The 144,179-nt window shown below is 42.9% G+C and overlaps 2 protein-coding genes across 4 annotated transcripts; one reads left to right on the top strand and one right to left on the bottom strand.

Moving 5' to 3' along the window:
- Window positions 1-87,985: 87,985 nt before the first annotated feature.
- Window positions 87,986-116,816, bottom strand: EXOC5 (exocyst complex component 5). Of its 3 annotated transcripts, XM_054286854.1 has the most exons (19): window positions 116,706-116,816; window positions 112,072-112,163; window positions 109,623-109,770; window positions 108,419-108,613; window positions 104,223-104,287; window positions 103,751-103,779; window positions 103,512-103,621; window positions 102,965-103,009; window positions 102,730-102,870; window positions 101,560-101,642; window positions 100,903-101,112; window positions 100,619-100,654; window positions 99,588-99,735; window positions 97,352-97,460; window positions 96,554-96,674; window positions 96,071-96,157; window positions 93,638-93,746; window positions 92,104-92,319; window positions 87,986-90,375 (listed from the first exon to the last, which is right to left on the bottom strand). In XM_054286854.1, the coding sequence occupies exons 1-19, from the start codon at window positions 116,730-116,732 to the stop codon at window positions 90,187-90,189; spliced, it is 2,160 nt and encodes a 719-aa protein (XP_054142829.1). In that variant the 5' UTR covers window positions 116,733-116,816; the 3' UTR covers window positions 87,986-90,186. The 3 variants fall into 3 exon arrangements, with proteins under 3 accessions (XP_054142829.1, XP_054142830.1, XP_054142828.1); XM_054286855.1 differs by lacking the exon at window positions 100,619-100,654; XM_054286853.1 differs by lacking the exon at window positions 116,706-116,816 and having other exon boundaries at window positions 112,072-112,235.
- A 126-nt stretch (window positions 116,817-116,942) lies between these two features.
- Window positions 116,943-129,325, top strand: AP5M1 (adaptor related protein complex 5 subunit mu 1). Its single transcript, XM_054286856.1, has 8 exons — window positions 116,943-117,035; window positions 122,693-123,338; window positions 125,543-125,770; window positions 126,623-126,762; window positions 127,476-127,561; window positions 127,657-127,772; window positions 128,041-128,137; window positions 129,150-129,325. The coding sequence occupies exons 1-8, from the start codon at window positions 116,968-116,970 to the stop codon at window positions 129,230-129,232; spliced, it is 1,464 nt and encodes a 487-aa protein (XP_054142831.1). The 5' UTR covers window positions 116,943-116,967; the 3' UTR covers window positions 129,233-129,325.
- Window positions 129,326-144,179: the final 14,854 nt, after the last annotated feature.

The following is a 144,179-nucleotide window of genomic DNA, read 5'->3' as shown; positions in this document are numbered from 1 at the left end:
AATTCAATTTTCACTGAATAAAACCCAGCTGTTTGCACTGATTGCTTAAGAGCCTTCTAACATTTATTCTAAAAACCATCTCCAAGTGATAGTTTGCCCTAGACCTTCTGAAATTCCAGTCCACAAAGGATGAAGTTTTCTGTAAAGGATGTGATTTTCTAAAAGGATCACAGTGCAGTCTTAAGAAAATTTAAAAAAAAAAAAAGTAACAATTAAAAATGCATAGAAATTATAAATAATTACAATTATATAATTATTCTATTGTTCAGATATTTTTCATTATATTCACATAGATCTCAATGCTCTACAAGCCTCTCCATAGTTTCATATCTCTAAAATGAGCAAACAGGTATTAGAAAAACATTTAATTTAATATTAATTTTAGCAATAAATATTTGACATTTAATATTATTTTAAATAATATAAAATAAATTAGTATTTAATTTAACATTAAATAGCTAATATTACTAAGATAGTAATTTAAAAGTATTACTGAAAATGTTATTTTTAATATCAACAAGTAAAACTAGTAATGTTTAATAAACATTAATTCTGGCAATTCTTTAGTAAAAATTAGTAAATTTTATTATTACTAATAATAATTTTAAATTAAATAAAACCCAGTAATTTTTAATATTATTTTAAAAACACTCTGCTGCAAAGCCAATATTACCAACAGCACAGAAGAAAAATCAGTGGTGGCAAATATTAATATACAGTAATATTACAATATTATTATCATATTACAATATTTCAAATTATCCTCTTCTCCAAAAAAAATAAATTGCTTCACTTACAGCCTGGAGCAGGCAGGCTGAATTTTACCATATTTTGCCCTCATGTTGTTTCATCTCATAAAAATGCCCTTAGCTCATGACCAACACCATGACAGAAACTGATGCCTGGAGATGCAAACTTTGCCCCACAGTGGGGAAAAATTCTGAGTGAAACCTTCCTGACAATGAGCAATAAAGGAGCAACATCCCAGGGAGGAGCTCACACTCGAGGCTGACAACTCAGCCAGAGATTAAAAAGCAGAGAGGGAATTTTTAATGGCCTGGAATGCTCTGGAAGATGTGCCTGGTGTAAGCACCAAGACATTGCAATTATGAGTTTGGTGGAGCCCAAGCACTCATGAAGAGAAAAAATTAGGCAATGTTGTTGTGCTCTTTCATTGCATATCTTAATTTTAATTATGTCCTGGGCAGACTCAAGAAGGAAAGCTTTGGTTGAGTTTATGTGTATCTTCTGAACTTTTTTTCTGGAAGAAGGATTTGTGCTCATTTATCCTCTCCAACCCCTCTTGCCTTGACACCATAGAATTCCAGAAAGGTTTGGGTTGGAAGGGATCTTAGAGTCCATCCCATTCCACCCCATTCCACCACCTTCCACCATCCCAGGTTACTCCAACCCATCCAACCTGGCCTCCAGCACCATCACAGCTGCATCAATTCCCCTCAATATCTAGACCCTTAGTGCCCTCTATCAGTTGGGAGCCCTCTGTTTCTCCATCACCTGGAAAGTTTGGGCTGAATTCATAGAATGATGGAGTCATAGAAAATCCTGCACCTCCAGGGTCTGACCTCAGATTCCATCCCCATAATTCCATAAAATGTGACTTGAGCAGGTGCCTGATACAAAAAGGAGAAGAGCAAGGATTGTGTTTCCCTCAGCAGATTCAGAAGTTGCACCTTAAGGGTCACAGCTCTGCTGGACTTTTTTTCCCAATAGTTTGCCTTTCCTTACCAGGAACTTGAACAGGATTTCCTGAGCCCAGAGGCAGGAAGATGACAACTTTTTAAAGCCAGGACGCAGAAGGAGCCCCTCTGGCCTCCAGCAGAACCAATAAAAAATTCCCTGGCTTGGCATCCGGAGTCCTCATCCATCCCAGCCAAATCAGATCCCACCTCATTTAAAGGGGATGCCTCAACTCACATTTAATCTTATTTTCTAAAAATCCAGCTCAGAGCAGAAGCTGAAGGTGTTTTGTAGGGCTGAAGGCTGAGGGCATTATAACAAAAGCAACACCTCAGAGAGGGCAGGATTGACCTGCCCAAGAGCTCCAGACAGATTATAAAGGTTTCTTGTGGACATCTGACCATGAAGGTGCTTGGCTTTTCTTCCCACTACCAGTTTCTTCCCTAAGCCCTAGCATTTATTGGACTCTCTTTTCTTACAAGGAAAGAAAAAGAAAAAAAAAGAAAAAGAGGAAAAATTGTACAAAAAAAAATAAATCCTGCTTTTGTTCTGGATAAAACTAGGTCAGCGTTTTCCATCCCCACTGTCAGTTTTCTGCAGTGTGTTTCAAACAAAGCATCATCATTCCAGCAAAAGGTATTTATAAAGCGAGCTTTGACAAAACAATTGTATTTTTTTTTTCCAGAAAGGCTTTGGCATCTGTCACTGCCAGGAAAGATTTAAGATCTAGGTAGAATTTTCATCTCTCAGAATAACTTGGCCTATATTGACTAGAACTAATAGATCTGATGTTTTAAAACCCCCTTGTGCAGCAAACCACTGTAAATTGCAGCTGTTTAGAAATTTCCCTCCTTCATGGAAAATTTGCAGCAGGAAAAGTAGAAATGTTTCCAGGATTTATTTTCACCTGGCACCCCCACAACCCCCCCAGTTCTTTTGACTCAGAGACAAGAATGTAGTACCACAAGGAAGCTGGAAGATGCCAAAAATAGTACCCCATGGGACAAGGAGGATGCCAACAACACAGACTACTGTGAACAGGGGGCATGACAGAGGTTTTGCTCAAATAAATGAGAGAAAATTTTCAGCAGAAATAGGGGAAAAGACAATTTTTTTTTCAGTTATTCGTAATTTTCAACCAACCGGTACACCCAAAACCCCCTCCCACCCACATTTCAGTGCAATTCGTCATAGGAAAAAATAAAATAAAAAGAAAAAGTGACACTTGGAATTTAAAAATAAAGAGAAAAATATCTGTAATTTTCCTGCCATGTTTTTCAAGATGCACATAACCAGGGCTAGTTAAGGCTTATCATGCACACACAGAATATTCACTCCAGGGCATTTATTCCATTGTAGGGACATGTAACCCAGTGCAAAGGCAATGTCTCCCCTTACCCCACTCTTCCCTCTTCATTAGGAATTTGCTGTGACTCCAGGAGTCTCAGAGCTCCTCACCTGTTCGATGAAAGAGGATTTGGAAGTATAAGGTGCAGCTGGGCACATGTCTGGCAGTTCTCCAGTTAGATCATTCCTTAAAAACAAATATATGAGAGAATCATCCAACTTTGATACATAAAACAAGCACAGAAGATTTTCATCAGGGACAGAGACAGCAGGAAAAGGACTGAGAGGCCCAGACCACACTTAGAGTCTGATGTGTCATCAATAAAATTGAGATACAGGACTGAACAGCAAGATGGGAAGAGTTGGAAAGCAAGGATGTGCACAAGGGACAAGCACAGGGGAAACAGGAGATGGATGGAAGATCAGAGGGCTGAACAAGGGGTTTATGTGAGGAACCATCAGTGAGGGCATCACCCTCAGGATTCATTTTCACTGAAGGTCTTGGATTGAGTCAGATGAGAAAGAGAGAGAGAGGACATACAGAGGGAATTTCAGGACATCCCACAGTTCTGGAGACCAGGCTGGAGCCAAGACACAACCATAAACTAGTTAATCCCAAAAACTTCAAGTGAACAGTCCTGAGCCAAAGCTGCCACCAGAAGGCATTCCTGCAGCCCCCTAATAGCTCAGCACTGCTCACAGTAGCCATGGCACATCCAGCAGAAGAGAGAGGTAAAGCCAGTAAATCAATATTTTGTCAAAGTCCACCTGAGTCTGATTCACCTGAAAAACACAATTCCTATGTCTTCAAACACAGCCAAATTCTTTACAGGAAAAAAAGTCTTTGCTTCCCTGGGTGTTGGGAACAAGTAAATAAGTCTAACAAAATCCAAACACAATTTGGCAGGATGTAGCACTTGTTGGAGATAATCCTACCTGCTGAAATTTCCTTTTAACCTCAGTGAAGGCTCTGGTAGATGCTAAGTACAATCAGGACAGATACCAATTCTCTCCCACTGGAAAGCAGAGTGAACAGACTTAAAAATATTCTTCTTTCATGTCACATCAGCAAAGGAAAAGTTCTAGAAGTAGTTATTTTGGGCTTTTTCTCCTGAAAAGTTACCTGGGTGATTTTGGCTGTGGTAGGTTCCTCAGAGTAATAACAACATCACCATTAATAATATAACATATACATAACCCTGAGAGCATTAAATTCAATGTTCTAGGTTGCATTGTGTGATCCTTGGGGTGTCCTGTGCAGGGCCAGGAGTTGGACTCGATGATTTCTGTGGGTCCCTTCCAGCTCAGGAAATTCTATGACTCCATAATTTTACAAACTCAGCCCAAACTTTTCAGGTGATGGAGAAACAGAGGGTTCCAAAGCAGGGAGATTACAGACCCCCACAGCAGGAGTTGCTCTGATTTCTTCTGAATCCATGGTGGGTTAGGAAGGACCACAGGCAAAGCTGTTGTTGATATTTCTTGTCAGCTAAAATCCCCTCACTACAACTTCTGCCTTTACACACAGCTTGAAAATGGCTCTCAGGTATTTCAGGATGGGGATGACAGTTTTGGCCATCTGAAGATGACAAAAGAGAGTCCCAAGACCCCACAAAACATTTTCTGGAAATGCCCATTGTGTCATATGAAGTGTTTATTCAACTTCAATTAAAGGTCTGATCATGCACTAATTGCAAATTTTGTTGCAAGCCAGCGTGGGTTCCCTGATGATTAAAGGACTGATAGTTCTGTTATTAATTATAATTTCCAGCATGGAAGGCTGCAGTGTGATTCCCTCTGCAGAGGTAGGTGCCATCCATAGGCTCCTGAAGAAGCATCCCTGGCCTTGGAAAACTTAGAAATCTAAACAGACAGTGCAGACAAAAGAGCCACCATTATCTTCCTTTTCCAGATGGGGAACTGAGGCACAGAGAGATTAAGTGACTTGCCAACATCTGTGGAAGAATGGAGGATTAAACCTTGATCTCCTGAGTCCAAGTCTGGTGTTCAGTCACCGGACCAGCCTTCCTGCTCCTGCTAATGTGTTATTGCTCTCATCTACTCTGTGGTTTTTCCTACCCACTCCTACCTAATCCCTTTTCAAGGTAGCCCTTGAGGGACTGTTATTATGTGGGTCAGGGCTGGATGCAGCCGTGCCAGGGAGGGACACGCTCTTTTTGTCCTGTGGGCACCGCTGGCTCAGCTGGCAGGTGCCATTGCTGGGTGGCATCGCAGGAGCAAGGGCTTACAAAGTCATTTCTACTTCCAGGCAGGAAAACCTGCCATGAAATCGCTGGGCAGCAGGGAAAGAGGAAGCTGATTGCTGTGGCATCTGCAGTTCCCATCCCAACAAAGCCAAAGAGCGTGTTTGTGTGGGAAGATGGATTGTAAGACAAGAAGAAAAACGTCTTGAAAGATGAATATTTGGATCTCTGGACTCTATCAGTGTTTATTTCTTGGGCTGCAATACCACCTGCAGGCCCCAGACCAGGGCTGGACACTGCAGAGAAAAAAGAGGGTTTTACAACCAAAGGGGGCAGGTCCCAGCCCTCGGGCTCCATGGGAGCCTTCCTGATGGATGGGGAGGTTTGGGATGACACCCTGCACACATCACTGGACACACACACCCCCCAAACTGCATTGTCCCAACCAATCCCCTCAAAAAAACCCCCTGCATGGAGGAGACCTGACAGGAAAATTAATCTAAAAACAATCTTTGAGGCGAAACGCTGCAGGTGCTCCCAAATAACCAGGTAACAACGCTATTTCCCCACTTGCCACAGGTCAGGGCTTTGTGCTGTGCTGAGAGGGGCTGCCCCACGCCCCCAGCCCGTGTCCCCAGGGGGGTGTCACGGCCAGGGCCTGTCCTCAATGCCTGTCACCCCGATTGTGGTGGCCCAGAGATCACAGGCGGGCAGCGGGATCTGCTCAGACGGCGTCGGAGCAAGGGTAATCCAGTTATTTTTAGAGAAGTTTTTCCACTCGGAGATCATACACACTGCAGATCACAGAAACACATGCAAGCATGAAATTTCATTTTTGAGAATTCTTTTCCTGGGGCTTCCCTGTAAAGTGGCGGTGAATGGGAAAAGCTACAATCATGACAAGACAATTACAGGGCGGTTTTTTGCTAAGCATGAAACTTACGGGGGAAAAAAATGTTCAGGGAAAGGGAGAAGGATGGAAAAGCAACTCATAGGAAAAGTCATTTTTGTCCCCTTGTCTTGTCTTGTTCCACTGAAGCAGAACATCAGAAACTCCATCAGGCATCAGGTCACATGAGTGATTTTAAAATAAAAATTGGCTTTAAAATACCTGAGAAAAATAAGTAAGTGTTTGACTTTGAACTGCTTTTCCTGGTTTGGCTCTTTTAGTGACACAGTGTACATGCAAATGGGGAAACATCCAGCACCCTCCTAAATGCTGCAAAACACACTCTTGTGCTTTTAGCGTGAAAGGACTGGGAGATATACATTAGGATTTGTGGGATTATGGTGAGAAAGCAGGAGTGATAACTTTGATGTTCTTTTTTTTTTCAAAAAAAAAGGGTGAAAAGACAGAAAACTGCGAGTATTTTTTTCTCTTCTTGGCAAAGCCCCCCAGGAAAGAGCTAGCATGGAAAATGGATCCCCTCTCATCTTCCGGAGAGGCAATTCCTCCCCTTCCAGCCAGGGTTCACCGCCGTGGCTGTGCGGGGGAGCTCAGACGCTGCGTGTCTGAGCCCTGCTTAGCCTGTGGATAAACACAGAGGTTGGCTTCTACAACGGGCAGCCATGGAAAACTTCTTAAGGAGCAAATATTCCCTGCAAAATTAATAACAATCCTGCATCCAGAAATGCTAAGACAGAACCAGTTTGGTGTTGGCGGGAAATGCGTGATCGCCGCCACAACGATGGTCACAGAGCTGGGAATTTTAAAGGTTCTCATGAAACCAAGTCCCTTCTTGGTGTAGGCATCTTCTGATGCAGCCACAGCTGCTGATAAGTTTCCATGGCTTCCCTGTTCATCACTGCAGTGTCCCAGTGGTTTTAAGTAAGGAATCGAGATCCTGGTGAAAGAACAACTCATCGATTCACAGCAGAGGGGATCAAGACATTTAGAAATTGCTCCGAAACTTTTCAGCTGTCCTTATTCAAGAGGCAGGTGGTTTAGCACAGATCACCTAGGAGGAAAACGTCATAAAGCTGAAAGTCTAAGAGGGTTTACCTTGATTTTGTAGCATTGGGTGTCTCATTGCTCCATCAGGCAATACTCAGCTGCACTCAAAGGTGGGAGCGACACGCTCATCTCCTCCAGGTCTAGAGACAACACAACAAAATAATTTGTCAAATTGTCAAAACTCAACAGATAGGGTAGAGGAGCAGACTGGGGAAATTTGGATAGACTGTGCCTTCACCCAGTTCTAATCTCACCACTGGAGGCTGTAAACATGATGGGTGAAGTGACAGTCTGGCTACAAATCTGTCTGGCAGCTTCATTAGACATCTTTCGCCTGACTGATTAAACTGCATTTAAGACCCACTTTCATTTTTTCAAGTCTTTTGTTTAAATTAAAAGGTCATGTTTTCGAGCGAGTGATCCGCTGCCCTCTCCAGTCTCCCGCCACAATACAGTTACATTACTAAGAGTGTTGCACAAAGCGCTCTGAATAAGATCCACAGACACCAACAAATGTCGCAGCCAGCGGAGGCTACAGAAAGGGGTTTTTGTCTCTTCGTTATGTGCCTCAGCAGGGAAACGAGCTTGAAAAGTCCCCCAGCCTCAAACTTGGACTATTTCTTCTGTGTGCACTGGAGGACTTGCAAAAAGCACTGGCTACTTTTGCAGATTTATTCCAGCAGCAAGCCAGGTCCGGCCGATGCGTCTCGCTCCACCTGGGTTTTGCTGCTGCTTTGCCGCTCGTGAACTGAAAGAGATATTTTGGTGGTTAGACAAAAAAAAAAAAAAAAAAAAAAGACCCAGGACCTGGGATTTGGGGTCTAATGCTGCCAAGTGCTGAGTGCCATCTGTTCCCACTGGCTCCAGAGCTCCCAGGATGGGGCCCCGGCTCGGCGGAGGCTGACGGAGCAGGGCAGCTCTCCAGAAGATGTAACTCGGCGTCTTGGGAGCGCTCCCAGTTTACACCTCAGAGTGTCTGGCCTGCAGACAGACCACACTTAACCTGTCACCCCCCAGCCAAGTGCTTCCCTCAGCTCCCAGAAAGCAGCACTCCAAACTGGGAGAGATGTCCTGGCTGTGGTTGAGATTTTGGTGTGCTTTTTTTCCCACTAAATCCACTCCCTTATTATCAGTGTTGGTTTCTTCTCACAAGAAACGAGTGATAGAATAAGAGGGAAAGGCCTCAAGTTGTGCCAGGGTAGGCTTAGATCAGATATTAGGAAAACATTCTTCATCTAAAATGTTGTCAAGCACTGGCACAGGAGCGAGGGATTTAAAAGCCATGTGGATGTGGCACTTGGGGACACGGGTTAATGGCTGCTTTGGCATCAGCTAGACTCGATGATCTCAAATTTCTTTTCAAACTGAAGGATTCTCTGATTATCTGTGCACTGAGCACTGCACTTCCTGGTGACACGCTGATGTCAGTCTAAAAAAGTCCCCCAACCTCACCTGCACCTTCCCAAAGGATTTTGCTGAGCACAGAGATGAATTGGAGGGTCAAGGCATGGAGCAGCCAGTCCCAAGGAGGGCCAGGGCTGAGTTGTCTGCTCCTCTCAGGTGAAAAGCAGAAACCAAGGGAGTTGAACAAAAGGACTTAAAACAAGACACTGGGTCACTGCCCCCGAGGAGTCCTTGGTTCCTGCTGAGAAGTTTAACTCCAGCACTAAGGGGTCAGCTCACTGCCTTGCACAAGGGCCCACTCTTCACCAAGGGGATGTAAAAGCTGACTAATTTTTACTAAATAAAAAGAGCCTTTGACAAGTGCTCCGCAACAGAGGCCTGTACTCTGACCTGCTGTGACCTGTTGTATTCCCTAACCTGCAGTTCTCTTAATTGAGAACATTATAAATGTGACTTAATAAACTGAACTGGAGCTTGGATTGCAGTATCCAACATGTCTCATCCTGAGTCATTTTTGTGAAGCACATTGCCTTGGAACATAAGTTGCATATTAAAAATGTATTTAGTAGAGGGTTGCTTCCCTTCTCTATCAGGTCCAATTTAATCCTCAATAATTACTGAGGTTTCCAGAAGTGGTGGTGACATCAGAACCTCCTAGAAACAGCATTTCCATTGGATTGCAGTGGGATTCAGTCTCTAACAAGCACAAGTACATAGTGATACTGCAAAAACAACCCTGCTGTCTACTTATTGCCAGGATCAATAGCTGGTTAGGTAAAACATCTACATTATTACTCAAAAATCAAACTGCCTTTTCTGACCCACTGGCACAGAAGTTGTTGAAATCCTGCAGTGTAACATTTGCTGTAGGACTACATTTCTCTAATTGATGTTCCCAAGATCCACACGCAGGTATTGACAGGAGAATAGACCCTTTAGCATCTAAAAGTAAATCCTTGACATTTCTGTCTCAAGCAGAAGGTCCAATTATTCTCCTTTTGCTCTGCTCCCCAGTCAGAAATTTGAAAGGCAGGAAAAAAATCCAGAGTACAGAGTAAAATTTTCCAATTTGTATGGATTGCTGTAAGAGTAGCAGTAAGTAAGAATATTTTGGATACCAACAGGGCTAAAGCAGCATTTAAGGCTTGTTTCTTTATGGCCAGAGGACATTTTGCTGTTGAGTGCTCATTTATAAAAAGTGAAATTAGGTAATTTTTCTTTTCGAAAACCTAAGAGAAATGGTTCTGAATGTCCCCTTTTCTTTCCTTCACACAAGCTGAGTTTTTTTCACAACTAGCTGGCTATGAATAGGCACAACAATTCCAGTAAGCCATTCATTTCCACTGCCAACAATTATATCAGTTCTCCAGGCCCTTATGTGTCATTTAATACCTACTTTCATAAAGGAAGAGATGAAAAGAACAACTACAATAAGATGCAGTTAATTATGGATATGTTTAGAAACAGTCTAATGAATAATAAACAACGTTTTATTTCCCCCGTCTACCGACACAGTGGCAAATAATTAAGAATCAAAAGAATTCAAAGTATTAGGTAACAATCAGAAAACTTGTGCAAGATTTTTTTCTGCTCGAGTTTAATTGGTTCATTGTTCCCATGAACTATAAACCACGGGGTTGATAGCGGTGCTAAAGTTTGCCCCTATAAAGGAAGATTAACATATTCGGGAACTTTACCCTAATCCTTGTTTTGCGTTAACTCAAGCAGATTGGATTAGTAATTCTTACCTACCACCCACTAGAAGAAGAAAACGGGTTTCTTTTCTCAGACAACTGCCTGCATTGTACCTCCGTGTGCATTATCTGCACTGAAAGCAGTTCTGCAGAAAGAAATGATGTGAAGTGAAAGGGAAAAGGGTTTTACACTGCCACGGCGAGGAACAATCGCTGACGTGGCACAGCCTGAACTCTGCTGAAAGGTTAGACCTGTCCCTGCCCAGCTCATGTGCTGCTATTTCAGGCAAAATGAGAATAAGCCTTCCCTGAACTTCTAATTCAGGAAAATAATGAAAACTAAGCAGAGTTGATTTACAGGATCTGATTTGGAGGCTGTTGGGGTGAGCTTGGAGCAGAGAGGGAGCAGAGCTGGTTCAGTGGTTGGGCTCTGCTGAGAGTGGGTGCTAAGGTTGGCATTGCAAACCCACTGGGTTCCCAAGTGCCCAGCTCAGCCAGGAGCAGGGAAGCTATTGTGGGAATCATCCCATCCTGGTGGTCTCCCCTGTGCACGGACCCGGTTCAATTTGGACCAACCACAAGTACCACCATAGCCCTGGGCCCAGGGAAATGTCCCTCTGCAGAGTTCTAGACCCAGCAGGCCTTCCCCATCCTGCTGATATTCCACTTTCACTAATTAGAATCGAAGAATCACAGAGTGATTTGGGTTGGAAGGAACCTTGAAGTTCATTCAATTCCAACCCCTGACATGGGCAGGGATGCCTTCCACCATCCCAGGTTGCTCTAACCTGGCCTGGAACAGTTCCAGGGATGGGGCAACCACAGCTCCTGTGGGCACCCTGTGCCAGGGCCTCACCACCCGCACAGGGAAGAATTCCTTCCCAGTAACCCATCTAATCCTGCCCTCTGCCAGTTTAATTGCCTGAACAAAGTCCTACTTGTTCCGAGCTCAGTGCCACATTTTCACCACAGGAAATAAATTGTCATTACTTGTTCTGTCTGCAGTTACTTTGCTCCCTTGTTTTCCTCATTCAGAGGCTGTAGCCCAGACCCTCCTACTCCCTCTCCATATGCAACAATTATTTCTTTGCTCCAACAGGAGCACAAGATCCCAGTGAGGGAGAAACCCTAGCACTGACATGATGGGCAACAGGAGGACTTGTAATCATACAGGTTTTTGTGAACCTTTGAAGTCCCAAGCATCTCCCAGATGCTTCACTGGGGAAAATCGTCTTAAATACATGAACACACTTAGCCAGACTCTTTCCATTACTCATCAATAAGTTATGCCAGGAGATTTGAGCATCTTGGAATAAGCAGAATCCAGCTCTTTGCACAGTATTTGTGAGCAATATGATGCCCCAGGTAAACACAGGAGCTCCACGCATCACATTCACATAAATGGACCAAAACATGAAGGGCCATGGAAGAGCCCAACACAAGTGATGGTTCCTGTCCAAGCTTCATCCAACCACAGAACTGTAAAGGGCCATGGAAGAGCCCAACACACGTAATGGTTTCTGTCAAAGATTCATCCAACCACAGAACTGTAAAACTCCCACAAAATGTGGCAGCAGCACTTTGCAGGAAATGCCAAGATACAGAGAGGCAGCTCTTTGCTTTCTTGTTGATGGTGGTGGCTCCTGCACCTCACCAGAGCCAATGATCTTCCCATAATCATGGCCAAAAATCAATTAATATTTGGGTGGTTTTTCTCTTTTTTTCATATTAAGCAGTGATTGTAACTTGGAACGGCTTAAAAGCATTCAGTTGCCAAGGCAATAGGAAGCAAAGAGTTATCAAATACATGTGCTCTAAACATTGGGAAATATTTAGCACAGGCACAACTACAGAGATTAGCTTTGTGTTAAACTACAGGAAGCAACAATAAGGGATTTTTGGGGCAAAAAGCAATTCCACCTGTTAGCTGTATGCCAAGGAGAGAGCTGGCTAAACATTGCCCATTTTAACCTGGATTTCTGATTGGACTTCATCAGTTATCAATAAACCCCATTGACTCGGTAGTTGTCAATAAAACCCATTTACTCCTGCTCATTAGCAGACAGGGATATTAATTAACTCTGCAGCTAGGAATGAAAGAGAGCTCCTTGAGGAAACTCCAGGTATTTCCCCATCATTCCAGCCTAGTGTCTGGGGACAGCAAGAAAACTCCAAGGGTCCCACAGAACTTGAGACACCCCAGTGTATTTCCCAGGGGAAGTTTGGGGGTTTTTCATATCCATGAACCACCTTTGAGCTTTTCACTGCTACTCCTTGAAACCTTCTTCTTCCTGGAACAAAGGAATATTGCTTCTGCCACATAAATTAATGAAAAACGAGGAGTGGATCAATAAATTACTGAGGTGCTTTGTAGTGTCTGCTGTGAGAGCTGCTGGTACGAATTTTTCACCTTCTTCCTTTCTCATGGTTTTCCACCAAGCTGTGCCAAACACGCTGCATATCGCTTACTGTTTGGGATTTTATGAAGGGAAAAAAAAAATAAATCAAGCCTCCAAGTACTAATTTCAAACTGTTGTAGTGAACTCTCCCTTTTTTTATTACATAATAGAGCCTTTTGTCCTCAGTTTTCCATCTGTTTGGTAAGCATTTTTCACTTGAAGACTCAATTAGGACAAAAAAACCCCACACAATCATTCAATTCAAAAATTAATTTGGAGATCAAGGGACTGACTTAGGCCTATACCAGTGACTAAAAGCGATTCAGGCTTTGTCACATGATCCAAGAGAACTGAGCAACAACAGTTTAGCTGCTTTAATCCTGCTTAATTTGAGTGCAAAGAAATTCACATGTGCTGCTAAGAACATTTTGGGAGTACACTGTGTCCATTTTTCTGGGTCCCCACGTCCAAAGACTTTGTTTCATTGAGAGCTCATGACATCCTTGATTAGCAACCCCTGTGCAGACAAACGAAAAGCACACAAATTTGCAGAGGTGGAGAGAAAACTACTCAGAAAAATATCCTGCTGAGGAAGAGGTGGTTTCAGACAGCACATTTTACAAGCAGGAGTGACAGCAAAACTAGCATCTTTTAAGGGTTTTGGGAGGGAGGCAGGTCCCAGGGGCTGTTTAAAAGACATATACCATCAGTGACCTCAAGAGTGTATTGAAAGAAGTAATAAAAATATGCCAGGGGAGGACTTTGAAACACATATTTTACTAGTTTTATAACTTCTTTGCGTATTGTGCACAGGCTGTTGGGTCATGAGCAGAAAAATGCTGCTCTCTCACGACCTGGCACGAGTGTGTGACCCCAGGGCCAAGCCACGGGGTGTCAGCCCACCAGAAGCTTGGCTACAGCCTGTTCTAACGGGGACAGCCAAGGAAACTTTCATTAGAGGGAGGAAAACTCTCAAAAATCCCATCCGGCAAACACGCGCGCGCGCACGCACCCGCTCCCTCTCTAATGCCTCTGCTGGGCTTGGAAGAACTTAATTAAAGCCAGTTGTGAAATTTCCAAGGGGGGAAAAAAACCCCACCTAATCCCTTACAGTAAATGTGCTGTGATTGTTCTGGGTTCACCATTCCTCTCCCCCCTGGATTGGTCTCGCGATGAGAGAACAAAATCTGAGAGATGAAAATACTGAAATGAGCTGTGCTTGCTTCTCATCCTCCCTCCAGCAAGAGAAGTGGAGGGGCTTAAGATGCTTCATCCAAGTGAGGAGCCTTCCCAGAGAGGAACCTCCTTCCAGTGCCTTAAGAGGCTCCAAGAGAGCTGGAGAGGGACTTTGGACAAGGGCATGGAGTGACAGGGCAGTGCGTAATGGCTTCAAACTGCCAGAGGGCAGGGATAGATGGGATAATGGGAAGGAATATGAGGGTGGGCAGGCCCTGGCACAGGGTGCCCAAAGAAGCTGTGGCTGCCCCTGGATCTCTGGAAGTGTTCCAAGCCAGGTTGGATGGTGCTTGAAGTAATCTGGGATAGTGGAATTTGTCCCTGCCCATGGCAGGGGGGTTGGAACTGAGTGGTCTTTCAGGTGTCTTCCAACCCAGGCCATTAAATGATTCTATGAAAACCTCCCTAATAATCATCAAATAATTTAGGTTGGAAAGGGCCTCTGAGATCATGGAATCCAATCATTAACCATGTCCAAACAGCTATTCTTCCCAGGAATGTGATGGCAGAGGACAACTTCTCATAATGGACTTGATTTACTGTCTTGACTGCAAGAGAAATGCAACACAAAGGTATAAAATCTTTTCTTCCATCCCCTTCAATCCCCATGTCTGGTGAGCTCCTCAAAGTTACGTGGAGTGTGTTGTAGCCTCCTGTTTGACAAAGAGGACAAAACTGTTTAGTCTTCAGTTGAAAAAATAAGTGTGGTGGAAAAAGAGGATGAACGTGGGGTGAGACACCCAGAGAAAATTCCTGAGCAGCAGCCCTGAGCAAGGCAGGGCACAATGGCAAAATTGTTCCCTTCCTGGTGCCCTGTTGGTACCTGCACTCTCCAAACCTGTCTTTTCAGGTCTGTGATTTGTCTGGCTGTGAAGATCCCGATTTGCCATAAAATCTGCAGGTGCAGATGGAATCCCAGTCCCAGCAAGCACCATAGGCAGACAGAATCATAGAATGCTTTGGGTTGGAAAGGACCTTAAAAGTTCTAATCTGCTTTCCATGGGCAGGGATAGCTGACATTGAGTGTGGAGGAGCCTGAAGGGCCTCTTTGCCTTGATTTACAGCTACATCAGGATCTGTGTCACTTTGGGACCAAGTGCCCTGCCAGAGCCATGACAGAAACCAGCTCATTTGAACCTCGACCCTCCAAAACGCTGGAACATCAATTTAAGACACAACCAGAGAGAGGCCGCGAGGACAACGATCCCACAGCTCTGGTGTGGGGATGGAAGCTGCGCAGAAAGGTCTGTGTTGGAAACCCAACTCGTTCAGCATCAAAGGGAGAAGGAATAACGAGCAAGGCCTGCCCTCCTCCCCTCGCCTGTGCCGTGTGTTTGATGCAGCCGAAGCGGCGGCGCTGGCGCGGCGCCAGGGATCGCTCCCATAGATCCCAGCCGAGCTGATTAAGAAATGCAATCCAAGTAATTAATGATGGGGGAGGACTGAACCCACGGCAGAGCTGGGATCCGACTCGTTCTCTGCCATGGTTAACCCCAGAAAGAGTCAATTAGAGCAGGACTTCCCAACCTTTTGCCACGGATGCTCTCACTTTCAATTAAAATGGCTCGCCAGGAGCTCCGAGATGCACATTGGAGCCAGCAGGCTGCCCTGAGCATCAGCCTCCCCGGGCCTTTGTAGTTTCTGACCATTCCTCTGCCACGCCAGTTTTTAATTTGTAAAAGTATTTGTCTGTATCTCAGATATTTGTCTGTATCTCAGGCTTTCAGACAGGTTTCAACCCTCTCTGCACTCTGTTTGACATCCTGCACAAGGTTCCAACATTTCCAGTACCAGCAATGGCACTTGCTCTGAATTTGTAGTTTCTGACCAGATTCCTTTGTAGTTTCTGACCATATTCCTCACCCACGCTGGTTTTTAATTTGTAAAAATACTTTTCTGTCTTTCACTGGGGCTTTCAGACAGGTTTCAGCCCTCTCTGCGCTCTGTTCAACATCCGGGACAAGGTTCCAGCCTCTCCAGCACCAGCAATGGAGATTGCTCTCAGGCAGGTTTCAGCCCTCTCTGCGCTCTGTTCAACATCTGGGACAAGGTTCCAGTCTCTCCAGTACCAGCAATGGATCTTGCCCTGAATTTCAGGACAGGACATGGCTCTGCCCGTGGTAATGAGGTCATGCTGTTGGTAAGGTCCATGTGTGTTAATGCTGGGTCAGTATTCTGTAGAGGTCTGGAAATTTAGTTCTGTCTGGATGGCTGCAGGTTTGCTCAGGTTTGGAGGTGTTGAAGCTGATTTCAGCCTCCTGGATTCATTATCAGTTTGGTTCAGGTATTGTGGCTAAACTCAGTAACAGCTCTAGCCATTTTCCCTCAGTCTAGAGCAAAGGAATGAGCTAGGAAATATAGTCTGAAAACCCAAGTTTAACTTTACCTGTTCTCTCTTACATCCTTTGTGTTAAAACAATAACATGAGGGAATTGCAAAAGGAATCTTTTTAATTTTTTCGATATAATACACTTTTCTCCTTGTTTGTGTCTTGGAACAGCTCTGTGTAACAGAACAAAACTCAGTTCACGCCAGCAAGTCCAAAAAGCTCAAAAGCTTCAGACTTCTCCTGGCTGCCTTTAAAGGAGACTCTATACTTTAACAAGTGGGAATTGTTTTTATTTAGCTTTAGTTTATGATCACATAGAAAGACCACACTGTATTGAGCATCAGCATCACAGTGGAGAGGTAATATCTTAAAATTTATCCTCCGTTTTGGTCCAGACATAACCACCCCTAAAGTGATGAATATTTACCCTACCAGTGCAGACACACACAGATTTAGACTCTTTCCCCACACCTTTTAACATAAAATCAAAGTTCATTTCCATGACAGTCTTTTATGATCTGCATCTCAACTGGAGAAGACATTTTCCAGCCCAGAGGGCAGAGGCTTTGCTTTATATTGTCAAAAGTAGCAAGTTCAAGTCCTGTGGTGAGGGTCACATTTTTTATAATAAACCCTTCATATCCTGTATTATCTCCTTGTTAAATGGTTCACTACATTAATTATCATTATCATCCAATATATTTTGCACTGAATGAAAATATTTCACCAACGCTTTTGGTTGAAGAAGCAAAACATAATACACCATTTTATGAGTAATTTTCATGAAATTTTGCATGCATCCAGATCTTGTGAGGTAAGGAACACACTTTGTTTGAACTTTATAGCCTTCTCATTCAGTTTTCATTAATAATTTTCCCTTTAGTTCTCAATAGGTTTCTCTAGCATTGAGGGAACAATATCAGAGCCCTCCTGTAGCTAATTTAATATCTGTAAATTTCCATGGCTGATAAGCAACAACTGCGCAGACGAATAGAAAAATAAAATAGTGAATGTGGGAGCAAAAAAAGAACAACCCACAAATGAAAGAATGAAAGTGGAGACTGCAAGATGCTATGGAGTGATAATCATTGCAAAAAGTTTGGCTTTGTCAGGTAAAATGAATAACAGAACAGTGATTAATATTTGTCTTCTAAAAGTAAATGAAAAGCTTAAATGTGTTTGTTCCTTTCAAAAATCATTCTCTTAACAGGTAGAAATGCTCTCTCATGGAGTTTTTCACCAGCCCCTGTTTTGAGCTGTGCTCGAACACAATCCCAGCTCTCTAAGGGAATAGACAGATGTGTTTCCTGGACCAAGAGGTCATTTTCTACCACACTTTTCTCTCACCCAAAGCAAGGCTCTGGCCCACACTCATAAACTTGTAAGGTTTGTATACAAACTGTATACTTTTTATAAAAATATTAGATACTTTATAGAAGTAGAACTACGAAGTATGTATTGTAGTAAGACTTATGAGGGGGATTTTTAGATGATTAGTTTTAAAACATTTACAACATGGTGTAGCTAAAGCTGATAAGCCATGAAACACTGGAGTGTGTTATAATTAAAAAATAGTTACCTTCTTATTGTGATAGTGTAAATTATAACATCTGTATTGTCTCACCCTCCATGAGACTAAAAATAAAATCTGGCCCACACTCATAAACTCATAAGGTTTCCATGGTGTGTATTTGTATACAAACTGTATACTTTTTATAAAAATATTAGACACTTTAGAGAAATAGAACTATGAAAGATGTATTGCAGTAAGACTTACAAGGGGGATTTTTAGATGATATGTTTTAAAACATTTACAACATGGTGTAGCTAAAGCTGATAAACCATGAAACACTTATAGTATATTATAATTTAAAAAATAGTTAGCTTCTAATTGTGATGGTGCAAATTATAACATCTGTATTGTCTCACCCTCCGTGAGACTAAAAAATAAAATAAAAGTTTTAAAACACCTCTCAGTTACCCCATCTCTGAGCCAGAAAAGGACATAGCCCAACACCCCATAACACAGCTCATCTCCCACTCTGTGCCCTCCCTCATGGCTGCAGGCACTGCACAGCCCTGCCCTGCACTCCCACATGGATCCCACTGGCTTTGGTGGCACTCCAAAAGCTGAACACACCATCCTGGATTTTTGGAGCTGTCCCATGCAGAACCAGGAGCTGAACTCAGAGATCCTCATGGGTCCCTTCTGTGATTCTAAGAAGACGCTTTACAAAACCCAGAGAAACCCAATAACTTTGCAGTGTGTGATGCCACTGCCTTTCCACAGAAACTCCAAATTTAGCAGATTAATTAATTTCAGCTCCACAGCAAACAAATCTTCCAGCAACAGCCCAGGGAAAGGACACTCACAGGTCTATCAACTGAAGGTGTGTTTTAAACCCTTGCCTGCACAATGTAACTTTTTCTTATGAGCAGTTCCAGCTATAACTTTGCAGCTATCAAGCACAAGAAAAACTGTACTGAGGTTTGAATACAGTGGTACTCAAAGGATGGCCCAATGTGGGTTTTTTTTAAAAGCCTGGGGAAGCACCACAGACCTTGCTGCACTTAAATCTTCCCTCAACAGAGAACTGAAGAGATGCATTTCTCTACAGATCATTTCTCTGATCTGTAGAGAAATGCAAGCTGAAGTGAGCAGTGAAAAGTGTGTTTTCTCTCTCACTGGACCAGTCTTGGTGCTACAAGCCAAACCATCTCGTCCAGACAGGGCTGGTGCCTCACCCCAGGCCACCGGAAAGACGGGACCTGCAGGAGGAAATAAATTCCCCTGGAAGCACGGGACCAACCGTGGTGCTGGCCACCAGGATGTAACAACAAGCAAAATTCTTTTCCAATCCTGCAAATACCCAAAGCCCTGGCACCCGCAGGCCTCACATCTCTAATTAAAAATGACCATGAGCACTTCAATAAATAACGCAATCCATCATGTCCAGGACACAATAAAGGGACACGGAGTGGAAAAGAAGCTTTGCCCTGTCCTGTGTGCTGTACTGTATGTGTTTCACCACAGGGAAGCATGTGCTAATTTCTTACCTCTCTGCTGACTGCACTGTCCTTTTGCATAGTTGCTGCTGAACTGCATGAAAGGTATTTCTAATCTCGTGACGGTGACTGAAAAGGGTTGAAGGACACAAATTAAGTCTCATAGCAATAGAGCAGCTCAAGAATGGAAGGTCAGCCAGTTGACTCTTCCCAGAATCCCCTGAACAATGCAATTATTCATGAAGGAAATTTCAAATTATTTTCATTAGACTTCTGTTTTACCAATCTAACCAAAGTGATTAATTAGGGATTAAAATATTTACTCTGCACATGCTGCCTTGGCACGGCACTAGAATATTTAAGCATTGTGCTAAAAGGGTCAGCTGTCTCCAGCACTGTTTGGAATTCATTCTCTACTTTCTGTGTAAAAGGGCATTGACTCTCATGTCTACACCACACTTAGGATCCCATTAGGGACATGGAGAGAGAAGGGAGACCCTCCTCCTGCCCTCGGAGCTGCCCCAAGCTCCCCAACTTCTTTGCTGGGCTACTCCAGCACAGCAGCAGAGAAGAGCAACAGCAGTGACTACAGCAAGCCCTGCAGAGGATTCAAGGTTCCACTCCTATTCCACGCACAGGACCAGAAAAGAGGGAGATGCTTGTGAGAACCTGGAGGAACCAGCTAGAAAAGAGAGCACTGTGATGGCAGACACAAGAATAGAAGAACTGGACTCAGATTTTGGTCCAGCTGTGGAAGTCCTGGCTGGCTTCTCATCCCTCTAAAAAATGGGAATATGGAGTTACCCCAAGTGGGAAATGCTTTCATTGCAGATGAAGTTTAGAACATTTGGCATCCCCCTGTGAAACAGTGGGGTGGGAATGCCATGCTTGCTCTGTTCCCTTCCCAGGGCTGAACCAGCAATCCCAGGTCAGATTTTAGTCTCATGTGAAGGGTGAGACCATGCAGATGTTAAAGCCTGAGGTCAGAGCCTGAGTCAAATCCAACCCCTGCTGACCTCCAGGGGCTCCTGGAACCCATTTGCAATTCATCCCTCACCCCTGTTTGTCCAACTGAACCCAAAGCAAAAGGAAGAGAAACGAGGAAAGACCCCAGAAAGGGTGAACATGGAGATGTGGGTGATGGTGCTCCAGCTCCACCAGCTCCACAGGGATGGTTGGATTTGGCTCAGCACCAGGTCTGGAGAGGTTTTGCTGGTGGATAACCTGGCAAACCCCATCCAGGAGCCTCTGCAGGGTGGTTGAAATGCACAGAGCTGGTGGCTGCTGCCACTGCAACCTCACCAAGATGAAAAAGACGCATAACAGGATTTGCATTCCTTTCCAGACCGACTGCTGCAAGCAAACATTTCAGCACTTATTTCTTACCAATATTATTAGGAGTCTCAGCCCATTTCCTGGCTGGGGCATGTTTCCTCCGGGGGACTGAAGTCACCTGTCACTTTCTTTCTCATGTTACTTAATCGTTTTAGTCCAAGCAGCAAGCTGCCAATCATATTTAATATTTAGTCACCTTGAATGCATTGCTACTGATTAAATAGACTGCTATTTCAGTAAACAACTCGTCAGAGAATACTTACAGCTTCATTATAATTATTCCACCAGATATTAGAACATTATTCATATGTAAGTCCAAAGAATATTTAGGTCTTCTCCTATTTAGTTCACAAACAACATTTTAATTGCTGCCATATTAGCAGAGCTATCAGTGCTAATTGGATAATACCCCTTCAAAGATTTTTTCTTTTAGCAACCTCTTTTGCTTGCATGCTTTTAAAATGTCTCTGGTTTTTTGGCTCATTGATGATTACCCACAAAGAAATTTGCCCTTATGAGTTTATCAGACAGACACCTATATATATATATATATATATATATATACACATTTTTTTTAATTGTTCTTAGGTTTTCTTTGGTGGGGGAGGACTCTGTTGTTTGTATACATTGAAAACGAGGGGCTCCTGAAAGAGGGAGGAAGAGGATGATAGGACAAAGCCTGTACTGCAACTCATGGCAAAGGCATGGTGAAAAATCCAAATTTTCTGAGACCATCCATAGGCTTATCCATAGTGAATCCCATAACCTGGGATATATTCCCCTGGGGACTTGGAGGATCATTTTAGAACATCCCTGAAAAGTTCATTAAGGGAATCATAGAATAATGAAATTGTTTGGATTGGAAAGAACCTCAAAGATCATCCAGTTCCATTCCCTGCTAAGGGCAGGGACACTTCCCACTATCCCAGATTGTTCCAAGCCTCATCCAACCTGGCCTTGGGCACTTGCAGGGATCCAGGGGCAGCCACAGCTTCTCTGGGCACCCTGTGCCAGGGCCTCAGCACCCTCACAGTCAAGAATTTATTCCTAATTAAAGCTATACAAGTAAACTTACTGTTAAAAATTAAATTTACAGTTAATAGCATTAAAAGCAGGGGTCTTGCTCCCAGCAGAAAGTGTCTTACAAGGCCCACGCTTGAAGAAGTGTTGGAACATGATGCAAAATGAGGCTGGGCAGCAAGTTTTGATAAATTATATGGTAAATAAAAGTCTTTGCATGGTGATGGCAGATTTAATAAGCGAGCTTTGCTGGGAAAGAAAAGGTAAAGGAGAATTTCCAGGAAAATAAACATGTTCTGTGTCACTACCATCCAGGCAGGACCTTCAGGCCTTGATTCTAGAAGGAAAGTTTTGTTCAGGAACCCAGACAGGGCAATTTATCAAAGGAACAGATAAATGCAAGTGTTTGTTTCGCTTCAGTGAGAGAAAATGAGAAATTGTTACTTAAGGTTGACCCAAACACATCTCCTTGTTTCTTCCCACTCCTTTCACCTCCTCTCCTTCCTCCCTCACAGTTTTTTCAGTTTGACCACTGAACTGAAAAATTAATTATTCTTACAGCTCTATTAAAGGATAACTTATGCCAGGCTGCATGCAGCCTAAATGATGTACATTAAATATCTCTATTTCTTACTTGTTTTTCCCTCTCTTTTAGCATTTATCCCTTGGTTTGAAAGTTTCTGAATTCCCGAAGTACTCATGGGGTGAGATGGATTGTTCATTAGGCAAATATATGTTAAAATAAAATAAAATAAAATACAAACTATATAAAATAATAATAATAATAGTAATAATAATAATAATAATAATAATAATAATAATAATAATAATAATAATTTTGAACCAGAAAGATAAAATTAAAGAGTCAGTTCCAAATCAGAATGGCACACACAGCCTACAGTGTGCACAGTAATGACTATCTGTGTAGGACAGAGTTAAATGGGATATTGTTGGGATATTGGGAAGAAATTCTCCCCTGTGAGGGTGGTGAGGCCCTGGCACAGGAGCCCAGAGCAGCTGTGGCTGCCCTGGATCCCTGGAAGTGCCCAAGGCCAGGTTGGATGGGGATTGGAGCAGCCTGGGATAGTGGAAGGTGTCCCTGCCATGCCATTCTGTGATTTTATGATTCTCTCTTACATCTCTGTCAGACTTTTCTGGTTTCTCAGCAAAACTCACCAACCGCACAACATTTTGTGCAAATTATTCAGGAGAGGTCAGGGAACACATGGCTTGAAAAACAAAGTAAGGTGATCAACAGAAATAACCACAGCTCATTCATTTTTTGTGTCTCTCCATCCTCTGGAGGAGGTCTGGGCTTTGGTCACTTTCTGCTTTAGTCAGTTATTTCAGTTTTCCAGCAGAAGAATTTAGACATAGAAAAACATGGAATTTTAGCCTGAAGAGGAATCCCCAATGCTTCTCATGGCCACAAAACCACGAATGGATCTGTCCACTCCTAAATTGTGAACCAGCAAGCCTGTGAGGGTTCACTGCAGATGCAAAGCCAAGGCTGAAACAGCTGGAAGTCAACATGATCCATTTTTGGATCCAAGCTGGGAAAGCACTTCCAGGAGAAATGACACAGCTGCTGGATGCAGCTGTGGTTATGTCACATTGCAAGACATGGGATGCACTTGGAAGGATCCATAAAGATCCATAGTGAGCAGCCCCAGCAATGTCCTGAGAGAGGGAGAATTGTTCAAGAATCCTCTCAGCTACTCATTGCTTGTCTCAGCCAGGCAAACACTGACCACAGGTTCAAAACACAGAAAATCAAAAGATCAGCTGGGTATTTCAGCGTGTAGAACACACTCACTGCTCTTAAACTTCCTCAGAAGTTCTCACTTTTTTCGTGTCATTTCATTTCAGTCAGGTACACAGAAAAATTCACTGTGCAGTGCAGCTGAGAAAGCTGGCAGGAACAAACATTAAAATATTCAGAACATCTTAAACTGCAGAGTTAGAGTTTTTTATTGTTGTTTTATAACTTTGCTTTAATCAACTTTTTATCCATTGACTCCCTCGCAAGTGCCAACCAATATAATTAGCACTATCTAAATTAGTTATCACTCAAAATTGCTTCCTTCTTGGAAAAAAACAGTTTTATTTTTAAATCATAGGTGTTGCCATAGGCTGTACCAGAACTATATGCATGGACACATTTTAAGTAGATAATATTTTTAATCCTAATTAAAAAAAATAACTTCATCCCCTCCGTAAAATGTTGAGATTTGTGAATGACTTTATTTTAATTTTTTGATAGAAACATGGTAACAATCAACTGATTTTCATTCATATACCTACTGTGCACCTTCCATTGAAGCATTATATTGCTCAGCTGAGCGTTTATATAAACTCAACACAAATTTCCACTGCGGGGTTTGTTCCCATTTCATTGCACACTGGATGGAGAGCAGAGGAGCCAACATTCCCTAGGGGTGCCTGTCCCAGGGGCTGTTATTGACACACTGCCATCAGCAGCAGGACTTTGCCTTCTGCAGCCTCCAAACTCATTGATTTCAAGGTGAACTGCAAGTACATCAGTGCATCGGATAAAGCAGCTCTCAGCAGCACGAGCTGAGAGTGGAGATGCTGAGATATCAAATCTCCCAAATGTGGCCTTGGATCCAGGACCTGTCAGGGTGCTGAGAGGGGCTGGGCACCCCAGATGAGCCACTTCAAAGGGACCAAAGATATTTGTGACCATGTTCACAGGGGTCTTAGGATGAGGGAAGAGACGAGGATCTGACTCCATGTTTCAGAAGTCTTGATTTATTATTTTATTATATATATTATGTTAAAACTATACTAAAAGAATAGAAGAAAAGGTTTCATCAGAAGGCTAGCTAAGTCAAGAATCAGCAAGAATGATAACAAAGGTTTGTGGCTCAGACTCTCTGTCCAAGCCAGCCGGGCGTGATTGGCCATTAATTAGAAACAACCACATGAGACCAATCCCAGATGCACCTGTTGCATTCCACAGCAGCAGATAACCATTGTTTACATTTTGTTCCTGAGGCCTCCCAGCTTCTCAGGAGGAAAAAATCCTAAGGAAAGGATTTTTCATAGAAGATGTCTGCGACAGATATTATTTCAAAGAAGCCCACAAGGTCATGATCTGGCTTTGAAAATGTTGTCCCTGGTGGAAATTTTATTCACTCAAGTTTGGATATGCTGCCTGGAGATTTCATACAGCTCAGGGACATGGGGTAGGGGTGGGCTTGGCAGTGCTGGGTTAAAGGCTGGACTTGCTGATCTTAAAAGTGTTTTTCAACAAAAATCATTCCATAATTCTGTGGTTGTACATCCTCTCACCACTCAGACCTTTGGGAGCCCAGCACTGCTGCAGGCTCTGCTCTGAGTGGGTTGCAGGAGTATTTCCTTTCCCTATTGATCCCCAACAGACAATCTAAACCCACCCTTCTTCAGCAGTTCAGAGCTCTCATTTCCCTGAGGAAGGATCTCCTGGTGCCTGGGGGATGTTTCCCTTGCTATCCCTTGCAAGCTGTCATTCCTTTAGGGAATAATTTCCGTGCACCCACCCACCTGAATGCCCCTGGTATTTATCCCTTGCTGAAGGAAATGGGGATGGGATGGGGATGCTGGAGAACAGCCTGAGCTCTGAGAGGAGACTCCTTCCAACACAGAAGAGGAGCAGGATGAGGCACAGGATGGAGAAAACTGGGGGAGACCTGAGCAGGAGGGCTGTGGGCACATGGCTGGAAGTGCTGAGCTGCAGTGCCTCAACTGGGAAAGCTCCAGGCTTACAAAAAACCCACTTTAATTGTTGTTTATTGGACATGCCAGTGTTTATTAATGCTACACTGCAGTGCAGGGTACCCCAAATCAGCTTTATCACTCATTGCAATAACAGCATCCATCACAAACTGCCCTTTCCCCAAATCCATCCTCCAGTCCCTCTCCCTCTCAGTTTCATGTCACTGGAGTTGGGGGGGTGGGAGGTGCAACAGGAATCAAAGCCACCTCATCATTTCAGTGTATCATTGGAAACTGGCTAAAGAGAAAGCTGAATCATTCCCCACAACCTGAGGGCAGCGCTATCTTTCATCCTGACTTGTTCTGCTATTTACAAAAAAACCTGCATAATTACCAGAGCAAATGCCACGTCACAGCCTGCACCTGCTATGGGCAAGATAGAGAACATTTTTCTGAGAATAATAATTAAATAAACACATCCATCAGTCAGCTGCATCTAGTTTTGTGGCTTCTGTGGGCTTTAAAAGGAGCAAAACAATGCATTTGTGCAAGGAGCTTTCTCTTCACATTTTAATGGCAATTATTGCATGTAAACTAGCTTTTGTAAGAACTAGGAAGCAGATGGATGTGGTCAGAAAAAAACCCAGGCAAATACACCCACTGGAAAATCAAAAAGATAAAAATGCAAAGTCACTGCGTGTGTAGTTGTGTGTGTGCTGTGAAATGGTTCTTTTCAGCCTCAGCATCTGAATATTCCCAATGGAAATGTCATTACAAAAGACAACAGGTTGTTTCAGCAGAACTGATCAAAGGCTGAGATTGCTGTTCCAGGCACGGCCCCACAACGAGTCTGACAATCCTGAGCTAAGGAATTGTTATTTCCCAGAAGCTCAATCTCCAATGGAAGATCCATCCAGGAGGAGATGGAGATGCTTGAAATGCTGGGAAGCAGTGAGAGGGTTGTGAGGAGAGCACTGACAGCGTGGGAGCATCTTCTCATCCGCCCTTCATTTCCCCTCTGAGCTGTGCACTGAGGTGTGCCAGGCAGGGCACCCCTCCTTTAAACCTTCTTTAGACAGGAGTCCCAGCCTTTCTTTGGGGCTGCAGCAGTTTCCTGATGCCAAAATTCATCCTCAGTCAAGCCAAGGGGTGATTTGGGTGCTGCACGTTCACTATGACCAGACAGATGTTGTGACGGCGTTCACAGGGGTCTCATGTTGAGGGAAGAGATGAGGATCTGACTCCATGTTTCAGAAGGCTGATTTATTATTTTATGATATATATTACATTAAAACTATACTAAAAGAATAGAAGAAAAGGTTTCATCAGAAGGCTAGCTAAGCTAAGAATAGAATAAGAAGGAATGATAACAAAGGTTTGTGGCTCAGACTCTCTGTCCGAGCCAGCTGACTGTGATTGGCCATTAATTAGAAACAACCACATGAGACCAATCACAGATGCACCTGTTGCATTCCACAGCAGCAGATAACCATTGTTTACATTTTGTTCCTGAGGCCTTTCAGCTTCTCAGGAGGAAAAATCCTAAGGAAAGGATTTTTCATAAAAGATGTCTGCGCCAAGATGTTTAATGCTTGGGCTCAGGCATCTAAACATCCCCACATCCGTCCACATGCTTCTTTCTCCATCTCATGATGCATTTCCCTCTCTCCCAAGCTCACACCTGTGGTGCACATTCCTTTTACACTGCAGTTTAGCTGAGAACTGGGATGAGCACATTTGTCCTGTGTGACCACTGGAGAGATGCACCTCGCTGCCTCTCCTCTGCCAAGGGACAATTTTAACCATATTAAGCCATTCCACATCAAATTTTGGGAAGTTGCATGCAAGGTAGGATTATGAGGATTAAAGGGGTGGAGGGCTCTGCTTTCCATTAAGGATTTGCTGACAAAGAATCTGTTGGCAATTAATAGATTAATAAATCTTTTTGTAAATGTCTCATGAATTCCTGAGGAGCCGAGCAAGGCAATGATCCCAGTTCAAAAGCCCACAGAGCACTCTGTGATATTTAAACCTGTGATTTGCAACTCTTCTTTTTTTCTCACAACTTTCCATGCTCAGAATTTTGCAGCAGTGGCCCAGGCCCTGCCCAGTGTGTCTAAACCACTTGCCAATGTTGTTCTTCACCACCTCCAGAGACCTTGCAGAAGCAATTCTTGGACAACTTTGGAAATCTTTGCTTTGGACCAAGCAAAACAAGCAAACCCTGTCTTCAAAATGCTGATTTTTTTTTTAATTGCCAATTAAGCCTTCAGAAAGTACTGAAGATTCAATTCTTGAAACACACTGTAGCTAAGAAGCATGTTTGAAAAGACACCACAACCAAAAATGGGAAAGCAACAGAAATGGCTCAAGAAAATTCCAGCAGATGGCTCCTACAGGGAAACAGAGCCCAGGAAAAACCCTGCATAATCACCTCTTCAGACAGCAAGGAAATAACTTCTGGGAAGGATTTACTACCATCCCTTTTCAGTATCCCAGATATTCAGAAACTCTTCCTGAGATCTGCAGTTCCTACTTAAAGAGTAATTTATTGATGTTCCTAAGAGAGAAGGCTTTAATTCACAAAATATAATTCATCAAAACGCTACAAAAATGGCAGTTTCATTCTGATCCTAATCTATAAAGCTTTTTGTCTATCTTTAAAGCTATGGTTATCTTGAAGTGCTTAGTCTCATATTCATTGCTTTTATAATTGGACAACATAGAACAATGGGAGATTTACTAGTTTATTAAGAACCAAAATGAATGTAATCCAATATCACCCTTTGTTGAAAGCCACCTACAAAAGAATTGCATGAGGATGTGAAATGAATAATCTTTCTTGGTTTTCTCCTCTTGAAATCACTATAGTGCCTTTCCAGAGCATAATAAATGGCAGGATGTTATGGAAAATTACTACAAGTCTTACCAGGTAAACAAGTTCAGGAGATTTTGGGGAACTGGTGCAGCTCATTCCTGACAAAGATTTTCACAGAAGAATCATTTTTTATTTGAAATTATCCGAATGGTCCAGAATTAAAAAAGAAAGCCTTGGGATCAACAATCTTGTTCTTCAGATTCAGACATTTAACCCAACCTTTTTTTTATCTTTTTCTTACCTATAAACATGGGCTTGTGCATGGAGCAAAGTTTCTAAGGTGGGGAAATAAAAATTGTTCCAGAAAAGGTAGGACAATAAATAGCATGTAATATATAATAAATTCTTATATATACAATATAATAATATATAATAAATAAATATATAATAAATGGTTCCAGAAAAGGTAGGGCAATAAATAGCATTTAATATATAATAGAATGTTATATATACAATATAATAATATATAATAAATTGATATCTAATAAATTGTTCCAGAAAAGGTAGGACAATAAATAGCATTTAATGTATAATAAATTCTTGTATATACAATATAATAATATATAATAAATAAATATCTAATAAATTGTTCCAGAAAAGGTAGGGCAATAAATAGCATTTAATACATAATAAAATGCTATATATACAATATAATAATGTATAATAAATAAATATCTAATAAATTGTTCCAGAAAAGGTAGGACAATAAATAGCATGTAATATATAATAAATTCTTGTATATACAATATAATAATATATAATAAATTAATATCTAATGAATTGTTCCAGAAAAGGTAGGGCAATAAATAGCATTTAATATATAATAAAATGTTATATATACAATATAATAATATATAATAGATTAATATCTAATAAATTGTTCCAGAAAAGGTAGTGCAATCAATAGCTTTTAATATATAATAATAAACTAGCACCATGAAATAAACCTGAAAGAATTAGCTCGCAAGATCTAAGTCCTCCTCTGCATTATTAGTCCTTTAAAGAGGAGCTGAATGATCAGTGCTGAGCAAGAGTTAAATCTTCAGGAATGACAGCAATGAAAAAATGGGAGCAGTTCCTCTCCATGATGTGTCACAGTTTGAACCAAGCAGCCAAACAAACAAAGGGATTTTGATGACTCCTTGCCATGGACAGAACTAATTTTTCGTGTTGTAAATTCTTTCTAGGTTGGAATGAAGCTGAAATACATTGAAAAAAATTTCACAAATCCCATTTTGGATGAAAACTGGCTTTGACTGTGCAGTGAGCTCAGAGAGTGTCTGCCACCATCTTGGTCTCCTCAAACCTGCCTCAAATCAGAATACCAATTTCTAATTTCAGTTCAGCTCCACCATTATTACAACAATTTCTTCCCTGGCCCTCAAAGGGCTTTTGTAAAGAGAGAAAATGGCATTATGCCTCATTCACCCTCAGAGAAACTGAGGCACACTGAGACAAAGCTATTTTCTCCTTGGAGGCTGGACCTAGAGAGCAGAGCAGTGCAGAATCTCTGGTGCCTGGTGCCAGGAGGGGTCTGTGCCCTGCACCAAGAGGTCACAGTTTGGGCTCAGACCCATCTTGGGCTGGATTTCTGTCACACCCATGGCTGTCACTTGTGGGGATCCCTGAGGAGCCAGTCCCGAAACAGCACTTGACTCCAGTGAGTCTCTTTGGACCCCTCAATAATTGCCTTATTATATTTCATCTTCAATAATCTGCCTTTTCCTGATCATCATCCAACCCTAACCTTGCCCTGTAAATTCTCAGCTTTGTTGTAATGCAAGCAAAAAATGCATTGAGCTGCTTGGAGCAGACCTCCAGGGAGATGTCAAAACCTTCAGGAAGGGACCCACAAAGCAGAGGTGTAGTAAGTTAGTTCTTAAATTCTCATTTATTTAATGTGGTGTTTGTGAAAGGCCTGATTTCTACCTCTCTTTCCTGCACCATGAGCTTGTGGTCTTACCATCCTCTGGGAAATAGGATGCTGGGATTCCTGAGAGAAATGGGAGAATTCTCTTTTTCTGCTCAACAGGATCCAGCTCCCCATCTCCAGGAGGAGAGATGCTGGGATCACTGAGAAAAATGAGAGAATTCTCTTTTTCTGCCCAACAGGATCCAGCTCCCCACCTCCAGGAGGAAGGATGCTGGGATCACCGAGAGAAATGGGAGAATTCTCTCCTTCTGCCTGACAGGACCCATCTCCCCACCTCCAGGAGGAAGGATGCTGGGATCACTGAGAAAAATGAGAGAATTCTCTTTTTCTGCCCAACAGGATCCAGCTCCCCATCTCCAGGAGGGCTCTGGGCTGATGCCTCTGCAGGGTGATGGGAAAAATAGATGGGAAAATCTCAGCATGCAGATTGCCAACGCTCAGCTCCTCCCTCCCTATGAGCAGCACTGGAAATAAGCAGAGCTGCCACTGGGCCAGGGCATTTGAGCCCTTCCCATGTGAAAAAGCCAGAGGGAAAAGGTGGATTGATGCAAAGGTCACTGACAAACTGAACCCATGGGATCTCCGTGCGTTTACACCCTGCAGAGGATCCACCCAAAAACACCTAAAAGGGGGACGATCACTTCAAGCTCTGTCACACAGATCACACCTAAGATCCTTTCTCAAGGTGAACTTTGCCCATTGGCTTCAAGAATAAATAAATAAATGTTATTGTTGGTAAGGTTGGATTGATGCCAAAGGCTCCACTGACCCTCGTGGTCACTAAAAACTGATCCCATGGGATCTCCATGCATTTACACCCTGCAGAGGATCCATCCAAAAATGCCTCAAAAGGTGATGATCCCTTCAAGCTCTGTCACACAGATCACACTTAAGGTCTTTTCTCAAGTTAAACTTTACCCATTGGCTTCAAGAATAAATAAATAAATGTTATTGTTGGTGGCTCTGCTTTCCTGCAGCTCATGGCAGGGCAGGATGTCAATTGCCTCTTTGCTCAGGACTTGTGTGCTCCTCTGATTTTCCCCATAGATGCTTCCTTATAAAGAGCAAAAAAAAAAAAAAAAGGAAATGAATAAATTGAAAAAAAAAAAAAGCTTGTAGACCCAAAAGAAAGAATGCACCTATTATAAAATAAAATCTCTTTTAGTAGCTATTAGAATGCATTAAAAATATTCACAGGACTCTCCCCTCCAGTTATGTTGCAAAAGCCATGCAAATAATAATTGTGGCTAAGTGCAGTACAGTGACAGTCAATATTGTACTTCCCAAGCTAGCACTCATTATTCTTTATGGAAATCATGCATTTTGTGAAAGATCAAAAGATTTACATATCATATGGAGTGCTTCAGGGAGTGACTTGCTGTGCACTTTAAATGCACAATGTTCCACAGCCATTTAAATACAGATTTCATTTCTCTCTTCTGTGTGATATTAAATTTGAAAAAGGAGGGAGACAGAGACGAAATCGACTTGGGTACCTTTGTTCACATCATGAAATACAATTTTAATTTGGTTCTGATATAGAAGTTTAATATTTTTATGGGATGTTATTGAATAATCTGCTAGGCTCAGCATTGGCCTTTTCTCAGGAAAGAGATGAAAGATTTTTTTTTTGTTTTTTTTTTCAGAGCACTGCAGGAAAAAATCGTCAGCTCTTCCATGCCCTGGAGAAGGAGACAAACTTTGACTGCTTGCCCTCCCTCCACCATCAGCTCCCCTGCAACCTTCCCCTGTTGGTGTGGTCTGCACTGGAAGGGGCAGCCCAGGCTAGAGTCACCATCCCTGGAGATGTCCAAGGAAGTGGCACTCAGGGCCATGGTTTATCTGGCAAGGTGGTGATCAGCCAAAAGCTGGACCTGATGGTCTTGTGTCACAGACATCTTTTATGAAAAATCCTTTCTTTGAGATTTTTCCTCCTGAGAGGCTGAGAGGCCTCAGGGACAAGATGTAAACAATGGTTATCTGCTGCTGTGGAATGCAACAGGTGCATCTGTGATTGGGCCATGTTGGATGTTTCTAATTAATGGCCAATCACAGTCAGCTGTCTCAGAGAGAGAGCAGAGCCACAAACCTTTGTTATCATTCTTTCTTATTCTATTCTTAGCCAGCCTTCTGATGAAACCTTTTCTTCTATTCTTTTAGTATGGTTTTAATGTAATATATATCATAAAATAATAAATCAGCCTTCTGAAACATGGAGTCAGATCCTCGTCTCTTCCCTCATTCCAAGAACCCCTGTGAACATGGTCCCAGTCTTGGAGGTCTTTTCCAACCTAAATGGTTCTGTGAGTGTTCCCTGGGTGTTTCCCCTCTGAAGGTGAGGTGGGGCTGACAGCCAGAGCTGCATTCCGGGGAATCCACCAAGGCTGGGACCAGTCCAAAAAGCAGATTGTTCAGAATGGTCTGCAGAGCTGGGAGTTATTTCTGGGTGGCATCCAAGAGTCTGGGTTATTGTTGAAGATTGCAATGCAAGATGTTTTCCATTACCATGTGTATGGCAGATTACCTTTGTCAAGTGGGCAGTTTGCCTTATCTCTCTCTCTGAGTGACCACATTCACACCTCCCTCGGGAAGGGACATCTGCTGATAACAGATTGAATTGTCACTGCATGGCTGATAAGAACTACAGCATCCCATTGGGAGATGTGAGCCCAGAGGGAGGAGCCAAGCATTCCTACCTGGATATAATCTGGAGATTCTGGAATAACTGCACAGCTTCTTCACGGGATTTCCCAGAGGAACAGCAGCTGCCTCTTCTCCCACTGGATCTTCAGAGGAAGAATACATCCTTCTCTACAGGATCCCTGCTCCAGCAGAACCACCCCTGACACTGCAGGAGGGCTGAGCCACAATTCCAATGGGACTGCCACCAACACCCTGACCCACAGGGTGTCAGGCTGGATTCTGACTCTGTCAGTGCTGTTCTAGTGTACTGTATTGTTTATTTTATCCTTTATTTTTTTTTCTTTTCCCTATGAAAGAACTGTCATTTCCGACCCCCATATTTTTGCCTGAGAGCCCCTTAATTTCAAATTTATAGCAGTTGAGAGGGGTGGGGAGGGTTTACATTCTCCATTTCATGGGAGGCTCCTGCCTTCCTCAGCAGACTCCTGTCTTTCCAAACCAAGACAATAATTCAGGGTCTAGGCAGCAGCACTGGGAGGAGTGGGGCACCACCCAACAAGAGATCCACACTGGTGAGGCTGAGGAAAATTGTCCCTCTGCCTCCTCTGAAGGAAGAAAAGAGAGTTTTCTGCACAAGCAATTAGTCCTGTATTTCTGAGCCAGAAGGAAAGTGTTGCATGAGCAGGAAATCTGCCCTGTTTGTTTGCTCCTGATACATCTGCATTATTTTCTGCACGGAGCAAATGGAAAACCTCTTTAATGAAGCATAAAACTATGTTGTGATTAAGGCTTATTCTGTCTAAATATTGACTCAGATAACACTTTCTCGGGACAAACAGACCATAACCCATGACTCTGGCAACAAAGCCAGGAAGATTAACAGGAAAGATGCATTTTCTGGTCTTCTGAAGAGAACTTTGACACGGCCAAGACAACAGGCAAAATCTTTTATGATTATTTGTGAGATCCAGCCACAGGGGCTTCAAGAGGCTGTAGCTTTCTAGTTTTACTGAATATTTGAAAGTTCAAGGGAAAATATCTCTGTCCTTCCCTAAGTGGTTAGCACAGAGACAAGAGCAGAGTGGCAGGAATTTCTGGAAACTTCTAAAAGTGAGAACTTTTCCAATTATCTTGGAGGAAAGATTATCCAAGGAGTCTTGCAAGCCCTGTTGAAGTACAACCACTGGATCTTTGACCTTCACCTGCAGATAAAATCAGAATAAGTCAGGCATACAGATAATAATCCTGGCCTAAACAATCCAAGAGAAGAACAGGTGGGTTGGGGTCTGGAAAGCAAAATCTGTAATTAGAGCAGAGGGCGCTTGGAAAATCAGCTCAAAAGGGAGAGATAAAATCTTGTGCCAATTTCAATGGTGTGATATTTTCTGTTTCTTTTAAAAAGCATAGATTTGCTTTAAAATAATAAAAAAATAGTTTTATTTGGAAGAAAGGTCCTGGTCTGAGGGAGGGGGTGTGAAGGGTTTTTGGTTTAGACATTGTTATGTGTATTGCAGTCAGTTCAGAGAACCAAGCTCAAACAGGATCCCATTTTGGGGGAAAAAAACCCAAACCAAACCAATCCCAAAAAATCCAACCAACCAAACAAAAAAAACCCCAAAAAACAACAACAATAACAACAACAAAAAACTACAAAGAAAAAATAAAAAACCCCAAATAACCCACCACAAAAAGCCTAACCAACCAAAAAAACCCCACAGGAGTGAATCTCTGCCCCAGAAGGATTACCACGAGGTGAGGGAAGGCACACAAGAGGGTGAGGATTTTACAATTCTGTTTTCTGGGATTTCAGACCTTTCCATCTCTGTCTGCAACTAGCAAAGCAATGATACCTCCCAGAGAAATACCACCTCCAGGGCTAATCAGCTGCCATGTCTTGGAAATATTCATAAATAAACAGAAGAAGATGAATTGTTTCCCACAAATACTTAACAGATAAACCTTCCTGGGAAGGAAAAAAGCTCCCTGAGAAAAGAATTATCTCCTTGGTCCAGGGGAGTTTTTGATCATTCTTAGGATTTGGGAATTTAAAGAAATCATGACAATAGATGATGGTGTCAAATAGAAAAGCAAGTAAACTGCTGCAGCTGTACAGGCACAGCAGTGCTCTGTAATTCCAGAGTCTGGGATATCACCAGGGCAAGGTGAGGAGTTAGGAGAGTTAACAGGAAATATTTGAGCAGGAATTTAATTCTTTGAGATTTAGTTGCTTATTTTAGCTTTCAAAACTCCTTAAAAGGTAAAATTAACTTTGGGCATGCCCCTAAATGTCTCTGTGGACAAGAGGAAGGATTTACACCAGGGTGTTTTTTCAGGGTTTTGGCAGTGCAGACAGTCTTAAAGGAAAATAAGGATGGACTGGGAGGTCCTGGACATGAACCTGAACTCTCTGGGCACTTCAGGAGAAAGATTATATAAAACGGATTCTGGTTAGTCTATAATTCCATCTTCTCTCCATTCTTTGTTTCTTCAGACAGTGTTTTTTCATGGTATCATGGAATCATATACGTCGCAGACATCTTTTATGAAAAATCCTTTCCTTAGGATTTTTCCTCCTGAGAGGCTGAAAGGCCTCAGGAACAAAATGTAAACATTGATTATCTGCTGCTGTGAAATGCAACAGGTGCATCTGTGATTGGGCCATGTTGGATGTTTCTAATTAATGGCCAATCACAGTCAGCTGGCTCGGACAGAGACCCGAGCCACAAACCTTTGTTATCATTCTTCCTATTCTATTCTTAGCTAGCCTTCTGATGAAATCCTTTCTTCTATTCTTTTAGTATAGCTTTAATGTAATATATATCATAAAATAGTAAATCAAGCCTTCTGAAACATGGAGTCAGATCCTCGTCTCTTCCTTCATCCTGAGACCCCTGTGAACACCATCACACATATAGGCTGGGAAAAACCTTTATGATTATTAAGTCCAACCATTCCCCCAGCACTGCCAGGCCCACCCCTAACCCATGTCCCCAGGTGCCACATCTACAGCTACAACACATCTGGAATATTTCCCTATAGAATTCTGACATTGTATTTCCACCTTTGCCACCTGTCCAGTCCACCTAAACTTTCAAATTTCCCCTCTGTTCCCATTGTAAACTTCCCCAAGCTGAGCTGTGCAGCTCCAAGAGTTTCTGGATGGACAGGCAGAAGTGTCCAGGTTAGCTAAGTGTTTGTAAAAGATAAAATTATTGTTTTCTGGGAAAAACCCCCAACAAAAACAACAGGGGAGACACAAAATAATAACCCAGCAGATCTCACAAGCCAATTGCCAAAACCTTTCACAGCCATGCTTTGTCTTCCCACCAGCTGCAGATCCCAGCCCTTATTTTGGGCTCTGCACTGCAAAACTGGCCTTTCCTTTCCACTGGAAGGAACCAGGAATGAAAGAAGCACGGAAATGTAAAGGCTGAAATGAAAGTGGGAGAGCAGGGGGAGCGTGGCAGTGCTGGTGTTAACGCTGAAGTATTCCCTGGGAGCGTGAGCTGGCAAATGGAGTGGACACCCAGATATTTGAAATGCAGCCAAATAATTTGGCACATCTCTAAACTGGCACAAAGCAGTCTTAGCAGGGCTTCCTACTGCTGCTGGCACTTTTACAGCTGTCTTCCTTCATCTTGCTCTTCCCACTGCAACAGCTACTCAACAGGTGTTTCCACAGGCACAGTGTGTTTGGCAGCTGCAACCCTTCAATATTATCGCTGGAATACATTTTTCTCCCCATCAACAGCATTGCCTGGCTCTGTTGCCCAGAGGCCAGCATGGCAACGGGGACAGCTGACCAACTGGATTTGGGAAAAGGGGGCTGTGGGCTCTGGGCAGCCAGATGTAGGAGCCAGTAGAGCAGTTGGAGAACATCAAGGCTTGGCATGGCTCTGGAAGGCTGGAGTGATGCTTGGCTGAGGTTTGTCTGGAGCCCCACACTCTGCTCACCTGGGTCTTCACTGCTTTTTTTTCACTTGTTGCCCTCCTGGTCCCACATCCATCAACAGAACATATTCTTAGTTATTTTCTGTTGATTAAACAGGCATGGAAAGCATAATTTCTTTGTTCTCTGTTGTTCGCTTGGAATGCAAGGGGGTTTCACGTTCTGTGATTTTCTTCATTGCAAACAAGTTTCCCTAACCTCTGGGTTTCCTGTCTTTGATTTTTCATAAGGATTGAGTGTCTGCTCAAATTATGATGGATTTTCTCTGCCTGACTTTGTTCAGTCTTCAATCCAAATGTGCTTAGAGCAGAAGACAGGAGAACTCAAATCCTAGAGGAAACCTGAGAACTGTGAGACTTTCAGACACACAAAGTACCCAGAACAATTCAAAGGTGAGACATTTTGGAGTAAAGTTCATGAGGACATTAAAATTAAAAAATTATCTTTTTTCCTTTTTTTTTTCCAGCTTGCCTGTGGAGCTTTTTGGCCTTTTTTCACCTTTTTGGCCTTCATCCCATACAAACCAAGGCAATCTCAGCTCTTTCAGGAATGCAGTCCACAGTTTGCTGGATGTTGTCTTCTTCCCACTGCACATTTTCCCTGTGCACAAAACCTTCCAGCTCAGAAATTTCCAGAGCAAGAGAAACATGGTGTTTAACTGCCCCCAAACAAGTTTATCTCCAAGGATTTATCTGCTGGCTTTTGGAACCTTGGTGAACTTTGAGCATCCACCAAGTATTGCAGCCAGGAGCTCCATCCCTTCACGACTCTGGATGCAAAGAACCTCTTCTTGTTTATTTTGTGTCACCATGATATTTTCTGAAAAATCCCTTCACCAGGATTTCTTCTCCTGGGAAGCTTCAGCTTCTCCCTGTTTTGCTGCTTTGGAATGTGATTTGGAGATTGTTTATCCAGCATGTGAATTGTTTTTACTTAATGGCCAATCATGGCCAGCTGTGTCAGTGTCTCTGAGTCAGTCACAGGTTTTTATTATTGATTCTTGTTAAGCCTTCTCATGTATTCTCTCTATTTCTTTAGTATAGCTTTAGTATAGCATTCTTTTCATATAATATAACATTATACAATTATAAATCAGCCTTCTGAGAACATGGAGTCAAATGCTCATCTCTCACCTCATCCTGAGGACCTTCACACACAGCACAATTTTGCATCCATGACCCAACAGTTTTGCTTGGTGTCACTAAGTCTTGTATTGGAAAACAAGTAGAAAAATGAGTTTCTGTCCCTCCCTGCTTCTCCAGCAGCTGTGATTTCTCAGGTCTGAGTTTATGGGTAAGTCCTCCACCCATCCTCCCTTTCCCATGAAGTGCTTGACATGGACATTTAAAATATAAGTACGGAAATTTCCCAGTGGATCTTAACTCTCTTTGCTCCCCACATTATCTCACCTTGGATTCAGTCCAGGGGAGGCCATGAAGGTGATTAAAGGGATGGAATCCACTCCTGCAAGGAAAGGCTGAGGGAGTTTGAGTTGTTCATCTGAGGAGATCATAGAGCTCCTTCCAGTGCCTGAAGAGGCTCCAAGAGATGGACAGGGCTTTGAACAAATGGACAGGACAAGGAGGAATGGCTGCACACTCAGAGAGACCAGATTTAGGCTGGATATTAGGAAAAAATTCTTGGCTGTGAGGGTGGGGAGGCCCTGGCACAGGGTGCCCACAGACACTGTGGCTGCCCCTGGATCCCTGGAAGTGTTCAAAACCAGGTTGGATGGGGCTTGGAGCAACCTGGGATAGTGGAAGGTGTCCCTGCCCATGGCAGGGGGTTGGAAGGAGATGGTCTCCAAGTTCCCTTCCACCCCAAACCATTTTGGGGTTCCATTACCTCTCTGAAGAGCCAGAGTTGTATTTCCAGCCCTCTTCTCTCTATGTTTATGTTGGATGTGTAGACACAGACTGGCTAACCACAGGTAGGGCCCTTGAAGAGCCCAAGTCTCAAGGTATCTGTGCACAGAACAGAAGTTGTTAAATCTCTGTCCAGAGCACCACGAGCTCTCACTTCCTCACCAGGACCAGGAGGCCGTGAGGCTGTTACAGCCCTCTTCCCACTCTCCCCAATGTTGCCATTAATATGTAAAAGCTTAAGCTTGCTAAAGGGATTATTTCCCATCCTATCTGATTGTAAACTGGCATTTCAATGATTACATGTATCTTTTTGTCATTTCCTCGTAAAACATCTTATTCTTGAACAGCATAATTGGCCTCTTACTAATGTTTAATGAATGATTAAATCAGCATAAATGCAACATACAGCTCGACATGGAAAGCATGTTTACAACCTCCAGAGCCACGAAAATGCAGTTTTTGCAATATAGGTTTTAAACCCTTGTAGTTTCCTGATTATGAACTTTCTGGTATATTTCACATGAAACACATGGGAAAGAAATGTGAATTTGCTTGTGTGAGCTCAGAAGCAATTCAGCCACTTATCATTTTGTTTGAAATTCATAACCTGTGTATTAACAACACCTCTGTGGTTTTCATTTAAGTATATTATGTAATCTTCCCAAATTAAAAGCCAATTAAAGTCACATAATTGCAGAGCTCAGGCAGGTAAGTCCTTGTGGAGATGGCTGAGCAAGGACACTGCCTTGCACTGGCACATCATATTAACCACCCTCACAGAGAGACTCCAGGATTTGCCCAGGAAAAGGAGTCCAAGTCAAATGAAGCATCAAATAAGTGTAAAGAGAAACAGAAAGCTATTTCTTCAAATGAAGGAGAAATATAGGAGGATACAAATCCAGCTTGCTGAAATATGAGGTTGAGAGGCTTTTAAGACAAACGGAAAGTCGATGATGATCTCAGGATCACAGGTGGGAGATTAATTTAAGAAAGTCCACTTTAATAAAGGCCCCTTTTGACAAAAAACAGACCCATAAAACTGGGATATGTTTTACCTGGGTCACTGCAGCACTCCAGAATCCTGTAGGAGTGGAAAAACCAAGGGAAGTCCTAAAGTTTATCCAGTGGAGTTAGGGGAGTATCACTGATCCTCTCCAGGTCACTGGCTCAGGAAGGATCCTCCCATCTCAACAAGCACAGAGAAGCCAGGGAGATGGGGAATTTCAATCTTCCAGGAGAAGATGCAAAAACATTCTGCTTTCCCTGTAGAAATATGGCAGGGGAGTGAGCACAACAAAGCAAAGAAGCCTGCTCAAGGCAGAAAACTGGCATTAGCACAAGGATACATCAGAACAAGCCAAGCAGTTTGGGGGTGGAAGTTACAGCTCCCAAGCACTGAGGTGCTGAAGCAGCTTTTTGACAGATGCTGCAGGGCCAAGGAAATGCACGGGTTTGGAGTGAGGCTGGATTTGTTTGTGAAGGGGCTCGGGGTCTGTTTTCCCTTCAAAGCTGCTATCTGCATTGTTCAGCAAGAAAGTTTCTCTGCAAGAGCAGGAAGCAGAAAGACACCGTGAGGCAGCATCCTTGAGGTGTGCCAGGCTGCTGGCTGATCCTGGGCTTCAGCTGCACCATGGGATTGTGAATTTGAGAAAAGACCTCCAAATCACCAGCTGACCAGCTCTCCTGGGATTCAACTGCACCATGGAATTGTTCAGGTGAGAAAAGACCCCTCCAAATCACCAGCTCTCCTGGGGTTCAGCTGGACCATGGGATTGTTAATGTGAGAAAAGACCTCCAAGATGACCAAGTCCAACCATTCCCCCAGCTCTGCCAAGGCCACCAATAACCCACATCTCCAAGTGCTGCTGTCTGGACATTTCCTGAGCTCCCTCTGCACCTCTACTGAAATGTCTTTTCTCATTCTGGAGAGGAGAAGAAATGGGGGTTTTATCCAACCAGACCAGTGTGATGCCCACACAAATGGATTTTCCCTTCTGCTCTCCCACAGCTGTTGCTATTCCTCATGTGCTTTTATGGCAAAACTCCACAGTCAGGACTTTCTGCCCACTGCCCAACCTGTGGCCTAGTCCATAAAGCCCAGCTGACAGGAATTCTTCCTCCAACCTCCTTTGTCATTTTACCCTCCCATATCTTGCTGCCTCCATCCACTTCTGGACAGCAGCATACAAGGCAGTGAAAAAAGAAGACAGTTGGGTGGTCTGTTATGGTAACAAATGCAAACAAAGTAAAAAAAAATTTAAAAACTAATTAAAATGGCAAAACAATGTCTTATAAAGGAATTTCGGTATTAAAAAAAAAAAGATGGGGGATCAATATTCCATTTTCTGAGGTGTTGCTCTAACACTTCACAAGGGTCACAGCACTGGTATCTCAGCACTTCATCCAGCTACCACTGCACCACAGACTAAATCTGAGTTTGGAAAACACTTTCCTGGTCTCATCATCTGTTTTTCAAACAGAGATTTTAAAGGCACCACAGGCAGGTGCACTTTTAGCTGTCACCCCAGTTTGGATTCATGGCATGCCCTACCTACCAGCAGGAGAGAGTGTAACTGCTCTCAGCAAAACCAGCCCAGATTTATTCATTAGCACATGAGGAAAGAAAGGCAGGAGCTGAAACCAGCACAGATTCACCCATTAAAAAGAAGAAAAAGCCAAATCAGGTAATGCAAGAGCACAATATTTTAACCAAAATGCAAAGAAAAATTAATCATCAAAACATTTGGAAATTTCTGGCCAAGGTGTCTGATGCTGTCATGACAAGACCTCAGCCTGAAAGTGATCCCAGGCTGATTTTTTAAATTTTTTAAAACAAAAACACAGTGTCAGAGAATGACTCTTCAATGAGCCTTTATCCCTGCATTTCCATCCCTGGCAGTTCAGCTCTGGGTGCTGGGGCTGCTCTGCTTTGCAAATCTTCTGAGATACTGAAATGTCCAAAAAAAAAGAGGTTCCTGTGAGAATGCCGGGTGAAGATTTCGAGCTGAATGTTGGAATAACCAACTTTCCAAGCCAAATTGATTCGAGTTATCTTATTTGCTTTTTATGTAAACACAGGTAAGCTATTCTTGTATTTTAGGAAAATAATGGAAATAAAACCAAAAAGTAATGCAGTGTCAAGCTCCTTCAAGCATGCCCTGATCTGTCACTAAGGGAATCCTCCCCAGCCACGTTTGAGGGCTCCACATGAACCATGGCAGTGTCTAAAGCTGCTCTGTTTGCTCTCTCTGACACAGCCCAGTGGCTTCAGTCAACACAGATACCTGGAGACTGCCGACTTCAAACATTGTTTATTGAGCAAACAACCACCCTACAGCTCAAAAGGCAAAGGGAGGGGGGAGGAAGAGATGGGGAAGTGTCCCTGTGAATGTGAGCCAGGAGGGACACGAGCCAGCCAAGGATATTGGAGAATACAGTAAATATTCTGTTGCCAAAACCATCTAACAAAATAGACCAAGGATAAAATAGCAAAACCAGAACCATGTGTGGACTGGGATGTCTGGGTTAAAATCTCTGCCAGGAAGGTGTTTAATTCTCAAGATAATAAAATTCTCTGGGTGCTGCAGTTTCCACCCAAAAAGCCTTCACAGCACCTGTATTTCAGCTGCTGGGCTCTCAAATGGTCACCCAGGTCCTGCAGAGCACTGGTGGGATTCCTGCATGGAATCTTCTAGAGAGGAAAAAGGGAGGATCTACCCAATCAAAAATAAAAGGGGAAGGACACACTAGTGGCTAAAATATTCTGTTACATCACACCAAATTTTTCATGTGTCCTGTACCAAATCTGATCCTCCTTGTGTAAAATTATTCAAGATTCAGGGTCAGAGGGAAAACAGGAGATTTCTGAGTGCTGAAAACTTCTTGGTCTTCAAGCACTGAGGTTTAGTTTTAAAACAACTCACATTCAGTCACATCACTCCTGGGGCAGGACACTGTGTTGTTCTCATGTTGCAAAGCCAAACAAATGAAACAGAGACGGACCAAGAGATCACTCAAATGTATTTTGCCCATTTTAGAATGTTTTCCAAGGGTTTACATATCCACTGGCTTTTGGAATGACTTACCTGGAGAGGTGCATGGCATGGAAATGCCCTCCTCCTCTGGATATGTCAGCAAATCTTCTTCTGTTTCCAACAAACCAGCAGAGCCTGGAAAAGGGACTGGAAATGGAGCGAAGATGATACTGTGGGACATTACTGTGAAAGGGAAGGATCCGTGCAGGGAAGCAGAGATGGCACGAGGCAGAATGGGAGCATGGAACCTACAGAACATACAAAAGATGGGAATTTCAATCATCCAGGAGAAGATGCAAAAACATTCAGCTTTCCCTGTAGAAATATGGCAGGGAAGTGAGCACAACAAAACCCAGGAAGAAAAGCACTGAAGCCTTTCTGAGTTTCCCCACATGATGGTGGCTCAAGGCTGTGTAACTGGGGCACTGTGGTATTTTCTGAGGCCCCCATCATTGGAAGGAAATTATGAATCTGATTCCACGTTCTTAGAAGGCTAATTTATTATTTTATGATCTATATTATACTAAAGAATGCTATACTAAACTACACTAAAGAATACAGAAAGGATACAAACAGAAGGCTAAAAGATAATAATGAAAACTTGTGACTCCCTCCAGAGTTCAACACAGCTTGGCACTGATTGATCATTAAGTAAAAACAATTAACATGAAACCAATGAAACAATCACCTGTTGGTAACAATGTCCAAACCACATTCCAAAGCAGCAAAACACAGGAGAAGCAAATCAAATAATTATTGGTTTCATTTTTCTCTGAGGCTTCTCAGCTTCCCAGGAGAAAATCCTAGGCAAAGAGATTTTTTAGAAAATATGACAGTGACAGGGCACCTTCTATAGTGCACATTAGAGGGGGAGAAAATGCAGAGAAAAACCCAAGTAAGCAATGGGTTGTGAGAAGGAACACATTATTCTCCATCCATCTCCAGGGAGAAGAGGTGCTGATCCCAGCATCCCAGATTCCTTCCTTAGCGGAAGCCTGGGCACTGCTTCTTCTCAGTCTCAGTGCTGTCACAGCTGTCACCACAGCCAAGCAAGCTCTGGTGCCACCCTGTGCCTCTCTTTCCAGGGAGGAAATTCCCAGTTTCCATCTCAGGGCAGGAGAGCTGGCATAGCAGAGCCCTCGCAGATGGGTGAGCAAACCCACAGCTGGCACTGCAGCTTGCATTTAGACAATTACACACCCTGCCAGCAGCCACACTTCTTGGAAGGGATTGTGCTGTAAATATTTCACTGCCTGCTGCCCGTGGCCACTAAACACTGACAAATGCTCCTGTAACAAAGGCTTGGGCTCTGGACCTCAAACCTCGTCAGTCCCAAACTCCAGCCTTGCTCCTGTAACTCATCCTCACCCTGGCAAGGTTGTTTTAGTGGGATTGGATCAACACAGCTGCACCTACTTCCTGCAGTTCTTTTTATTCTGTCTGCTTTCTTTTTTAATTCTCAGCGTTTTATTGTTTCTGGAGAGTTTAATTTAAGAAAAAACGCTTGATTTCTGGTTTTCTGGGGTTTGGTTTGGTTTCTTTTTCAAGTCAACAAAACCCCCCACAATCCTGCACCTCCAGTGAAAGGAAAAACTTTCCCTGCCAGAATTAAGTGGAGGTGGCAGAAATGAGGATATTTGAACAAAGAAAGCAGGAGTGATCACTACCCCATCGCTGGAGCACACAGGGAAAGGAAAGACAGAAATGGAACAGCAGCAGTGAAAAATATGCATGCATATTCAGCCCCTTTGTCAAAAAACCTTGTGCTGCAGCATTTCAATTAACAAAGTAGGATGGTTTACCTGATAAAATGCTCCCTGTGTGAGTGTAATTACATATTTATGCCCCACAGAGATTTTTTAATTTCTCTTCAGTTTGTTTGCCTTGAAAGTATTTGTCACTGGAAATGTTCTTGATGTGTAATTTTAAGGCAGGGTTGGCCAAATGTGTAGTTTGTTTTCATTTTAGATTTACTTTGCTGAAGAAGGATTGGAAGATAATGTATATTTTCAGAGCAAAGGGAAAAAAAATCAATAAGGAAGGTGATACATGAACCAGCTGCAGAAAAAAATACACTCAAGTGCTGCTTCAGAAATTTAATTTTTTTTCTTTCTTTTTCTCTTGCTTTAAATATATTCTCAGGTGCTTGAAACAGCTTATTGTTCTGCCCCTTTCATTTTGTCCTTGCCCCCCAAATGCATCTCTTATGTTTCCAGAGAGGCTGCAATGAACAGGCAGATTTTTGGTCATTGTTTTCCTATTATTTGAGCCCTTCCTGAGTAATCCCTGCCCTGGAGTCTCAGTGCTGGGCACCCTCCTACCTCCAGCAAGGCTTTACAGATGTGCTGGAGCCCAAAGGTGCATTCAGTAGGTTTTGAGTTGTGGTATTTTCTGGGATGAAGGAGGAATTGAGAATCTGATTCCATGTTCTTAGAAGGCTAATTTATTAATTTATGGCATTATATTATGTTATATTATTTTATATTATATTATATTATATTATATTATATTATATTATATTATATTATGCTATACTAAAATTATACTAAAGAAAAAAAGATACTTACAGAAGGCTTAACAAGATACTAATTAAAAACTCGTGACCTCTTCCAGAGTCCTGATACAGCTGGATCATGATTGGTCATTAAATTAAAACAATTCACATGTTGGATAAACAATCTCCAACCACATTCCAAAGCAGCCAAACATAGGAGAAGCAATCAGATAATTATTGTTTTCATTTTTCTCTGAGGCTTCTCAGCTTCTCAGGAGAAGAAATCCTGGTGAAGGGATTTTTCCAGAAAATATGACAGTGACATGAGTTGTCCAAGTCCTTGTCCTCACTTGTGCAAGTGCTGGGCTGGGTCAGGGCTTGGCAGAGCACAACTCCTGTAAATGCATTTTCAAACCTTAGTTTAGCCACAGAAATGCAGAATTAAGACTTTGGAGAGCTGCTTGCATGCTCAGGGAAGAGCAGAACTCCAGCTCCCATCAAAACCCACCCTGCTGTTACTGGTTTGTTTTTTTTTTCCTTAATTTCATCCAAAGTTCCTTAGGAAGGATAGGAAAGAATCTGAAGGTCAAACCCACCCCAGTTTTGGCTGGGGGACAGCACAACAGCAGGGCACTGCTGGCTGGGGAGGTCAGTGAGCTTCAGAGAGATTATTGGAGAGGTTTCCTCAATAGCTTCAGCCAAGGCTTGAGAGGCCACCACAGCATAAACCATGTTATGAGGATTATTCCCAGTTCAACCTCGCAGGAAAGGAGGAATTTGGAGCAGTGTCAGGAGACAAATCCATGACCCCTTCCCAAAGCCCAGGTATGCTGATGGCACAGGATTGATTGTGCTGGGGCAAGCTGAGCTCCTGGCTCTGGAGGTGACAAAAACCCAGATCCATCTCCTGGACCTGACAGCAATTCCTGACACTGCCATGGCTGGATCCATCTCACAGGCCTGGAGGAGAGAAATGAGTCCTGGAGCTGGCTCTGCTCCTTCCTCCCTGACAGATCCCAAGGGTCAGGAATGGCATCTGTTCTGTCTCTTCCAGGATGCAGAAGGGGAGCTCGTGTCTTCCTGCTCCCAGGAAAGAGGCTCAGAGATGGGATTCAACCCCAGTGCCTGCCAGACCGTGCCACTTCCCTGCCACAGCCGGGATTGTCTTCTCTCCCCCCAGCTGTCCCAGTGTCCCCAAAGAAAAGCTCCAAGATGAAAGACAAGGGAGCTGGCAAAGGCACAGCATGTGCTGGTGGGAATTGTGCTGGGGATGAGGAAAACGTGCAAAGGAAATGCCCAAAAATCTTAAACACTCCAACATGTCATCCAGACAACAGTGCTCTGCTACAGCTCCTCTGAACTGAGATTTTTTTTTTTCCCTCCTACACTTTGGTTACCCAAGAAATGCAAACTTCCCTTCAGGTAGAAATCTGGAGCTGCCACCACTGTGCTCTCTCTGTGTTTGGTGCCTGTCCCACTCGAGGGTGATTGCCAAAAGCCAAAAAACCTGATGTGGGTTAACACAGAGCAGGGAGAGCATTCTGGTGCTGCACAGGGTTCCTGCACACCTGTAAATCAGGTGGCACCTTGCAAAGCATCAGGTCAGGTGTGATGGTGTTCACAGGCGTCTGAGGATGAGGGAAGAGATGAGGATCTGACTCCATGTTTCAGAAGGCTTGATTTATTATTTTATGATATATGTTATATTAAAACTATACTAAAAGAATAGAAGAAAAGGTTTCATCAGAAGGCCAGCTAAGAATAGAAAAAGAAGGAATAATAACAAAGGCTTGTGTCTCTGACAGAGAGTCTGAGCCACCTGACCGTGATTGGCCATTAATTACAAACATCCACATGAGACCAATCCCAGATGCACCTGTTGCATTCCACAGCAGCAGATAATCAATGTTTATATTTTGTTCCTGAGGCCTCCCAGCTTCTCAAGAGAAAAAATCCAAAAGAAAGGATTTTTCATAAAATGTGTCTGTGACAGTTTCTTCTCCAGGGACAGGACAAGAGGAAACAGCTTTGGGTTGCACCAAGGGAGGTTTAGGTTGGTATAAGGAAAAAATATCATCACAAAAAAAGGTTGTCAGCACTGGAAAAGGCCCAAGGCATTGGGATCCCCTGGAGGGATTTAAATGATGTGCGGATGTGGCACTTGGGGACGTGGCTGGTGTGGCATGCTGGAAGAAAATTTGGACTCAATGATCTTGGGGGCCTTTTCCAACCAAAATTATTCTGTGATTCCCATCTCAGGCAGCAGCCCTCTGTCCAAACAGCAGTGTGAAAATGAGGCAAGCAGCTCTCAGGTGCACAAAGCCATGCCTGACCACCCAGACAAAGAAACGAGGGTGCTGCACATTGGCTTGAGCTAATTCCTCATCTTGTGATATGGGAAATCTCACAGTTTTCATAGAGCTCCACACAGGGTTTTGCAGAAGTTTTCCTACACAAGAAATGCTACCATGTGGTCACCAATATTAACCACTGCAAGCCTGGCTGTTAAGCAGGAGAGTTTTGAAAAGGGCATTGAGTCCCAGGACAATGGGGAACAGCTTCAAACTGACAGAGGGCAGGGTTAGATTAGAAATTACAAAGAAATTCCTTACTCTGAAGATGATGGGACACCAGAACTGATTGCCCAGAGAAGCTGCGGCTGCCCCATCCCTGGAAGTGTCCAAAACCAGGTTGGATGAGGCTTGGAGCACCCTGGGACAGTGAAAGGTGTCCCTGCCCTTGGCAGGGGCGTGGAACTGGATGGTCTTGAATGTCCCCTCCAACCCAAGGCATTCTGTGACTCTTTGATTCCACGTTCCAGCTTCCACAGGCAGGTTTGGCTCTGGCCCAGCTGGAGAGCAGCTCCCCTGGCAGGCAGCACCCAGGGCTGCCAGCCACACCAGTGCCTCTTGGCAGCCCTGCTCTTTAGTTCCTGAAGAAAAGTTAGCAAGAACTGCTGGCCAGGCTGCCAAACAGCCCTGCACCCCAAAGCTGGCCAGGCTGCAAACAGCCCTGCACCCCAAAGCTGGCCAGGCTGCCAAACTGCCCTGCACCCCAAAGCTGGCCAGGCTGCTTTCAAAGAGCCCTGCACCCCAAAGCTGGCCGGGCTGAAAACAGCCCTGCAGCCCAGAGCTGGCCAGGCTGCCCAAATGCCCTGCTCCCCAAAGCTGGCCAGGCTGCCAAACTGCCCTGCAGCCCAGAGCTGGCCAGGCTGCCAAACTGCCCTGCACCCCAAAGCTGGCCAGGCTGCAAACAGCCCTGCTCCCCAAAGCTGGCTAGGCTGAAAACAGTCCTGCACCCCAGAGCTGGCCAGGCTGCCAAACTGCCCTGCACCCCAGAGCTGGCCAGGCTGCCCAAATGCCCTGCACCCCAAAGCTGGCCAGGCTGCCAAACTGCCCTGCACCCCAGAGCTGGCCCAGTCCCATCCTGCAGCACAGCTCTGGGGGAAGGCATTGTACCCCCCTCTTTTGGAACCCCTGCTCCTCAAATTCCAAGGGCACCAGGTGCACACACCTGGTGGGATTGTTCATGTGAGAAGACTGACGTGTCTTTTGTAGGGACAGAAGAGATGTCTGTCCATTGATTGTATCATCTCCTGAGGTTCCCTCTGGCCCCCTGTCTGTGTGATTGCTCTGGATGAGTTTGTGGTGCCCCTTTCCACCAGCTGGTTGTTGACACCAATTAATTCTAGTTTGAATGGCCCAAATGACCTGCTCCTGTTGCAGGCTAAGATTAGCAGCAACAGCAAAAAATAACAACCAAACCACACAAACAAACCAACCCTCATTGCCTCTTAAAATGGGATTTCTGTTCTGAATACTTCTGTAAGACTCACTACCCTCTCCAGTCTCATATTCCAGTGATATCTCACTTATATTATCATGGGATAGATACCCCACCACATGTCCCTCTGCTGCTCACATTTTCAAGCTCCAATTCTGGCGTATTCTGCTTCTTTACCCCATTTTCTCTCTGGCTTCCTGTCCTGGTTTAGGGCAAATTTGGGAGGACACTTCCTCATCTCCTCTTTTACCCCTTATCCAAAAATGCTCTATCAGGGGCCCACTCCTGCCTGGGAGTGTTTGAGTGCATGAAAAACTCCTGAAGGATATTGGTTTCTGCGAGAGGTTTGCACAGAATCCCACATATCATCTCAGGAATATCTGCTTTTTTAAGCTATATGGTAATGCATGCTGTGCATCTGAGATTAGAATAAGGCCCTGAGGAACAAAACACTCCTCTGCCTTTACAGCTGACAATGCAGAGCTGATTTTTATGAACTCATTTCCAAGAGATTCAGCTCCATTGTTTAACACAGCCCTGGTTTCAAGGGAAATCTCCAAAGATGGTTTGACTTGGAGAATTGCCATTTCCCTCTCTGGGGTGCAAGATTTCACTGGATGATATTGATCCGTGGCCCAGGTGCCCAGAGTGGGGCTGGGCATTCCTAAACAAGCTGGGGGAATCTCCAGATTTCCAACAAACAGCCCCAAAAATCCCAGGGAAGATGCACAATGACAAGAGGATGCTCTTGGGAGTCCCCAAGAAGATTGCTCAGTTCCTGTGGCCTCCTGGGGCTTTGTAACAGATCATATTCACCTCCGCTCACCTTCTTCTTTTTCATTATTAAACACTTCAATGCAATTGAGTGACAATTCTTGTCTTCAGTCAGAGATTTAAAAATCAACAAATAATGGAACAACACCTTGAGAGACTGAAAAATTAAAATAATGGTGTTTTTTGGATAAACTTACAGGGCCTGAAGAATTGGCCATTGCTGCAGGAACAGTTTTCACCTCACCTCAAAATAAAGTTTATATATATCTATATATCTCTATATAGATACAGAAAGCTTGTCCCCAGCCCAGACCTTCTCAAGAAACAATGCCTTACACCACAGTGTGATGGTGTTCACAAGGTCCCAGGATGAGGGAAGAGACGAGAATGTTGACTCCATGTTTTAGAAGGCTTAATTTATTATTTTATGACATATATTATATTAAAACTATACTAAAAGAAGAAAGGATTTCATCAGAAGGCTAGCTAAGAATAGAAAAGGAATGATAACAAAGGCTTGTGACTGACTGAGACAGTCCGAGCCAGCTGACTGATTGGCCATTAATTAGAAACAAGCACATGAGACCAATCCCAGATGCACCTGTTGCATTCCACAGCAGCAGATAACCATTGTTTACCTTTTGTTCCTGAGGCCTCCCAGCTTCTCAGGAGGAAAAACCCAAAAGAAAGGATTTTTCATAAAACACGTCTCTGACACCACAGCACTGACATCCTTTACCCAAAACACCGTTTCAAGAGCAGAAAAAAATGGGGCAAAATTAAGGCAAAGTAATGAACCTGTTCCAAATGGAGACACATCACCAGCACAGAGGGAAGCTGGGCTGGAACCCTGAGACACCTGGACTGCCATGTGCAGTGTGTTTGCACTCTCCTGGCCTGCTCCTGTCCAGTCTCTGCTCCGCCACAATCACAGCAGCAGCAGCAGCAATGAATTAAGCTCTGCCTGCGGTGGATGTGGCCATTTCATTTTGGCAGCACGAATGTTGCTAAGTGAAAGCACGTCTTTCTCAACTGCCTTGCTCATGGGAACCATTTAATCATTATAGAGCAATTATAGAGGTCTTTATTCAGTTGTTCCTTTAAGTCCTCATTCAGGCAAACCTATTTCAATGGGAGCTGTGCCTGAAAGGGGACTCATCAAAACCTGACCAGGAAATGGCCAGTAAGAGTAACCGATTTCCAAGAGAGAAAAACTCATGCATTACATCCATAATGGGTAACTTCTTATGAATACACCTATTGAAGTGTGTTATATTCATTAAACTCCATTTGGAGAGGAAGGGGAACCTTCCAGTTAACACAATTTCTAAGGGCTGGTGAGAGCTGGGCTCTGTCCCTGCCTTTGACACCGGTGCCCCTAGGAGCATGGCCACGCCACTTTGTAATTTTACCTTAAATTTAGCAAAATAGGTGCTGAACTGGGACAGCAGCAACCATCAGTTTAGCTGTATTTGCGGGCTGCAGCCCCTGGATTTTCCTTTGCAAAACAGAAAGAGGAGGAGAAAATTTCTCCTATTTTTTGGGGTTTTTTCTGTTCACATTTTGAGGCAGGGCAAGGCTTTAATTCTGTGTTCCATCGCCCAGAACGTCTTTGAAGGGGGCTGTGCTGATCACAGAGCAATAATAATGCTAATTGTTATCAATACAAGCTAAGAATGCTGTGCTTTTGTGGCAAATGTCCACTAGGAACTTGACTGAGACCATCAACATTCCATCTGGGAGTTAAGCCCTATTTGAACTTGTTTCCCAAAGCGAGAGTTTACAAACACAATTTAGTCCCTCTTTAAGCAAGCTCTTTGAAGATGTAAAGTACTAAATTGTGTATCTCCATGTACGAGAGACAGAGACAGAATGTGTAATTTCTTTCTGCATTCAGGGAGCACAAGATTTCCTTTTTTTCCCCTCTTTTTGGAAGGAAGTTTACTGCTGAGACCATTAGAGAAAATGCAAATGTGCAGACTGTTTGTTAAGGCTCCAGGAGAGAAGGCACAGGCAGTCGTTACCACGAGTATTTCTAGGAAAATGGGAAATCTTTGTCTTTAAGTGTGTTTATTTAGCCAAGGGAAGTTTGCACAGCTTGTGGAGCGTGGTTCTGGAGGAAATTAAATTTCAGCTGCACCTTCATATCACTGCTACACCTGCCAGTTCTCCCGACCAGCTCTGTCCTGCACCGACGTCACAGATGAGCTCTTGTGCAACCACCAGGGCTTTTCTCTTATCCAAGAAAGAGGCAACAACCCCACTCCTGCACACCACAGATTGCCTGTTGCAGCAAAACCACAGGCAGGAGAACATGGAGGGATTTTTGAGGCTGATTCAAGAAAAGTGAAATTACCTTGTGTGTCTGCACAGGTTGGTGTAGAAGGATCCAAGCTGGATGGAGCCTAAGCCAGGTTTGGTGCAGAGCACATTTCTCATTAGAGCTTATTTACTTGGACACGGCCAAAAGAGGACTTGAGGCTGGAAAATGGGAATGAGAGACAGAAAGGGGAGAAACATTTGCAGACATTGACTTTGGAAACAGAAGAAATAAGCAGAGGCAGAGGCTGTTTGGGCACAGCACACCTCTCATTAAAAACTTGTGGTCAAACTGCAATTTAAGGCAATGCAAAATGTTTTGATCATACTTTGCAAACTAAATGTTTTGGTTCCTCAGTTTGAAACTAATTCCAAAATATATTTGCAGTTTAATTTTTTAAAAAATCAATTATATGAGTTTAAAAAGTTAAGACCTTCACGCCACATTGAAGTACAATAAATACATTGAAACACCATAAATACACTGAAACACCATAAATATATATGGTTAAACACCATAAATATATATGGTTAAACGCCATAAATACACTGAAACACCATAAATACATATGGTTAGGGCTCAGAGATTAGATTACAGAGATGTATTTCATCTGCCCTGAGCATGGGTACATCTAAGTTCATAATTCAGGGTTCTCTCTCAAGCCACTGAAGATCCAGCCAGGAAAATCAGTGGAGCAGAGGGTGAAATTCACTTTTTCTTACAGCACCTATCAAAATCTAGTCAATCAAGTGGTGCCCTAAAAGCACCTTTGCTCCTCACCACCACACAGGTGACTGGCCCAGGTGTAAAAGTCTGCCTGACACACAGACACTGAGCTCTCCTACTGCCTGTGTGCAGCTGGGGCTAATCTGCCCCAGACCTCTCTGACATGGAGAACCACGGGGCCATTAAGGCTGGAAAAGCCCTCTGAGATTGAGTCCAACCATTCCACCACTAAATCATAGCCCCAAGTGCCACATCCACACATTTTTTGGACTCTAAGGGATGGTGACACCATCACTGCCCTGGGCAGCTGGTGACAGAGCTGGACATTCATTTCAGAGAGGGAATTTTTCCCTGTTATCCAATCTAAACCTGTCCTGGTGCAACTTGAAGCAGCTCCCTCTCCTCCTGTCCTTGTTCCCTGGAGCAGAGCTTGATTCCCCCCCCGGCTGTCCCCTCCTGTCAGGAGCTGTGCAGAGCCACAAGGGCCCCCCTGAGCCTCCTTTGCTCCAGGCTGAGCCCCTGCCCAGCTCCCTCAGCCTCTCCTGGTGCTCCAGACCCTTCTCCATCTCCATTCCCTTCCCTAGACACACTCCAGCCCCTCAGTGCCTTTCAGAACCTCAATCTTCCCTTCTGCATTTTCCAGTTCAAAACAAAGACCTCTCCCTGACCAACCACCTCCAAAGTGAGAAAAGGGCTCTGAACGTCCTTTTCTCCAGGCTGAGCCCCTGCCCAGCTCCCTCAGCCTCTCCTGGTGCTCCAGACCCTTCTCCATCTCCATTCCCTTCCCTGGACATGCTCCAACCCCTCAGTGCCTTTCAGAACCTCAATCTTCCCCTCTGCATTTTTCCACTTCAAAACAAAGACTTCTCCCTGGCCAATCACCTCCAAAATGAGAAAAGGGGATGTGTGTGAAAACCCCTGACACAAATCTGCAGGATCCTGAAGAACTGTGCTCTGCTTATTCTCAAGGTAAGAAATCTACATTTTGCTTCGGTCGGAATTTTGCAGCTCATGTGCACACACACTCAGCACTGGGGGGGAAAAAAGCATAAAGAAAAGGAAAGCTATCTTCAGCAGAGCGATAACTTATCTTTCCAGTGATATTTTTTCCCCTCTATCTGCATTTAAAATGAGTCAGATTTGGATGGAGGAGCAGCACTTGCTGCTTCATGTGCTTCCACACAGGTTTTGTGGATGTGCACTGTGATGTATTGATGACTTTGTTGTTGTTTATGGGGTTTGAGTGGATAAAAAGGATAAATGTAGTGGGCTCATACAAAAAAGTACATTGGGATTAAGACAAAAAAAAGCATGGCTAAGAACTTCCTTAATGAACTCATCTCAAGAAGAGCCATTCCTTCAAACACCACACAGAATGCAGACATAGTCAGGCTTCTCAGAGAGCAAAGTTGCAGACAGATGCCAGGGGGAACCAACAAACATTTCTAGCACGTTACCAACCTCACCTAATCTGTTTAATTGTATTTGTAAATTCATGAGGCACCCAACTGTTCACCCAAATACCTCACTTCTGTGGAGCAGGTCCTAAATCACAACGTGTGGGGTGCATTACCTCAAGTGCCAGACTTTGTTGAAGATCAGTTCCTCTCCTTATTAACATCCACTCCTGCAGAGATGGAACCTTCTGTTCAGAGGCATCTCATCCTCACAGATCCCAGTGGTAAACTCTGTGTCTGATAAAAGCGCCCTTTGTAGCAATTATATTTTCTAAGCAAACCTTGTTTTTTTCATTATCCTGCAGCAAACAGCCTTGTTCTGTTAGATACAGCCAAAGGAAGAAATGGATACCCAGAATTACACAGAAATATTGGTTTGAAGAAGGGAGAGAGGCAAGGAAATGGATATTTATACTTGGGAATCCTATTCCATTTACTGTCTGCTGAGGACCTACTAACACACACTCCTGGGTGTGTTTTTGTAGAATGGAAATGGGTTTGTTTGAAATTCTAGACAAGGAAGGTTTATTTGATGATACACATCCATCACAGGCTTCCTCACAGATAAGGCTCAGAGAGAAATAAAATTCACCAAATTCCATCTTGTTTCCAAGCTCTCCTCATCTCACAAGACACAAACTCCAAAAGAAGAGAGCCTCAAAAAAACCAAATCTACGAGTTGATATTTCACCACAAAATTCACTCTCACATTGGAAAATAACATCCTCCTATACAGAAGGGTGAAGGGACATTGAACTGGAATGGAAACCATTGGTTTTCCCATGGGTTTTTTTGGGGCTTTTCTTGGGTGGGTTTTGGGTTTTTGTTTTGGTTTGGTTTTTTTGTTTTTTGTTTCGTTTTTTTGGGGTTTTTTCCACTGAGAAAAACCACAACATGGCTGGCAGGCACAGAAATAGCTGTTACTCACACAGGGATGTTCTGGGGTTTTTTCTGCAATAAAATTTCATTCTATGCCACATCCAGCTGGTCAAGTTATCCCAGGCAGCTGGAAAATACTAATGAAATCTTCTCAGTAGTACTTTACAGCTAATTAATCATTCTCCTAAAACAGATCTAATGGAAGAACACAACCTGGAGTGTGATATCTCACACCATCAACATCACCCTGACAAAATTGCATAATTTAATTCATTTTTTGGGTTATAAACACAAGTATTTGGTCACTGTCAAAGCACCACACGGGAAAGGCAATCCCAGTTGGGTATTTACAGTCCAGCAAAATAAACCAGAAATATTTTTTGAGCACTTTGGTCACTCTGGAGGGACTTGAGAGAGATTATACACTTTGCTGCTTGAGCCCCACAGGAAGTTCTTGATATGAGGCAGGTTTTAGAAGGGGGCTGGTGTCTTGGTGTGCAGGACTGGATATCTGTTTTTTCCATCTGATTAATGTAAGGAATCCACACCCACCCCATCCATCTACAGAGTCTCTCCCTCCAGTTCAGTGATAACCACAGAAATGCTAAACAGAACAAACAAGGATTTACCCTAAAGTAACCTGCAGGTGCCACATCAGCCAATCTTCCCTTCAGATACACACACACAGAGAAAAGATAACACAAAACATTTAGCAATCCATTTTTCTGTTCTGTTTCATTGCCACCTCAATGGAATATAAATATATGTGTATATAAATATATGTGTATTTAAATATACATACACACATACAAATATATACATACATATATATACACATATATACATATACATACATATATATACACACATATATATGTGTGTATATATATATATATATATATATATATGCATGGAATGGGGTAGGAGAGAGAAGAGAGAAGACACAGGAAAATACAACATTTAAGTCCATATAGTCAAGCTTATTTCTGTATAATCAAAGAGGCAAGTAAAGAAAAGAATTTGCAGAAATTCCAAGCTCAAGTCGAACCTGGAGCTTGTTTTTCTTCCCCAAAACATTGTTTGACTTCAGGGCATTGTAGTCCTCCGCCTTCTATGTGTCCTCAAAAAAATAAAATGGAACTGTGTAATGGGAACAGGTGCCAGCAATAAAGCCTGGAAACTCTATTTGTCCTCCCAAGAAATTGTCTTCTCACTACATAAGTACAGCCTGGTGCTGTCGATAAATGCAGACAGCATTTTGATAAAGATAAATCATGAAGCAGCTCTTTGGTCTTCTGAAGAGCTGGGGTGGTGTGGACAGCTGTTTGGCTGCTGGAGCTACATTTAATGAGATTTGTGCACAAAATTGTTTGCACGTTGGAGGGATGCATTTCACAATGGCACCGAAAACAATTGGGTGTTGTGGGATAAGTACCTTTTACAGTATATCAAGGTCAAACCTTTTACTTGATGTACTTAACTAACCATGTAAAATATTACATCAGCAAGCCTATGAGGCACTTAGAGATATATTCATATTTGCATAATGTCCTCTGTAAGTTAGTCTGCGGTCCTTAAGGGTGTTTAGAATAACTGCATGCAAGAATATACTTAATCCAATCTCATTTTAGCTTTTGCTCTTTTAAGATTTCAAAATTAATAAATCCTCCTGATACTCCAAATTACCATGAGCTTTTATAAGCATAACTTTGTAACTTTAACCCATTTATGAACATACCCTACAGGCATATGTACTAATGAATAAGAAATAACATTAGAAGTTTAAAGATGGTCTCTTTATGAAGTAATGTAAGAAAATCCTGTTAGCTGGATCAAGTACAAAAGTGTGATTTCTTAAAAATAGAAAATCCTTCACAAAATTACTTGTAATTACAATAACCAAAGGATAAAAAGTAAGAATAGTTTAAGCATTGTGCATTATTTAACTTGGTACATGAAATATGTTTTATGTATATGTATGAAGCATGCAAATAGCAATCTGATCTAAAGTGTGCTTCCATGGCTACAGGATTTCTATTTATTTATTTATTTCCCATTATGCTTGATTGCTGTCAAGAGCACTGACAGATAAAGGATTTCAAATTACCTTAAACACTTGGTGCTTGTCCCAGTGAACAATCCCTTCTCCTGTTTGCCTCTAAGACATCTCGAGGAGGTGGGGAAAACCTTCCTGGCCAAAGGTTCTCCCCCAAAGTCCTCCAGAATCCACAAGCCCAACACCTGCATTGGAGAATTAAAATGATCATGATGATGATAAAAACTCATCACAATTAATGGGTCAGTAATTGAAATTTCTCCTTCTGCTTGCTGTGGGGTTGAAGCAGTCCCTGCTGCCTGCCCACAATCAGGAGTCATTACAACCCACGGGGTGAAATGTCCTGGTGATCAAACCCTGCAAGCAGGGCAAGAGAAAGGAGTGAACCCCAGGCACTGCTGCTGATGGCTCATGGGAGGAAAAAAGAAGAAAATTCCATGTGGGAACCACGTGGAATTGGGAAAGTTTTCATTTTGCCTACCGCATACTTAATACGGGCAGAAAAATCCCAAATCATCTCTTGCTTGCCCCCACCCCTTCCCACTTGAAGTTCAACATTAAGTGGCCAAATTATAGGGTGCTCTCCTCTTTTATGTTATGATTTATTATAGTTATGAGGCATTATAGTTTTCATTTATTACAGTAATCCATTTTGTTCTGTTCCCAGATCAGCCAAAGTCACTGCTCTCTTTGCAGAGAACAACTGAAAAAAGGGGTTTCTATCAGTTTATCTGCTACGAGCAGCCAGTGTGGATCATCAGAGCTGCTTCCAGCCAGTGCAGATGATACCTACAACTGAATAGCTGGCCCTGAGACCCCAGATCAACTCCTGATTTCCTGAGAGTGCCATTTCAGGAAATCAGGAGTGTGCTGCTTTCAGGAGGATGACAGGTGAAAGTCCCAGGTGTCACAGGAGTCACCCTGTGGTTGTCAGGAAGCTGAAGTATTGACAGGTCTTACAACAACAAAACCCATCTCACTCATCACACCTTGGCCTTGGCAAGTGTTTGCCCTGCTCAGTGGAGCAAGGAGATGAATTTAAGGCAATGACAGGGGAGATGTTGCCAGGTGGGTGTTCTGGAGATGCTCCACTGCTCTCCCACTGGATTTCACCCTGACTTTGAGCCCAGCTCTGGACTCTCCACAGATGAAAGTGGCTTTGTTCAGGGAATAAAGCACGAGCTGGTGGAGAGCAAAGCTAAATGACTCCCTATTAAGGCAGCCTCAGATAGCCAACAGCTCTTTGATCTCAGAGTCTTTGTGGCTGAGATGACTTTGAGGTGTTAGAAAGTCTTTTTTTCTCGAGATCGAAGGAGGAGTCAGGATTCTTTGGCTGTGGTTTTCAAGGTTGATTATTTTCTATTATCTACAACATTATTTTTCTGACTTGCTGAGGTCTGTCCAGCAAGTTGGTCTGTGGCACACTGACTGCCCTTGGGGTGGTGTTATCTTTTTATACTAGAAACTAGGTGCACATTATTTACAATAATTTCCCAATACCTATCACCTATGTTAGACACTGTGTTTCTACTCTAAACCAAGTGCCAACATCACCCAGAAGATGGAGGCTAGGAAGAAGAATAAAGAAGGACAAGGCACACCCAAATCCCTCCATCTTGGCTTCTGAACCCCCACTCTAAAAACCTCAAAATTCTACTTTTTCACCCTGTGACAAACTAACTATCATTCTACTTAAACTCTCGTGGCTTGTAAATCTTCACATAAAGTTAGTCATTTTCTCCATGGGTTAAAATCAAAGGCACAGGTGTCTTTGGCTTCATGCAAAGGTCTCTGAGCCCCCTGGCAGGGGCTGGAGCCCTCCAGGGCAGCCAGAGGGACATCCTGGGTTCCAACATTTGAGAATGGGATGGTGCAGTCCCAGGGATTGATGGGGCAGGATGGCACATAAACAATAACTCAACAAAACAAGGCTGGGAGGAATAGATCTGCTGCAAGTAAATCTGGAGCTTTAATGCCTACAGGGAGAAATTCCTCATGCTAAAGGGCAGAAACGCACATGAGCATAAGAGGACCTCGATCTTATTTAGACAGAGAATTAGAGGGAGGTTTCAATGTAGGACATCACGGAGGGCATGGAGCTGCCTGGGTAAGTGGACTAGCAGGACAGTGCTCCCTCTTCCCAAGACAACAAACCTCAGCCAGGATTAACATGGACCTTGGTCTGTTTAAGAGTGGCACTTTATCACTGTGTGGGTCACAAGGTGACCTGAAGCTCTGACCCAGGAGGTCTCTTCAATTCTTCAGTCAACAGCAGCACCTTTGCTGTACCCAGCTCTGCTACGCACTGAGGAAAGGGATTTTGTCAGGAGTGCAGTCCCCACATGGGAATAAGAGGAGATATTTCTGCCTCCTGGTGTTCTCCTGCCTCCCTCCTGCCTGCTGTGTCCCACTCACAACACGAGGGGACAGCTAAACAGGACTAAGAGCTGTCCTGGGCTGGGCAGGGCTCACAGAACCTTATAAATCAATAATTAGAACACCTCTCTGCTCTTGTAGTCTCAATTATAGTCTGAATTAACATCACCAAATGTCTTCTCCTGCACTTCACAACCAGCCTACTCCAGAACAAGATGCCAGAAGAAATGAGACAGGCCAGAGTTTGGCTAAGCCTGGGCAGCCAAACCAGAGGTAACAATTCAGGTAGCTCAGATCCCCATGGCAATGACATTTATACAAGGGAAAAATTAAAAAAAATACTCTTAGTCTCCTAACAACCCATAAATCAATGAATACTCTTCCTCCTGTATGTGACCATGGATTCTGGTGGATCATTAAATCAAGATCAGGCTGTCACAGACAACTTTTATGAAAAATCCTTAAGATTTTTTCTCCTGAGAAGCTGGGAGGCCTCAGGAACAAAATGTAAAAAATGGTTATCTGCTGCTGTGGAATGCAAGAGGTGCATCTGTGACTGGCACATGTTGGATGTTTGTAATTAATGGCCAATCACAGTCAGCTGGCTTGGACACAGAGTCCAAGACAGCTGCCTTTGTTATCATTCTTTCCTATTCTATTCTTAACCAGCCTTCTGAGGAAATCCTTTCTTTTATTCTTTTAGTATAGTTTAATGTAATATATATCATAAACTAATAAATCAGCCTTCTGAAACATGGAGTCAGATCCTCGTCTCTTCCCTTTAACCTGAGACTCCTGTGAACAGCATCACAATCAGGTGATTGCCTTAGAAATCTTCAGATTGCCTTAGAAAAGCACCAAAGTGGAACACAGGGACAGCCAAATAAAGTGAGCATGATGAAATCCAAATTGTAGCAGCAGAATGCAAATGCTGAGTGGGGCAGAAGAAAGGCCAGTCAGGCATTTCTGGGGTGGCCACTCCACAGGCATTTATCCTTGTGAACAACCAGGAGATAAAGTAATAGACTCAAACATAAAAATTTAGAGTTCTGTGAGAACTGAGAACTACCAGCGTGGCCTTGACAAAGAGAAAAAAGGGCAAGTTCTAACAGCAAACAAAAAATTCTAGTGGTTGCAGGAATATCCAGGAATAAAAGTACTTTGCAATGGAAAGATGATGATGATGATGATGATGGTTGTTGTTGTTGGTGGTGGTGGTATTATTATTATTATTATTATTATTATTATTATTATTATTAGCTGTTAAGCACTGGAATGGGCTGCCCAGGGGGATGCTGGAGTCACCACCCCAGAGGTGTCCAAGGAATGACAGGATGTGGCACTCAGTGCCCACCCAAGGTGGTGATTGGGACCAAAGTTTAGGTTTGATGCTCTTGGAGGTCTTCCCCAACTTGAATATTTCTGCATTCTGTGATTATCCTCTAAATCCAACTATATGAAGTGCTGTCAACAGGATGCCACTGTTTGTGAGTGCAAAATAATAATTTTATGTAAACAGTCCAATGTAGAGAGAAAACATGTCACTGAACCCCAGCCATGTCACAAGTCTGAAGTTTCTTTACCACAGCTTTACTGAAATTACCAAGGAAGGAAGAGCCTGACATTCCTAAATTTCTTAAAGGATGAATAATTTAATTTAATTCCCACGCTGAATAACAGATTTACTTGTAAATGCTCAGACTTTCATTCTGCACTCAGGGTAAGCACCCTGGCTTTGGGGAAGAAACACTGCATTTGCTTTTATATGCAACACTAAGTTTGATACAGCCCTTCAGCTGTAAATCTCAATTCCCCTCATTTATTGGAGCCATCATTGATGCCTCCACAACAGCAAAGTCAGAGATTTGAGAGTTTTGGAAGGGTTTAGAGTCCCATTAGACTCATGGGAGCCGTTCCTGTAAATCTTCCAGGCAGTTCTAAAAAATTTTAGTCTAAATTCCTTCCCCCTCCTTTTGCATATTTTTAAGAAACAAACTTGCTGGAGAGCAGCAGCAAGTAGAGAGGAGACTCTGTTTTCATCAGGGTTAGTGAGGTAAAACAAGAGAATTGGCTTTGCATGGCGATAAAGTTTAATGAAAATTTAATAAAAGTTTAATAAAAGGCACTGAAAAGTGCCAGAATGCTTGTCCTGAAGCTGCAGACCTCACACAAAATATCAAGTGAGTGAGGCTGCAATGCCAAATAGGACAAGGCCAGAGAGGAAAAAGCTTCTGAAAAGTTAAAAGTTCCTCCTGATCAAAACGAGAAAGAGAAGTTTAAGAAACTGAGGGAAGGAAAGGAATTTTATCCCATTTCAATTAAGGAAGGCTGGATGGAAATGTTTACTCCCAGAGAGCAGCACTATCAGCTTCAGGTGTGATTCTCCTTTAGGGGACAGGAGTTTTGATAAAAATGCAGCGCCCTGGTGCTGGTGGTGATAAACATCCACAGAAGGTGTATTTTGGGGGTGATAAGGAGCTGTGTGACCTTGTATAGGCCCCGAGCTCCCAGGCAGAGCGGCCGCACCTCGGAGCAGAGACAGGAACGAGCTCAGCTCTGACACAAAACATCTTTTGACTCAATTACTGCTCACAAACACAGCCCTGCTCCCGTCTGGCGAGGCAGAGCCCGGCTACTGTCAAAGTGGATCATGAAATGGAAAAGGAAAAAAGAAATTAAAAACCCACACCAGGAATGTTTGCCCAGCACCCCTCATTTCCCGAGCTGTGGTCATCCAGTCTCACCCAGAGACACAGCAGGCATCGGCCTCCCAGGAGGAGCGGGCAACATGAAAGTCTGGAATGTGCTCTCTCCTCCACCCATCACAGCCAGGCATGTGAATATTGATGTGAATATTGGATTTAGTGCTGTGCTTCCACAGATACAAAACTAGGCCGACAGAAGTCTGGACTGCGGCCCTTGCTCCGTCCTGGTGACTTGTGGCGAGCTGGTAGCCAAGAGCATTTGGAACGGTTGTCTCTCTCCAGATGCTGCCATTCATTTCTGTGGGAACAAGACCACTTACATCTAATTACAGTTTCTGCTCAAATTAACAGGACAGAAATGACAGCAAAAAAAAAAGAAAAAAACAAAAAAAAAACCAAACCAAACAAAACAACCAAAAAATAAACCTGAAACAAACAAACCCACCCCAAAATGTTTTCTATGAAACTTTTTGCTGTCATGGTTTGGGAAGCAGTTGATCCTTTCCAACAATGGCTTTTAAGCGATTTTAAGTTCATGTGAACTGATTGCCCAGTTTGTCTCATTGTTAAAACATCAGGAAAGGGAGAGTTTTATCACAGAGATCCCCCGCTTGTGAAAGATTGTTAAATGACCACGCAGTCAACTGTGGAATTGGGACCATTGTGGCATAAAACATTGTTTTCATTATTAAACCAAATGCCAATTGCATGTTACAGGATTTTCTGTGGAATAGAAGTCCTACAAAGCCACGTTTTCCCTGGTGCTGCACAAGGATTGGAGCATACGTGTGGAGTTTTATACACGAGCACCTCTGTCTTCCCCTTCCTTGTGGAAATCAGGACTAATTCCACCCAAGGGTAAGGAAATCTGCAATTTCCAGGTGACAGCCAGGCCACCCATGTCCAACCCCTTTCCTTGCATTCCTTTTACCATTAGGATCACATCAGCCAGCCATTGGATGCAGAAGATTTCTGCCCTTCAAAGCCCACAGCAGCTGGACTTTGTCATCATCACAGAATCAGAGAATATCCTGGGTTGGAAAGGACCTACAACGATCATCAAGTGTGGTGTTGTGAGGTCCCCAGGATGAGGTGAGAGATGAGATTTGACTCCAAGTTCTCAGAAGGCTGATTATTATATTATATTATATTATATTATATTATATTATATTATATTATCATACTATATAAGAAGAAAGGATACATCAGAAGGCTAGAAAAGAATGAATAATAAAATACCGTGACTGACCAGAATCCTGATACAGCTGGACTGGGATTGGTCATTAAGTTAAAGCAATTCACATGCTGGGTAAATGATTCTCCAAATCACACTCCAAAGCAGCAAAACATGGAGAAGCTGAGGCTTCTCATCTTCCCAGGAGAAGAAATCCTGGCAAAGGGATTTTTCAGAAAATATCACAACCAAGTCCAACTCCTGGCCCAGCACAGGACACTCCAAGAACCCCTCCAAGGGATTGAGTAACTTTGCTCTGACTGCTCCAGTCACAAAATGGAAATGTAGGGGAGAGCTGGGCTGGGAGATTCCTTCCCTTGGTGGCTCCAGTCCCATGAGGGGTCTCCATGTCCTGCTGGTGAATCAACACCCAATTCAGGCTCCCTCCCTGACAAACAGCTCATGAAAATAATTCTGGGCTATCAATCATTATTGATTTATTTTCCTGGTCCAACCTTGGTTAGTTGCTGCCTCTCAGATCTCCATCAATGAGTGGTAGATGAAACAACTCACAGCATTCCAAAAGAAGGGGTTAAATCAACAGTTATAGCTTATACAGTCAATGGAAAACTCTGCTCCTTTTTTAAAATCTTCCTCTTTCATAGCTGACTTTCAAAAGACTAGCTCCTAAATTTTCCAAGTTATTTCTCCCCCCAGTTTCACAGTTGGACACAATTATAAAGTTTTGTCAGCCAGGTCCAGCTCCTGGCCTGTCCCAAGGGGCAAAGTAAAATCACAGAAACCATCAGACATTTGTTTTGTATGTGCTGGCTACAGGGCAAGAATTTACAGACTGCAATGCACAAAAATTTGACTTTTCCTTCTATTTCAGCAGCAGAGCCCTTAAGACATACCAATCAAAGTAAAAGTCCTTCTCTAGAAATATGGACTTCACCTCCCACTGGCCAGACCTTAAAAAACATTTCAAGTCTGAGGTGAATAAAAGAACAGGAGGAAAGGTTATACAATGTGGATCTAGACCAATTTCATAAGAAAAACAGGAATTACCTTTAACTGCAGCTTTTCTTACCTGTCCTGCCTTTCCTTTAAGAGAAAAGAAAAGCTCTCCATTTGCTCCCACTTTCATTTTATGCGCTTTTTAAACAACTAAGCATAGTTCTTGTTCCCTGGAATTAAATTCACACTGGTGGTTCCAAGAAGAAACCAAAACCTATGAACCAGATTTACAAAAAAAATAAAAGAGAAATTTTTATCTTCAAGCTGCTAAAGATTCAAAGTTATTTTGTAAGGGACTAGCTAAATGTTGACTTTTTTAAAATCACAGAGGATATGTACCTGTATTTGTATAACACAGGAACAGGCAACAATCCATTTGAAATCAGATTGCGCCATCTTAGTCTTTTCCAGAAAAGACTTATTTTCTAGCCAAATTTTAGGGATACTGTCAGCTGGTTCCAAGGAGAAGTTCCTGGAATAACAGCCACTAAGTTCACAGATTCAAAGCTTTATCTAGAGGGAACATGATAGAGAACACGCAGCAGAGCAGATTTTTCACTCGAGACTCATTCCAAGAGCTGCAAAGCTGCAACAGTTTCCAAAATGTAGGACAGAATTCCTCAGGTCATTGCCTTACACACGTGTCCACACAGCCAATAATTAAAAATTCACAAGAACATCTTGTCAGACGCCTCAGCATTGGGTTTGCTTCCCAGTCTGAGCCTAATCTTACCCTGAGCATTCCTTATCTCAGGAGGGAGAGAGACTCACAGCTAAGATGGGACTGGGCAGCAAAGTCACAAGAGCTCAAGTTCTGATCCTGCTTCTGAGTTTGGAAGGACTTGTTTAATCCTCCAAGGTGCAGCTTTCCCTGTGTGGAATGGGGATAACACCACTTGCTTTTGGTTGTCTGTTCAGTCTATCCAAATCCCAAGTTATTTAGGAAACAGTTTCTCAGCATAAATTTACCTTTTGCTTTGTGGAGCAGGACTTCCAATGCCATTGGAGCCCTTAAGCAGTAATAGTGAAAGCTGGTGAATTAGCGCCAAAGGAGATTGTGGTGTGCCCAGCTTTTCAAGCCAGGTTAGTCAAAAACCCCTCCAGAATGTTTCAAACAAAAATGTTCCTGTCCTGCAGTACACAGTTGAGCTGCATTATTTCTTCCCAGCAGGATTCATCAGTTAAGAGCTGCTGCTTCTCTCACCCTGGCACAAGGCTCCTGGGTCTGGAGGGATTTAATCCCTGATATAAAGCTTGAAGGCATCACTGAGGAGGGGAGACAGTTTTGTGGCTCCTTCCACGACAAAAGCTGAACTCTATTGCAACCAAACATTGGTGGCCCTGATGGAGAGACTTTAGGATTGCACTCTCTGGCTAAAATCAGCCAGGTGTCAGGAGAGGTGATCACAGCAGATCCTGTTGTCTTACAAAAACTTGGCCAATCCACTGTGGAAAATTCTCAGCTCAGACTCACGAGCAAGCAGTGATTTCTTATTGTGCCAACACACAGAATCCCAGAATGGTTTTGTGTGGAAGGAACCTTAAAGGCCACCCAGTTTCATCCCTGCCATGGGCAGGGACACCTTCCACTATCCCAGGGTGCTCCAAGCCCCATCCAACCTGGCCTTGGGCACTTCCATGGATCCAGGGGCAGCCACAGCATCTCTGGGCAGCCTGTGCCAGGGCCTGCCCACCCTCACAGGTCATGCCAGGAGCAACCTTTAGGAAGCCTTTGCAAAATTCCGAGGAAAAAATAGCCCCCCCAAACACTGCAGGCCACTTGGGGAAATTCTTTTGCATGTGAGGAAAAGGGATGTGGTATTTGGAAGAATACAGCCTGCAAATTGTTCACCCCATTCCGCTAAGCCTCCTAAATGATCTGGAGGTGTCCCAGTTAAGCAGAACTGCAATCCCTAATAAGTGGCACTCATTGCCACTAAGCACCGTTGGACTTAGATGATTTCCCTTGTAGATGTCTGGATTAAGGGGTTTTGCCAACTAAGCACCTCCTTTTTCTGATTCAGCGGCGCCTACGGAATCGAACGTATCTCACTGCTTTATGTATCTCAAATGGCACAAAAACAGGCTGGGGTTGTGAAAATTAAAATACAGTTTATCTCTTGCACAAGTTTTCAATGCATGTGAGCTCCTGGGGCACGTGGAGAACATTTCACCCCATCCATCCATCCCTGCATTGTGTATACAGAGTTGTTGCCACATTTCTCTTCATAGCAAAAGGCAAGGCACAGTTCTTCCCAAGAATTTCTGAGATTCACATTCTCTGAACCTCAGAGAAAGGGAAAACACAATTCTTATCACTTGCTGTGCCTATGTTGTGCCAAAGTAGGATGCAATATGGAGACTGTCTATCCAAAGTAAGGATGTTTTGTTTCCTTGGCCTATCAGGGCCAGGTGTGTGTGTGGACTGTTGGGGGACATTCACGAGATTCTGTGCAGTGTGAGCAGGTGTGTCACAGACATCTTTTATGGAAAATCCTTTCTTTAGGATTTTTCCTCCTGAGAAGCTGAAAGGCCTCAGGAACAAAATGTAAACAATGGTTATCTGCTGCTGTGAAATGCAACAGGGGCATCTGTGATTGGTCTCATGTGGTTGTTTCTAATTAATGGCCAATCACAGTCAGCTGGCTCGGACTGTCTGTCTGAGCCACAAGCTTTTGTTATCATTCTTTGCTATTCTATTCTTAGCTGGCCTTCTGATGAAATCCTTTCTTCTATTCTTTTACTATAGTTTTAATATAATATATATCATAAAATAATAAATCAAGCCTTCTGAAACATGGAGTCAGATCCTCGTCTCTTCCCTCATCCTCAGACCCCTGTGAACACGGTTACACATGTGTGTGCAGAGTGAGTCCTTGGCAGATTCAGTTTAGACAAAATGTATATAGTATAGCATAATAAAGTAATTAATTAGCCTTCTGATATCCATGGAGTCCTCCTCATCCTCCCCTTCTTTGGAGCTGCCTTTGAATTACAATACAGAGCAGCCTCACTTAACCTGGTCTGATAACATTCTTCTGAGCCAGGCATCTCGTGCTGAGCCTCAGTACAACATCAGGGCACAAAGGAAAATGGGAAAGAAATAAACAAGTCAACCCCAAACCCAGGCACCTTGAAGCAGAGCTCTGAGAAAACCGTGTGTCTCAATGGAGAATCCTAAGGCCGGTACATTTTGGCTGCTTTCAGAGCGAGCAATGCCCCTTTCACTGGGCACTCAGAGCTCTAGAGTCACATCTGTTTGTGCTGGCGTGAGATTGGCACGCTGCTCCCAAGGATGAAAGCTGGAGTGGTGGTGCCAACCTGCTGGGAAAAGCATGGCTTTCAGGATTTTCCCCTTTCTTTCCTTTTGCTGCAGGGATTCTCATGCGGTGCCAAGGCAGCGCGAGAGGCGAGCGCCACAAGTTTCCTTTGGAGAATGAGGGGAAGGGTTGGAAAGGAGGAGGAGGAGGGGGTGAGGAATGTGGTGGGGGAGAACGGCATCGTGTGATGCCTCAGGTTTCAGCTTTTATAATTCTCAGGTTCTGTGCTGCTTTAGTGTGTGGGTCTGGGCTTCATATCAGGGAAAGGTGAGCTCTGTGCACAGAGGAGGGAGACAAAACAATTCCTTCTCTAGGACAAATGATCCAAATCTCAGGCCCAAGAGCATAAACATGGACTGAAGAGACAAAACAAGAAGGATGGGACTTCATAAGCTAAAGCTAGAATTGGACAATTAACTCCAATATGCAAATAGACCAAAACTTATAAAAGTGTGAGACCTGGTGCTCCAACCCCTTCCCCAGCTACACTGTCCTATTTGCACTTCATTTCCAGGTCAGTTTGGATCAATGAGAATTCATGGTATAGGCCACAATTTGAGTTCTAAAACAGGAATCCATCCAGGAATACGTGTGCGACCCAGGTCTCAAATATGACTCCCTGAACACCAAGTGGGAAGCAGGGCCAGGAAAACATTGCTTGGAACAGCAGGAAAATAGCACATGGCTCATGAGGCCAGAACTCAGGGAGGCTTTCAGTGCCTTCATAAGGGAAGATTAAAAAAAGCAAAAGAAAAATAATTTGTAGGACTGAGATTACAGCTAACCTCATTCTTGTGCCTTGTAAAATACCTGAGAATAATTAAATCTGTTCCTTTTCTTTAATTAGCCTTGTGTCTCATTAGAGCAGTTCACTGCCATGTCTTTATTTACTTGATTTATATCTCCTCCACACCTTTGCCTTCCTTCCTTCACCTAATCTTAACATCTCTCTTTTCCTTCCCTTAAAGCTCTTTATTTTAGTGCTTTGATGTTATATTGGCTTCCCCTTGACATGTTTTGTTTAAAAGAAAAACAAAGACCGAAAATCTATACACAAAACAGAAGTCAACTACATCTTGACAAATCAAGCTTTTAAAAAGTCAGAAAAAGCAGATTTAGAGATGAAAGCTCATTCTTAACCCAGCTTCCTTCTTCAGAGACCTTAATATGATCTCTTTATGTAACTGTTTGCCAATTAATTCAAAATATAATGCAAGCTGCAATTTCGCTTAGAGACACGCATTCATTAGGGTTGGGGAAAGTATATAGTTCTCAGGCTTTGATTGATTTTTTAAATCTCATTGAGACATACAGAACAAGACATCTTTTAAAGACATCAATTGTCCAAACAGCCACGGTTTATATCTACAAATTTACAAGAAACAGATGGTTTGCACATGGGTGGAAAACAGAGTTATCCTAGAAGAATGGTAGCAGCTTCTAATCTGAGAGTGATGACAAGTCCTGCTCAAGTTGTGACCTACATTTGGAGAAAACAGCAGTTCACCATCGCAGAGTTTGCCTTTCCCAAAACACAGAGATCAGATTCCTGAACATGGAAGATCATAACCTGTCAAGGCTGCTCTGGATACTCGTAGTTATCACTTCTACCCCATGGAAGATTCCCTGGCACTGCACCTATGGCATGAGGAGACGTGGCTTTACAGGCAGACAAATCCCTAAAACCAGCCCAATTCAAATAGGAAAGTTTGGGTGGTTTTTATGCCCCCTTCCCAATTTATTTCTCAATTCAGCTTGAGAAATAAAAATCTTGAGGAGACAGAGGCTGCAGGGACAGAGGTTTCACAGCTTTCCTGATTTCACAGCTAAACAGTGCTGCTACCCCAACATTGTCCATCTGATCCTTGCTGGCATTCTCTGGGATACAAGGAGAGATAATAAAAGCTATAAGCTGTGGAATATAATATTGAGGTTCACTGGCATGTGCTCCAGGTACCCAGAGTACTCACTAAACAGGAAAGGGTTTAGCTGAGCTCAACAGGTTTAATTGTCAAGGATTCCTGGGTGGACTCAGGAGTCCAAACCTCGAAGCCTTTCAGATCTCTCCACTCCTGACCTACTGAGAGTGGTTTGCAGTCCCTGCCCTGCTTTGCCTCCAACTGCAGCACTGATACAGGACAATGATGCTCCAGCATTCAGCTGCAGATGCAGCCCAAGTCTCATAAAAAATGGAGTCCCTGCCTAGAAAAAAAGTTGCAGACATTTAAGTCCTGGTATAAACCAAAATATTCCCTGCATTTTTCACATGTAAGTGATCTGAAACATCAAAACTCCTACACAGAGATTTTGAGCACATCAATTAGTGTAAAGGTAAAATAAATACCTCTTTGAGCTTTATCACCCACGGGATTTGTTTGGAGACCACACCAGCTCAGCAGGCATAAAAACAACCTTCAGACCCTACCATGGTTCTGAAATATGTGACAAATTATGTTAGAAAGGTACAGTGACACCTCTTGTGACTCTCTGAGTGTGGCAGGACTCAAACTCCTTGTGCCACCAGGTGAAACAAGCCAGGTGGAAAAGGAAAATCTGAGCAGCAGATGAGTGAAATAAGTGGACTGACCATGAGAGAGGGGTGCAAAGCAAACAAAAAGGAGAAAAAAGAAAGCACGTGGCTGTTGGGTGAAGGATCAATAGCTGGCTCATGGGGTGGGAGAGCAGCACAGGGCAGCAGCACAGCACTGATAGAATATCAGACACCAGATTATCATTTCAGGGTGCAGGAGCCTGCTCTGAGCTTCCCACTCAATGCAGATAAGTATCAGGGAGGTGACCTTAGCATAGGAATAACTGGATGCTAGAAAATAACCTGTTTCATCACAGAGTGCCCTGTGCTGGCCCAAATCTGATTCCGTTGAAAATAAAAGAAAGAATTTCTAAAAATCTGACAATATAGATGGGTTCCTCAAGGGTCCCAGACAATCAGGATCCCAGCCCTGTCCTCTCTTCTCAGACAAAACTACTGAGGGGAGGAATTTGCTCTGTGACAGAGCATGCTGGAAGCATGCCCAGCCCCACCACGGCTCCATCCCAGCAGTTCAGCGTGGAGCCCCCGGTGCTATTCACCATCAAGAGAGTGAATTCTATAGCCCCCTGCTTCCCCCTGCCCCTCTGGCAGCCAAATTCCTACACTGGCCTTATGCAAATCCAGCCCAGGCCCCCCTGCTCCCCACTCCTGAGCCCTGGGCAATATTTTATTGAGCCATTGTTTCTCCAGGACAGTACAGAAAACATCATGTATTTTCCTCTGCTGACAGTCTCAGACCACAAAGGAAAATATCCCTGCCCACACAGGGGAGGTCTGCAAGCACACAGCACGTGCAGCTCTAGCTGTGTAAAGGGAAATACAGGTTGGATATTAGGAAGAAGCTTTTTATAGAAAGGTTGATAAAGTTCTGGAATGGCTGCCCACGGAGGTGGTGGGGTGACCATCCCTGGGTGTGTTTAAAACAGACTGGATGTGGCACTGGGTTTAGTTGAGGTATTATGGGTTGGACTCGATGATCTTTAAGGTCTCTTCCAACCCAGTGATTCTGTGAAATCTGTGAATTCTTAGGCCCCATTCCTGGCACCACAGTCCCACGAGGTCTGGCACACCAGCCACCATCCAGGGCAGCCTGTTTGCCCAGCTGGTGTCACCCCAGGCCTTGTCCCAACAGGGGGATCCCCTTCCCAGCTGGCTGCCAGCTTCCCCAGCACCCAAAGGACAAAACTTTGCACCCAACCCCATCCAGCCGTGGGCCTGTCATGGTTTCCAGGCAGCTGTGCTCCCTGCAGACCTGGGGTTCTGTCCCTGGGGGTCAGAAATTTCATGTGGGAAGGCTCTGCAGAGGGGTTCTGTCCCTGGGGGTCAGAAATTTCTTGTGGGAAGGCTCTGCAGAGGGGTTCTGTCCCTGGGGGTCAGAAATTTCATGTGGGAAGGCTCTGCAGAGGGGTTCTGTCCCAATTCACGTGGGAAGGCTCTGCAGGGGGATCTGCACAGGCTGGATCTGTGGGCTGAGCCCAGTGGTCTGAGGTTCAACAAGGCCCAAAGTCCTGCCCATGGGTCACAACAACCCCTCCAGCTCCAGCCTGGGGGAAGAGTAGCTGAAAATTGCCCAGAGGGAAAGACCCCGGGTTGCTGGTGACTGCAGCTGAATGTGAGCCCAGATGTGGCCAGATATTCACCTGGCCTGGAGCAGGAACAGAGTGTCCAGCAGGAGCAGGGCAGTGACCATTCCCTGTGCTAGACACTGGCAAGGCCACACCTCCAAAACTGGGGTCAATTTTTGGATTCTCACCAGAAGAAAGATGCTGAGGGGGTGTAGTGTGCCCAGAGAGGGGAATGGAGCTGGCAAGGGGCTCAGCCTGGAGCAAAGGAGGCTCAGGAGGGACCTTGTGGCTCTGCACAGCTTCTGACAGGAGGGGACAGCCAGGGGTGGGTACTGGGCTCTGCTCCCAGGGAACAGGGACAGGACAAGGGGAAAGAGCTTCAAGTTACACCAGAGGAAGTTTAAATTCAATTATAAGAAAAATTTCTTCACCAAAGAGTTGTCCAGCCCTGGACAGGCTGCCCAGGGCAGTGATGGGGTCCCCATCCCTGGAGGGACTTAAAAACTGTGTAGATGTGGTACTTGGGGACATGGGTCAGTGGTGGCTTGGCAGTACTGGGCTAACACTGGATTCATGACCTCAAAGGCCTTTTCCTAAATGAATAAATGATTCCCATGGCATCAGACTCTTCTGGGATCCTCTGTCACCTCCAGGAGGTGCCAAGTGTGGCCAGAGCCATCTCAGAGCTGTGCCTGCCGAGGCAGTTCACTGGTCCAGCAACATTTCCTTTTCTCCCACATGACAAAATAAAAAGCAGGAGAGAATTATTCGTCAGCTCAATCCCTGTGTTAATCTAGTTGCAAGTATAATGTGATTTCCCTCCTGCCCCGGTAGTAGGTATTGCAACACCTTACATATGGATCATTTTAATCTAATATAATCTGGCTGGCTAGAAAGAAGGTTTCCCTCCACCGCAGCTGCTTTTGATTAATACTAAACATACATGCAAAGCTTCAATCAGCAAGAGTGTGCATCTTAGCTGCTCTGCATTTGGGAAATCAACAGTAAACCCTAGAAAATGCAGAAGATGCTGCAAAGCTTTACATGCTTAAGTTATATCCAGCTTCCCCCCCCCCCCCCCAGATGTTTCCTCTCTTTGTCATTTCAAATGTATCATGATTTATTACTACTTTTCTTTAAGCAAAATTGATTTAAAAGCTGCTGATCGCAGGAGATAAGAAGCCCCAGCTCACCTTTATAAAAAACAAACCCTGGGCAAATACTCATTAACTGTTTTGTCCTCTTCATTTTACATTCACTTGCTGCAAACTTCAGCAAGAGGAGAAGCATTTCTGCTGGAGCTGAGATCAGGCACATATGCTATAATAAAAACACAAAGCCAATAAATGATAGCTTTTTTATCACTATTAAATACAAACATGTATTCTTATTTTACTATAATTATCAAACTAGGATTAATATAATCTTGTATATTGCTTCCCTTCACGGTGAATTAAATTATGTAAAAAGTCTCCCACCAGTATTCTTACCCAGCAAGAAACATTTTAATTGTAAATTTGCCTTTTGGAGTCTTTAAATGACACACACACACACACGCATTAAAAAAGGCCACGACTATGGAAGCTGTGTATCCACTAATCTGTAAATAGACTCCCAGTCCAGGACTCATCTCTGAAATGTGGCATCAATTGCACAGGCTCCCATTTAGTTTTAGTTGAATAAAGCCACACTAGATACGCAAATAACATCAAACTTGCCGGATTAGAAAGGGGCACCTCATACTCTAAATCATGATTGTCAATCATCACCCAGGATTAAGGGATATAGTTTAAAAACCTAAAAGCAAGCACTTCCTTTTAACTTCTGCCTACTGTGCATTTTGGATTATCGCCCAGAACCAGCATTACTTGAAACAAGGCTGCCTCCCTTCTGCCAGCTCCGGCAAGTGCAGCTCTGCCACCTCCTCGCCCCTGCTTTGGGGAAAAAAACCTCTCAGCAAAGCATGCAATTTAGATTTGAGATCTACTGCTGGCTGTGATTATATTTATAACTCGCTTTTCACACAAGAATGGGGGGTTATTTTTGGCTTAATAAGTGCTTTCTGAACACAGTCCCCATTCTTACCACAAAGATGTAAGGCAGTTAAAAACCAGAGCAGCTGCTCTGTTCTTCCACGGAGCTGGCAGCCTCCCTGAACCACCGAGTTCCTTCCTGGTGAAGTGTTTTGAGGGAATTACCTGGAATGCATTTCATTGTGCTCCTGAAAGCAGAGCAGCATCCCTTGGGTAACTCACCTGTTCTGGGCAGTCACACTCAGCCTTCAGGCTCTGTCCCCCACCTCTCCCTCCATCACCTTCCCCTGGCTGAGCTGCAAGTTGTGCAAAGTGAGAGTTGCCACTTGGAAAGTCTCTCCTTGGCTGTCAGAAAAGACCATGGGATAGGGAGATTTGGTCAATAAACATTGAGTATGCATGTGAGCTCAGCGAGCTGAGCTCAGGACAGGGACAGAAACCAGGAATAATTTATGGGAATAAGTGGCTGCTGCTTGGGCCCTGACTCATTGTCAGGATCTCTAGCTGGTCAGGGTGACCCCAAGAAATGTTAGAAAGTCACTTTTCCCAGCCTGGTGCTTGAAGAAGGAGTCAGAGCTCTTCAGTTCTTGGTCTAAAGGTTGTTTATTGTGTCTTATCTCTAAAATTCTTTCTCCTGTCCAGCTGAGGTCCGCTCAGCAACACAGTCCAGGCACTCTGCCTGCCCCCAGGGTGGTGTTATGTCTTTATACTAAAATCTACTTGTACAGTATTTATAATTACTTTCTAATGCCTATCACCTATGTCAGACCGTGAGCTTCTACTCTAAACCAATCTAAAAGTGTCAATATCACAGCAGAAGATGGAGGTCAAAAAGAAGAAGGAGAAAGGCTGGACACACCCAGATCCCTTCATTTTGCCCCCCTGAATCCCCATTCTAAAAACCCCAAAATCTACTTTTTCACCCCATGATAAATTCACTGTCATTCTACTTGATTTGTCATGGCTTGCAGATCTTCATCTGAGGTTGGTAACTTGCTCCACAGGTCATAATCAAACCCACAGGGGCATCTTGGGCTCTGTGCCAGGGTCTCTGAGCCCCCTGGCAGGGGTCTGGGCTGCTCAGCACAGCCAGAGGGATGTCCTGGGTCCTGACAACTCATAACTGATTACCTGATTTTCCAGGTTTGTCATTTTCTTTATCTGATGTAAATTCAGGCCATTTTTGGCCTTTTGGTTGTTTCTGCCCAACAAGTGTGCTGCCAACTGGTGTACCTGGACATGCAGGTTCTGTTGGAGAGCTGGACATGGGTGATGAAGAGAAAGCGCACAAGGAATGGGGCACAGAGGGAACCTGCACAAACAAGGACCTGTTTGCTTGTGTGAAGGCATTCCCAGCCAGCATTCTGTGTTTCCATTCCTCTGGCTGCTACCACAGACAACACACATCCCATCCTGTTCCATAAAAACAGGATTAAGTCATCTTGCACAGCTAATTGAAGCCTTTTCCAAAATCAGTATTTTTGGAACACCTTTATAACTGAGATGGTCACCAGGACCTGGGGACAAGGGTCACACCCTCACTGATGTGAATTCACAGCTGCACTGACTCCAACGTCACTTCCAAAATCTAAAGGAGTCGAAGCTCCTGCCCCTAAGGTGCAGTTTATGGCTGCAAAGTGATTAAAGAAAATATACACTGGTTCTTTAAGCAAGAAGGGGAAAAAACTCAGCTAAGGCTAATCTTATCAACATAAAACTTTTTAATCAGATTATTGAAACAACATGTTAATTTATGAAAAGTTCAGCATTCTATTAAATTGCAAACAACCCAGTGAATTGCAACCCAACCGGCTGCTTCATTGAATTCATGCAGCCACTCCTGGCAAAGGCATTCCAAATTTGAACTTAATTAATATTCCTACTCCTGGTTTCCATAGTTTCTTTTTAAACATGAGTACCAGCAGAAACTGGCAGTAACTTTACCCATATTCTCAATAATAACCCCCCTCTGGCTGTCAATATGTATGAAAGGAAAAATTTTTTGCATACCCCAAAGAGCCTGTCATTTTCCTGTCTTTTGTCAAAAATGTGTTGGCAACTTTTTTCCCCTCTTTTTTTTGCTTACACAGCTTAAGATGCTTAACTGTTTCTCTGCTTGGGTTGTGGGTGAGGCACCTTCTCTTCTTGGAGCACTGACATCAAATGACAGCCACATTGGAAAAAAACCCCCCAGATTTCACTGAGGTATTGGGGGGAGGCTTTCCCTCAAAAATCAAGAATGTAAGTGCTAAAATGCTTGGGGAAGTATTTAACATTTTCAATCCTTGCTTAGGAATTTTAAAATTGCTTGTCTTCATCATGGAGTGAGAACTTATCACTCTAAATATGATTTAAAGCTATTTTTCTATTCCTGTACAAGCTGCATGTCAGAAACACAGAGCAAGAAAGCCTCACTCACCATGTGGGCAGAGAGCAGGAGAGAAGCACAGCACTGAATCCCAGCTGGGCATGGAAAAGGAGGAAAGGGACATTCCTAGCAGTGCCCTGCTTCCACAGGAGTCTTTCCAGAGGGCAAAGCCGCTCTGCAGCTCCACACCTCCCTTTCTGCATGGTGTGGTGCCCAAAACCATCTTCCACTGTTCACCAAAGGAGCCCCTCATTCATGGTATCCTTTGACTTTTAGGGAGTATTCTTTGTATTTTGTGTTGGTACACGAGGAACATAAATATAATTTGGGAGGGTACCCAGAGAGCAGAGGGCTCCCATGAAGAATTTCAGGCTAAAATCTGCATAGCAAATCTACCCTGAGCTCTGTGATGCTGCAGGACACTGTAATAAAGATTAATCCCTCAAGCTTTGGGACCACTGACTTCAGATTTATGCCTTTGGACTTCACAGGAATAACCCTGGATTGCTTTCCATGGGGAGCTCAGTGTCTCTGTTTCATCTGGCCCAGAAAACCCCAAGTATCTCAGACAGTGTCTGACTGAACCTCTCTTAGAAGCAGAACTGAGCTTTAAACCAGGTGAGATGCCAGTGATGGCAGGCAGAAAGTGACCTCATAATTCCCTAAATTAGGGACTAAACCTAAAGCTTTTTCCTAAACTGAAACCAGCGGGTGAGCTCAGGATCTTGCCATGGATGTATCCAAACTGATTCTTCTCTCTAATTTACCAGGAAGGTGGGAAGACACTGGTACAGATTGCTCAGGGAGATTGTGGCTGCCCCAACCCTGAAAGAGTTCCAGGTCAGGTTGGCCTTGGAGCAGCCTGGGATAGTGGAAGATGTCCCTGCCCATGGTAGGGGCTTGGAATGAGATGATCTTCAAGGTCCCTTCCAACCCAAACCATTCTGGGTTTCTTCCAATCCAAACCATTCTAGGTTTTCATTCTATTAATTTCTCAGGTTTGGAACATTAGTTCCATTTTAACCAAAATGGCCAAGGCATAGATTGATAAAAGATAAAATTCCCCAATAAATTTTATGCAAAAAAGTTCAATGCAAAGATCAGAAATCCAAATCAGTGCATCACCAAAGGCAGGCTGCAGAGTGAGCTCAGCAGCAGTTTGTTGTTTATCCCATCTGTTGACCAGCTGAAATATGTGAACTGGTGTCCAGTTAGAGCATATGTTAATGTACAGGAGATGTTCCAGGTGCTGTGTGGCTCACAAGGAGCACACAGAGCCACTCATCCACCTGTGGGACAGCACAGAGGGTGCCCAGAGGGATTTTAAAGGAGAGGGATTTCAAAGGAGCACATCCAGGGGGGACAGCAAGGCTGGAGAGGGGTTGGAACACAAACCCTGTGAGGAAGGCCTGAGGGAGCTGGGGGTGCTCAGCCTGGAGAAAAGGAGACTCAGGGGTGCCCCCATCGCTCTGCACAGCTCCTGAAAGGTGCCTGTGCTCAGCTGGGGCTGGGCTCTGTCTGCAGCAGCACTGACACACCCAGAGCACACAGCCTCGAGCTGCACCAAGGGAAATACAGGCTGGATAGCAGGAAAAAGTGTTTTACAGAAAGGGTGATAAAGCTCTGGAATGGCTGCCCAGGGAGGTGGTGCAGTCCCCATCCCTGGGTGTGTTTAACAAAGCCTGGATGTGGCACTGGGTGCCAGGGCTGAGTTGAGGCATTGGGGCTGGGATGGACTCAATGATCTTGAAGGTCTCTTCCAACCCAGTGATTCTGTGATTCTGTGAGTTCAGCATCACAATCATTTAGGGTGGCAAAGACCTCTCAGATCACTGAGCAGAGGGAGAAACCTGTTGGAATCATTCCCCAGGAAACCAGGCTTGGTTTACTCCAGTGTTAAATACAATAAAATTAATGAACACGTTCCCTGACAAAACAAGGTTTAGATACACACAGCCAGTAAATTAGGTTCTGCACCTCTGAATTTGGTGCTGATCCTGCTTTAAAGGTGGGGGTGGGAGGACCAGGTGCCTTCCTGATGTACCTTTTAATCTGATTTATCCCATGTCCATCCTACATCTGGGAACACAAGCAGCTCAGTACAGCCATAGGTGGATTTTCCACCTGCAAAGGTAGAAAGGTGAAAAATTTTTCTTTCTGCACTAAAGAAAAAATCCACATGAGCAAAGATTGAACTCCCAGATTCTAAACTGACACAGTGAGTCTGCATCACACCCTCAACAGGTACAGGAGCAGGCAGTGATGCCAAACCCCAACACTCAAACACTGAACACAACAAGGCAACCTTGGGCTGGTCATGACACCTATTCCATTCCATCAGGGCTGATGTCAAGCACAATTTCCAGGATTCTGCAGGATAAGAAGCCTGCCTTCAGGGTAGCACAGTGCAGAAAGGTGATGTCTCATGCTGTCATTCCAAATTCTGCTGTTGCATTGAGTTCAATCATCCAGGCCCTGCCAGACGGGGAAACTCAAAGCCACCTGCAAATCAGGAGGGGACAAGATGACAGGCAACTGTTTGACTGGTGAGGATCCTATTCTTGGAATAGTTCCTGCCTACCCTGCCAAAAATGCCTTGGCTGAGAAGTGTGTGGTGGCTTGGGAGGAGGGATGAGGAGAGGGGAGGCAGTGCTGAGGATCAGAACTGCCTCCAGGTAAGGTAGACCCAAGGCAGAGTTGAAAGAGAATGGCAGGTCAGATGGAAGCACCCTGGAAGAGATGGAGGATGTCCAGCCAAAGCCAGGATTTTCTTCAGAAGGAGATAAATAATTTCTCCTTGATGTTGGTGCTGGCCTTCAGCTTTAGAGACTCTCCAACTCAGGGAAGTGGTTTAAAAAAAAAATAAACAGATCAGGAAGGCCAAGTGATCCTTTGATGGGGCAAAAAGATGTTTTGTGGTTCACAGTTCACAACAGAGAGAAGGGCAAATAGGATGGCTGGAAATAACCTTCCATGCTGCACAGGGGGGAAAAAAAATCTCTTAATTCTTCAGCTGCACTGGGAAGGGCAACAGACATTATTTCTGTTATGGCCTGATAAGCCTTAGCTAGAAATGGATCTTGGAAAACAAAGGGGTGAAAGCAGCGAGGACATATGAGGGCAGGTCATCAGCAGAGCCCTGCAGGAAAGAAGAGCCACAACACTCTGCCTGAACAGCTCTGAAATACCAAAAATCCTGAGAAACCGCTCAGAGCCAGCATTGCAAAACTCCGCCTACAAAGGGAAGCTCACCGTGGAAAAAGAATCAGGGTAGAGACTCGCAAGGAGAAGAGGAGACAGGCCATTGCTCCCAGAAGCCAGGGATGGAACAGATGGATGGCATCTGGAGATGGCCTGAGCTGCAGCACAGCTGAGGGAGCAAACGGCCAGGGAGCAGCTGCCACCAGGCTGGGATGGGGAGCGCAGGGACAGGGCCTGCTCTGCTCTGCCAAGGACCAGCAGGTGTGCGGGGACAGGGATGCCAAGCAGAAGGGAAGCAAGCTACAAGGAAACTCATTCTGTTTGAAGTTAGCCAGTGTCAGATTAAAGGAATCAAAGACTTGTTTAGAGCAAAGCAAGGAGAAATAAAGGAAGCGTTTTTCAGATTTCAGTCCAAGCCTTTTGTCCAGTTTAACCTCTTTCCTCTTACCCCTCCATTTGCTTGTTTTCCTCATCAGTCACAACAGAATGGCTCCTCCAGAAGAGGCTCATCCCTTGGCTTTGTGATCACCAAAGAGACCAAGATCAAAGCAATTCAGGAAGAGTTTTCATGCCTGTACCCCCTAATGTGCTATGGGAGATAAACCTGAGCAGAGCCACAGCAGCCAGAGGGGCTGTGCACTTCTCCTAAAGACAATTCCTGCCCACAGAAAGGCAGCATTTTCCTGCCATCAAATTCTCTGCTCTCCAGTCTTAGCAGGGAAGCAAAGCCATCTCGAGGTTTTCCTGTTGCAAGGGAAGAGGAAATCCAATGAGCCACACGAGCTGAATTCATTATAGATGGTTTTCAGGGGTCAAATTAACAAGTAGCCATGGCTTTCTTGGCCTCTGCAAGTAGTGAGGTTATCTTAGGCACTCATTTTACTCATTTGCTCATTAGGCATCTCATTTTAGCTGGTTCAAATGAGTGGCTTGCATCCCCTTGCATCGTCACAAGTGACGAAGCAACTGAGACTCTTCTAGGAAGCAAATCATCTGTCCTACTTTAGCTCCATGCCAGGATGAATCAGACTTTGAAACAGATCCCTTCTCTCTCAGTCCATGATACAGAGAGCCTGCACAATGAGCACAGTGCCCATTTCAACTCACAGGACGGGAATTTGGGGCTCAGTCCCCCAGGATGTTTCCATGCCTGGGGAGCCGCTCCACTTTTGCTTCTTTTGGCTCCACTCCTGTCTCGTGTGGCACTGCAGAGGAGCTGTGTTGTCTTCTGCAATCTTGCTCCATCAAGGAACTGGCTCTGTTTCGTTTCCCCTTGGAATCCACATAGTTCAAAATCCAAAAAATAACTACCCACTGAATTAAAACAAAAACTTTTAAAATGTTGTCACTCTCCCATAGCTTCCTCAGCACATCCAGTTCTTTCTGGGTCTATTTTGTACAGGGAATGCTCAAGAAGGAGAACTATTCCTTGTCTTTTTTGGCATGAAGCAATTTTCTGGCACTGACAATTAAAAGCAAGTACATTCCAACTCAAAGCTGGAGACAAATTTAGGAGTGTGTCTGACAGCACAATTGACACTCATGCCATTTTTTTTTTAAATGAAGTTGACAGATTCTTAGGAATTTCTAAGAGCAGACATTTTGTGAGCCTGATTAGGACCTTAGTGAGTTCTGGAAATAAAACCTCAGGATGAGCTCTCTTCTTTAGCTGACATTCCTGTTGATTTCTGCCCTCGCCACGTGACTGAACACTCGGTGCTACCATTGAATCATTATTTCCTGCCTTCTCTTTTTCAGCTTGGCCCCTCACGTTGCTAAATGGGCTGTTTTTCCCATGAAACAAAGCAGGAAACTGCCCACCTTCCTGTTTCTCACCTCACATGGTGGGTCTGAATGGAAGACACCAACATGGAGAGAATTACACGTTGTGCAAAGAACGGCTCCGGCTTTCTCAACAGAAACAAACCCAGCTTTGGATCACACCACTGCTGCACAAGGAATTGTCCCTCCAGTGGCCTGATCTCAGGGACCCTTCTGGAATAATGTCCTAGAGGGAAGCTGACAGCTCTTTCTTGCCCTCCCTGCACACAACCAGCAGCATTATTTTTACAGGATTGTTTGTAAAGACCAAATAAAGCCATTTTCTTTAAAGCAAAGTGCCTTCACAGTGTAAAGGCTTCAAAGAGATCTTTGCCCATCATTGCAGGGAGTGCTACAACCCTGAACCTCTGTGTTTTTCTTTCCCCAAAGTCACTTTAACCTATTTTTCAATTTGCAGAAAAGAGGAATCTCTTCTTGCTAACACAAGCACCACCTTAGCACCCCTCTCATCACAAAATTAAGTGCTATTAGCTAAAGACACTCTACTGTCTGCTCTGAGTTAGACACCAGTCATGGTAGGTTTTAATTTGATTAGTGATTGGGCTAAAAGCAGCTAAATAAAAATTATAATGCCCAAGAGCCACTTAGACTTGTTCAGACTCTTTAAATACCAAATCCCTTCAGCAACATAACATTATCTTTATAGACAAAACTAAGTTTAAAAGTACAAATCTAATTGATCTCAAGTGCATTGGAATTACTATATTTAGGCATTGGATTATGCACTACAGAAAGCCTCATGCTATGCAGGCAACAAAACTAATTGTGGGAAGACAAAGGTATGTGTCTAACGTGCTTATGGACTTTTAAAAATTCATATTTCCATTGAAGCTGGCAAAATTACAGCTGCTCACACCAGCAGTGAATTTGGCACTGTGCCCCACATGTTGAGCAAACACAAGACAGCTATTTCTGGTCTCCTTCAGAAGACCTGGACTTCAAGCTCTGCCTCAAAATTACTATTTAAGGCTTTCACTGTTGCAGGAAGAAGAAAGTAAATAAAAAAGCAGCAAGTTGACTCTCAGCCGCTAAACAAGACTTCTCTTCTCTTTAGTCTCGACTGGGGGCTCAGTTCACACAGACATTTACAGCAGATGCTCTGACACTGAAGAAAGATGTCTTTCCACAGTTAAAGGAGCTTTTCAAATGCAAGATGCTATTTCAGAATAAAGGAATTGCCTAGACAAGAGGAAGGAGCAATCCATCCCCACAGCCACTTCTGAGATTGATATTTATCAGCATATATACAAAAACCACCCTCACACATCCAAAAAAAAGAGCACACAAATGGAGAGATTCACTAGCCCAGTTGAACTTGTGTCTGGCTGGTCAGGAACATTCTTTTAAAGTCTTCAGATGGATGCAGGGATTCTGGCTGCTTTGAACTTCTGCTGCTTGCAATTTAGTTGCCTCCCTGCAGACAGATTTCCCCAGGAGGAAAAAAAAGCAGCAAAATCCATTTCTTTTCCCCCAAAATACAACCCCAGATCTGCATGTCAGAACAAAACAATTGTCAATAAACACTGGCAGGCAACATGATCCAAGATTACAGAATTATTTTAGTTGGAAGGGACTTTAAATCATCTCATTTCACCCGCTGCCATGGCAGGGACACCTTCCACTGTCCCAGGGTGCTCCAAGCCTCATCCAACCTGGCCTGAAACACTTCCATGGATCCAGGGGCAACCACAGCACCTCTGGGCAATCTGTGCCAGGGCCTCACACCCTCACAGGGGTGAATTTCTTCCTAATATTGAAGCTAACCCTGTCCTCTGACAGTTTAAGATATTCCTCTAAAACTTGGTGGCTCATCACCGTGCAGCATTTCCTGCTTATCCCACAATGTCTCCTCTTGATCCTTCTCTATAAAAGGAGATGCAATCGCCGCTTAAACACACTGACTTTACCCACAGAGGCTCCCAAAAATGCATTAAGAAGAGAAAACAACAAACAACATAGCAGGAGACAAAACAGGTCTTAAAAACAGAAAAACTACCAAAACACCTGAGCTTCATATAATTCAGAAAAATCCACTGAAGGAATGCACCTATTTCAAGGGACTGGGCTGGGTCTTGGAGATCTTATTTCAAATTTTTTCCTGACAGGCTGGAGGGAGAAGGAAAAGGTTTGGAGAATAAATTCCATGGAAGAGCAAGAACCTTTCTAGGTTGAAATGTGTTTTGTTTTTTGGGTTTTTTCTTAATGAGAAATTAAAACCACACATGCTGGGAAACAAAGTTAAGTTAAATCTAGCCCAGCTTTACACATTTCAACAATTCACTCTGCTGTCTGTAGAACACAGCAATATAAATATTGCTATCTCTGTTAAAATGAATTATTGACAATTTTAATACATGTTGCACAGTACATATTAATATAGAAAAATACATGTTATCAGCAGTGCAATGTTGACCATGTACTAATCCATTCCACCTGCTCAAATATTAGTGCAAATAATTATATATTTGTAATGCATCATTGCTGTCTAGTTTGAATCTCTGCCTCCAGAATAAATGTCTCTTCTCTGAAGTTGTTTGCTATTATGAGTAAAATGTTATATATTCATACTCAAATTGACTTTGGGTGGATAAGTAAAATGAGCAACCTTCAAAAATCCACTTGCCTAAGACTTAGCAAGTCATTTTAATTAATTGTTTACAGTAAAATGGATGTTATAAAAATGTTTCAAATGCAAGCTTGTGTTCACTGACTTCTCCACAATGCTCAAACATCAGTTAAACATCAGTGGAGGGCTCACAATGACCATCTGCAACCCAGGTGAACCTGAACTGTTTGTCCTAACACCTGGAGCTTGGAATTGGCTCTGGACACATCTTCTCTCCATAATCTGTTTCTTTAGAAGCAAAGAGGGGCCCTTGATGGGGCTGAACCCCTGACAGGACAACAGCTCCTGTCCCCAACAGATGGATGCTGTGGCATTCACATTTTCTGGAAAAAGCCCTTCACCCAGGATTTTTCTCCTGTGAAATTGAGAAGCCTCTGAGAGAAAGGAAAAGAATAATTATCTTATTTGCTTCTCCTGTGTTTTGCTGCTTTGGACTGTGTTTGGAGATTGTTTATCCAACAGGTGATTGTTTCATTGGGTTCTGCTGTGAGTTGTTTTCATTCTTTGGCCAATCAGGGCCAAGCTGTGCTGGGACTCTGGAAAGAGTCACAAGTCTTCATTATTACCTTTTAGCATTCTGTAAGTATCCTTTCTGTATTCTTTAGTGTAGTTTGGTTTAATATTCTTTAATATAATGTAGTATCATAAAATAATAAATCAGCCTCCTGAGAACATGGAGTCACATTCATCATTCCTTCCTGCCACAAATACAATGTGGTGCCACCATGGAAAAGCAGCTGCACATCCAAGAGCTGCCAGGGCTCCCTTGTGCCAGGATAAACCCTCAGGATGGGGCTGGGAGGGAACAGGGCAGCCCTGAGGAGATGCAGAACCCAGATCAACTGGGCTTCAGGTGAATAACTTCAAGGGAAGTGTGTGGTGCAAACAGCCTCCTTTGGGGAGGAGAAACAGCCCCAAAATTACAGAGCCCCACTGTGCACACAGAGGGGACAAATGGAAAGGGCCAACACCTCTCAGTCTGTTCTCTCCTCTGTCCTTGCTAAATCCAGGTCTGAGGACAACAAAACACAGCCTGAGGGGCTTTCAGCAGCACCACTGCCGCAATGCTGGGATCCTGAACCAGCACTTCTTCCTTCATACTCTGGACTCAGCAGCCTTGCAGATGATTTTGGGGTTCAGTGAGACAGAGGCAGTTTAAACCTTCAAGAAGAAAAATTTTAACATTTCAGCTTTCAAAGAATGCTGCACATTGGGAGATCAGCAGAACAAGGCAGCACTGACAGCTGTGGCTCTTGGGATGGTCACACATATCTAAAATTACATCAGTGGGGTGGGACAACTCTGGCCTCACAGGGAGACTGGATATTAGGAAAAGGTTCCTCACTGAAGGGAAGGCAGGCAGGGAATATGGGGGCTGGCTCCTCACAGCAGGGATGAGGACAGGGACGGCATGGAAAGGATGGGAATTGCCACAGCCTGTGGCTCAGCGGTGTTCCAGCCTCAGCTCCAAGGCCTCCTCACTCCAAAGAGGAAAAGCAGCAGTGCAGATGAGCAGGATTTGGGACTGCTACAAGCAAGGCTCAGATTCGGTTTCATCCCATATCAGGATGAACTGAAGTTACAAATAAATCAATTACTAAGAAAACTTCAATCAAGGATGAAAACAAGTAATTTTGACTTAAGCTGATACTCTTCAGAAATGGCTCAACTTTGCATTTCATGTTACTTTCCTAGTGAAAGATTAAAGCTGAGATATCTGAGTTTTCCCTCCGTGGTTGGCTCCTTCCATGAAATTTCGATATAATGTACAGGTCAGGGGGAAAGAGATGGAAACAGAGACCTGCAGAGATAAGAGAATTTGGGAAAAGGAGAGGGATGAAGGGGAAGGGAGCTGCATTTCTTCTCCCAGGCTCCAAGTGGATGAAGAAGCACCAGATAATATGTGAAGGTCTCCAAGAAGCCACACTGTAAATTTAAGATTTTTCCCTCACTGGCAAAGTGAAACAGAAGGGAAGGGATAGTGCAGTCCTGAGATCTGAAAGGAAAACAGGGCACAGGGACATAAAGCTAAGAGAATAAAAGTAGGAACCAAGGTTTCCACACACACTGAGGGCTGTATTGACACAGGGCTGTGCCCCACACAAGGGAAAAGACGCCAGGCAAACACAGCTGCTTCCCCACTGCAAGATAAGCACAAGATGTGGTAGAAAAATCTCCTACCACCAAAAGAAATTAGAATGGAGGAGAAAAAAAGAACAAGCAAAGCACTGAATGTAACTGGGCAGGAGATCTGCCTCCCTCCCCTCCTTAAAGCAGATGTAGAAACACCAGGAAAAAAAAAATAAAAGCCTACAACATGCCAGCCTTGATGCAGAAGCAAAACAGAAATCTGTCTGCATTTAGAGCTACCACAGAGGAGGTGGTGGGGAGGAAATAATGCCCAGAAGCCAAAATCCAGCAAAACAGGAGGACAAGAAAGGTGTTCCTACCTTTCTGATGTCCTCTAGAAGAGAGCTGGTGGCTGGCTTGTCCTCCCTGCTGCTCTTGGACAAGAGGGGCAAAGGGTAAGGGCTGCTACCTGCATTTAAAGTCAGACAAGCAATTGTTTAGAGATCTGCTTCTTTTGTATAGAAAAAAAATCATAGCCTCAAACTATGAGTGGCTCAACCCAAGTGCTAGTCTGAATTAAGACGGTTATTGCCATGAAAACCTAATCCAAAGAGCCACCTCCTGCTCTGGAGTGTGTCATGACATCCAGAACTGAGAATGTTTAATGCCATGCACATACTGCACTGAGAAACCTGGAACCTTGTGTTCTGAAGGACAGGACAAGGTGTACCCAGCCCAGGAGGGGACCCAAGGGGCCTCACCCTCACAAAGCCACTTTGTAGGACACAAAATCTCCCACAGACACAGAGCAGTCAATACAGGCAACACTCCATCCATCACCAATGAATTACAATGACTTTGTGAAGAGAAGAATAAAACCAAATCCAACCCAAGTCCTCTCCCCATAGCCAGGATAGCCTGAATTTCCCTCTGCTAACACTTGCCACCCTCAAATCCAGCAGTGACTCACCTTCCTCCTGCTCACTGGGGTCCTCAGAGAGAATCACAAGCTCAGCTCTGTGGTTCTGGACACAAATGAAGGCAAATTCTCCTTCCCTCCATGGAGGCTGCACCTTGCAGGTGCATTTCCACTGCTTGCAGACTCCCACACCACCACCTGTCCTTCACACTGGGTTTGGATTCTCCTCCTGTTGAACCCATCTCTCCAGATGAATGAACAGCTCCACAGCCAAGCATTTCAGCCAGCCCCTCTCCTTTGGAGGCTGATTTCATTTCAGGGTGGGACACAGCTGTGGAAATTCAATGCCAATGCTGCTTTTTCTCCCAGCTTGATGTGTGTGTCAGGTTTCCATTATTCCTATTTTAACCTCCTCCTCCATGTGCTTCTTCATTTAAAACTGCTCCTTCTCCATATCCTTTTTTAGTTCATGTCTTCTTCACTTCTTACCCTCTATTTCTCTATCTCCCATTTCCCAGCACTGCTGTTTCCCCATTTTTTTGTGTTATTTCTGAAGGATTGTTACAGAATTCCTTCCTGCCCTCTGTGCACACACAAACAGAACAAAATAGCAAGTGACCTTGATAAATTACAGGACTTGAAAAAAACCCACAGCTTCTTTTCCAGCCTACAACAGTTTACTGCAAAGCCATTTTCACCAATTGTAGACAACATAATTACACACACACACACTCTCCCCCTCCCAGGTTTGGCTGCCAGCCTGATAAATAAATGCCTATGTTGTAGGAGGGAACATTAGACAGGCAATACTTTAACTCATTACATGAACATTAAAAGGCATATTTGTATTTTAGATACTATTTTATTGCATTCATAAGCCACTGGAAATATTTTTCTAAATTATATGCTGTAAGAGCTCTAAACTTAAAAATGTGTGAAAATTATAGTTCCCCCACCCCATCCCAATGCAACTTGTATTATAAAATAAACTTACTGACAATGCAGCCTCCTCCAGAAATAGAAACTTCCAGTGTGTGTGCATGGGGAGGTTTTTTAAAGGAAGGAGAAAGCTCACACCAGTGAAAAATTTGGTCAGTAAAATTACTTTTATTCTTTTTTTTTTTTCTTTTAAATAGAAGGGCTTATACAATTGAGTATAAATATCTTCGAGGAACATGGAAATGAAATGAAAAAAGTATCTGGAAGGAATTCTTTTTATTGAGGAAGAGTTTACATATCTAAGTGTTCACCTACTTTTTGCTGCCTCCTGTTAACAGGCATAATGGAAATATTGCACTGAGCATATGCATGGAAAACACAGCTAACAAAGCAAAGAATATGGTAAATACATTTCATACAACCTTAAAAAAATTCAAACAGTCATACAACAAATTCTGAAGCACTTCTGTGATCTGCAGTCTCAAGATGATGTTCACTGTTCTGAAGTGTTAGCAAATTGACGCTTTTATTTTATTTTTTTTTTGTAGAAAGATTTTGTATTGGTTCATAAAACCACAGCCTTAAAATTGTTGGCTTTCAGTTACAGAGGTAACAGAGAGGTATCATCTGAATTCACATCAGAGCTTTTGGAACAAAAATGGCAGCAGTACAAGCAGGTGCCTCCTCCAGTGTCCAAACCCCTCTGTGGCTTTGCCATGGCCAAGGAACAGAGCAGAGCAGCCCAGCAGAGCAGCCAGACTCCCTGCACGCTGTGAGCCAGGCTGGCATCCATTCCCTTGTTTACTGACAGAATGCTCCCCTAAATCCAAAACGAAGCAGGAGAACCCCAGCTAAGCAAGAGAAGTTCCAACAGGTCTTGTCAATATTGACCCCACCTGGGAATTCTTTAACAGAAGAGGAAAATCCAATTCTCTGACCAACCCTTAAAGTGAATGGATAGAAATGCTGCTCTGGAGATGGGAGACAAAGAAGTTTCCAAAATGTGCTGAGACCACAGTAGAAGAAAGAACATGTTAGAAAGGATTTGCTCCACTGCAGTTCCAACCTGGTTTCCACAAGAGCCCACTCTGAAAAAAAAGGTCTATTTACAACAATTTCCAGCTGCTTGTGGAAAAGCCAGCCCAGAGGTTTCAAACACCACTGCTGCTTCAGTTCAGTGTGCGCACACTGTGGGTCCACCTCAGGAACTCCTGCATAAAACCTGGAGCACAACAGACACAGAGTAGCCTCTGTCCAATATCAAAGTTATGATCAGTGGAAGAGCAGCTTTCACACACTTCAACATTTCATATTGCTCAGGCACTGAGGATCAATTCTCTTCAGCATGAGAATTTGCCACTCTAGGTTTTTGCTGGGGCCATTCCTGCCACATAGCAAAAACTGGGCTACATTTTATCCTTTCACTTCGTTAGAATTTGAATTTATTTACATACAAAATAAGACAGGAGAAAAAGTTCTTTTACAGTAACCCAACAATGGGCACCTTCCCTTGCAATAGGGATGCCTTAGGCAAGGCAGCTGCATTTACTTCAGGAGCATATATAAAATTCAGTGTGCTGGTATCAAACAGAAACAATAATGTCAGATCATACAATGCCAGTACATTCCAGTGGGCCCTTGACTATTAGGTTAAAAAAAAACAAAACAAAGCCAAAGAACCAAAAATAAAATTTTAAAAAAATCCAAAACTTTTCACCACTTTAGTTCTGTTTAGAATGCTACACAATAAATAAATTATGTCTTTCTGGGATAGTGTTTTACTCCTACATCTCAAAGAAATTCCAAGCTAATTAATTAGAGCAAGAAATTACATTGAGCAGGATAACGTTTTAAATGAAAGAAATGACTTAGAAACACCAATCAAAGATAATTTGATTATGATTAGCTGTGCTGAAGTCTAAGTCATTAAAATTGATGAAAAATGTTTTTACACTGGTCTATTCTACGTAATCCATTACCTACGCTATGCTCTGTAGTTCAAGTCTAACAAATGGTATCTGATAATTCAATATTGAAGACTAAAATACTTTCAATGCACCATTTGCTCTCCTACACCAACATGTTTCCAATTAGGAAAAAAAAAAAAAAATCAGTAGCAAGTAGATTTGTGAAATTCTTCACTGGGAGAACTTGAGCTAACATGAAACATCATCCAGATTTTCACCTGCTCGCCTTCCACATGGCCAGGTTTAAATATGGTTGCTGCTTTACCCTGAACAGTCACTGTCCCACAAAAGTTACACCCATGGTTGGTAAGAAATAATTCCCTGTGCTTTCTAACAACTGAGCTGCCCAAAGGTGCAAGGATTCCTGCCATGCTCTCTCTCAGCTGAAGTGGCGAGCCAGACGAGCAGACCTGTAGTCGACACGCAGCTGGACAAAGGAGTGAAGGATGTTCTTGTCCAGGTTAGCAAGTTGTTCTCCTGAGCAAACCTGCTTCAAATTATCTGGGGCTACAACCAGAAGGTTGCAAAGTGCATGCAGGGTATCAAAGAGCTGTAAGACCAGCGCAATCTGTGGGCAAGAGGAAACAAAGGAAAAAAAACAGAAATTAAATTAGAATTGCTTGAAGTCTTATAACAGAGTATCTATCAGGTTGAAGTCTTATAACAGAATATCCATCTACATCTATCACTGGCTGGGGTCTATGTACAAATCACAAATGCTAGGAACAGCCTTGAGCTGTTTGATTTTCCAGCATCAGTCTCATAACAACGTTTTGACAATGGGAAGATGCCACCAGCAGACCAAGAACTTAATGTTACAACTTACTTTAAAAGTTTTTTGACCAATCACACAAAGCAAAAGCACATTGACAGTAGTTCCATCCAACCACTATAAACACACCTTTGGTTAAAAAATGCTTGCTTATTTTGAATACAATACCTGCTTGTAAACCTTAACACACAATGCACAGAGCTCCATTATTAAGCTTAGAACTTCCTAATATCTCTCTAGATAAACTTTTCTGCAGCTTAGGGAGTTCTTCTAGACAAGCTTTAATACAGAAACCATTGTTCTATTTGTCCTTACTTGTCTACTTCTTACATAATTTTTCTGCTGACCAATCTCACGGCTACTGCTTAGCTCCAATCACAGTTCTGCTGTCTCTGAGGCTCTCAGAATCTCTGCTGGTCAGGATGACCCTGAGATGTGTTAGAAAGTCTCTTTTTCCAGCCCGGCAGTCGAAGAAGGAGTCAGGATTCTTCTGTTCTGGTTCTCAAGGTTGTTTATTATTTCTTATCTATAACATTCTTTCTCCAACCCCCCAAGGTCTGTCTGGCAGGTCGGGTTGAGGCACACTGCCCACCTCAGAGGTGGTGTTGTCTTTTTATACTAAAAACTATGTGTACAATATTTACCATAACGTCCCAATACCCATCACCTGTGTTAGACAGTGAGCTTCTACTCTAAACCAATCTAAAACTGCCAACATCATCCAGAAGATGGAGGCCAAGAAGAAAGAAGGACAAGGCACACCCAAATTCCTCCATCTTGGGACCCTGAGCCTCCATTCTAAAAACCCCAACATTCTACTTTTCACCCTGTGATGAACTATCATTCTACTTAAAGTTTTGAAACTTGTAATTCCTCATATAAGGTTGGTAATTTTTTCCATGGGTCAAGATCAAAGGCACAGGGGTTTTGGGCTCTGTGCCAAGGTCTCTGAGTCCCCTGGGCAGGGGCTGGAGCCCTCCAGGGCAGCCAGAGGGATGTCCTGGGTTCCCACATGAGGCCTGCCTTTTGCAGCTGTCCCAAAACCCTCCAATTTTAAGGGTTCCCACAGTATCTTCAAAAGATGAGGAGCAAGAGGATTTAGCACCATCACTCCCTCCTGATGGACAGGTGTGGTGGTGTTCACAGGGGTCTTAGGACGAGGGATGAGCTGAGAATGTTGACTCCATGTTTCAGAAAGCTTGATTTATTATTTTATGATATATATTATATTAAAACTATACTAAAATAATAGAAGAAAGGATTTCATCAGAAGGCTAGCAAGGAAAGCAAAGAATGGAATGATAAAAAAATTTTCTGACTGACTAGAGAGTCTGAGCCGGCTGACTGTGATTGGCCATTAATTAGAAACAACCCCATGAGACCAATCACAGATGCACCTGTTGCATTCCACAGCAGCAGATAACCATTGTTTACATTTTGCTCCTGAGGCCTCTCAGCTTCTCAGGAGGAAAAATCCTGGCAAAGTGATTTTTCATAAAATATCATAGCTACAGACAGGCTCACCTTGAAGTCTTTGGCACACTTCCTGTACTCAGCCACGTCACAAATGGCCAGCATCCCCCCCATGCAGCTGTAGGAATATTGCTGGAGGTGCTCGTAGATGAGGCGATGGAAACGAACCCCAAACTCCATCAAAACAGTGTCCACATTCTTGCCATCCATGGAATTCCTGATCTTCTCCACCTGCTTTCTAAGATACCCACACACTTTAACACAAGCCTAGATTAAAAAATAGAAAGAAATCAGTAAGAATTAGGTAATCTGCTGTGGTGGTGTTTGCAGGGGTCTCAAGATGAGGGAAGAGATGAGAATCTTGACTCCATGTTTCAGAAGGCTGATTTATTATTTTATTATATATATTATATTAAAAGAAAATTATATACTAAAACTGTACTAAAAGAACAGAAGAAAGGATTTCATCAGAAAGCTTGAAAGGAATAGAAAGGAATGATAATAAAACCTTGTGACTGCTCACAGCCTTGACACGGGTGGCTGTCATTGGTCATCAAGTAAAAACAATTTCACATGCTGGGTAAACAATTCTCCAAAACATGAAGAAGCTGAAGTTTCTCAGCTTCTCAGGAGAATAGATCCTGACAAAAGGATTTTTCATAAAATATGTCCCTGACAATCTACTTTCTTCCACATTTTAAATTAAACATCAGTTACTAACTCTGATTAATCTCAATGATGTGTTGCAAAAGTTTATTCTCCAATTAATAATTTTCCACATTTCTTTTTATTTGCCAAAAAAAGGCACAAAAATGCAAGTAGAAAGATGGATGCAAGAAAATATTCAAGTAAGTTATAGTTCATATCAGTTCAGAATACAACATTTTAATCTGGATTTTTAATTTAGTGATCCACCAAAGGGGTGTGCGATTAAAAACCTCTTGTGAGTCACAATCATAAATCCAAATTAAGAGCCATACAGGGATTCCCACCCTTTCCACAGAGTACCACAGTCTATGTCCTCCTGCTGCCCTTCTCCCATTCCCACCTGGCTGCAGGCATTTAGGGAATGCTCTCATTTCTTCCCACTGAGTTTTTTCCCTACTCCTCCCTGACTTTTTCCCTGATGTGAGCCACCCCAGCAGCCCCTAGGCTGGGATTCAGACACATTCACTGAAGAGAGAACACTGCAGCAAAATGTTCATGCTGCACCTGTGATGCTTTGCCATGTTCCTGCCATTCTGAGAGGAAAAAGCACCCAGCAACTGGAGAGTACCTGATAATTCATTTTCTGAAACTGATAGCTTAAAGCTAATTATCAGCTAAAAGCCGTGTTCCAAATTTGGGCCTCTTGGGAGGGGAAATAATGTGCCAGTTCCTCCAGCACCCACTGATTTGTGTCTGACACTAAATCAAAATTACTCATGCTCCTTTTCAGCTTGAGAAAATAGTCCACAACAGAGTTTGGAGGTGCTTGGTGCAAGATGGAAGTAAATTAAGTAAACACACATGTTGTCTAATGGGAGCTTGGGAAGGAACATCTTGTACCTGGTAACACTCATGAGCTGAGACTTTGGTTACTTACATTTGTATATTGAATCAAAACATTGTTTTCATCTTCTGGCTTGAAATCTGTCTTCTTTTGCTCTGCAGCCAAGATGTGCTTCATCTGTCCAATCATACAATTCAGTGTCCTTTAAAGTTACAAATACAGACTGGGTTTTGAAGGGAACTTTTTCATTTCCTTGATTTTTATATTAAATATACTGACACAATTCTGGACAACATTAAGCAGCATGAAGCAATGAAGGGAAAAAACTAGCATCTAACATTTTTCTATAGAGAAGATTTTATGAAAGCAGTTAGAAAAAGGAGCATCAGCCAAAAAAAAATCCCTAAAAACTCTTTCCTGCAAGTTCAGTGTCTTGGAGCAGAGCATGCAGCCTGCTGGGCTGCTGCTTTTAAAGGGGACACATGAATTGTGAGGTAATCCATTCAAATCCAGCTCTTCAGAGGAATTGGACAGCATCCTTCAGAGAGAATCAGAAGGAAGCATTCCAAGGAGTTTAGCAGAATTAGATCACATTGCATATTAGTCAGAAGCAAGCCTCAGAAAACACTTGGAAAATGAAGGAAGGGTGAGGGCAAAGAAGAAACTTCTTCCTTTGCCAGAGCTTGGTATTTCTCTTGCTCCCAGAAATCTAATGGAGTTTTACAGCATCAATTATTTCTCCTTTATAGGATTTATCTGTTCAGAACATTATCTAAGGTCAGGGCTCTGCTTTCCTTCGAGTCCAAAGCAAAGGTCAAGCAGCAAAGCAGAGACAGAGGCTGCAAACCTCTCCCAGTATTCACCTTGGCCAGGAACATCCCCTGGCTCTCTTCTCTTCCCCTCCCCTGTCCTTCATCCTCCTCATCCCCCCAACCTTCCCAAACAAAACTGTCAGGGACATTCCAGACCTTGAAGGATTCCAGCTGGGGTGGGGTGGAGAAGAATATATGCAACCAGAGAGGGAAAAAACTCCTTTTATTCCTGTGTATAGAGCTCAGGATTGTATTTCAGATTTACTCTGCTCCAAGTGCACACCCCAGCAGAAATTTAAGGAAATAATATCTTTCATTCTCCTCAATTTCCATTTGGAATAAATACTCCCAGAAGGATGTTTACACAAAATACATTCTGAGAGAAAACCAGTTGAATTAATTCTGTTTGGCTAATAAATCACTTTTACTGAGATAGATAATTGCTGTGAATGGTTTTCAAGAAGTTGCACTTGGATTTTTTCCATATTAGATAAAGGTGAAACCATCAATGTTTCAAAAATTTGCTTTATTTTTTAAGCAGGACAATCAATTCTCAACAGCATCAGTGGCAACACAAAGCAGCCCCACAAACACATTTTACATGTAACATTCATTGCATTTTACATGTAATGTTCATTCATGTTCATCATGAACATGTGATGTTCATCTCAAAACTAATCTCCCTTTTTTATGTGCTGAAAAACAATTTTTTTAAATTCCTCATCAACAAACCTTTGATTATACTGTCTTCTGACCAAGAACTTGTTCTCCTAAGTATTTAAGAAATTAATTATTTAATACAAACAGATACAAACCACTGCAATACTGATGACTGTCCTGTATCTATCTACATCTGAGCTTATGGCCTCAGTGCTTCAAGTGCTTTCAACTTCATGGTTAAACCTCTAAGGTCACCTGCAGCAGGAGCAGCTAAAATCTCAATTGCCACCTTACACCCCCTATTTCCACCTTCTCCTTGCACTTGCAGAAAATAATACCCCAAATCAGAAGTAGGGCATCACACAACAGCTCCATTTCCTAATATTAAGTTCGTTACTTTATTATTTTTCTCTGCTGCAAAACAGCTGTGATTTTAATTTGCAATTTTTATAGCTATCCCCTCATTTTTATTCTGAGAAATAGAAAAAAGATTAAATGAGTCACAACCTCAAAGCAAGTCAATGTCAGAATCAAAATTATTCCAGGTCTCCAGACTTCCACGACTCGGTCTAATCCATAGCACTGCACAGATCCCAGCAAATCATTTAACCTATTTTTGTCAAACCTTGCTCCTAATGGAAATCCTGCAAGTGCTTAACCTATTTCAATCATCATTTCTCCCTCTTTCAAAGCAGAAAAACACCAGTTGGAGACAATAAGGTAACAGTGAATTGTTGCACTCTTTCAACATAAGCAAAATCCTTTAAACCATCCTGCCATAAGCATTTTGGGGTCAGAAATCTGCCATGGAAAACATGACCCTCTAGCCACACAAAATCTAAATTTCCTGTGCACAATAATGGATGTTTATCTGTTTTAAAAAATTAAAATATCAATTTTGAGTTGAGGAATAATTCATGCTTAAAAGGCCAGTTAACAAAAAACTGAAATATCAAATTTGAGTTGAGGAATAATTCATGTTTAAAAGGCCAGTTAACATCTATCACAAAGGTGTGGTTTAAAAGATTAAGAGAAAGTTTTAATCTCTACTTGCCTATCAATGCCCATATCCAGCTTCACTTCCATTTGTTCTATGATGTCCTTTTTCTTCTGAAGGCATTCAGATAATTTAGGAGAAGAACTGCAACAGTACAGAAGATGTGTGACAGTATTAAAACATCAAAACTAATTTGTCTGCTGGGTTTGCTGCTTCCAACTGGATCTAGTGAAGATTTCCCACCCCAGCAGGAAAAGGGCACAGCCACAAACCCCCTTTAGTCCCACCTGGAATGCAGCAACAAAATCTCCATGGAGCAACATGTTTTTCCTTCCTATCAGTATTCCTGGAGCTCACCCTCTCCCATTTGTTTCCAAAGGAACCAATTTGTTTAAATTTCCCTTCTTCCTCCTCCCACAATATCAAGTTTAACTACTCCAAGCATAAACTCCTCTTACTAAATATGAGAAATGAAAAATTTGTTTTCTTCACCAAAAAAAAAAAAAAGACCAGAGGAAATGTTAATCAAAACAAAGGTACCTGATCAGAGGCATCAGATGATCATTGAACTGCTTGTCAAATAAATGGAAAATAGTATTGGCCTGGTGGACAACATCCAAGAAATAAAGATTTGCATTCTTTGAATCAGAAGAGGGAATGCCTGAAGCAAAGGAGGTTTCATTAGAATTGTAATGATATGCAGTTCTTATAATTAGCATGATGACTTTTTAAATATGCAGATTTTTTCCATGAATGCTTAAATCACAGGCTTAGAGTTTCAAAAATTTACCACGGTGCCATATATAGAATTCTTCTCATAGCTATACTGGTAACAAGCATAAGAAATACTTTATTGGTAACATTTCTGATGGCAAAACAGAGCAGCCAATTTAAAACCTCCTTCAGAATGTGAGTTTGATGCTGTCTCACAAGACAGGTTCTCACTGTCAAGATTTGAACTTCCTTAAACAAGCAGTTTTCTTATTTACTGTCACTCTAAGCACACAAATATACAAACAAGCATGGAATTTCTATAAATATTATGATTTAATACAAAAATACTCTCCTGTTATGACACAGAATACAGAGGTAGGGAATGCTGATGTCCCAGCTTCTGTGATAAAAATGTTTCTAAAGACAGAAGCACGTTCACATCTGTGCATCAATTCCTCAAATGAAAGTTACACTTTAGAAACCATTAAATGTCAACCCCCAAACACACAAAACAGATTTCATTTAACCAACACATCCTGAACAAGGCCAATCAATAAGGCACAGCAAAGATCATCTGCACAGAAAGGCCAAGGAGATGAAATGCTCAGGAAATTCTGTACTCACCAGCAAGGCCTGTTTCTAATGCATAATCGATGTGTTCAGTACATAAGAACTCTACAAGCATAGAAAAAATTCTGAAAGCATTCTTGGGTAAGTCAGAGGGATCAGAGAGCTTTAAAGAAAAAGAAAAAAAATATCCTAAAGGTCAGTTCTACATAGATTTGAAAGTTTATTGGATATTGCATAGGGGATAAGCTTAAAATGTAACAAGTACTCCAGAATAATTGGAATTTTACTCAAAGTGAAAAGTATCCATACAGAGAATTATTCAAGAACTGACTGTAATAGCAATAAACCCTTCAGCATTTACAAGTAAACTGAAGCTGCCACAGGATGCTACAAATAAAAGCATTAACAGATGATGATGATGATGATAATAATAAATATTAATTAATAGTCCTTACAACAGTTTTCCAGATGCAGTCTCAGAACTGCCTAACCTGCATGCCACTGGATGCTGGAAAATGCATACAGAAGTGATTACTCTATGTATATTCTGTATTTTTTATTCTTTTACCACTCTCCTGGCACTGGCCACAGTGAGGAGCAGGACACTGGGTTAGCTGGAGCTCCAGTTTGTGTTCTTTTAGCACTGCAGCAAAAATAATGCAGCTGAAGCTGGGCCACATTTAGCACAGTTCAGCTGGAGTCAATGGAGCATGAACACTTTTATTAAGTGCAGCAACGGCCACATTTACACTCAGCATCTGGACTTTGATGAGCTGTAAGCAACATGGGATTTTGGACAGCAACCTGTCAGTAAATCCCTTTTCTAAAGAAAAACGTGACAGGGCTTTTGTACCCAAGAAAAACAGCTTTGGTTCCCAAGGAATTAGGTGAAGACTTTTATAAAGCTTCAAGGAAGAAAGATTACTACTGCAACTGCAGGTAATTTACACAACACTCACAAATATTTCTGCTGTATTTCCCCCCTAAAAAATCTGAAAAACCCAACAACAGAGGTTCCCAAACAGTGAAATGTTTCAATATATGGCTACATCAAAATTACCAATTTATTTTTCCTGAAGCAGTCACAGCTGGCAGAACCCTGCACACATCTGCTATGTGACATAAATACCACAATTAGTTAGCCAGGGACTAACTTATCTTTTGCACAAGTGAGTTTGCTTTGTCCACAAACCCCTAAATTCTAAAATCCTCATTCTAGAAATCTCCTGATGTGCCAAGATCCATTGGGGTTTCCACTCAAATAGAATTCTTGTAAAATAATTTATATTAAATCTGATCTCAACGGAAAGGCAGAAACAAAAGGTTGTGCACATGTGGAAAAAACCAGTTTATATCATGAATTTAACAACTGCTTCTAGCAACTATGATGTTGAGAAAAATAATGATCCACCTGCTAGCCTTAGAGCACTGATTCTCACCCTGAGGAAGGTGATGATCCCAAGGGTGTGCAGGTGAAGTCTGTATCCTGTTCTGTCTTTGGCTCCACTCAGTTTATAAAATATTAAAACATCTAAATATCTGAAGTTTTTCTGCCATAAGCTCATTGAGAATGTTAAAGGAATTACAATTTCCTAGAAATCACTGTGTTTAGCTAATAAAAAAAAAAAATCACATTTAAGTCTGCAATTAAATTTCAAGGGTTTTCATTTACACCAAGTGCCAGACAAATATGATTGACAGGCAGTAAAACCAGCAATTTAATCAGAAGTAAAATACCTTTTTCATGTTAGACTGAAGCATTTCAAGAACTGTAGAGGGTTACCAAGGTAAATAATGTTTAAGACTATTCCTCTCAGCATTTTATTGGTGATCATTCACTAATGTAAGAAGAAATTACACTTGAGGCAGGAAAACAACTGTTGAACTATTCAGTGTATTTTTAAGGCAGGGAAAGAAAACCACACTAAATGTTTCTCAGATTTTGGGTCTAATTTAGTAAGAAAATCAATGCAGCCAGTAGGTTTAACCATCCCCACTTCTTCCAAAAACAGCCAGCATTAATATTCACAAATTACAACTAGATCCACAAGGAAAAACAAACCCTCAGCCTCCACTGTGGCTCCATTTCCATGAAAAACACAAGAGACAATTGAAATATCCTATCTTTTCCAGATTTACAACAACCAAAAAATTACAAATTTTTACAAATTTTTCTTTCCAAATTTACAACAACCTTCCTATCACACCTCAACCAAAAACTGGAGCTCAAGATTTAAACTCACACACAAAATTATACCACACTAAGGGAGGTGACAGGAAGCAAACTCACCCTGTGACATCTTTCAAAAGCTTGCTTGGTTTCTTGCAAAAGGTTAACCACCACTTCTTGGGACAGGAAAGTTTCCCCATGTGTGTCAATGCTTGGCCCCAGGGGTAAGTTTGTTCGTTGCCTTAGTCTCTCTTTGAGGTCTTGAATACTGGAACAAAGACAGACCCCAAGAAGATTTCACCAGGTGGAAATTTTGGCACTCAAACTCAACAACCATTTAGGATCTTTTAGTTGTTAACTCAAAAAACAGGACCCAAGACACAGTTTAGGATGTGCAAGCATTAAGACAAGTCTTGCAAGCTTTAAAAACAAAAATTGGCAGTAAATGCAAAACTAGCACCTCTGATTCCATGGTCAGCTGTGTTCTGGAATGGCACATTCACACATGGGAGCAGCTGTTCATTCCCTTGTGGGATGAGTGATTTCACTGGAATCCTGCAGCACTTTTGCTCTCTGGACAGATTTAGCCTCCATCCTCTCTGTCACCTTCCAAACACTAATGAGAGCTTCCTATCTCATCCACACCCACAAATCCTCTCATCCTCATCCATGATCTCAGCAGTTCTTTATTTAGTCAAGCATGCTTCAACACATTTCCATGCATAAAACAACCCATACAGTTACGCACCACAATAAATTTAATTTTCCCCATGAAAATTAAATTTTCATCTTTGCTTTATTTTCTAATTACTTCACTGCTGCTTTTTCCATATCATTCCTCATTCCTGCCACACTGAACCCAGCAGCTCTTTGAAAGGTGGAGTAGCCTTTGCACCTCTGCTTCACACAAGTTTTAATACTTCCTATCCCACTTCTCACTACTCCTGCATTAGTTTTTCTACCCTGAGGATAATGAAGTCTTGTTTTACCTTTCTCTAAGTCCACTGCATCTTCTGGGCTCACTAAGAGCTTTCTCACTGACATTGCTATGGTCTTTTCCCCTTCCTAGGTCTTGGGAGGGGACCACAAGACCTGGGCAGGTGAAAAAAAATGTATGCTTTTAGATACACACATATACATGCTTTAGGTACCTTAGTTTTGCTTCAGTCCTTTTGTGGATCTGGATCCTAAGTTGAAACATAGGTTTAACTGGTATTTTTTATTTCCAGTATGTACAAATACCATGCACTGAGTACATTTCACATGTACTGAGAGCAACACACTTTTGAGCAGAACATAAATTGAAAGCAAATAATAAAAAGCTGTAGGTCTTTGGCAGTTCATCACTGTGCATCTGACATGGCAAATACAGCTTTTCTCCCCTCACCACCTCCCTTCCACTTCAAAATTATCAAACTTCCCCAAAGGAACTTACCCTCCAGTGCCAATGGACCTCTTCTGGTGGTTTTTGGAATCATAATAGCGCTGCAGAATCATTGCACTCCTACTTTTCAAATAACCAATTTCCACCTCAATGTAATTCTCCAAGTAGGAAATGAAAATGGCCTTGATAAGCTTAGACAAGAAAGTCTGCTTATCAGTACCCAAGTTAAATTCCATCAATTTGCTTGACAGATTAGTGGTTCTTTATGCAAAAGAAACAAAGAAGGGAAGGGGAGGAAAAGGTTGAATGTGGATGAATTACAGCATTACACGTTTGTAAAGTACACAGCACAACAGAACCCTGATGGTGATTAAGACTTGGAGCAGTTTCACATTTAAGTAAAGAATTTCACATAATTCATGTTTAATTGCACACAGCACCACTGCAATCAAGTTGCCAGTGAGATGGGGAGGACTGGCTTTTGCACAGTTTTAAAATTACTCTTGAAGATCACAATAATACCCATTGAAAATAATAATGGCCATTTTGAATTTTCCTTAGGAAACCCATCATTGTAAAGGTTAATAGACAAAAAAAATTCACAGCTTTTATGAGAAGTTTACATTTTTGGCTCCTTTTTCTTGACAATAATTCTATTTATTTTCCAATAGCTTCAATCCAATAATTTCATCATTGATGTATACATACCTTGTATATAGATCATAGAGGTTTTTAAGATACTGTTCTGCATCTGATTTCCTGTGTTCTTCCAGCTGGTCCTTCACATAACTCTGCAAAATTTGGAATATCTGTTAGAAGATTCACTGACAACCAAATGAAATACTCACTACTTCCTAGATTACATGGAATTTCCTGCAAAGTGTAGCTCTTACTTAAAGGAAATTCATCTTTCCTTTGGTTTTACATCTCTAATTTACTCTTCCTGCATTATCCACAGAGGGGGCTAAACACACTTGTAGAAGAGAGTGATTTAATAATGCAAAACAACAACATGGGAAGCAAAGACAAAAGACAGATGGCTTTGAAAATATATCTGACCAACTAACACAAAATCCCCTCACTTTAAGAATCAAAAGCACCAGAGGCCTCAGAGCATTTCTGCAGTGGACAAGGCAAAGGAGATGGTTATATATTTGCTTATCATAATACACACACAAAGCAGATACAAGCCTAGAGCTTTCTTATCATTGAATATTTGAGCAAAAATATAATTTAGCATAAAATACTAATTCAAAACTGACACACAAAATTGGGGGTGAAACACAAGCTCTATCTTTACACTATGAGAACAACATCTACGGTGAAATTGCTTTTTGCAAGGAAAGTCATGCTGCTGACTTTAAGAACTTAAGTGGGTGTATTTGCAGGATGAAAAACTCAGTATTTTCAATTATTCTAGATTTTCATAAATATTGCATTAGTTGCAAGACATTACTCACAACATAAATGATTTTCACTTATTCAATGCTAACCTCACACACAACACTCAAATCCAAGAATGAGCAAATTAAAGATAAGAAATGTGGAAGTTCTTCTCCTGACATATTCTTGGTAGGGGGCCTAGAGAAGAAATCAAACTCATGTATGATATCTCATGAATTACCCAATGAACACAGCAATTCCCCAATAATTTTACATGTTGAGTTTGAGTATTTGCTCTGTATTCAGAGCACAAGGAGATTTATTTGATATGGGTTTGATTATCTGTCCTAATTGTTACAGAGCAATGAGTTGATTCTACACCCTTATACAAAGGTTACAAATACTTTAAATTCTCATTAATTGCTATCACTAGATAAAATATTTTTTTATTAAGAGGCTCCTCAATGAACTTCAATGTGTTAAATTTTGAAATACCTGAAGTTTAACTTCAAAGATATTTTGAATGAGTTTGGCTAGCACAGTCTCTGGATTGCTGAAGATGTCTCCAACTTGCTTATTCACTCTCTGGCAGAGAATGGCTGCATCTTCAAAGACATCATTCCTCAGGAATGCACCCTAGGGATTGAGAAGCACATTTCAGGATATATTTCCAACAACCTATAGGACTAAATAAACCAATAATGTAATTATGTAAAACAAAGTGCATTACCTCTTGACACTGTTTTATGTACACATCAACACAGTGGGAATAGCCCTGTGGAAGGAGCAAAACAACTCTGTGTTAGAGCAGGGTGTTCATGTTTTCAGTGCAAAACAAAATCAAGGAAATACAAAGCTTGTGGAAAAGAATACAAAGCTTGTGGAAAAGTTAATTAAAAAAACCCAAACAGAATTCATTTAAAGCACAGACTTTTCCAAACCCATTTTCTTACATATCTAACATAACTCTACATAGCACCACTCTACATTGATCCATACCTCAAGTTTCAACATTCTTTCTCGAGCATGAAAGTCAGGTCACATCCATGCAAGAAAAGATTATCTTAGAAAGTTCCCCACTGATGCTGCCCCCAATCCCCCTCATCTGCCTCCTTTATTCCCCTGCACTCGATTTCAGATTGAACACCTCCATCCTGAAGTGACACATTATCTGACACGAGGGTTTGCCCACACAAATACCTCCACTCAAAACAGGCACTTATTGTGCTGTGGGTCGATTTTATTCACATATTTAAATTAAGCCCCTCAGCTTTTACCTTAAAGTGAAGCAAAACTGCTGCTACTTCTCTCATCCTGGAGATTTCTCCTCTGCGCTGAGCACTGGTAAACTCTTGAATTAACTGGCACTCTAAATCATGGTACTTACCTGGAAAGAAAAGGGGATAACAAAAAACCCATCAGGCAAAAACTGTAATACTGACAGTATTGCTTACTTCTTTAATCATCTTTAACAATTCAATACAGCAATATGGATTGAACTGGATAGATAACTTACTTGCTATCTTTGATTTTACTTCAGAAAACCTGTTAACAACAACAAAAAAATAGCATGATTAAATTCAAATCCACATCACATGAGAAATCACAGGCATCCTGGATCATGAACAGCAGGCACTCTGCTTAAAAATGAAAACATGCAGCACAAAGACGACAGAAAAGTTCCCTGCTTTATATCCCTAAAAACCTACAAGCATCTAATTCAAATCTAGCATTAAGTCAGCAAAGCAAAATTATCCCATTAAAAGTCTGTTAAGCAGTTTAGGATGTGTATGTAAAGATGATCCTACAACATGAGTGCGTGAACACAAATTTGAGAATAGAGGAGAGAGAAATAAGCACACAATCCAGCTCAAAAGCTCCATGAATCCCTAAGCACAGCACCAAAAGGGGAGACAAGGGAAGCATCAGGAAAATCATAGCTGTGCAAAGATTTGCTTTCTTAAAAAGATGTTCAGATAGATTTTTACCTGTCAAAAGGCAGTTCCTGTGCAATCAAATGCAGTTTCTGAATAATATCAGCTGCCTCTTTAATCTGGTGAGAGGAAAACATGACAGAGTCATTAAAGAAGGTCTGATTTGGGGCTGTTCCTTTCCTCCCCCTGCACTGTCCAATTTTCATACCCAAAGTTCCTATCTCTAAAGCTGGATGAGAATTGACATACCCGTGGAAGAGATCAGCCCCTCCAAGTTCCCATATGTACTTTTAAGATGCTTAAGGTATTTTTCTTAAAGATAAAGTAATATAGGTCAAAATATGAAGAAAAGTCACATTACACGTTCCCATTGGGGACGTCTGTGGAGGTGTGTGAGCTGGCTGGACAAACAGCACACCAAAAAAAAGCCATGACCATGCTTGGCATGGAGAGAGGAAAAAGGGATTAAAACAGAGAATTCTCCCAAAGAAGGAGAAATGTAAGATGGATTAGAAACTCTGAGGTCCAAAGCAAAAATCAAGATGGAAGTCAGGTAATTACAGAGCTACAAAATAAGAATAGCTGCATGAATACAGAAGTTAATAAATAGGTAACACAGCACGCAAATCTGTGCTCTGCTCTGGGCAGCAAAACCTTTTGTCAATTATTCTTCCACCATCAGTCAGCACAGAAAGTGCATCTAAGCAGTGCTTAGTGACTGCTTCCTTAGGCTGAACAAAATGACGGAAAACCCAAATTTCAAAGTGTGGGGAAGGCAGCTGGTTGCAACTGAACTTGAGTGGATTTAGGCAGTGCTGCCTGGGCCAAACCTGACCCAGCTGGAGCACATCTGATCAGGGGGAGCTGGGGAACCTGGAGAAAAGGAGGCTCAGGAGGGACCTTCTCACTCTCCAAAATTCCAGGGGGCAGCCAGGGAGATTTGGCTCCCAGAGAACAAGGGATAGGACAAGGGGAAACACACTCAAGTTGTGCCACGGAAGGTTTAGATTCATGTTAGGAAAAAATTCTTCATGGAAGGAGTTGTCACTGGCACAGGCTGCCCAGGGCAGGGGTGGAGTGCCCATCCCTGAGGGATTTGAAAGCCTTGTGGATGTGGCACCTGGGGACAGGGTCAGTGGTGGCCTTGGAAGTGCTGGGGGAATGGTTGGGCTCAAGGATCTCAGAGGTCTTGTGCAACCTGAATTATTTCATGACTAAAAGCTTTATAGGCTGACACAATGGAGAACATGCAGAAGTTGCAGTTTATCTTGTTCCTCCAATTAGTGATGATCCAGGGAACTGAAGTGAGAGGGAAGGAAGTAATGAAATCCTATTCTGCCACCACTTAGAGCAGGCTGGATTAAAACTTTTCAAGAATAGAAGCAGACACACAGGTAAGAATAGAGAGCACAGGCATCACACCAGGCTGGTTGTTCAGCAAAAATAGGGGCACTCAAAGTGTATCCATTCTGACTATTAAGAGCAGCTTATGTTTTGAACTGTCAGCTTACAATAGCCTCTTAAGGCAGAAGCTGCTACACTCCTCAAACAAATCCAATGAAAGAGCAGTTATTTCTATTAGCTTGCAGCAACATTAATGCCTAACAACTGGGATCTGTGCAATTGTCCAGATATTAGCAGTTATTCACCAAAGCTGCAAAATCAAAACAAACAAAAAAAAAACCAACCAAGAAATCCCACAAACACAACATTTTCTTTGTTTCCTCTTCACACAATAGGAACTAACAGGAACTGTTAACTAACTTAGATTTTATTGAACTCAGGACTTTTTCTATGCACAAGAGAAGCCATGACAAATCAATTCTCCACAGTTTCTCCTTAAACGCGGACACCTTTAATTTTTAATTGAGTCAGGCTTCTGTAAACCATTAAAACCAAAATAAATATTGATTTTTTAAAATACAGCTTAAGGGTTATAATGTATCTGGGAAAAAACAAATTAAAAACCATGGAGAAATAACGGCAAGGGAGAATTTTAACACAAAACATGCACAAGTGAAAAGGCAAAATAAAATAATATTAAATACAGAACATAAACAGAGAAATGGACATGAGAATAACAGTAAATATAATAAGCAGGACAATGTTATTGAATGATAAACAAGTGAGCTGCTGATCATTTTTACAGTTTAATTGTGCTGGAGTGATTTGCTCACTTCAAGAATCTTCAGTACAGCAGAAAGATTGCTTAGCTAGCAGCACAAGGGAAATTATAAGGATTCAGAGGGTGAAGACACAATGCACAGAAAGGGACAAGCCAGCAAGGAAAACCTTCACAGAGGTAAGTCAGAAATTGCTCAGTATGGCTGGGAGAAAGTGGGAAGCAACAAATGGAGTGCAGGGAAAGAAAGGAATCCAACAGATTTTAAGAACAGACACTATTGAGAAAAGTATCAATTATAACACAACTGTACTGTGTTATTTTTTGTGCCTCTCCTTTCACAGTGTCCCCTCAATGTCTCAAAGAAAAGTCCACACTTGTGAGGGCTGGCAGAGCACAAAAAATCATAATAAAACATTATCTAAAACCCCCATCAGTTTGAAGATCAGAAGACACTGACAAAGCACTAAGGCTTCACATTAAGAATGTTTGTTACTATCTTGTACTTTAGAAGTATTTTTAGTACAAAGATGCATTAAGATGTAACAGCTCCTGTCTGGGCAGGCTCTTTTACAAACACTTCTTCAAGTTATTGTTTAAATCAGGGGGGAAAGTTCAAAAATCCACCTGGATGAAATTAGCCCCAGTAAGATAACTTGTATCCAGAAATTCTTGTTTGTGTTCCCACACCCTTCCCCTGCAGACTGGCACAAGACTCAGGGCCTTTACATTTGTCTTCCTCTAGATTTGATGAATATCTTACTATTCTTTGGGGTGTACAGAGGTTCATTTATTTACAAATTTCCAGGTTCACCCTATTTATCTACCAAATTTTACTGGTTCTTCAACAGGATGTATCATTAAACTTTAATTTAGAAATAAAGTGAAAGTTGAATTCTTTGAGCCTCTTGAGCAGATAACAATTCTCTAAATTATGTTTTGTTATTCACCATGCTGCCATTAAATATTTGTAAAATGCATGTTTTATTACTCCTTAGTAAAAAAGAAAGGAAAGAATTTATGCAGCCCTGGGAAAGGCTGTCCATAGAAGAACTTCCTTTATTCTGAAATCTTTCTGTTTCCCTTGGAAATCAGGGAAGTTTTTCCTCTGCTCTCTCTTGAATTAGGGCAAGCTATCAACCAGTAATTACCACATATCCACAGACCATGAATCAAAAGGCACTGTGCAAGTGACTCCTTGGGAATACAACTATATAAAATGATTAGCTTTTCATTTCCCTGAGAGACACCTCCAGCTCAGTGGGGAGGGGTGGCTATTAACCTGTTCTCAGGTCTTCATGAGCTGCACATTTCAAGCACAGATTTTTCTGCTGAATGTGCAAATCAAGTGTTTGCTGTTTCCACATATTATAATTTCTTTCCAGACTTCAAGCATAGCACTACACAGAATTTAAGGAGGAAAGGAAGATTCTTCAGGATACATTAAAAAAACCCAAACAAACCCAAACCAACAACTTTATTTAAACTGCACTGGGAAATCCAACGTGTCCTTTTGCTTAGAGCTGGATTTTTTTTCCTTCAGTTTATTTCTGTTTGTCACACCACTCAGATTATATTTGCTTCATGAACATACTCTTGAAGCACAAGAAAAACAAAATGCCTGAACATTTCTTTGAAGTTTTCCTGCCTGGTTCCTCTAAATTCCAAGGGTGGAGACATAACCACAGGACTACACAAAGCCCAAAGGCATGCTGTGACAAAAAGGTATCCAAGGCCAGTGGACTGACCCAACAGAGCAAAGTTGCACAAAGAAGTTGCATTCAGAAACGTTCTGCTTTACAGGATGGATCTGAGGCAAGGGGTTCAAAGGGAACAGGCAGATATTGTATTGCACTCCAAAGTTGCCCTCCCAGCGTTTCCCAAATCTCCGATAATTTCATAAAATGAAAAATGCCAACATTGCCACATTAAGCATGGCTGAATACAAATGCTTTATCAGCAATCTGCAGCCCAGTGTTGTTAATTTCCATTTCAGAACAATGAAACTTTAACAAGTCAGTCACTCAGTGGTTTGAAGTCTGACCATGGCAAGTCATGGTAGCAGCTTGTAATTAGGGCAGTCCCGCTTATTGCTTTGAACTGCTTTCATCCCGCTGACAGCTCTTACCTTTTCAGAGTTTGTAAAAACATCAGACTTCAGCTCTCCATCCAGAAACTCATTAAAGTATTTCATCAGCTTCTGAGCCTCCACAGCCCGTTGCCGTGGCGTGTTTACCCCCTCCAGCTGGTCACCAAGGTGACAGACCTTAGTTGCTACATAGCTGATGTGCTCATCCAGCTCTTGGAAATGTTGGAAGGCAACCTGGAGAACACAGACACTAAAATCATGATTTCCATTCCATCTACTTCAGGAAACACAAGATTTCATTCAGGAAGAAGCCCAGTGAATGCAGGTGCTGCATCTCAGAACTGCTAATTAATTAATTACACACAACTCAAATAAAGCTTAGTGTTTTTCTTTAAATGATTGTGAAGACTGCTCACTTTCAGCATTGCTAACACTCCTTAATGCAACATTGTCCTGGGTTGACTATATGATGCTTTTATCCCCAATCGTCTCATTCTGTTTATGTTGAATAATAAGTTTTGCACCTTTAAGAGTGTTCCAGAGAGTGAAGGGGGGAGAGAAGAAGCAGCAGTTTGTTTTCAGACACTGCACTCCTCCTCCGCATTCCTGATCTTGGACTGTTGTTGTCTGTGGATGAACAGACAGCAGGACACAGCTCTTCTTTTGCTTTTTAGTTAGTGTTAGCCAGCTGAGGCAAAGAAGTTCCCTGGACTGTTTTTTTTTTCCTTTTTCTTTGGACCTCTTGAAACTGCTCTGGACTGAACACCCAGGGGACACCAGCAGCTGCAGCTGTGGCCACCGGGCCAGGCCTGGCCTGTGACAATTCCAGCACTGAGGGACTGATCAGAGACTGAGTGAGCTGAGCTGCAACTCGGGGTTTTCTCAGTTTGTCATCTCTTTTAGAGTGGCAAGGGGTCTCATTGTTTGATATTGTTTTGATTTTATTGTTTAAAAACAGGTTTTTTTCCACCTTTCTCCAAGGAGGTATTTTTCCCTCCCGAACCAGTGGAGGGGCCGATTGGATCTGCTTTTCCCACCGGAGCTCCTTTGGGGGATTCTTCCCCAAATTTGCTCTAAACCTGGACAAATATGCAGATGAGCCTCCTTTGACAGGAGAAATTGTCACCAAACCCTCTTTATTCTTATCTCAAACAGCAACACCCTGCACCAAGAAAGGTTAAAGGAGCTCAGGATGCTTTGAAAACTTGCACAGCTTTCCACTGACTCCACCCCTTGGATTTACCTGGTTGCTTTTCTGCAGCTCTTGTACTTTCTTGGCAAATTCCTTTGCTTCCTTCTGGCACTGCTGTTCCAGTTTCTCCACCTTCCTCTGAATCCTTTCATCCATTACCTGTAATTCTTGGATATGATTTACAAATTCTTCCAATAATCTGATTTAGAATAAAATACAGGAAAAACAGACTTTAGTTAGAAAGACGCTGTCTTCTGAAGAGTTTAAAACACCTCAAAAAAAAAAAAAAGCAACTTGCATACAAGGCTGATCTAACCATGTCCAGCTTAGAAATATTTCTAGATTGAAGATTTAAATAAATAAATAAATTTAAATATTTTAGAAAATAATAATATTATATATAAAATTAAAGATTTTAGAAAATTTCTGATTCTAAAATTTTGTTTTAAACTACTTCACCCAGACTGTGTACCACTCTATGACAACATAAAAACTCTGTGCATGGTGGGCCAATGAAAGAGGAACACCAAAATATTAATCATTCAAGAACGTGGCTCTGCCACAGATACAGAAATCCCTACATCCCCATCTTCCCTAAATAAGAAAAATGGAAATCATTTGGAAATCATTTCATAGGAAAAAGAAAGCTGAGGCAACTACATCCCTTCATTGTAAGGGATACAGCAGAAAAATATTCTCTACATGTCACTGTAAAGTTGGAAATCAGCATTACAATGAGTAATTATTGAGTAACTGATACAGCCATAATTTCATAATGTTGTTCTGATTTCACTTCTTCCTATACCCATTTTAGAGGGTTTTTCTGCCCTTTCCCATCATTAACTTTTCTTTCAGACTCACATTTTACTCCTCCCAATCACAGCACATCTGAATGCATTCTTGAATTCCCTCTGTTCTTTTCATTCTGTTCTCAACATCTCTCCCTTTCTCATTAATTTTGTCCATTCTGTGCCATTTCAGCCATATTTTCAGCTCTTACCTTTCTAAATATCCCAGTCACTGGTCACAGAATGGATCCTCCACAGCCATAAAACTCATGGTAAGAGCTGAAAATATCTGAAACATTTCAGAACTTTGCTGTCCAGGTTTAATGTCAGAAGAGGATTTTAGCCCAGTCAGTTACTTGAGGGCACAACTTAAAGAAAACTGGACTGAGGCAAATGTTGGTGACTCCTCTCCTTCACTCCCTGCTTGCCAGAAGCCCAAGAGCAACCTGCACATTGCAGCAGATTTCACAGAAAGCCACAAGGAACACATCTGAGTTTACAGAAGAACATTGAAAATGAAATTTAAACAACAGTGACACAAAGCATTCTTTCAAACAAAAGCCTAGAGAAATGCAGGCAGTCTCTATTAATTTTAACAAACTGATTCAGAGTGGGGTTTGTTTTTTAAACAGGTCTTGTGTCAACTCTTCACTTAATTCAGCAGCATTGCTCAATATATTGAGAAAGGAAAGAAGCAGAAGAGGCAGCTGCTGCTCAGGTTTTCAGAAGAGAAATACAGACTCCAATACTCTTTCTAACAGAAAACAGAAAAGAAAAAAAAATAGACACCAAAATCTGTTTCTTTTTCAATATTAGTTTTGGCTCCCTGCCCAATACTAGAAGATGCCACAAGAAAAATATTTATTGCTGCAGGTTTCATCTGCTTGTTCTGAAAAATATGGAAGTGCCTCCCAGAAGTTCACACAAGCAAACCAGCAGAACTACAGAAAATCTGTAAAATTAAGCAGGAATTTGTGCAAATTATGAACCACCCTAATGTATACACTGGGCACAAACACAGGGAAAGAGCTCCAGGGAATAATGTTGTGCTTTTCCAGGCTTCTTCCTGCTTCCATCACACCTAAAGCTCTGCATGGGATGCAGGCCTCAGACTGAATGTCAAGAGTTCAGCATTTTGCTAGAAATTCCACAACATCCTTTCTCTCCTCAGACGCCTCCAAAGAGGCAGAGTGCTCCAGAGGAAATGTCCTTTGACTGTGTCAGGTGAATTTGCTGACATTTTAGTCAGTCAGATTAGTTTATCATCAGATCTCATCCCCAGAGCTGCCTCTCTTGCTGTTCTACCTTTTTGTGCCTTTTATTTACAAATTACTGTGTCTTAAAACAAGGCAGTTCAGGAAACTAAAGTAAGGAACTCATTAAATTGGCTTAACTATCATAGCAGTGATATTTTGCTTGAATCCAGCAACTGTCTGGCAAGCAGAAAAAATATCAATTTTCCTTCATTCAAAAGGTCTCAATCAGAATGTGACTTGCCCTACTCATTACTGAATAATTAGTTCTGAATAATTGGCTCATGGTCACAAATGTTAGCAATTTTCCCATATGAAAACCTTGGACACACAGCACTTACCATTTACCACTACACACAGGTTTGTGTGGAAGAAATATATTGAATATATGTGGAATAAAACAGTACAATCAGAGATAAATCCACTTTGACCATTGTGCAATTTGATTTTTTTTTTTACCTTTTGGGATCGAAAGCTTCTCCACCTCTGGAACCTCCCCCAGGTGTTCTCCATGCCAGCCGTTCAATGTATTCATCTGCCACAAAAGGCTCCTGGCCACAGAAGAAAATCCCTTTACAAAGTGCCACAGCAGGCTGCTCCTTCAGCAGGTGCTCACACCTCATTTTGAAAGTGTTCAGAAGCTTTGCTATAATCAAAAGTACAGTGCTGGCAATTACTCCATCACCTCTTGGGCTCACATATTTACTGTTGAGAACACAGCTTTTAATATGATGAGTTGGAAGATCAAGTTTAGATATTATCAGGCTGCTTGCAAAGATTGTGCTGCAGGTCTGTGAAGAGCTGGCTGTAAATGACATTATTTGCAGCTGAGTTTGTGGCTTGTCATTCCAAAGGGCCTGATTTGAGAGGTTACACCACCCTGAGCCAGCCATCAGCAAAACACATCAGAGAATTCATCTGCCCACAAAAATTATGAGGCAAAATAAGGGGTTTTTATAGTTGTTCAACTCTCTGTCACACCATGGCATCACACACAGAACTGACCAAAAAACCCAGCCCAAAAAATCCCAGCATCCCACTGGATGCAATCCAAGTGCAGCTGCAGAAACAGAGCAGACAAAAATGAGGAAAAAAGGCATAAAAACAGAGGATGAATTTGATTTCTACAAGTAGAAAAAACAGGGTATGAGTGATACCAAAACTCAAGGTTACACAAGTTTCTTCCATAATATTTGCTGGTTCTTCCATAAAAACACCATAATATTTGCTGGTTCTTCCATAAAAACACCAATCAAGGGTAAATATTTAAGATTATTTCTCCACCCAACAACATTTTCTGGAGGCAGAGGCCTCACTTATAAACCCAAGCGCTCCAATTTTAGCTGTTTTAATACTTCCACCAGCTCAAACATTTCATCACATAGTTAACACTAAATTACTCTAAACACAGTCCAATTTCTATCATTAATAAAAATAATATTTATCACTTCATCAGCAGTGATTAGGTGCTAACATCAGCACTTCTAAGACCAGTAAGAAAAGTATTTTCACAACCACCGGGATTTTATAGAAAGTTTTTGTATTATAAGAAACAACAGTTCTAAAAGTGTGAAACAACCCAAAACAGAGCTGGGAGTGGCTCTGGCTAATAGGAGTATTTGATGAAACAACTGAATATGCCACCACTGCTTTTGGTAAAATTTGGTTAAAAAAATGAAAATAGTAAAAAATAAACAGATCTCAACAGGTATAACATTGGGTGCTGTATCAATATGTCTGAAACTTTGTCACAAGGAATAAGGAAGCAAAAACAGCATTACAGAGTTAGTTTTGAAAGTAAAACCAAGGGTTGAAAAGCAAATATTGCCTGTTCAAGGTCTGTCTCCCCAGAAACAAATTGTGCCCTATCCAGTCAGGCCCAGCCACTAACCAGGAAGATAAAATATTTTTAAATATACTTTGTTACACACTGAATCCTGACAGACAGGGCAGAAATTTTATCACTCGGTAACTCCTCATGCACAGACTGACTCAAGTAACCATGTTGTGCTCAGCCCCCTTGGCTAAACTTCAAAAATAACTGCTTGATCCCACATAAAAACAATTTCCCTGCAAGTCACTCATCTCTTGAACCAGGTCCTTCCTGATACACAAGGTGAAGTTTCCTCTGCAAGAATCCTTTTCATCAGAGCCACAATGCCAGGTTTTCATGCCAAGTGTTAATTCCCTCCTTATGCCACCTTGGTGTCTAAAAGTTTGGAACACTTTTGTAATTTAATTTTAGGTGAAATGAGTCATTCAGAGCAGTAGCATTCCCTTAGGGGAGGCCTCCAGCTTCCCAATTACCTCAGGGCTCCTTGCAGGACTCCTCCTTTAGATGAAAATCCACATTTTTTCCTCTGAATCCTGTAATTCAGCTGAGGCACCACTCTGGTTACAAGGATACCACAGCCAAGTGTGCAAGAACCCTGAATAAAGGTTTTACTGGCACTCTGTGTGTGAAGATAACATTTTCTGCATTTCTCCCTTCTAAAAGATAATTCACCTACACACATATAATGGCTCTGAATATTCTTTCATTTTTGTAAAACAACATTCACAAAGTTTTTCTGCGAGCCTCTTCTCCTAAGGAAATCTGATTTAAATGCCTCAGAAGGCCAAAAAATATTATAATGCCAATCTTTTTTCACCCATCATGCCCCTATACACCTCTAAATAATCCTTGGGTGCAGTTTTACAGAGACCACCTGCAGCTCCCTTCCTGGAAAATACCTGTTCTTCCAAGAACACTTCACAGGAGACCTGTCCTTCAGTTTTTTAATCATATAAGTACTGTTGTATATTATTTAACAAATATTAACTGGAGTGGATATTATGTGCAGGATGTTGATTAACAGAGAAATAAAATGAGCTTTTTCTTCCATTTTTTCCACAGAGGGTGTGCTAAAAATAATCTACTCGATTTATAAGGAATAAATGAAGTTCAACAGTGTCTTTCTAAGACATGGTTTTCCAGGTTCCACTGCAGATCCAGAAGTTTTTACTTGAGTTTGCACCTTCCATACACATTTGCTTTTTAAGATGCTATCTTGATAGCAGGGTTACTCACAGCTGAAGCCTAGCTCCTGTTTTAAGTCCCCTATCCTGTTCTGCAGAAATTGCTGAAAATCAACTATTACAAATGTCATTTGCAAGTCCTTTGCCTGTTATCAGATGAGCCCCAACAGTAAATTTCTTCAGCTTTGAACTTCCCTCGGGCTCCAGATGAATTAACGTGATCCCATCCATTCAGCCAATACTCCTGATTTAATGAGAGATATGCCTGAAGTGGGTCATAACCTGGTTTGATCTGGTGTTTACAAATGAAACTACACTGGACACAGCCAGATTAAAAACCAGTTTAGAAGTATCCACTGTTAAGGGATATTCAGTCCATGTTGTGCACATTTTCAGCACAGATACTGCTACACAATTTCCCGTATCTGTACAGAAATTTACTTAAAACACACACTCATGAAAATATGGTCATGAAATTTCAACCTCAGCAGACAGCTTAGGGGTACTCCCATAACAAGCACTTATTTATGTTCTTAAATAAGGCAGAAATTTCAAACTGACCAAGTAGGCAACATTAAATTAGTGAACATCAACAAAAACTCTCTTGCCTTTGGAGTGAAACAGAAGTGAAAGCAGGAGAGACAGAAATACTGAATTCTGTGCTGGAAAAACAAAATTTCTAGCCCCAAACTCCAGGCAAAAGTCTCACCTAATTTGCAATTTCATCTTTCTTGCTATTGCAAAATGGAAAAAGTTGTTGCACGACCCAAAGCATCCAAAACACACAGTTTTCTTTCCATATTCAAATTACCTCACACTCAACACCCCACAAAGACCAGAATGGCACTGTCATCGTGTTGGGAAACCAAGGGCTCCTAGAGTGGTGCAGGGAGGGTACAAAACCTGGCACCCAGCTACAGGAACACAGTGTTTCAGTCCTGCCATTTTTTAAAGCTATGCAAACCAAAAGATGTGAGTCATAACACTCATGTGCCATCACAATGATTCACAAATTCAAGTGCACACAATGCATTTACATAAAGCCCAGATATAGGAACTTCCAGAGAAACAGGAAGACCCTTTCCTGAAGGCTGGGCAGAGTGAGTCCCAGTGACAAACCAGCAGAACAACCAGCTCTTGAGTGACTTGGAGAGCAAATACACCTGGGGATGGCACCATGTCCCTCTGGAGAGGAAGTGGGGACACCACACACTTTCTGTTTATCACAGGTCACATCATGAGAGCTCACGGCCCAGGCCAGAGGCTGAAGCCCCAGAAACACTGAAGGGTTTGGGCTGGAAGAGACCTCAAAGATCATCTTGTTCCATCCCCTGCCATGGGCAGGGACACCTTCCACCATCCCAGGCTGCTCCAAGCCCCATCCAACCTGGCCTTGGGCACTGCCAGGGATCCAGGGGCAGCCACAGCTTTGCTGTGCCAGGGCCTCACCACCCTCACAGTCGAGAGGGTGATACCAATCTTCCCAATATCTAACCTAAACCTGCTCTCTTTCAGTTTGAAGCCATTCCCCCTGTCCTGTCACTACACATTCCTGTAAAAAGTTTCCCCTTCATCCCTTGACAGGCTCCCTTCAGGAGGGAGATGATCCTCGTACGTTTCCCCCACCTTAGGGCATTCTGTAATTCCAGGGGAAGAATGTGACAGACTCCTGCTATTCCTGCCCTGCTCCTGCGTGGCCTTAGCTGAGCCATTCTCCTTCTGTGCCTCGGTTCCACCACGGGTGAAGGGAGGGCAAAGTCATTTCTTTATTCCATCCCAGCCCCACTGACACCGCCGCGCCGGGGTCAGACCAGGGGGTGCCTTCGGCAGAGAGATGGCGGGGCCGGGCCTGGCGTGGCCCTGTCACCCGCCCGCTGCCAGCACCCGGCAGCCGGCCGGGAGAGAGGCCCTGCAGCGGGGCAAGGCGGGCACCGCACCCGCGGGGCGGCACCGGGGCTGCCCCGCTTCCCCAGCCCCACAACCGCCCGCCCTTCCCCGGGGAGAGGCCGCCGCATCCCCTCAGCCAGCCCAGCCGGCCCGGCCAGCGCCGCTCGGCCCGCGGGGCCCGCACCCACCTCGAAGAGCTCGGCCGTGGTGGCCATGGCCGCAGGGAGGGAGGGAGGGAAGGAGGGCGGCGGCCCCTCAGCGCCCCTTCGCCGCCGCCGCCCCGCCGCTGCCGCCCATTGTGTCCCCCGCCCCGGCAGCAGCAGCGGCGGCCGCGGCGCCGCCTCCGCCCGCCGGAAATGGGGCTGCGCCGGGCGGTCACGGCGCGGCCGCGGCTCCTCCCCGGCCGCCATCGCCACCGGCGGCATCATCGCCACCGGCGGCACCGGCGGCATGGCCCTGCGGGCGCTGTGGCTCCTCAGGCACGACCCCGCGGCCGGCGGCGCCGTGCTCTTCTCCAGGTAGCGACGGTACCGGGCACGGCGGGCTGGGCAGGTCCGAGGGTTGGGCCGGGTGCCCCCGGTGATCTAGAAGGGATCCAGGTGTTCTGAGGGATCCGAGTGCGCTGGAGGGACCGGGCGATCCTGGGGCCGCGGATGCTCTTGGGGGTCCGGGTGCTGTGGAGGGAACGGGGCGCCTTGCGGAGAGCCCCCTCAGGGGCCGCGGATAGTCCTGAGGGGGATCGGGTGCTCTGGGGGTCTGGATGCTCTGGAGGAAATCCTGATGTTCTGGGGGTCTGGGTGTCCTAGAGAAAATCCTGGTGTTCTAGGGGTCGGGATGCCCTGAAGGAAATCCTGATGTTCTGGGGGTCTGGGTGTCCTAGAGAAAATCCTGGTGCCCTGGGGGGTTCGGATGCTGTAGGGGTCTGGAAGCCCTGGAGGAAATCCTGGTGTTCTGGGGGGATCGGGTGCTCTGAGGATCTGGGTGTCCTAGAGGAAATGCTGGTGCCCTGGGGGGTTCGGGGGGTCTGGGGATATGGGTGTCCTGGAGAAAATCCTGGTGTTCTGGGGGATTTGGATGCTCTGAAGGCAGTCCTGGTGCCCTGGGGGGTTCGGGGGATCTGGGTGTCCTGGGGGACACTGCTGCCCTGTGGGGCAGATGCAAAAACACCAAAACCATCTGATACTGAACAAATCCCTGGTCTTGTCCCAGTGCTGCTGGATGCTGTGCTTTTCTGACTCCGATTTTCCAAAGTTCAGAATCAGGGTCACATAATGTGCTTTTAAATAAATATGGCAGCTTTTTCACAGCTTCTGCATTTTGCACGTGAGTTTCCTTGCTCTGTTCCTCTTTCTTTTTTGTCACTGTGAGCATTTTGCCCGGCACTTCTCCTTCCTAACATGGTAAAGGACAAGGCAATGATTGTGAAATACTGTCAGATTAACAAAATGGGCAAAATAGAAAGCATATATTATTGCTTGTATTTTACTTATATTCTCTTCATGTTGTTCTGTAGCTCTACATAAAATAGAGTACTTTCAGACAGAAATTCTGTCTGAATTTGATATTAATTTTTTGCATATAAATACATTTTTAAAATTATTGAAGGACTTTTAAGTTATTGAACACTTAAGAGTCCTCCAAAGGAACAGTTTTTATTTAGAATTCTTGCAGGTATAAAGGAAGACTTTGGGCTAGGCAGGTTACTTTTGTTGGACTGGCAAGATTTGTTATGTTTTTATTTTTATTTTTGTGACTTTAGAGAAATCCAGACAGTGAGAAGAAAAATAACTGGGGCTAGGGAAAGTTTGTGGGGAAAAAATAACAACCAAGAAAAGAGTAAGTCGACTATCTTCCATCTTCAGGTGCAGACAGATCTCTCCATTGGACACTCCTCTGATTGTTTTAGGATTAGTATTATGGTCCTTGTATTACCTACAGGACTAGAGATGAGGCCTCCCCTCTACAAACACAGATAAAGAGAAAGCCTTGTCCCCAAAACCTCGGAGAGTGTAATCACCACGGAGCAGGGGGGTGGTGACAGCGGTGTCTGAAGTGACTTGTCACACAGTGAGCGCCAGAGACAAGGAGTGGCACTCCTTTGAAAAGGGCAAACTATCCTCGATGCTTCAAGTGATTTCCAGACTTAGATCTTTCAAGTTCCCAGAGGAAATAATAGGGCTGTGGAAGCCCCAAGTTTATCCTCCTAACCGACCTTAAATTCAACAAAGCACGCAGACAATACAAAGAATGCCCGGATCACATGGAAACTGTTGGTTTCAGGACTTAGGCACTCAGCTGGAGATACGTGAGCCCTGATCTTTGACCTCAGGGAAGACATCAGGGACATCAAAGCATTCCCCCCCTCCTTTTTTTTTTTTTTTTTGAGCTGATCATAACTTAATTCAGGCAACAAGGACGGTCTCTCTGTCGAGTCACCGAAGCTCATTCATCCCTGGAAACTTTCATCTCTTTTTTTTTAAGTTTGCATCACTTTCTAGAAGGGAATACTGAAAAACTGGCATTTGAAGGGCTAACTAATGATCTAATGACCCAGCTGGTAAAATTCAGTGGGAGGAGGAGGCTGCTGTGGTGTGGGGACAGCTTCAGCAGAGCTGAAGAGACTTCAGCAGAGACACTGAGACTTGACTAAGACTGAAATATCTCCTCTTTCCTTGTTTTGGAAATGTTGGCCAAAAGTAAGAGCTGCTCACCAAGGTTACACAGCCTCTTATCAACACCCTGGCTCTGCAAAGCCTCGTAAATTTTAGAGCTATAAACCCACTTTGTTTCTTTGCTCTCCAGAATAAAATGTGAGACCACAGGGAGGTTTTGCTCTCATCTGTATCCTGTTTACAAATTGTGTAGCTCTGGCTTTGCTCTATGTTTGCTTTTCCCTTACCAAAATAAAAAATAAAACAGCCCCAAAAGCCCTTGATGCCTGACTAGGAATGAAAGAAAATAAAGCACAGTCACTGAAAATAAGCCTGAGGAAGTGTAGCTGCCTGCAGCTACTCAGTTAAGAGATGTTGTAGGTGGGACTTGGAGGCCACAGGATAAGATCCATGGGAGTGCTCAGGAGCAGGAGGGAAGTGCTGCAGATGGAGGCCACAGATATAACAAAGCCCCACACTGCTGGGGTTGCAAGTTTAGGAAGCAGGCTGTCAGTGTGTCCTTAAAAAGATGGTAAAAAATGACACCAAATGAGAACCTTTATATATCTGTGCAGTTTTTTTCTCCCATGTTGGCTCTGAGTGCAAACAAACATCTGAGAACATCTGCTACAAGATGATCCATAAAGTGATTTAATTTTGTGTGTGTGACCTGTGAGGGGCACTTTGAGGGTCTGTGGATAACCATTGAGGGAATCCACAAAACAGAATGTAGGAAAACCAGACTTCATGTAAGAAACACTCAGGGGAGTCTGCAGTTCCAAACCAGGGCAAAACCAGTGCATTCATGGAAGTAATGTTTTTTGTTTTCTCAGCTATTTATTAAAAGACAATCCTCAATTCCTTTTGATGGATTTAGGTTACCTTGAAAAGAAATTCATCCCACTCCCCTTTAAAAAACAATACTGCTGCAGGACAAAAGAATCCCAGATATAGTTTTAAACAGTTAATATGATATTCCTCAAATATTATCTCTAGAAAATTTGAAATGAAATATATCTATTGGTACAACATAGCAATTCTAAATTGTACAAAACCTCTGTCCATGACATTATCATTACATCTTAAATACTTGATAAAATGAAATCATGAAAAAGTCATAAAAGCTTTAAGTCATATGTATTGCATGTGCAGGGTGGAATTATTATTATTATTGTTATTATTATTATTACTGGTATTGGATTATTGTTATAGCAAAAAAGCTGTAGCACTAGTACACTCTGTCTAAGCAAAAAGCTGTTGTAGTTGCAATTTTTTACATAGAACATAATTTTCTTAAATATCTGAGAACTTGTCTTCAGTGTGATCTCACCTCTTAGAAATATTTTGAAGTTCTGCTCTGGTGGGAGTCATTCCTTAGTGTCATACAAAAATCCTGTTTTGTGTGACAGTCAGCATAGATGGACAGATTCACATTTTATTTTAAAAAATAAATGTTTACTCATGAGAATGTATTTACTCAAAGTTTGGACTTGCTAGAAAGAACCCTAACTACTCATGGAATGGTTTTATTGACAGTGATTTGTGTTCTGACCCCACCACTGCTTCTATCAAGTTGCTGCAGGCTTCCATGTACACGAGGTTATTTTTAGGCCCAGCAGGTTTTGGAGAGTTGTTTGAACAATGAAGAGAAACCCAATATCAGAAATCCCAAGATTATCATAATGCTTTTGCAGCCAGAAGAGGGCTTGGGAGGTTCTGCCCTGGAAAACTGTTTTGGGGTGATGTTTTGGGTGGCACAAAGGCACTACATGGGTTTTGCCCCTCTCCTTGGGCCCCCAGGGTACTCCCCTCATGGGGGAAGTCCTCCTGTGACAGTTCTGTGCCAGGATAGAGAGATGCATGGGACTTTTTGGGTCTTCAGCTTGTTGTTTATTGTTATCTTATCAACATTTCTGGCACACCATCTACATCAGACTTAGCAGCAGGAAAGCACCGCAAAATGGCTGCAGATGTACTATGGCTACATCTGTACAGATGTACAGGTTGCTCCAAACCCTGTCTAACAAGTTGCAAGGTATTTTCAAGTTGTTTCATCCAATTAACTCTCAAAACATACTTTATTTCCACCTTTCTACCAATAGCTCATCCCTTGTCTGTCCATGTAACCTCTGCACTGAGGCTTTCCTCACCCAATCATCCTGTGCCACCAGCACTGCAGAAAATGGAGTAGATGAAGAAGAAGAAACCTGAAACAAGCCCCAAAATCCTCCATCTTGCTTTCTATCTACTTCATACCAAAAAACCCCAAAACCTACATTTCTCATCCTGTGACCATCTACACTATTCTCTATTATCTGTTTCACACTCTGGTAGGCTCTAGTCTATCCCAAAGTCTTGGAAGCCCTCTCCATGGGCAAAGGTTAAAGGCAGTGCTTCTCTGGGAGTCAGGACCCCTCAGAAATATTCCCTGTGTCCTGGGTTCCAGCAGCACGTGGCACTGAGCAGCAGTGCTTCTCTGGGAGTCTGTCAGAAGCCAGGACATCCCTCTGGCTGCCCTGGAGGGCTCAGTCCCCTGCCCAGGGGGCTCAGAGACCCTGGCACAGAGCCCAGGGCCCCTGTGCCTTTGATCTTGACCCATGGAAAAAATTACCAATCTTATATGAAGATTTGCAAGCCACGAAAGTTTAAGTAGAATAATAGTTATTCTGGGTGAAAAACAGATTTTTGAGGTTTTTAGAATGGGAGCTTGGGGTCCCAAGATGGAGGAATTTGGGTGTGTCTTTTCCTTTTTCCTTCTTCTTGCTAGCCTCCATCTTCTGGATGATTCTGGCACTTTTAGATTGGTTTAGAGTAGAAGCTCACTGTCTAACATAGGGGATAGGTATTGAGAAGTTGTGGTAAATAATGTATGTGACAGTATTTGCAGGGCTCTGAGGATGAGGGAAGAGAAGAGGATCTGACTCCATGTTTCAGAAGGCTTGATTTGTTATTTTATCATACATATTATATTAAAACTATACTAAAAGAATAGAAGAAAGGATTTCATCAGAAGGCTGGCTAGGAATAGAAAAAGAAAGAATGAATAACAAAGGCTTGTGACTGTGATTGGCCATTAATTAGAAACAACCCCATGAGACCAATCACAGATGCCCCTGTTGCATTCCACAGCAGCAGGTAATCAATGTTTACATTTTGCTCCTGAGACCTCAGCTTCTCAGGAGAAAAAATCCTAAGGAAAGGTTTTTTCATAAAAGATGTCTGTGACAAATGTACACGTAGTTTATAGAATAAAAAGACAACACCACCTCTGAGGTGGGCAGTGTGCCTCAACAAGAACTGCCAGACAGACCTTGGGGGGTTAGAGAAAGAATGTTATAGATAAGAAATAATAAACAACCTCGAGAACGAGAAAAGGAGAATTCTGACTCCTTCGACTGCTGGGCTGGGGAAAGAGGCTTGTGCGTATCTCAGAGTCACTCCAGGAGGAGTCAGGGCCCCTCAGAGCAGACAGAGGAACATTCCCTGTACCCTAGGTTCCAGCTGCTCCGATTCCCTCCCCGCAGGCGCTACCCCACGGTGGAGCTGCGCGCCGAGACCTTCAACGGCTCCGCGCGCGTCCCCATCCCCTCGGACAGCGCCTTCCTCAAGGCCCTGCTCCTGGAGCTGAAGCTGGAGGACGAGCACCTCTTCGTGGAGCACAGGGACACCTGCACCAGGATCAGCCACTCCTGCGTGCGCTCCGTGTCCACCGCCGCCGGCGAGCTCTGGCCCGTGCTGGCCTTCCGCAAGAGCGGCCTCATCTACGCCTGCGTGCCGCTGGTGGAGGGCGGCCTGGAGCCACGGCCGGCCCTGCTCACCGTCAGAGGGCTCTCCCAGGGCCTGGCTCTCCTGCTCGGCATCATGGACTACGTCTCTCCCAGCCGCAAGAACGAGGCCGAGCTGAGCAGCAAGGCGGGGCAGCTCCGCACCCTGCTGATCCAGGCCTGTCCCCTGGGCACCCCCCTGAACACCAACATCCGCAGCCTCAGCAGCTCCTTCGAGGACATCCAGGAGATGCCTGTGGACAAGGAGCAGCCAGCCTGGAGATCCAGCAGCTACAAGGGCAGACCCCAGGTCAATGTCTGCATCGCTGAGAAGGTCAAGTGTATGCAGTATGACCAGAGGGACGTGGTGGACACGTGGCAAGTGTATGGAGCTGTGAACTGCAAGGTGTGTTGCGTGGCTTTGCAAGGGTTCCTCAGGGTGAGAGATATAGACGAGAATCTTGCTTCATGATCAGAAGGCTGGATTTATTAATTTATGATATATAATACATTATGACTATACTAAAAGGAATAGAGAGAAAAGTTCAGAAGCTGCTGAGCTAAGAATAGAATAGGAATAGAATAAACGAGAGCTCTCTGTGAATCTGTCCCAGAGAGCTTGGTCCTGGTTGGCCCTTAATTGTAAACATGGAACGTGGGCCAATCATAGGTGCACCTGCTACATTCCACAGCAGCAGATAACAATTGCTTACATTCTTCTTCTGGGGCCTCAGCTTCCCAGAAGAGGAAAAATCCCAAAGAAAGGATTTTTGTGAAAAAATGTCGATGACAAAGGTGAGAGCATTTGATGTGCAGAGTAGTTTTTGTGCAAAATAAATACTCATTTTGTGCAAAATAAATACTCATTCGTGATGATCTTTAAGGTACCTTCCAAACCAAACCGTTCTGGGATTCTACAGTGAAAACCACTGTCACATACAAACCATCCAGAATAATTATACAACCAGTTTCTTTTACCAGGTTCTTTATCAACTGTTCTTATGTCATGAAACACCAGCTTTTGTGGGATCATTTACATCATTTGATGTAAAATGATGTATCGAGTTGAAAATTTTCCTGATTTTTGTTGTCTAAGTCACATTCAGGAGTTACTGGTACCTTTGACTGTAGGGGGGTAGAGTATAAGAAAATAAAGATAGTGTAGAAAGTAATCTTACCCCTAAGGAGTTGCAGCTGGGCCAATTATCAAAGATTAGGAGCAGGCCTGACTTTAACAGGCCACAGCTGTAGCCAGTGAGAAAAAGAGTAGGTTGGCTGCTTGAGAAGGGAACTGGAGTCAGTTGGTTGCTTTGTGAAGAAGAAAGGGTCATTGCTCTGAAACATTGCCCACAAGAAACACCAAGGTATGAAACTTTTGTGATAAGGAGACAGCAGCATGGAACCCCTGCAATAAGATGACAACATTTGACTGCTTGGCCACACTGCCCTTATTTTAAATAAAGCACTGAAATGCCTGAATTAGACAAAATATATCCAGGCTGAGATGTCTAAATCCCTTCTACAAGTGTCTTTACATGAGCATTTTTAATTATTTTTCCTGCCAAATGAAAGTTTAATCTTCTGTCCTTCCTTATTCTACTGCAACAACATTTTGATCCCACAAATGTTGGTGTTTCATGACATAAGAACAGTTGATAAAGGAAACTGGTTGTATAATTATTCTGGATGGTTTGTATGTGACAGTGGTTTTCATTGTAGAATCCCAGAATGCTTTGGATTGGAAGGGACCTTAAAGATCCTCTGATTCCAACTCCCTGCCATGGACAAGGGACACCTTCCACTACCCCAGGTTGCTCCAAACCCTGTCCACCCTGGCCTTGGACACTTCCAGGGATGGGCTTCCCTGGGCATTGTTTAATATTAAAATATCTCATTGTTTAATATTGCAAACTGGGGACTATTTACTCAATACATCCATAATAATTATGAAATATATTAAAATTTGTAGCTATAATTTGTACTGCCATTCATTCTTTGCTCTGAATTGTGCTTAGGAAGCACACAATATTATCTTGGCACGCTGTATTTGGAACTGCCAATGTTTTCCAAGGAGAGAGACCTGCTAATCAAGTGGGAATTTATTATTTGCATGCAGTGGGAATCTCATCTCCAAAGGAAGCTGACCTAAATGCTGCACTTCCAAAGGCTGGGTCATTTCCCACCTGCCATGCTGGTAGGGACTGTGGGGGTGAGCAGCTTCCTGCTCTCAGAGGGACAATTCCCAGGTCACTTTGCAGGGTGGGTGCATGGCCTTATGCAGAAAGAAAGCTCAGGTGTGATTGTGGCCTGCTGAGGATGAGACAAGGGACACTCTGCTGTGACAGAGCTGGCATGGAACCACAGAGGCCATCCAGAGCATGATGGAATCCATTAACTGGATGTTGTGAAAACAACCTAATTAATTAAATTGTCAGCAAGTGAGTGAGACTGATGTCTCAGTACTGGTGGTTAATACTAATGATCGAAGCCAACTGAAAGTTGGTAGGGATTTGATTTCTTTTTAATGCTAAAAATGTGGTTTATTTTTGAACATCTCACTGTGATTCGATTCAGGTACTTTAGAATAATGTCTTGACTCCTTTTGCCCAGTGTGACATCGAGGGATGTGCCCCAAACGTCACCCTGAGCCTGACGCTGCCCAGCAACGCGCCCCCGCTCCAGGACATCGTGGTCCATCACTGCGTCACCTCCGTGGACCCTGCCATGCTGCTGTCCACCAGTGCTGAGCCCCTGCACGACTCTGTGTACAATGGACCCTACAAATTCCCTTTCATTCCTCCTTCAGACTCCTTTGACCTGTGTTACTACACTTCCCAGGTAACAGCACGCTCCCAACTAACATTGCTGTGAAATGAAAGCACCTGTGTGGGCATCAGCCCACATGGGCGTGCTGGAGTGAGTTTGAGTCCAATATAGATAATAAAACATTATATAAAATGGGTTTTATGTAATATACTTGTTGGAAGGCGCTTAAGGACTTGAGTTGTCTGAGTCATGTTCAGGAGTTCTATTACAGCGACCTGAGGAGGTTGCTGGGGTGAGAGAAAGACGAGAATCTTATTTCTTGATCAGAAGGCTGGATTTATTGATATATGATATATAATACATTATAACTATACTAAATAGAATAAAGAGAGGAGTTGCAGATGCTTGCTAAGCTAAGAATAGAAAAGAATCTAAAAACAAGAGAATTCTCTGTCCCTGTGTTCCAGAGAGCTTGCCCTGTGATTGGCTCTTAATTACAAACATGGGAACATGACCCAATCACACGTGCATCCTATTGCATTTCACAGCAGCTGATAACAATTGTTTACATTCTCTTTCTGGGGCCTCAGCTTCCCAGAAAACGAACAAGTCCCAAAGAAAGATTTCTATGAAAAAATGTCTGCGACATCGTTCTTGATATCTTTGCTTGGCAATGCTGCTCTTACTTTAAACAGCCACTTAAATGCTTGAATTAGGCAAATTCAATATCAGCCTGATATCCAGGCTGAAATGTCAAGTGCATGCCCCCCAAGTCTCTGTTATCACAAGCAGCCTGAAGAGTTTAGCACAGTCACTGATTAATATTTGGGGTCTTTTTTGAAGTACTTTATCAATGAACACTGTATAACTAATCTTGTGGTGATGGTGTTAATATATCTTGAGAATGAATATAGTTTTTCCCAGGTTCCTGTTCCACCAATTTTGGGATGTTACCAGCTCGTTGAAGAGGGATCACAGATAAAAATAACAGTTAACTTAAAGCTCCATGAAAGCATAAAGAATTCTTTTGAGTACTGTGAAGCTCGTATACCTTTCTTCAACAGGTAAGAATAAAGAAAACCTAAATAAATTTGTTCAATTTCTCTGTTATCTTCCCAAAATGAGCTTGTTAGGAGTCAGTATAACAGATTATGCTCCCTTAGGGTGCTACCAGTGAATACCAACCTTGGTGAAATGAGGTGGAATACAGAATTATGCCAGAATATTTGATGACATTCCCAACACTTAGTTTCTCATCCTGTTTCCCTGTGGTATCTTCTCACATGAAACATTGCACAATCCCCCAGGTGGATTAAGCTAGAGATCACTTCCAGCTCAGGGTTACCTGTTCCTTAAGACTGCTAATCCTAGCTGCAGATCAGCTTATCAAAAATATAGTTATTTCAAATTAAAACGATAGTTTTCATCTAAGCCTCTCTGACAGCTGCCACGACCGTGCTGCCACCTAATTATCATGAAAATTCAAAGATGGGATGATACAAAGTTGCTGATGCTGATCATAGTGTTAGTAAAGCACTATCACTGAACTAAAACATCAACAGCTCCTTTATGATTACTGGGCTGAGAGCACAGTGATTTCCTCCTGCTCTGTATTTTCTTCTCATAAATTAGCAATGTGCTCGGATAGGTGTGATTGGTCTGTATGCTCATAAATAACATCTGTCAGCATTTCCTGGCTTTCTGTAACAAAACAGGCATTAACAAATGCTGAATGATAGTGACTGCAGTGGTTTTGTTTCTCCTCTCTCCCATGCAGGGGCCCCATTGCTCAGTTAGAGCACAAAGTCAGTTATGGCCAGCTGGATTTGTTCAGGGAGAAGAGCCTCCTGGTTTGGGTCATTGGTAAGGACCTCCCCTCTGTGACTGCCCTTCCAGCCCCTTCTCTGCAGTCTGGGCGCTGCTGTGGGACATCTAATGGATGCTGTCTCTGCCTTTAGGACAGAAGTTCCCCAAATCTTTGGAGGTTTCCCTGACTGGAACTGTGTCTTTTGGCACCGCAGGCAAAGAGCACCCGACTGATTATGTGTGCACGGGGAACACTGCTTATGTCAAAGTAAGTCACAGGCTCTGGGAAAAGAGGCCTCAGTAGCCAATTCTTATTGTCTTCAATTGAAGATACATTGATTTAAAATCTCACATTCTCAGCGTGGATTTTTGTTTTCCTGCCTAGAGGATTTGACATCCTGTCACTTTGGAGTACCCTTGCACACGCAGAGCGTGTGACACAGATTGCCAGATTTGCACAGCAAGGGTGACAATGTGCATCTGATTGTGTTTTCCCTCTTTTTGCATCTGATTGTGTTTTTCCTCTCTTTTTGTAGCTGTATTTTAGGATCCCAGACTTTACGCTTACTGGATGTTACGTAGACCAGCATTCTGTTCAGATCTTTGTTCCAGGGAAGCCCAAAATTACTGCATGTGAGTGGCTGGAATTGAATTGAAGTTATGAACTGGCTATCAATGACTAAAATTACATAACTAAAGTTGGGCTTTTGTTCTCTGCTTTTGAGTTGGGGTTTTTTTGGTGGTGTTTAAAGCATTCCTGGAGTAGGGACAGGCCTCTCCCTTTGAAATGAGAGCTCTTACAAAGTCAGCCTCTCTGGGGCTCTCTGACTTGTGCTGGTTCCTGTGCTCTCCATAATGGCAGAACTTTTTTGGAGGACACAGGAATGATCCTCCCTAACGTGGCCCCTTGTTTAGGACACCTTTGTCAGAGACATTTCAGGTGGGTTGGCAGTACCCAGGTACAGAACTCAGCTCCTGCATGCAAGGTGACACTTCTGCTGTCAGTGTCACCACACCAGCACCTCTTGGTGGATGTGGCTCTACACAGAATGTGTGAAGCAGACCCCAAATCTGCTTTTTGTTAACACATGAGCACTGCCAAGCCTGCACCAAAAATACCCTAAATGGCACACAGAAAGCACTCATTAAACCTGAGCAGCTCCGCCTGATGGAAGCATTTTTATTTGTAGCTGTTTCTCTGCTGCAACTTCTGCCAGTCATGGTGGCAGAACTCAGTAAATGCCTTTTGAAAAGCAGGGTCTGCACTGTTAATTTTGTGACAGGTCACACTCAGCCCTAAATTGTAACACAGAAAAAGCAGCATTTTCATGTTTTATATTGAGTGTGCAATTTATATTCATTGAACAAAATCCAAGCCATCCACCTGCTTTTGACTTAACCTCTGTTTGAATTTTAAGCTCATGACTGATACATTAGTAAAGGTAATTGAAGCTGAGACTTTAAATGTCTCATTATCAGAAACGATTTTCAAATAATAGTAAGAGTCTTACAGTTTAAAGAGGCCATTATACCTTTTCTGTAAACTGGTAAGGATGGATTAGTAGTCACTTAACTTGGATGAAGGAATGTCTGATTGTGAGGCACCCTGTAATGCTTATTTTTCTTGCCTGTTTTTTCCCTTTAGCCCGGGAATTGATTTCTTCTGATTACTACATCTGGAATTCCAAAGCACCAGCACCTGTGGTATTCAAACCCTTACTTGACTAATGTACTTGGGAATAATTTAAATATTTAAACAAAGCACAGTGTTAATAAGATTTATGTCATGATACAGTAAAATAAATGTTCTTCAGCACTTTTGTTTTCTTTGTGTTCTTAAAAATTTCTGTTGGTGGAAAATGAGAGGTCACTTGTCTTAAAAACATGAGTTGGGTTTAAATGGCTGAGTTCTGGATGACAGCCCAGAGAGGACAATTTGAAATGTACTTGCTGTGGTTGGTTTTACTTTCCCTTCTAACTTTAACTGGTGGTACAAAATATGTCCCTGGTGTTACAGGTACAGACATTGAGATTCCCAGTTAATTCACTGGTTTCCCATGGCAGGATGGGAAAGGTTTCAGCATCCTATTCCTGTCCTGAAGTCACAAGAATCTCATCAAACTCCAGATTCGGAGAACAGTTCAAAGCACAAGTTGTGTTATTTTTACAAGATGTGTACAGAATACACTCCAGTCAATAATTCACAGGGATTTTCACAAGTGCTGCATGAGCAGAACTTCTGAAAGTGAAGGCAATTTTAATGAAGGAATCTTTATTGCCTCTGCCAGCAGAAGTGGTGAGTTCCCTGGCACACATGCCTGTGAGCTGCTTGCTCTGGAAGCAGAGGTGGGAACTGGGTTTTCCAGCTCACAAAACTGGTTCTGAGGAGGCAAAATCAGCTACATTTGCTGGAGGTTCCAGAAACCTTCACTGAGCTGTTTTTCCTGGAAAAGTAGGTGGAAAAAGGTCTCAATTTACAGATACAAACCTCGAATTTTGAGATCTGCAGGAACACAGGAAATGGACTTTAGGAGAGTCACCAGGAAATGTGCAGATTCTGAAGGGCTGGTGCGGACGTGCCAGAACCTGGCGAGCAGCACAAAAGCAGAGGATGCTGATTCCTAACAGAGCTGCTCCTGCCCTGCCTCGTGTCTCGCTGTGCTCTGTGGGGTAACTCAGATCAGGGATTGTGCAAGGAGGGAATTTTAAGCTGTAATCTGAAAATACTTAGATTGATAGAACAATGTGATGGGTTGGTAAATGTTCTAGAGGGTGGAGGTGCTGTTGAGCTGAAACTGTTGTGCAAACTTAGAGCTGTACCCTGTTTCACACAGATGTGTCTGTTCTGTTTAGCAGCAAAGTGAGTTTGTGATTTTGCCCAGGACCCTGCTGGAGTTGTCCACATGCCTGGACACCACAGTGTGAATGGGGAGAGGAGCTCTCTCTGCTGGAAGGGTTTAGAGCCTGTTCTGGACACCAGGCCATGGGGTTTGGCTTCCACCTACCCATGAGAAAGGTGGGAGCTCTGCTCTGCACAGCAGCACTCTGCAGGAATGGCTTTTCTTACTCAAACAACCCCAGTAAATTCTGGGAAGCAATGGCACTGCCTAAATTAGTGGTATGTTAGAGACCCTTTGCACTTAATAAAAAGGGATTCTTCTAAATCCTGATCCTTTGTGTTTCCCTCTTGCCCATGTCTCTTTCATGGTTAGGGGAGCTGAGGTACTCAGGAATGGAATGCTCTGGTAAGCTAAAAATCCATTTATTCTACAGAAGCTGTGAAAGGAAATGATGAACTGCTTTGCACACACTCAGTAGAGCAGGTTTGGAGGGAGGGAGGGGGCAGGTGATGTTTCCCTCCTAGCCCTGAGCAGTTTTTCACAACCTCACATCAGCCATCACCTGTTCTGATTTGTTATCAAGGTTTGCTCTGTAATTTTTGCAGTGCTCTGCTCAGGGACAGCTCAGTGGTGAGAAAAGTGGGGGAAGGAGCCCTGGCTGTAAGATTGGAGAGATCTCTGTGCAGCCGTGGGTGTGCAGCACACCCTGTTCTTTGGGAAGCACCAGGAATGGGGACGGCAGCAAAACACAGCAGGTTAAAGGCACACAGCTTCACCCAGCATTGTGCAACCCCTGTGGGACACCCACAACAGGGAGAAACCAGAGGGGGAGCTTCTCCTGGCCCAAATGGATCCTTCATGCTCATGGATGTTTCCTAAATATTAATGAGGTAGAAAAGTAGTGAACTCAGCTTGGTAAACTCACTACATTAGGGGACACTGGGTAGAGATAACATGGGAAGAGTTCAAGGATTTACAAATGACTAAACCTTTCTGTGTTTCTCTGTTCCCTCTGTAGTTGCCCAGATAATTTCACTGTTTCTTTATGTGCTTTGAGCACTTGTCTTGTTTCATAAAAGGAGAAAAGCCCTTCAAACCCTAAATCAGGAAGATCTGATGTGGAGCTCACACGAGCCTGAGGACTCCCAGGGCAGAGCTGGTACCTCACAGAGGTTCTGCTGAGCCCCAAAGGTCATCAAGTTCAGTGCCATTCCTTTAGCTCTTTAATAAAATAAACAAGTTTTTAATACAACAGTTTCCTTAAAAATGTGTTAAAGGGAAAAAACAAAAAAATTTCTTTTGCTACAGAGTGCTGTTTTTTCCACCAGAGCCTTTGCTGCTTGAAGTGCTTCTATTTATGGTTTTGTCACAGGCATAGATTATATGAGACCTTTGTGAAGGTAACTTTGCAAAAGGACTTTCCAAAACAACTGGCCAAAGAGTTATCCAGACTTTGTATTGTGTTTCAGAGGGCCAGAAGAAAACTAAGATGCAAAGAACTGAAAACAATAAATATAAGGACTTAAATCATGGGTTGCAAACTTGACATCCCCCCTCCAAAAAAAAAAAAAAAACAACTGGGTATAAATATCAAGGATTAAACACGGAACTCACTTCATTACTGAAATTAATTTGTTTCATTTCATTAAAATTTGGGAGTAATGTAAGAAACAGTGATTAAAATTAATTTAAAGCAAATACACTCTGTCAAAGCTTGTGAGGTGAGACTGAACATTAGTTGGCAATGAGAATTGATGGAACAGGCCTCCAAGAAATTAACATATTTCAAAATCCATTTATAACCCACTAAACACAGCAAAAATGGCTGAGGTTTCCAAATCCAGTGGTGTTGGGGAACCCTCATCAAACATGTTTTATTTAACACTTGTGGAAGGTGTGGAGGGAAATGGGGAATTTGCACTGAGGTTCCCAGGGGCTGAGAAGCTGCAATTCCTGTTCCTCTCACCACAGAGGGGAATGAGTCCCCCTAACACAGTTCCATGTTGACAAATCTCTCACTGATCACTACTCAGTAACTTGATGGTTTTCCAATTTTCTGGAAGCCCTTTCCTCCCCCGAGGTATTTGGGGACAGCTCCAAGATGGTTTATGCAGTTCCTCAAGAACTTTGGGGTAAATCCTATTCCTTTAGATAATTTGGAAGTTGTCACTTTTTTCATGTAATTCAACCCTTCCCACCTCTGCATTTCTTGCTGTTTTTACCAGCATTAACTGCTGTGGCCATTTGTTACAGTAAACACTGAAACAACAAGGCATTAAACATTCCATGGCTGTCCCCAGTTTATTCATGCTGTCCCAGGAATTGGCCACACGTTGTCCTGTTTGTACAAGCCCTGCTGAGATTTCAGCCACAAGAGAGTTTGTGAGTCCGTGTTTGTCCCTCACTACTTTCGCTGACTCCCTCACCACCACCTCCCTGTTCTCTCATCCTTAGGGGACAGACAAAATAAAGGGTTTTTATTTTTAACACCTTTTATTTCCCCACTTTCACAGTGGGGAAAACCAAGCCCACACAAAGCTGAATGCATCCTGAGAGCACCATGGTGGGAAATCCCTGCAGCCCTCCACCCCAAATGAGACATTAGATGAGAATTTTGTGCATCCCACTTTGGGAAGTGCAAGTTTCCCTGGAAGAGCTGCTGTATGGCTATCAGTGGGATTTGCACAGGGGCACCCTTGGGATTGTTTCTAAATTACATTCCCATACCTGAATTCCCCTCTTGCTACCAAAATCTTGTCACACAAACCCAATGCAACAATTCAGGTGCAGGGAACAGAGATTTAGCTCTGACTTTGACACCCCTGGACATCTGGGGACCCCCAGCATGGGGATAGGTGCCATTCACTGACAACCTAAAATTCCTCTTCCTTATTTCCCCTAAGATCCACCAATCTGCTGATTTTTGCAGGAATGAGGTGATAACTCAATTAAGTGATAATTCAGTAAGGTGGTAATTCAATAAGGTGATACTTCAATAAGGTGATAATTCCCCCTGCAGGTGAGCAGGACCTGAGAGAAAAAAAGGCTCTTTTTTCCCCTAAAAATGGGGGTTCTCTCTCTTGTGAGCAGGCTGGCATTACAGCAAGGCCTCTCTCCACCCACAGCCAGGTCCAAAGGACTGTGGGGTCGTTACTGCAGCCCTGCAGCAGGCAGGACACCCAGCCAGGATTCCCAAGAGGCTTTCCCAGGAAAGCAGCATCCCTGGAACTGCAGTGAGCAGCACAGCAGTGCCACCACTGCATGCCAAGCCAAGGGGGCCAGGGAGGAGCTGGAAAGGAGAGGATTGGGATGGCTCATTGCTCCCCCAGCCAAACCCCACTGTCCTCAAAGGCGCCAGAGTTCTCTCCCAAAATCTTCCCACTAAAGATACACCTGTGCCCCAGGATGCCACACCCTCAACAAATACAGGGAGATCTCCACCCTCAGAGATGCTTTTTTTCCTAAGGACTCCTGACCCACAGTGCAACTGAAAATCAGGTATTTTAAGGCACAGGCCTGCCCCCTTTTCTCCTTCTTGCCTTTATGAGGCCTCCAAGAAAGCTGGTCGAGCTCTAGATAATTTTTTGAAAGCCTGATGCCATTTGTAGAGACACATAACAGCAGAGAACTAAACCCAACCCATTTTCTCCCCAATGAGATCAGCTGGTCACTTTTGATTTTCTCTAGAAACCTGTCTCTTCAGGACCTTTCTTTTTGCTTTTTCTTTATTTTTTTGAAGTCAAAGTCTGTTTCCCGTTTGGTAGGTGACCTGTTTAATGTTTTCCCTGTGTCTGGGAACTCCTTAGTGTAATTAGTGACCTTTGAACTCCACAACTAATCCTGAGCTATTTTGTATTCCTTACTCATCTTTAAGGCTGGACCTTTCTTTTCTTTTGAGTCTGCTGCCACAATTAAAGAAGAAACAGCTGCATTTCAAAGGGATTCCAATTCCAGAAGCTTAATCGTGATTGACATGTTCTTATTCTAAGCTATAAGAAACTCTAAGAGTCCTTTCTTGGGTTAAAACTTCAATCATTTTCTAAAAAATTATCTCAATATGGATTTTATTCATTTTCTTTGATAACCATTCTTTGTGATTTTTTTAACTTGAAAGATGCTTTGAGTTTGTGATGAATATGAACTGCGCCCACCGAAAGAATGAATGGTGTCGGGCTCGGGCTGGGTGCAGAAGTGCCTAAATTCCATTTATTGTCAAAATCTGATTATGAAACCTGACGTCCTCCATGTAGCTTGACATCATTCCACATGCCCCAAAGGAAGGAGAGGTGGAAGCTCTTGCAAATGAACCCCAGGAAGGCCGGGGAGGGAGATGGCATAAAGCATTCTCCAGAAATAGATATGTTTTTTAACAGCTTTTCCCAGTTTTTATAGCACAGATTAAGAAGCCTCCCAGTGTTGGAAGGGCCTCTCTTCACTCTTGGAGAAATGAATTCCCAATGAAAAGTCACTGCCAAAACCAGCTCCCTTAAAACAGGGATAATTCTTGAGGTTTAAAATTATTGCCACAACCCCACAACAAACCCTGAGCGAGGCTGTGGCACTTAAATCTCCTCCAAGGGCTGATCCTAGAAAATAGTGGGAGCCTATTGGGTCCTGTTATTTAATTATCTCCCTCTCACTTACACTCGAATTCAGCATGACCTCAGAAAGATGGGCTTGGAAAGGAAAAAAAAAAGGCAAAAAGCCTGAAAATCTGTTTGTGTGTTTGCCCAGATCCACCTGATTTGTGGCACATGGATCTATGGGCATCACTGATGGTCTAAACCTGCCCAAAATCATCCCAAAGAGCCCCAGGAACGGCAGCAGGCGACACCTGGTGTTCCTAAGACAAAGGTCAAATAAAAAAAGGATGTTAATAAACAGCCTTCCATTTAAAGGGACTTTTTTCCTTCTTTTTTTTTTTTTTTAACCCCTTTTTTTTTTTAAGGATTACATCTTAAATTCCAACAAATCAGATTTAGGAGTTACTGAAAGTGAAATTGATCCATCCCTCAGCCAAACTTTGCAATACTTTCCTGTTCTGACATCATTTAGATAGTTAGCTGCATTATCAGATTAAAAACCATTGTACAGGGCCGCTGAAAGGAAAAGGAGCCAAAAAGCTAAACACTGCCTGAATTCTGAACCTTTTAACCTGGCTGAAGTACGGTGGGGTCCCTGTTATGCAAATACCTCCAATCCTCTGCTAAGTTCAGTGGAAATAATTTTCTTGAATGACAGGTTTATTCAGCGAGGATTCAGTTGGCGATTAATCCCCCTTTGATCTAAGGTATTTCACTTAACCAGCAGTTACCTCGTCCTGACAAAGTGCAACCGAGATTAGGGAGATCTCCCCACCAGCGGCCGGCCTGCCCGTTTATTCTCCCCACCCTTCAAAGGGAAGGGCCAGGAATGCAATCTATTCCCACTATTTGAAGATGGAAAGTGCTGTCTCCCGAGTTAGAAAGTCAATTGAATACCAAGTGGGGCTCGCTCCTGACCGAGCTCCCGACCCCAGATATTCCCATCCTCGGGATATTTTTGTTCTGACCCCGCTCTCAGGCAGGTTTTCACTCTGCCAGAGATGCCTGCTTATTATTTATTTTTAAAAATAAATATACTTTCATTTATTGTTGTTATTATTATTTAGTTTATTATAGAATTATTATTATAGAATTATTATTATAGAATTGTTATTATTATTATTATTATAGAATTATTATTATTATATTAAGTTTATTATATAATTATTATTGTTATTATTCTTTTATTTTTATTATAATTATTACTATTTCTATTACTATTACTATTTCTATTACTATTACTATTACTATTACTATTACTATAACTATATTACTATTACTATTACTATTACTATTACTATTACTATTACTATTCCCATTACCATTACCATTACCATTACCATTACTATTACTATTATTATTTAGATCAGCGCGCGGCAATGTGGAAAAGAACTTTGCTTTTGGGAAAAGAGGATAGCTCCCAGTTTTGAGCTGTTTTTGAACTATTTCCCAATTTTGAGCGATTATTTCTTCATTTTTTGCTAAAAAAATCCCTTTTGCACTTCTCCAGCTAGTATAAAAATTTAATAATATTTAATAGACATCAGATAGATATAGATAGATAGATAGATAGATAGATAGATATTACATGTACTATAAATGTATATACTTACATATATAAATTTATACATATACTTATGTGTGTACATTTATACATAATGCTACATGTATTAAATGTATACACATTTATATATATAAATGTATCTACTTATTTTTTAACTATTTCCCAATTTTGAGCTATTATTCCTTCATTTTTTTGCCAAAAAATCCCTTTTGCACTTCTCCAGAGAGTATATAAATTTACTAATATATAATAGATATATAAAGGAATATTACATATATTATCAATGTGTAATTTTGAGCTATTTTTGAACTATTTCTCAATTTTGAGCTATTATTTCTTCATTTTTTGCATAAAAAGTCCCTTTTGCACTTCTCCAGCGAGTATATAAATTTATTAATATATAATAGAAATAATATATAAATTAATATTACATGTATTATAAATGTGTATTTTTGAGCCATTTTTGAACTATTTCCAAATTTTGAGCTATTATTTCTTCATTTTTTGCTAAAAAAACCCTTTTGCACTTCTCCAGCAATTATATATATAAATACATAATAATATATAATATAAAAATGTATTACATGTATTATAAATGCATATATTTTAAAAACTGATCATAGAGCTAACCACCCTAATTGCATCAGAACAAGAAAATTTAGCTGAGGAATGAATCAGTCTCACTTTCAGTAACTCCTAAATCTGATTTGCTGGAATTTAAGATGTAATTCTTAAAAAAAAAAAACAAAAAAAAATCATTTATAACTGGAGGGCTGTTTATTAGCATCCCTTTTTTTATTTGACCTTTGTCTTAGGAGGACCAGATCTTGCCTTCTGCCATTCTTGGGGCTCTTTGGGATGATTTTGGGACAGGTTTATATGGCTGGATACATATTTATACCTCCAGCAGGCGTGGTGTAAAATTTTAGCGCCAAAACCTATTCATGAAGGAAAATACATCACTAGAAATAACAGAATCCTCCCCTAAAATAAAAAAAAAAAAATTCAGGCAACTTCTCCGTGGCTGCCTGACATCTGAAATAAAGCATTTTTTACTCTGCTTATTCATTCACAGCTGTGTTTTCCCTTTTTTGCTGAATTATGACATCATTTTGGAGCAGCATCAGCTCCAAAAACGCTGCAGCAGCCACGGGAGCACGGTCCTGGTCTGGGGCTTAGCTGGGCCAGCCCGGGAGAAGCTGATTACAGGACTGGGCACAAAGCTGCATTTCCCCATCCCAGGGGAAACAAAACCATTTGTGGGATTCTCCCCCGGTGAAAGTGGCTGCTGCCAGGATTTCCACTTGGAATTTGATGATTTTAGGGGGTTGTTTGTATGGAAATAGGGCTGAGAGAAGGGAGGGAAATTATCTTATTCCCTCACTTTTAGGACTTTACCCATCCTGAGATATCAGGCAGCTGCTTAAACAAATTCCTTGTCCGTAGAATCTGTTAAAATCAACCTCCTACAGCAGAACTGTGCTTGCAAGTCCTTGCAGAATCGGGGCTGAATTTGGGAATTTCCCCACTCCACATGTAAACCATCCTTCATCTGTGTTGTCATTTTTTCACTCCCTTATGTGAAATAATTGGAATTATTAAATTGCTGCTCTGCGGGGTGAGCTCTGCCACACGAACCTGCCCTGGGGTCCCCCCATTCCAGCTGCACCCCCTCCTCATTTATTCCCATTTTATAGAATCCTGGAGTGGTTTGGGTTGGAAGAAACCTTAAGGATCACCCAGTTCCAACCCCTCTGCAAGCCACGGGCAGGGAAATTTAAACTTCCAAAAAAAATGAGAATTATGAGAATTTCCCGGTGGGATTCCACAGCCTCAAAATCCCCCCCCCCCCAGGGCTCATCGAAGGCCCCCATCACACTTGATCAGGTCAATAATACACAAACTAAGAAGGATTTGCACTCGAGACAGTAACAGCTTCTCAAGAGCCATTACACTGTAGTGGCTTTAAGAAAGAAATCCCTTTTAAGAAATGCCAGGCTCTGGAGTAACGTGATAGTCCGTAAGGCTTTAGGGTCTTTCTAGCAAATATAATGTTACACATGCTTGCCAAGGGGAGTTTTACCACTGACAAGTCAGGGAAAAATAAGATGGGAGGGTTTTAAAATATTTTATGTATTTGTTTTATTGACCATATGAACTCTGCAATGAGAAATTTATATTTGAAAATAAGCCCAAATTGTTGTCTGCATAATAAATACAGAGGGACTGCAAGCAGTCAAAGCAAAGAGCCACAAACCCCATGCTGATCTCTGTAGCGCCTCATCAGTGACAGATAATTGATTGGTTTAGCTAAATCAAACTATTTGGAAAATAATTGTAGTCAATTTGATTTACATTAAATTATTTAGAAAATTGGGCTGTATCTGTACGAGATTCAGAAAATGTTTGCTCCTGTTTTGAGCAAAAAGAAAAGTGAGGAGGGGGTGTTGCTGCTTTGTGATATTTGTGTGAGTCTGTGCTCATGTTTATACAATAAATACATATATAAGTACATAAATAAGATGGGAAATATGGCAAAACTGAATGGTATTTATTGCCCAATTTGAGCAATAAAAAAATCTTCATCATATAAATAATATAGGATGATATTCTATGCTGATTACATTAAAAACTATTTGCTGATTATTTATAGTAATCTGATGGTTAATTGCTGAATAAACAGGGTTTTGTTCAAAACCAGGAGGCATCCCCAACACCTCTGAAACATGAATAATTTCTATTTTTCAGCCCTCAGCAATATTTCTAGAGGAGAAATACCCCAAACCACCTCTCAGAGCCCTGCTTTAAATGCAGCGTGCAGTAGGTCAACCTCCCAATTTCAATAAAGGGCAGGGACATTTTATTATAATATATGGATATTTTCAGGGATATGTTAATAACGGCAGAGCTTCCTTGGGTGCCGCTATTTCCTGGGGAAGGCTGATGCTCTCCAAAGGCCGTTCCTGCCCCCCTGTGGTGGCTCAAACCAGAGCTGCAGCCCCAAACCAGCGCCAAGGGATGGAGATGGCTCTGACATTTATTTCTGCGCCGTCTGGGCTGTCTGGGGGTCACTGGGACACTTCATTTTGTGGGGAAGGACATTTTACAAATGTCATTTTACAAATGTCATTTTACATTTTACAGAGGGACAGGATAAGAGGGGGTGGGTTTAAACTAACAGAGGGAAGGTTAGATGGGATATTGGGAAAGAATTCTTCCTTTTGAGGATGGTGAGGCACAGCTTACCCAGAGCAGCTGTGTCTGCCCCATCTCTGGAAGTGTCCAAGACCAGGTTGGGACAGGGCTTGGAGCAACCTGGGATAGTGGAAGGTGTCCTGCCACGGCAGGGGGTGGAACAGGATGAGTTTTAATGTCCCTTCCTAGGAGTCTCTGATTCACTGATTTCACTGATTCACACTGCAGCCTTCCTGGTGTGAGCACTGCAAACATCCTCACTCTGCTCTTTGAGCCACCCTCATCCTCACCCGTTTTTATTTTATTCTGACATGTATTTCTCACTCATGTATTTCTCAGGCAGACATTTCCTCAGAGTCTGGCTTCATTTTGGGGACGGGAGAAGGTTGGGAATGACTTTGTTATAACAGCCTTTGCAAGCATTTATGGTGATTCTCAGCCTCCTGCCACAGCAGCTCCTGGAGCAGCTCCAGCCCCATCCCAGGCCATGGCAGCTCCCTGGGATGGCCCAGGTGAGCAGAGGTGCCTCACTCTGGGAAAACCTCTGGTGCCCACAACAATCTGAAAAAAGCTTAGAAATAGGATTATATTCACAAATTTCTGCAGAATCACTTTGCCACCGGCAGGACTTCTTCAAGGTTTCTTCCCATTTTCAGAAGAATTTTCCCAATTTCAAAACTCTATATTATGCACCTTTCACCCCTAAACCTCACTAAAATTGCAATAGCAATCAAGAACTGATTTTTGCTTCCATTTTTCTACTTCCTGGCAGAAAAGGTGTGGCCACACTTACCCCTGAGCTTTACTGAGTGCCAGTAGAATCATTGCCAGGCTGGTTGTATTTATTGACACCAGAGGGTGAGCTGGGATTGCAGACTGGGCAATTAGGAGAAATAACACTTTGCACTGCTAAAACAGACACATCTGGCTTGGAGCCACAGGGAGAGCAGGCAGAACGAAGGGAACATCAGCCCATTGCTACAAAACCACTGCTCTCCTGTGAGATTCACATTCTCTGAACCTGAGAGAAGCAGTGAGAGAAGCCGAGAAAACAGCGATCAAAACAATTCTTATCTCATTTGCTGCCCTTGTGTTGTGCCAAAGCAGAATGCAATGTGGAGATTGTTTGTTGTGCCAAAGTAGAATGCAATGGGGAGACTGTTTACCCAAAGTGGTGGTTTTTTTACCCAAAGTCATGGTGTTTTGTTTCCTTGCCCTATCAGGGCCAAGAACGTGTCCACACTGCTGGTCAGCAGACAGTCACGAGATTCTGGGCAGTGGAGTTGAGTTGGGTGCTTGTGCAGATTCTGTTCAGATTCAGTGTGATATATTCTAGAATAATGCAGTATAATAAAGTAATTAATTAGCCTTCTGATATCCCTGGAGTCAGATCCATCACTTTCTCCCCATCATACTGCTTTTCCTCTCCCAATCCCTGCTCCAACACACCCACCCTGCTCCTCATGCTCCTCCGTGCTTGCCCAGGGATCTGGCTGGAGAGGGAATGATGCCAGATGAAGGGAGCTGCATTGTCTGAGCAGTCTGAGAGCAGAGCTGGGGGCTATTGCCACGGGAATAAATCACCTCCAGACATTTCTTCACCTCCTCACCAGGTGCCCGTATCCGTTTCTGCGGCCGGCGGGAGCCGCTTTTCCGACATGAAACCGTAGCTCCAACAGCCAGCGCCTGGTGGCACTTCCAATTCAATTAACTTACTCACTGGAACTCCCAGAGAAACTGAATATGACCAGAACAAGAGGGGAAGCTGGGCCAAATTAATAGGATGAGATCCTTTTACAGCCCCGGCCAGCAATCCTGAGCAGCAGCCCTGAAAAGCAAATTGGAACAAGCAAATTGCTGTTGAAAAATTCTTTCAGCACTCGGCTGTTGCTACTCAGCCGGTCACTGCTGGGAGTCAAAGGTTGAAAAATCCTGGGATGGTGCTGACAATGGAGGCATTCTCGTGGCAAACATTTACATTTTATTTATTGGAGTGTTGGAGGTGGATTAGTCTCATCTTCGGCCGCTCGGGATGGGCTGCACCGTTTGGAGAGGAGAGCAATGGGAACAAGCATTTTATTGTGGGGGGAAAAAAACAATAAAATCATATTTCCTGCTCCCAGCCTAAGGAAAGGGTAGTCAGATTTTGAAGATTACGCTCAGGAGAAAGCTTTTGTACCCAAGGTCTCCTTTTAAGGAAAAAAAAGCACTTTATGTATTGGGATCATGAGGGATTTCTTCTGATTCCAAATTAAGTTCTCTTCAAAAATAATGCCATTTTATGTATATGTCTGACTTGTCATGTGCTTCATGCTAAAGTCCTGCTGCTTTCCCTCATGGAGACCAGGGCACACAGCAAATAATTCATTCAAAAAGTGTCTAATCAATGCTTTGTACAGATGCAAACTTGTGTGTGGGCATTGTTTAATTGTGTGTGGTGGTGTAGCCCCATACTCATGGGAAACTCATTAGTTTGTAAAAAGAATAATTCCAAGCTCACAGCTGCAATTTCATTGAATTTTTTTTTACTTTCAGTGAGTTGTGGAGAGGGAGTGGAATCTCTGCTGGGGGAATGGACACAAACATAAGCACATCATGAGACATCCTTCCTCTGAATTATGCCCCAGAATTTATTTTATAGATAATAAAGCACCAATACAGCTGTAGGATAAAATGCTGGGGGAAAGAAAAGGGAAAACACCCAGCTGGGAGCCAAGTGAATGGTTTGAACTGGAAGAACAATCACAGTGACCAAGTTCCTCACGAGGCAGTGCTGGTCCCATGGAGGCTCCCGTGCCTGGGGATGTCCCAGTGGGTGCAGCATCTCCAGGACTCTGCCCCAAAAACCCTGGGACAGCTGCTACAAGGGACAATCCCCTTTGGCACCCTCCTCCTCGGCACACAGCAGAGAGCAGGGCTGCTCTTGATGCTTTCTGCACCTCAAGTCCAGCTCTGTCCTTGCCAATTATTAGGGAAAGCTAAACCCCAAATCCTTTCACTCTCTCCTGCTGCTCATGCCTGCTGGCCCACAAACAAGAGCTGAGGGAATGCTTGTTCACAGACAGAATTTGTCTCATTTTCTGTGGTTTCCTTCACTTTCTGTGGTTTCCTTCTCTTCTGTGGAAGGAAAGACGAAAGAGACCATCAGCAAGGGGGGTGTTGGTCCCAGGGGCATGATTTGTGTGCTGGCTGCTCTTGGCCACCTCTCTCTAGAAAGGCAAGATGATGATCACTCCTCTTCGGGGGTGATCTTTTGGGGGTGATCTTTTGGGGGTGATCTTTTGCCTGTAGATCTCAAACTGGAGCATTCCATGGGCCACAAAATCCCTCCTGCCCCACACTCCAGAAGCAGCAGGAGAGTGAATCCCAAGGCAATGCAGCAAGGTGAGCCCTGCAGCAGACACAGGATGTTCACTCTGGCTCTTCCCAGGAAGCAAAGAATCACAGAATCACAGAAATTCTAGGCTGGAAGAGAATGAGCCATAATAACTCCAGCCCACTCTGGGGGGTTGCTGCCACACTCAGCCAGCCCTTGGATGATGAGCAAGGTCCATTTGATCTCCAAAGCTGCACCAGCCTGAGTTGCAATGAGGCCACTCTGGCCAGCAAAGCTTCTGCTGCAAGACTCACCTGCCTACAGGGAGATTTTGCTTTGTTTTCCTCCTGAATGACCAGAACCTCCATAAAACATCGTTTGTGTCATTTTCCTCCCACATTACCTCTCCTTCATCTTTGCTTTGTGTCTGGCATAATGCTGCCACCAATTTCCACAAAAACCCCACTTTAAACAATTTGCTCAAGCAAAAATCACCTCCTGTCCCTGCCCAGCTACATTGGATTCTGCAGGAAAACTTGGAGTATCATCATGCACTAAGAAAGGGTGGAGAGGAAAGGTGTACCCTGGTTTTCTTTTATCCATGACCATGTATGGAACAAAATGAGCTCACTGGAGAGGGACTCTAGCCAGGAACTGTAGGGGTAGGACAAGGAGAAATGGGATAAGACTGAAAGAGGGGAAATTCAGGTCAGATATAAAGAATAAATTGTTTCCTGTGAGGGTGGTGAGGCCCTGGCACAGGCTGCCCACAGAAGCTGTGGCTGCCCCATCCCTGAAAGTGTTCCAGACCAGGCTGGACAGGGCTTGGAGCAACCTGGGATGGTGGAAGGTGTCCCTGCCCAAACCATTCTGTGGTTCTGTACTGTTCAATTCTCTAGGTGGGTGTTCCAGGTTGCAATGCAAGATGTTTTCCATTACCATCTGCATGGCAGATTACCTTTGTCAAGTGGGCAGTTTGCCTTATCTCTCTCTTTGAGTGACCACAGTCACACCTCCCTCAGGAGGGGACATCTGCTGATAACAGCTATGGAATGTCACTGCATGGCTGATAAGAACTACAGCATCCCATTGGGAGATGTGAGCCCAGAGGGAGGAGCCAAGCATTCCTACCTGGATATAATCTGGAGATTCTGGAATAACTGCACAGCTTCTCCAT

Source organism: Melozone crissalis, unplaced genomic scaffold, assembly GCF_028551555.1.
Source record: "Melozone crissalis strain CALT ecotype California unplaced genomic scaffold, PUWL_Pcris_2 ptg000056l_1, whole genome shotgun sequence".
Classification (NCBI taxonomy): domain Eukaryota; kingdom Metazoa; phylum Chordata; class Aves; order Passeriformes; family Passerellidae; genus Melozone; species Melozone crissalis.
This window is presented reverse-complemented; position numbering and strand designations above follow the sequence as displayed.

What these genes read in the sequence shown, in the direction of transcription:
- EXOC5 (XM_054286853.1), bottom strand. Translation starts at nt 112,235, where the DNA reads ATGAGGTGTGAGCACCTGCTGAAGGAGCAGCCTGCTGTGGCACTTTGT. An exon ending in CAGTTTTGCTTCACTTTAAG is followed by an intron (nt 103,010 to 103,511) that starts GTAAAAGCTGAG and finishes CTCCTTCCACAG; the next exon opens with GGCTATTCCCACTGTGTTGA. An exon ending in CTGGATATGGGCATTGATAG is followed by an intron (nt 93,747 to 96,070) that starts GCAAGTAGAGAT and finishes GTAACTTTAAAG; the next exon opens with GACACTGAATTGTATGATTG.
- AP5M1 (XM_054286856.1), top strand. Translation starts at nt 116,968, where the DNA reads ATGGCCCTGCGGGCGCTGTGGCTCCTCAGGCACGACCCCGCGGCCGGC. An exon ending in TGTGTTACTACACTTCCCAG is followed by an intron (nt 125,771 to 126,622) that starts GTAACAGCACGC and finishes AGTTTTTCCCAG; the next exon opens with GTTCCTGTTCCACCAATTTT. An exon ending in CCTCCTGGTTTGGGTCATTG is followed by an intron (nt 127,562 to 127,656) that starts GTAAGGACCTCC and finishes CTCTGCCTTTAG; the next exon opens with GACAGAAGTTCCCCAAATCT.